General features: G+C 41.1%; 4 protein-coding genes, 1 long non-coding RNA gene and 1 pseudogene across 7 annotated transcripts; 4 read left to right on the top strand and 2 right to left on the bottom strand.

Moving 5' to 3' along the window:
• The first annotated feature begins 14,699 nt into the window (after positions 1–14,699).
• LOC128776427 (uncharacterized) lies at positions 14,700–28,870 on the top strand. The gene is made up of 3 exons (XR_008421472.1): positions 14,700–14,797; positions 25,605–25,685; positions 28,356–28,870. It is a non-coding gene; the product is annotated as an uncharacterized LOC128776427 (long non-coding RNA).
• A 1,544-nt stretch (positions 28,871–30,414) lies between these two features.
• LOC128776448 (protein FAM133B-like) lies at positions 30,415–47,059 on the bottom strand (annotated as a pseudogene).
• TRIM60 (tripartite motif containing 60) lies at positions 42,309–51,620 on the top strand. The gene is made up of 3 exons (XM_019441070.2): positions 42,309–43,031; positions 43,221–43,369; positions 49,659–51,620. Exon 3 carries the CDS (start codon positions 49,946–49,948, stop codon positions 51,359–51,361), a length of 1,416 nt encoding a protein of 471 aa, XP_019296615.2. The 5' UTR covers positions 42,309–43,031; positions 43,221–43,369; positions 49,659–49,945; the 3' UTR covers positions 51,362–51,620.
• A 5,569-nt stretch (positions 51,621–57,189) lies between these two features.
• Positions 57,190–58,580, top strand: LOC109262167 (tripartite motif-containing protein 75-like). Its single transcript, XM_019440574.2, is given in 3 exon segments — positions 57,190–58,280; positions 58,282–58,363; positions 58,365–58,580. Coding segments are annotated over 3 exon segments (1,389 nt in total).
• A 22,306-nt stretch (positions 58,581–80,886) lies between these two features.
• Positions 80,887–82,389, top strand: LOC109262449 (tripartite motif-containing protein 75-like). The gene has a single exon (XM_019441069.2). The coding sequence runs from the start codon at positions 80,887–80,889 to the stop codon at positions 82,294–82,296; it is 1,410 nt and encodes a 469-aa protein (XP_019296614.2). The 3' UTR covers positions 82,297–82,389.
• Positions 82,390–99,654: 17,265 nt separating this feature from the next.
• TMEM192 (transmembrane protein 192) lies at positions 99,655–131,599 on the bottom strand. Of its 3 annotated transcripts, XM_019441067.2 has the most exons (7): positions 131,445–131,599; positions 122,783–122,929; positions 116,218–116,482; positions 110,839–110,973; positions 104,217–104,319; positions 103,475–103,658; positions 99,655–101,662 (listed from the first exon to the last, which is right to left on the bottom strand). In XM_019441067.2, the coding sequence occupies exons 1-6, from the start codon at positions 131,469–131,471 to the stop codon at positions 103,520–103,522; spliced, it is 816 nt and encodes a 271-aa protein (XP_019296612.2). In that variant the 5' UTR covers positions 131,472–131,599; the 3' UTR covers positions 99,655–101,662; positions 103,475–103,519. The 3 variants fall into 3 exon arrangements, with proteins under 3 accessions (XP_019296612.2, XP_019296613.1, XP_019296611.2); XM_019441068.2 differs by lacking the exon at positions 103,475–103,658; XM_019441066.2 differs by lacking the exon at positions 99,655–101,662 and having other exon boundaries at positions 103,098–103,658; positions 131,445–131,598.
• Positions 131,600–144,179: the final 12,580 nt, after the last annotated feature.

Raw genomic sequence — 144,179 nt, 5'->3', positions numbered from 1 at the left:
CACATAGCATACAAGCAGATGGGACCCAAATGCCTGCCTGGTCTTCCCTCAATTTCAGCTTATCTCAGTGTGGGAGATGGGGGAGTTGAGTAGAGAGTGGGGTCAGGGAAGAAGACAAAGGGCTTGAGATGGAGGAGAATGGGGACAGGTTTGGAGTAATTGTGAGGAAGAAAGAAGGGACTGAGAGGATGGGAGAGCTTTGAAATGAAAGGAAAAGAAAGGAATGTTAAGGAAGAGAGTAAGAAACTGGCTTGGTTAGCATGCAGCAGAGACACTGAAACAGAATTTAAAAGGTCTTGGGGCGCCTGGGTGGCGCAGTCAGTTAAGCGTCCGACTTCAGCCAGGTCACGATCTCGCGGTCCGTGAGTTCGAGCCCCGCATCAGGCTCTGGGCTGATGGCTCGGAGCCTGGAGCCTGTTTCTGATTCTGTGTCTCCCTCTCTCTCTGCCCCTCCCCTGTTCATGCTCTGTCTCTCTCTGTCCCAAAAATAAATAAAAAACGTTGAAAAAAAAAAATTTAAAAAAAAAAAAAAAAAAAAAAAGGTCTCTTCCCAAATATCATATGACTTCACTCATGAGGACTTTAAGATACAAACCAGATGAACATAAGGGAAGGGAAGCAAAAATAATATAAAAACAGGGAGGGGACAAAACATAAAAGACTCTTACATATAGAGAACAAACAGAGGGTTACTGGACGGGTTGTGGGAGGGGGGATGGGGTAAATGGGTCAGGGGCACTAAGGAATCTACTCCTGAAATCATTGTTGCACTATATGCTAACTAACTTGGATGTAAATTAAACAATAATAAATGTATTAAAAATAAATAAATAAAACAATAAAAGGCTTAGAAGGAAAAAAAATGTCTCTTCCAAAAAAATTTAAATTATAAAATATTTTAGCCATAATTATAGAGAGAATATTATAATGACCTGATCTACCAAGCACCCAACCACTGTAATTGCAAACTTTTTGCCAGTCTTTATCTGTGGTGCTGTCATTCTTTTGCCATTATTTTGAAGGAAGTCTTCAGACATGATATGGTTTCCCTTGTAAGCATTTCATTATGCATTTTTTTAAAAAAAGACTCTTGGGGTGCCTGGGTGGCTCAGTCCATTGAGCGACTTCGGCTCAGGTCATGATCTCACCCCACTTAGGGCTCTGTGCTGACAGCTCAGAGCCTGGGGCCTGCTTGGGATTCTGTGTCTCCCTCTCTCTCTGCCCCTCCCCCACTCATGCTCTGTCTCTCTCTGTCTCAGAAATAAACATTAAAAAAAAATTAAAAACTAAAAATTAAAAAAAATACTTCATTTTTATACCTTTAATATCGTTAATTATCTCTAATTAAAATAATTATCACTAATTTTAATAATGTCTATTTTTATTATTTTTCAAATGTATGTTTTATTTCAAGTATAATTTATCATTAATGCTTTTTAAAATTTTTCTTAACATGTATTCATTTTTGAGAGTGAGAGAGACAGAGCATGAGCGGAAGAGGGAGAGAGAGAGAGGGAGACACAGAATTAGAAGCAGGCTCTAGGCTCCAAGCTGTCTGCACAAAGCCCAACTCGGGGCTTGGACTCACAGACGGCAAGATCATGACTTGAGCCGCTCAACCGACTGAGCCACCCAGGTGCCCCTATCATTAATGTTTTTTAATCATTAGACATCCAACATCTGAAATTGAATTACGATGTATTTTGAAATAGTACCGAATTAAGTCAATACACAACAATGGTTTAGGATGTCTTTGAAATCACTTTACATGTTTGTTTATTTTGAGGGGAGGGGAGAGGGGCAGAGAGATCAAGAATCTCAAGCAGGCTCCCTGCTATGAGCACAGAGCCTAATGCAGGGCTCCACCTCTTGAACCAAACCACAAGGTCATGATCTGAGCAGAAATTAAGAGTCTAATGCTTAACCGATGAACCACCCAGTTGCCTCAAATCTACTTTAATTCCTAAATTCCTCTATGTTTTTTTTTTCTTTTACTTTTGTGTTAAAGAAACATGGTTGATTTTCTAGTAGAGTTTATGATAATCTGAAAACCCCACTAGTCTTTTCCATGTGAGTTAAAGACAGCTACAGTCTCCCTCTGCAGTATTTATGCCAACAAAAAAAGGTTAACACATTTCAGGCATTTTGACACTAGATCCTAAAACTGCTCACCACAAACTTACTATGCCAGAAGTAGAAAAAGTGTCATATTTGATATGAGGAAACCAAACTGTCCTCCTTAATTTCAGTCCATTTAATTTTCTTTCTTTTTTTTAAGCTTATTTATTTATTTTGAGAGAGAGAGAGAGAGAGAGAGAGAGAGAGAGAACCAGCGGGGGAGGGGCAGAGAGAGCCGGGGACAGAGGAACCGAAGAGGGAAGAGGGCTCTGTGCTGACAACAGAAAGCCCAATGTGGGGCTTAAAGTCACAAACCTGGAGATCATGACCTGAGCCAAAAAAGTTGGATGCTTAACCCACTGAGCCACCCAGGCACCCCCTTTATTTTATTCTCTGTAAAGTCCTAGGTTCTGAGGGATATGATGCTGGCAGGCATTTTTGGTAGACAGATGTGAGAGGCACAGATGTGTGGACCGTTGGTGTATGCAAAGAATCTGCCTGGAAATGCTACTATAGCACTATTTCCAAGGAATGGATGTTGGCAGTTGCATCATCAACTAATTCAGGCGGTATATAGGATCTACCACCAGGCCATTGGATTGGCCTTTTTCTGGATTATGAGTAGGGAGGGGTTTCATTTTACAACTTGAATGATAGATTATATTTGTTTACACTTACTGATATGTTTACAAGGAAACTTATGCCTTATTTCTGTATTGGAGCTCCTTGAAAAGTCTCTTGCAATCCACGTAGTCAGAGATGAGTCCTATGTTCTTGGAAGATACTTCTAATAAAAAGTATTGCGATCCAGGGGTGCCTGTGGAGGACAGGAGCATCTGACTCTGATTTTGGCTCAGGTCATGATCTCGAGGTTCATTGGTTCAAGTCCCATGTCGGGCTCTGTGCTGGCAGTGAGGAGCCTGCTTGGGATTCTCTCTCTCTCTCTCTCTCTCTGTGCTCCTCCCCTGCTCATGCTCTCTCTCTCTCTCTCTCAAAATCACTAAGCAAACTTAAAAAAAAAAGTGCAGCTCCATTTTTGATATTTCAGTGCTGCTAATTTTAAGCCTCACCCCATTCTCTTCCTCTTCTGACTGACATCTCGGTGAACTGTTTAAGTAACGCCTGGTTCTCCCTCCTTCGGCACAGGTGAGATGTTCAAACCAAACATAATATGTCCTTCTAGAACTGGCACTGCAGCCCCACCCTCTCAACACACAGACCCCAAACTTGTCTTCTTTCCCTGTTTTCTAAAACCATTTTTGAACCTTCAATGGATAGCCATCTTGCTCCCATAAAGTCTTGTGAATAATGAACCTTTTCAAATCTCCTGGTCTGTGTAACATCATTGGTTTTGACATTTGGACCAAATTTTGAGAGGGATGGTCATATCAATACTTAGGATACTGTACAATCTCTTTTTAAAAACTAAGGAATTTTTGTTATTTGTGTCCAACTACCAGAAGACAGTCTTGTCACTCTGTTTCCAGAAAATTACCTGTAATATGGCATTTACCATGCCTGTTCATGAGGAAGATGTGGAAATCAATATAAATTATTTTGCAGTTCTAAAGTAATTAATCAGACTTCAAGAAACACCTACCACAAAAAAATCTCATTCAGGCTTTTGATGGAAGAGGCAGTAAAAGCTTAAAAAATGGATGAGATCGATCTACACAGATGGATATTTAAAAACTTCAGATATTGGGGCACCTGCATGGCTTAGTTGGTTGGGCATCAGACTTTGGCTAAGGTCATGATCTTGCGGTTCATGAGTTTGAGCCCCACACCGAGCTCACTGCTGCCAGCCTGTCAGTGCATAGCCTGCTTCAAATCCTCTGTCCTCCTCTGTCTGCCCCTTCCCTTGCCTGCACTCTCCCCCACCAAAAAAAAAAAAAAAAAAAAAGCCCACACAATTCCAGATATGGGTGCCTGGGTGGCTCAGTCAGTTAAGCATCTGACTTCAGGTCAGGTCATGATCTTGTGGTTTGTGGGTTGGAGTCCCTCATCGGGCTCTGTGCTGACAGTTCAGAGCCTGGAGTCTTCTTCTGATTCTGTGTTTCCCTCTCTCTCTGCCCCTCCTCTACTCATGCTCTGTCTCTCTCTCTCTCTCAAAAATAAACATTAAAAAACCATTTTTAAACTCAGATATATTTCAGTGAAAAAAGCAACATGCAGAAAACTGCACAAACTTGCTCCCATTGATGTAAATACAAACTAAAGAGTGTTTCTTTGTTTGTATATTGGTGTATGCATAAGACATTGGTGGAGGAATACTGAAGGAGCTTTTTAAAATTTATTTACTTATTGTTTAATTTACAACCAAGTTAGTTAGCATATAGTGTAACAATGATTTCAGGAGTAGATTCCTTAATGTCCTTTACCCATTTAGCCCATCCCCCCTCCCACAACCCGTCCAGTAACCCTCTGTTTGTTCTCTATATTTAAGAATCTTTTATGTTTTGTCCCCTCCTTGTTTTTATACTATTTTTGCTTCCCTTCCCTTATGTTCATCTGTTTTGTATCTTAAAGTCCTCAAATGAGTGAAGTCATATGATATTTGTCTTTCTCTGACTAATTTTGCTTAGCATAATACCCTCCGATTCCATCCACATAGTTGCAGATGGCAAGATTTCATTCTTTTGGGATTGCCAAGTAATACTCCACTGTATGTGTGCATATATATATATATATATATATATATATATATATATACCACTTCTTCTTTATCCATTCATCCCATTCATCTATCAATGGACATTTGGGCTTTTCCCATACTTTGGCTATTGTTAATAGTACTGCTATAAACATGCTGCTATAAACATGCATGTGCCCCTTCGAAATAGCATACCTATATTCTCTTGGATAAATATCTAGTAGTGCAATTGCTGGGTCGTAGGGTAGTTCTATTTTTAATTTTTTGAGGAAACTCCATACTGTTTTCCAGAGTGCCTGCACCAGTTTGCATTCCCACCAGCAGTGCAAAAGAGATCCTCTCTCTCCGCATCCTCGCCAACATCTGTTGTTGCCTGAGTTGTTAATGTGAGCCATTCTGACAGGTGTGAGGTGGTATCTCATTGTGGTTTTCATTTGTATTTCCCTGATGATGAGTGATGTTGAGCATTTTTTCATGACCATCTGGATGTCTTCTTTGGAGAAGTGTCTATTCATGTCTTTTGCCCATTTCTTCACTGGATTATTTGTTTTTTGAGTGTTGAGTTTGATAAGTTCTTTATGGATTTTGGACATTAACCCTTTGAAGGAACTTCTTAAAAAAATGTAAAAATGTAAAAAAAAAAAAATATATATATATATATACATATATATATATATATATATGTATATATATATATAAAGTAAGCTCTACACCCAACATGGGGCTTGAACTCATAACCCTGAAGTCAAGAGTTGCATGTTCCACCAACTGAGCCTGCCAGTTGCCCCTAAAAGACCTGAATTGTAATGCTAGAGAGAAGCCAGAGGGAATAATGTATTTCATGTCTTCTTAGTCTCCTTTGATCTAGAAGAGTTTTGAGTCTTTCTACCTCATTTAAAATCTTTTTTTAATGTTTATTTATTTTTGAGAGAGAGAAAGAGCATGGGGGGGGGGGCAGAAAAGAGGGAGATACAGAATCAGAAGAAGGCTCCAGACTGTGAGCTCTCAGCACAGAGCCCAACGCAGGGCTCAAACCCATGAACCACAAGATCATGACCTGAACCAAAGTCAGATGATTAACCGACTGAGACACCTAGGCACCCCTGTCTGTCTATTTCATGATATTGATATCTTTGACAAGTGCAGGGTAGTCATTTTGTGAATTGTCCTTCAGATGGGTTTGTCTAATGTTCCCTCCTAATTTGGTTCAGGCGTGCCTCTGAGCAGAATCAGCAGAGAACTGATGCTAAACACTCAGTGCATCATATCAGAAGGCACAGGCTGCTGTCACCATCATCACTGGAAATAAAAGTTGAGGTCACTGTGGCTGAGCTGGTGCCTGCCAGAGGATTCTCCACTGAAAAATTACTGTTATTCTTCCAAATTAATCTTGACAAAGTTTTCATTAAACATGGGGATAGACTAAAGCCTCTCACCCATGCAAAAACTCCAAACATTTCTCTCCCGGGCCTTCTTCCTCAGGAAGCTGCAGAAGAATATAATCTTGCAGGGGCGCCTGGGTGGCTCAGTGGGTTAAACGGCCGACTTCGGCTCAGGTCATGATTTCACGGTCCGTGAGTTTGAGCCCCAGGTTGGGCTTTGTGCTGACAGCTCGGAGCCCGGAGCCTGTTTCCGATTCTGTGTCTCCCTCTCTCTGCCCCTCCCCCATTCGTGCTCTGTCTCTCTCTGTCTCAAAAATAAATAAACGTTAAAAAAAAAAAAAATTAAAAAAAAAAAAAGAATATAATCTTGCAGGACAATGGACTAACCTCCAAAGGAGAAGCACCTGGGAAGCTGGGAAAGGGAAATCGCCTCCAGGGAGCCGCCAAAGGAATCCTCCCGGTGACGTCTGGGAGGCAGCCCGTGACAGCTTCTCTGGATCAGAGCAGGTCAGAGGCTCCCCAAGGGGCTTCCGCAAGATCGACATGCTGGAAAGCCAGGTGCATTTGAATGAATGGAGGGCATATTTAGACAATTTTGAATATAGTTTGGAAATAAAATAAGCACAAGGAAGTGGAGGAAAAAACAAATAAATGAGACAATGGAAAATATGGGAGATTATGGGAAAATACTGTGTGCGTAGAACAGAAAAATAATCAGTACCTCTTACATGGCTCACATTTGAATGGTATTGAAATATGTTATGGACTGAATTATATGCTCCTCCCCAATTCCTATTTTGAAGCCTTGGCCCCCTAGTACCTTAGAATGCAACTGTATTTTGGAAAGAGGGCCTGGCAAGAGGTAATTCAGGTAAAATAGGGTCGTAAAGATGGAAACTTAATCAAGTATGACTTGTGTCCTCGGAAGAAGAGAAGGAGACACTAGGGATGACAGTACACATACACGAAGAGGCCAAATGTGGGCACAGTAAGAAGGCAGCCATCTATAACCTAAGAAGAGAGTTCTCAGGAGAAACCAAACCTGTCATATACCTTGATCTTGGAATTTTAGCCTTGAGCAAAGTGAGAGAAAAAAATTTGTTTTTAAGCCACCGTGAGGTGGTTTTTGTTATGTCAGCCCTAGCAAACTAATACAAAATATAAAAGTAGTAGAAAGGTAGAAAAATAATTTTTTAAAGAAAAAACTAATTTAGGACTGTCCGAAATCCTCATTTTTCCAAGTAGGATGTTAACAGATAATGCATCAAACTCAATATGCATAGGTAACACCATTAGCATGATATTTGGATTCTAAACTGGAAGGAAGGAAGGAAGGAAGGAAGGAAGGAAGGAAGGAAGGAAAGGAGGGAGGAAAGGGAGGAGCAGAAAAAGGAAGAAAGAATAAGGAAGAAAGGAGAATGAAAAAGAAAGAAAGAAAGAAAGAGAAAGAAAGAAAAGACAGAGAAAGAAAGAAAGAAAGAGAAAAAGAAGGAAGGGAGGAAGACAGCTGTGCTGTCAGATCAGAGACAATTGACTTTTTCTTATCAGCCAAGTTGCTTTCCTGCCTTCTATATACCTGTATACCTCAGCTTCTTTATCTGTAAAATGTTTTCAATGCTTTTGTTAAAAAACCTTTTTTTAATGTTTATTTTTGAGAGGGAGAGAGACAGAGCATGACCGGGAGAGGGGCAGAGAGATGGAGACACAGAATCCAAGGCAGGCTTCAGGCTCCGCATTGTCAGCACAGAGCCTACACAGGGCTCAAACTCACAAACCGTGAGATCATGACCTAAGGCGAAGTTGGACGCTTAACCGACTGAACCACCCAAGTGCCCCAATCTGTAAAACGCTTTGAAAGCCTACATCACAGAAAAGGGTTTACTGAATGTGTTAACAGATAAGTAGAGCATTCTGCATAATAATAGTTAATAATTGTCCAAGTATTCTCTTGTAGCTGCTTCTTACATTCTTGTCCTTAAAGTATAAATGTGATACTTATATAATTATTAAGTCCTGTGTCCTACTTAAAGCCTGCATAAGGTAGCACCCTAGGGACAAATGACTGTACACTTTAGGGAGGAGGTCAATTCAGGAAAAACTAAAATGATGTAGATGAAAATGTCTCAAAGAAAACTGAAGGGGTAAATTCCACTGAGGTGTGCCCTCTGGTGATAATTTATTTTATTGCATATATTCTCAAAGCACCTGTAAAATTACACTTTCTCTACTTAATTCGTGTCTCAACCCTTGTAGATGTGCAGAGACTACAACTGAGATTACAATATGCACTTGACTCATAAAACATATTATCTGGACAGGCAAAATTAACCATCATCAATCAGTTTGGAGAACTGGGTGCCCAGTTCCCAATATACCTACCTAAATTTGACACTGATAAATATATAAAAATTCATCTTTGGAAATGAGAAAAATGGTTGGTAAGAAAGAAATAATTCTGTTGTCTAAGAATTTTTTCAATTTCTACTTAATTATCATAACATTTTTGTACATTAAGCATTATTAACATTCTTTTATATAAGACAGAGATCAGTTTCTGATTTTTAAGTGACAACATTACAATATCCACCAGAATTCCTGGGCCAGTTTCAATGACTGGATTTTATTTGTTTATTTATTTGTTTATTTGCAATTTGTGTACTTCTTTTTATTTTAGGGAAAAAGAGTGAGGGGGAAAGGGAGGCAGAGAGAGAGAAACAGTGAATCCCAGGCAGGCTCCGTGCTCAGTGCAGAGCCTGATGTGGCCCCCATCCCACCACCCTGGGATCACGACCTGAGTCGAAATCAAGGGTTCCGATTCCAAACCCGAGAGACTGGCCTCCTTAGCATTTCTGTTGGCATTTTTCCTAGGGGTTTGGTGAAATGAGGATGTGGGGAGGCCAGATGGAGGCTACTGTTGTATTGCAGGTGAAGAATGCTGTAGACCTGATCCAGACTGACACCAGTGGATTACAAAGTGGAGATATATACACTGGCGATTGATTGCCTGTGGAGAATGAGGGAGTGCAAGGAGGCTCCAGGTTCATGATTTGGACATTTGGGTGATTTGAGTTGCCATCTGTAGGAGGTAGGAAAACACTACAGAAGAGTAGGTTTGGGGAGAAATTGAAGTTAAATATTGGTCACATTGGGCTATTATACTGGATTTCATTGAGAAACCCCAGCAGAGAAGTTCAGTACGCAGTTGGAAATCCTGACATTTATGGGATAGGTCTTAGCTAGAGGTAGTGAGTAGCCATTGCAATACAAAGTAAAGCGATTGGACTAGATGAAATCCCGATAGGATTTTGACAAAGGAACAGAGAAAGGCACATGGCCCTTTTAAATATTCTGACGCTACACAATTGCCAAAGGGTCTTCCTTTGCTTATCCTTCAACCAGAGAAATAAACCAATGCATTATACATGAATCTATTCCTGTTGCTTTCCAAAACAGTATAAATACACCCACACGTGGACACCCTCACACAGGCACAGACACTATTTCTGGTTCACTCTTAAGGGAGTAACAATCAAGAAGCTACATAAGTTGGTGGAAAAAGACCTAAGCTCTTTAACCAGATTGTTGGGGTTAGATCCACCACTTACAAGATTGGGTTCAGGGCTGGCCGTAGAATGGCTATAATATTAACGTGGTGAAAACTAAGTAACTTAATACAAACCAGGTGCTTAAAATACTGCCTGGCACTTGGAATGCACAAATGACATTTCAGCTATTACTATTTTGAGTGGTAAATTCCTTCATCTGTGACACGGTAGAGAAACTAGATGCATATCTTGATATGCAGAAGGCTGAACATATTACTCAAGACACTGTCTTAAAAAATATTATTTCCATATCAAATATATTTTCTGGACCAAAAGACTTAAAGAATCATGTTTTTTTGTCTCTTCCTTTCTTTTTTAAAAAAATTTTTAACGTTTATTTTTGAGAAAGAGAGAGAGACAGAGCATGAGTGGGGGAGAGGCAGAGAGAGAAGGAGACACAGAATCTGAAGCAGGTTCCAGGCTCTGAGGTGTCAGCACAGAGCCTGATGCAAGGCTTGAACTCATGAACCATGAGATCATGACCTGAGCCAAAGTAAAATGCTTAACCAACTAAAGCACCCTGGCGCCCTGTCTCTTCCTTTCTTAACAAGAAGCCATTTGTCATTACCTCTTTCACTGCTCCAAAACTATTTCCAAATGTTATCAGTAATCTGGTGTTCAACAGTGAAGTAGTTTCTATACGAAACTTTAGGGTTTTTTTGATCTTTTGCGAAGTTGATCTTGCCGACTGTTCTCAGAAAGCACCTTTCAGTCTGACAGGTTAACTTTTCCCCTCTGAGAAGTGGGTGATTCCCAGATTTCTTTCCCCAGCTCTTTTCTCTGTTGACACTTTTGTTTCCTTACCCCAAGTCTCCTTATCCCAGAACAGGCTCTGACAGACAGTTACACCCTGTCGCACTGCATGGATATTCTTGGGAGCAGCGTGTGAAAGCTGACCCAGACTTCCCAATATGCTTAACAGCAAAACCTCTTGGTTAGGATAGACAGGAAGCTCTGATATGTTCTACCCAGGGCTCTTGGCGACTTTATTCACACAGAAGCTGAAAACTATCAGCGGTGTATTGCTAGCCCTGGCTGGTCTTTTTCCTGGTCTCATAAACACCAGCTAGGCGTCTCATTTTTTTTTTTTTTTAATTTTTTTTTTAACATTTATTTATTTTTGAGACAGAGAGAGAGACAGAGCATGAACAGGGGAGGGTCAGAGAGAGGGAGACACAGAATCTGAAACAGGCTTCAGGCTCTGAGCTGTCAGCACAGAGCCCGACGCGGGGCTCAAACTCATGGACCGCGAGATCATGACCTGAGCCGAAGTCGGCCGTTTAACCGACTGAGCCACCCAGGCGCCCCAGGCGTCTCATTTTTAATAACTCATGCATGAGACTTTTTATGGCTTTCACTACATGTAAGGCCCTAAGCCAGAAGCCTGGAGTACAGAGATCGCATTTGGAGCCCCCATCATCAGAGAACTGACAGTCCAGAGAATGGAGAAACATAAGCTATATAATTTAAGGACTTACTCAATGTGGATGGCTGTCCATTCAAGGAATAAGATAAAACAAATTGCTTCCTCAACCTAGGTCATCAGGCTCCTAAGCATTATGATTCTCAAGTGTTTTCTTTATCTTCCCAGGAACATACTATTAATATAGAAATATGTAAGCCTAGGAATTTTTTGTTTTTTTCATTTATGTTACAATACAAACATGCTATGTCCTTTGCTTTAACACTTAAGTATATCTAGAAATATTTTTGATATTTGCATATGTAGATCTATTTCTTCTATCATTTAATTAATTTATTTAACTTTTTTAATGTTTATTTTTGAGAGACAGTGTGTGTGAAGGGGGGAGGGGCAGAGAGAGAGAGGGAGACACAGAATGTGAAGCAGGCTCCAGGCTCTGAGTTGTCAGCACAGAGCCTGACACTGGACTCGAACTCATGAACAGAGAGATCATGACCTGACTTGAAGTCAGACTCTCAACCAACTGAGCCATCCAGGCACCCCATACTTCTTCTATAATTTTAAAACATTCACTGCCTCCTTGATATAAAGACAAATGAGATGTACTTGCGGTAGAGGTGTTTTGTTTTTTGGTTTTTTTTTCGAAGAACCAGTCATGTAATATTTTTATTTATAAATATTAGAAATGCAAAAACAATTACAATACCTTCTGCAACTTTTCCAGGAGAAATGGGGAACCACAAATACAATATTATAATTTTAGAAAACAAGGGTAAATGTCTTATGGTAGTTGGAAAACAAAAACAAATATACCATGGTTCTTGGGATCAGAGTATCCCAAGAACTAACCCGGGATTATATAATATTCTAAATGCAGTTACAGTCACTGCACATAGGCAGAACCCCACTCCATCCGTCAAAACTTAGCTTTGGCTTCAAGACTGCTAATGCCACTAAAGGGAAGCAACAAATTCTTCTCTACCCTCAAGGTCCTTCAGCTGGACTAAGAATTAAACTTAACATGAGACAGATTAACAGGAGGAAAAAAAAAGCGTGCACACAGAGACCCAATATTAAAAATGAAACCTAAAGAAATAGCAAAGGCGGGCACTTTTTATACATTTTAGACAAAGAGGCAGTAAATTTGTGAGGAGTTGGGGGCACCTGGGTGGCTCAGTTGGTTAAGCATCCAACTTCTGATTTCGGCTCAGGTCATGATCTCATAGTTTGTGAGTTTGAGCCCTCATCGGACTCAATACTGACAGTGAAGCTTGGGATTCTCTCCCTCTCTCTCTCTTCCCTTCCCCTGCTCACTCTCTTTAATTTAAAATTAAAATTAAAATTAAAAAAAATAAAGGGGCACCTTGGTGGCTCAGTCGGTTGAGCATCCGACTTCTGCTCAGGTCATGATCTCATGGTTTGCCGGTTCCAGCCCCAAATCAGGCTCTCTGCGGTCAGCACAGAGCCCACTCCCTCTCCCTCTGCCCCTCCCCTGCTTGTGCTCTCTCTCTCTCTCAAAAATAAATAAACATTTAAGATAAATAAATAACTTTTTGAGGAGTTGACAGGACAAAGAAAACTTATATTTGAGAGTTTCAATTAGTAAGAAATTCTAAGCAGAATTTGGGCTAAGGTAGTAAATTAGTGAAAAGTAACAAGGGTTCTTTATACAGCCTTTTTGGCTCTAAATTTCCCATCTCTGGTGATAAGTATGGCTCTTTATCTCCTGGTACAGGGAATGGGAGGGAATCTTTTACATGGGAGATTAATTTCCTGCTTTCAGGGGCACAGGAAGGTGTGAGTGTCCTTCTTGCATGGCTGTGTTTTAATTGTCTATTTCTTTATTTATTTTTGAGAGAGAGAGAGAGAGGGAGGGAGTGTAAGGGTTAAATTGTACTGTAGGGCTAACGCTTAGCTTGAAAGACAACAACTTTGTTCTGACACTGAAGGTCAAAAGATAACAACCTTGCTTTTACTCTTGTAAATCATACTTCATACTCTTGTGAATCAGGCTTTACCAATGAAGGAAACAAAAGCTCAAAAAAGAGCATCAGAGACAAGGTCAAGGAGATCCACTGGTTGCAACTTAGCGGCAGAAAGTCTAAAATAATCACCTCATTCGATAACTTTCTGACTCATCTGGCAACTGTTTCTAACTCATCTGGGAACTGTTTCTCTGTTCTGTTCCCAGATAATGATAAAACGATGTGATCGGCTTTAAAAACTCTGTACCCCGGCTGTTCGAGGCCACGCTCTTATCAAGAGTGTTGGTCCCGATCGGTCGGCCTTGCCTCTCATTGTAATAAACTTTGTTGCAACTGTCACTGGTGCCCGTAGCATTCTGTTTCAGGAGTCGTATGGATGCAACAGGAGAGTGTGTGCGTGTGAGCAAGCGACTGAGGTGCAGAGCCTGGAGTGGGACTTGTGCTCACCCAGAGCAGGGCCTGAGTTTACAAGATGTGAGATCATGACCTGAGCCAAGTCAGATGCTTAACTGACTGAGTCACCCAGGTGGCCCCTCTTTTTTTTTTTTTTTTTTTTTTTTATTTTAGAGACAGAATGTGAGCAGGGTTGGGGGTGGGGAGAGGGGAAAGGGGCAGTGAGAGAGAAAGGGAGGGACAGAGACAGAGACAGAGACAGAAACAGAGAGAGAGAGACTCTTAAGCAGGCTCCACAATCAGCTCAGAGCCCAACATGGGGCTCAATCCCATGATGACCCTGGGATCATGACTTGAACCAAAACTGACAGTCCAACTGAGCCACCCAGGCGCCCCTAAGTAGCTTTAATGTGAAATAACTAATATGCCATTTGATATATTTTGGGGTGGCTTGCCCTGACTCCTATACCACAAACACACCAAGTGAGTATCAAATGGTTTATTACTCACATAGTGAGACTCTTTGTGAAGAGCATTGTGGCTACCAATCCAAGATGGCTTGAGAGAAGGGACAAAGATGACCCGCTGGGGGTTCTTTTGGTGGTTGAGGAGAGGCACTGGGGGTAAGAGCCTCTGCAGCAGGGACTTTCTTAATTAGAACCACCTCACCAAGTCCAGTGAAGGAACATCCAGTCTGTCCTAACAGCTTATCCAGGTGCGGGGCAGGGGGTGGAGCCAGAGGGGTAAGGGTTAAAAGACATCAGCTTCAAACATCAAAAATGAACTCAGACTCTTTAATGCAAGCATTTTCCACTAACATAGGGAGAACACGGAACAGACAGAATGATTTACAAGGTGGTTCAGGATTCATCTTTGACTAGACTTATCGTAAGCGATTTTGAAGACGGCCCAATGGAAAAATAAGGCATAAGTTTTTCTGAAAAAAATTCACTGAACGTATATAAATGTGAATTATTACTCAAATTGTAAAACGAAATTTCTCCTAACTCATAATCCAGAAAAATGCCAATGTGCTTGAGGTTTACCGAATCCTCTGTGCCATCCGTACTGGTCCAGAACTGGATTTGCCAGCAGCCATTGTTTGGCACTGGTGATATAAGAGCCCTTCTGGGGAAAGACTCCTTACACACACCCAAGGACCATTCGCCTAGGCCTCTTATTTCTACCTGCCAAAAATGCCTGCCAGCATCAAATCCCTCACAACTCAGCACAGCTGGGTAAGAAGTAAATGTTTGGGGATTACGAGCACCACTCGGTTTCATCTTTTGAAACGTTGCCGTCTTCCTATCTTGCGAGATAAGAAGGTTGTGATGGGCAGTTTCGGGATCGAGGGTCAAATCGACCTGAAATGTGCTGATCATTTTCTGCAGCCCAAAATACTGTGGCGGGAGACTGCAAATCTCCTTCCTTAATTTATATGAAAAGGCTGCTGGGGTCTCTAGGTGTTCGTACATGTTGTGGATACTTTCAATGCCGGTCAGTAAATCTATGTCTGTCTGCAAACACTTCTCGGTTATTGCACTAAGCAGACTCCTGAGTGTGGAATGGTAGTCTGACATCTGGTTTTTGCCTTCAATTACTTTTTCTTGAACACGGTTCTCTTCAATTAATAACCTAATATGAATTGCACCCTGCTCCTTTCCCAAGAAATGCCTAAATTGTTCAAATTCAGAGTGCAGTTTGTATCTTCGGTTTTCGACCTTCCATCTCAACTGAAATAATTTTGAGACTTGCATTTTTAACCCCTTTTCGGCATCTTCAACCTGCTTCTTCAGGGGCTCAATGTAGCTTTTGAGCTTCTTCCTGTGGCGGGCCGCAGCTTGCTCAATGGGCGTCAGGGGGTGGTCCTGGTGGTCGGAGGAGGCTTTGCACTGGGGACACAGCAGCTCCAGGTCCTTCTCACAGAACAGGGCCAGGACCTGATTGTGCTTCTCACACAGGGGTCTCTCGTCCTGCAGTTTCCTCTTGCTCCTGGCGCCGGGAAGCTGCCGGACAAAACCAGTCACGTGACATAACTGCGTGTTCCTCCTGAAGTTCCTGTCGGGGCAGTGGTGGAGGCAGACAGGACAGGGGAGGATGTGCTGGAGATCCTCCCAGCACTGCTGGATGCAATGGAGACAGAAGTTGTGCCCGCAGGCAATGGTCACTGGGTCTCTCAGGTAATCCAGGCAGAGGGGGCAGCTGGCCTCTGCGTGGAGCTCAGCCAGGGAGGCTGCAAAGGCCATTGCGTGGTCAGGGTGTGTGTCTGAGGAAACTCCCTTCAGAAAGGCCTGGATCTCTGGGAGCTAGAAAAGTCAGCAGCCGATGACTCTTCGGCCTTCTCTCTGTTCCTTCAAAAGCTGCCAGGAGGTGCAGGTTTCCCGGATGTGCAACACACTGTAGCCACTCGAGCCTGTTTCCGCTCCTTTCCCTTCAGCTCTGCAGCAGCTGCCAGGGGTTACAGCCCCCAATCAGTCTCTGCTGGCACTTTTGTAACCTTTACTCAATGGCTGGGAATCGAAGCTTGCTACGTAATCCTCTTCTAAGGAAAGAGCCACAACTCCAGGTGGCGATGGAAATCAATGACGTGGGGACACAGCAAAATCCAGATGCGAGCAAGTCTGTGAGACAATTCACCAGGTTCCTTCAAGAGAATAATGAGGAAAAAAAGAATATATATTAAAGAGATAAGGAGCACATATATCATTGGCGATGTTTTATGAGGTTTATTTCCTGTACTCGAATACATAAAAATTAAAAAAAGATAATTGTAGTTATTTGCATAACTAATAGTGGATATTTGATGATTTTTTTTAAATTTTTTTTTTAACGTTTATTTATTTTTCAGACAGAGAGAGACACAGCAAGAACGGGGGAGGGGCAGAGAGAGAGGGAAACACAGAATCGGAAGCAGGCTCTAGGCTCTGAGCCATCAGCCCAGAGCCTGACGCGGGGCTCAAACTCACGGACCGCGAGATCGTGACCTGAGCCGAAGTCGGACGCTTAACCGACTGAGCCACCCAGGCGCCCCTTGATGATTTTAAAGAAGGGGAATAATGTGGTTTTGTTAATGAAGAGACTCTACATATACTTGAAAGAGACATAGTTTAATATTTACTTATAAACCCTATGATATCTAGGATTTGCTTGACAATAATGAGGGATAGGGAAGAGTGGGGGCATAATTACTGGGTGCATACATGAGATGTTGGCTGAACTGTGCCCTCCCCAATTCATGATTAAGCCCTAACTCCCAGTACCTCAGACTGTGACCCTACTTTTTAAAATAATGTCTTCTTTTTTTTAAGCTTATTTATTTATAAGTAATCTCTACACCCAACGTGGGGCTTGAACTCATGACCCTGAGATTAAGAATCACACGCTCTTCTGACTAAGCCAGGCAGGCACCCCCGTAACCTTATTTTGTGGTAAGGTCTATAAAGCAACGATTAAGTTAACCATGAGGCTGGTCAGGTGAAGCCTAATACAATATGACTGGTGTCCTTACACAAGGAAGAGATACAGGTTTGGGCAGGCGTACAGGAAAAGCCAGGTGAGTAGGAGGCCATCTGTAAGCCAGTGAGGCCTCAGGAGAAACCGAAGCTGATGCCACTTTGATCTTCAACCTCCAGCCTCTGAATTGTGACAAAACACATTTTTGTTGTTTACGTCAACTGGCGTGTGGTATTTGGCTATGGAGCCCCAGGAAACTGACACATTGGGTTCATTATACTATTTTTTGATTTTATAAGCTTAGCATGTTCTATATAAAAACATTTTTTAAAAGGCTAACCATTGTTTTGAGTGTGCACTGCCCCCTCCTAGCCAAGCCAGTCTTTCTCTTCCTTCTTTCAGCTGTAACCCTTATAACTCTCCCGTCCATCCCAAGGTGTCAGATCCCTTCAGCCTGTCTCCCAGGGAAACTTCAGATTCAGGCAGACTTAGGGGTGCCTGGGTGGCTCAGTCGGTTAAGCGGCCGACTTCGGCTCAGGTCATGATCTCACGGTTCTGAGTTCGAGCCCCGCGTCGGGCTCTGGGCTGATGGCTCAGGGCCTGGAGCCTGTTTCGGATTCTGTGTCTCCCTCTCTCTGACCCTCCCCCGTTCATGCTCTGTCTCTCTCTGTCTCAAAAATAAATAAGCGTTAAAAAAAAATTAAAAAAAAAAAAAAACACAGGATAAAGGGTGCCTGGGTGGCTCGGTCGGTTAAGTGTCCGACTTTGACTCAGGTCATGATCTCTCGATTCTTGAATTCAAGCTCAGAGCCTGTAGCCTGCTGCAGATTCTGTGTCTCCCTCTCTTTCTATCCCTCCCCTCCCCTCTCCCCTCCCCCCCCCCCCCCCGCTTGCTCTCTCTCTCTCTCTCTCTCAAAAATAAATAAACATTTAAAAACACAGGATAAAAATAGAATTCAATTTGGCAAGGTGAATATCTCATAAAAACCTGCTAATTATTTTAAGTGGCAATAATGGTATTAGACATCACTTAAAAATGATCTTCTAGGTGATATACAAGGAACTGTCTGCAGATGAAATCTGAAGATGCCTAGAGATTTGCCTCGAACTGATAGCACAGGAGAATTGCTGGGACTATACGTAGATTGGAAATTAATTTATAATCGTACACAGAGGTGTCCTGGTACATGGGAATTCATTATAATTTTTCCTACTATTATAGGTAAATGAACTGTTCTGTAATTAAAGCTTTTTTTTCCTAAAGGCTAATCTTCCCTTTCTAACCTAGGCAACTTCTACTACCTCCTTTGAGCTTTCTCTCCATCTCAAAGCCCCCTGGTCCCTGCAGTCCTCTCCTCTGTGATCCTAATCCGCCCACATGCTCTTTCCATCCAACCATCTCAGCCCCACCCCCACCTTCCCTGGCCACACTCCTCTAACCCCACAGAAATCTCCGGATTGAGGCTGAGGAAAGGTCTCACTGCCTGGATGTTGTGAGGGTCTGATTTCACCTGTGTCATCTGGGGCTAGTTGCTTGATCCCCAACCCTTTCAGGGACACCTGAAACAAGGGTAACTATCCTCATCTTCCCTTTTTATTTACGTGTAAGTACAAATACAAACCGAGATCAACCTTTTAGATGTTTTGGTTTTAAATAATAGGAACTTGGCGTGACACAGAATTCCACTGTTTGTAACGCTCTTCCCTTAATTGGCTTGCTTCATTATAGATTTCCTGATTATTCTTAACATGGTCCTCAAAATTAGATTAATATTGGATAAAATCATGTTAAAATCCCTGGCACACCTAATAAATCTTGTGATTATCACCCAAAGAAATTCCGTATAGTTGATCACAACATAAAAAGAAATTGGGTGTATATGTGTCCATATGAAAGTATCAGCAAATACTTAATTGATCTTCAGTTAAGTAATCACACACATATATAAACACTTCACCAAAGTTCACCGGTTAAGAAAATGGAACCGCAGGGGCACCTGGGTGGCTCAGACGGTTAGGCGTCTGACTTCAGCTCAGGTCATGATTTCATGGTCTGTGGGTTCCAGCCCAGCATCAGGCTCTGTGCTGACAGCTCAGAGCCTGGAGACTGCTTCAGATTCTGTGTCTCCCTCTTTCTGCTCCTTTCCTGCTCCCACTCTGTCTGTCTCTTCCTCTCAAAAATAAATAAACATTAAAAATTTTTTTTAAAAAAAGAAGAAAATAGAACTGCAATGAGCACGGCGTCTGGCACACAGCAGGTGCTCAGCAGAAGCCCCTGGGACTTTCCCACACCTCCGTCAGGTGGGGTCCAGGTGAGGAGCCAATGTCCAGTCACATGCACACCCACAGCTGCCCACTTCCCCTACTGACTCCTTCTCTGAACCCACTAAATTATCCACTCTTTAGGCTACAAAATCTCTTGTAAATGAACCCAACCGAGCATTTCCGGACCTGTCTGAAGCCTCCCAGATCACTGCAACTCGGTCAGTTCCCGAATTCCCGCCCTCATCCACCTCGGTGAGGCAGCCGCGCGGGCCACCCCAGTCCCTGGTCTGCAGCTTGCTCGCCTGGCCCTTGCTCCTGCTCTGCTTCGCCTCTCCTTCTGGTCCCTTCCCTGAGTGCGTGCTCACCTGTGGCCCGAGACACGCTTGCGTGCCCACTGCAGGATCAGGTCTTTGCTCTGTGCTGGGTTGGGAGCTGTGCTGAGTTCTTAAGGCCTCAGGGGCCGCTGTAGGCTCCACCCACCCGGGACTGCAGGCTCCTCCCTTCCTGGCCTAGCACTTAGTCTTGCCCGCTCTGCGTGGGAGGATGCAACATAGTCCATGTTCTCTGTTAACTGTTGTGTTAAGAATCTGACTCGGTTTAGCTTTATAATCTTGTAGGGAGTTTCCCATCCTTTGTCCGTTTGGAAAGACCCCAGGTGCAATCAACCTCAGGGAAGTGACAGGCTCCCGACACTCCCCATCTTCCTCTCTGATTGCATCTTCTGGGCAAAAGCTAGATTTGATTGTCCTTTGTTCCCACCTCCTTCAACTCCTGTACTTAAACTCCCCTCTAATTCCATCAGTGATCAGGTTTCTGGATCCACTGAATGCTTTGAAAAATCCTCGTGTCGTTTCTCTCAATTAGATGCATGATTTGCTGAGCAGATGTGGCTTTTTCTGTCAGCCTATTCTAATATCTTCAGCCCTTTAAAGGAGGTGTTTCCAGAAACTGTCCTTTCTCTGTTTTCTAATTCACAAACTCATTCTGTAATTCTCAACCTCCACAGGCTCATAAGCAACAGACAAGCTTTCAGTAGCAGCTTCTTTCTTTGTGCTCATTCAGGAGGTAGAGGCTTTTTAAGGAGTTTGATGAATCTTTCCAAATAGTCTATACATAATAAAAGCAAATATTTATATGTTTTATATGTGTTTTTGTATAGAACATTCTTCTTTGTGTATCTCCAAATGACAGCAACCTATATATTCAATGGCTATGTTTCATCTGTTTTTGTCCTGTATGAGCACATATATTTCATTTTTAAAAAATATTTATTTAAGTAATCTCTACACCAAACATGGGGCTTGAACTCATGACCCCAAGATCAAGAGTTGCATGCTTTTCTGAGCCATCCAGTCACCCCACATATATTTCATTTTAAAATGTGTTGACATTAAAAAAAATTTTTTTAATGTTTATTATTTTTGAGAGATAGAGGAACAGAGAGCAAGCAGGGGAGGGGCAGCGAGAGAGAGGGAGATACAGAATCAGAAGCAGGCTCCAGGCTCTGAGCTCTCAGCACAGAACCTGACATGGGGCTCGAACCCACAGACTGCAAGATCATGATCTGAGCTGAAGTCAGTAACTTAATGGACTGAGCCACCCAGGTACCCTAAAATGTGTTGGCATTTTTAAATAAAAATAAAATAAACTTTTGGGGGCACTTGGGTGGCTCAGTCAGTTGAACGTCTGGCTCTTGATTTCAGATCAGGTCATGATCCCAATGTCATAGGATCAAACCCCAAGTCAGGTTCTGCACTGAGTGTGGAGCCTGCTTAAGATTCTCCACCCCCCCCCCCCAAAAAAAACAAGCCAGAAAACAAAACAAAACAATAATAAATACAAATAAAATACAAATAAAATGTGTTGGCATTTTAAAGGAAAAGCCTCAATGGGAAATATTATAAATATGATGAATGTTTTCTGAAGAACCCCTTCCCCCCAAAAAAAGAACCCCTTCCTTCCCCATTTTCCTAACATGAAAGAAGCTTGAATTTCATGCTGGGGGGCTGGGGAAGATGGTTCTTTGGAACAGTAGTCCGCATCTCCTTGGTTTGCTTTGCTTTCCTTGCTTCTCGACTTATTGGCCTGTCCCGAGGTGAGCAGGACTAGCTTGGACCCTTTTACAGACTTAGTAAGCCAGCCAGGTCACAGCCAGCTGGCCTGCATCAGGGATTCCCTAGCAACTGTCGGGACAATTTGTTCCAGGGGCTTCCTCTTGGACTTGACTTCTTTGACTTGCCCCTGCACTAGGCTGCTGGGACAAGAATTCAACAAACTGTGAGTTGATGGACCCTAAAGTAGGGTAAGTCATTCCTGCATGTACAACCAGGAACTCCCTTCCCTTCTGTACTGGCTTTTCCTTGGGGAACAAAAGATGTTTGTTTGCATTTGTCCTGGGCACCCTGCTGGAGAGGGGAATCATCGTTGGAGTTTTACCCATGTTAGATTTGCTTCCTAAAAGGGAGATATTTGGAAATTGGGCTTTAATGATCTCTACAAATATTAGTGACTCTTAGCTTTCTTCCTCCCCTTCTGTTTTCTCCAAATAGAGGGGTTTGGTTTGGGTCTCTTAACTGGTTTAGAAAGCCATTTAGTTCAGTTGGTGAAAATCCTACTTTTGGCGAAGAATGAATATTCACAGAGATACTCTGGGCTTCATTTTGTTTGTTGATGCAGCTTGTGGTACTTTGGACAAAACCAACCATGTTCTTTTTTTTTTTTTAATATTTATTTATTTATGGGGAGAGAACAATGGGGGAGAGGAAGAGAGAGGGGAACAGAATCTGAAGGGGCTCTGTGCTGATCGGCTGACAGCAGTGAGCCCGGTGTGGGGCTCAAACTCACGAAGAGAGAGATCATGACCCGAGCTGAAGTCAAACCAACTAAGCCACCCAGGTGCCCCTAAAACCAGCTATGTTCTAATTGGAAAATGGGAAATGACTAATTAATGGATTCATAAATTGTAATGCTATCTTGCAATTAGGTTTGTTTGGTAAAAAAGAGATATTTGGAAATTGGGTCTTTAATGTCCTCTCCAAAAATATTAATGAACTAAAGGCTAGATTTGGTTTATATCTTGTTTGTGTATATGTGTCTGTAAAAGTTTTAAATGTGAGATATTTTCTCTATTGCTCAAAATTAATTTGGAAAGGAGCTCTACTTAATTGTTTTAAAAGCAAGTGCTTATAAAAATTGGGCATTTTAAAACTCAGAAAGAGAGAAACTAACCCAAATGTTTTTCAAGTTCACATAATCTGGGATGATGTTTGGAGAACTAAAATTCAAAGGTGTTGATATAATTAAAATAGACATGTCTTTAGAGTTATCAGCATTAAATATAAAACTTTCATTTTACCAAAGTTGACTAAATGTCAAATAAACTCATGTTATCTTTGTTGTAATTTGTCAGCAAAAATGACTTCAAATGGTGGTTAATTTTTTCTGCCTCACAAAGTTTTCATGGGTAATTATGTTTTTTCACTGTTTATTTATTTATTTTGAGAGAGAGAGCCCAAGCAGGAGCACAAATGGTGGGGGGGGGGGGGGGGGGGGAGGTGCAGAGACAGAGAGGGAAACAGAGAACCCCAAGTAGGTTCTGCACTGTCAGTGCACAACCTGACTCAAGGCTCCATCTCAGGAACCGTGAGATCATGACCTGAGCTGAAATCAAGAGTCACCTGGGTGGCTCAGTTGGTTAAGCGGCTCAGGTCATGATGCCACAGTTCGTGAGTTAGAGCCCTGAGTCTGTCTCTGCAGACAGCTTGGAGCCTGCTAAGGAATCTGTGTCTCCCTCGTTCTTTGCCCCTCCCCCACTTGTGTGTGTGCGCGTGTGCTCTCTCTCTCTCTCTCAAAAATAAACACTAAAAAAAAAAAAAAAAAAGAGTTGGATGCTTAACCCACTGAGCCACCAAGGTTCCCCTTCATGGGTAATTGTTAAGAGCAAATATGTTAAATAAATAAAAAGGTTTATAGGTAGATTTTTTAATAGCTTCCAAAATCTTTGGTGACCTGAAACTTTGAAGTTTTGCTAGGTTAAATGGTAAATTCAGTTGAATTCATTGGATATATAAGTCTTTTCCAAATAAAATAAAATACTGAAACATTCATTCCTGAACATAGGTTTATCTGCTTTTGGCTTCTTATTACAGAGAAACTAAAGATAAATTTAGGTCTGCTGGTAAACATGTTTTATGCTTTATTGAAAGTTGTACCATGAAAAAACACATTTCTAGAAATTAAGAAATATCTCCATAAATTTTCGAGAGTTCTAAAGAATTCTGGCGTAATGGTTCAAAATTGGTTACTATTTAGTCTTCACTGGAGATTAAGGTTTTAAAAGTTAAAATTCCATTAAATGTGATCGAGACTGTGAGAAATGATAAGGAAAGCAACTTTGTATGCAGGGAAAATAGGAGGTTTGTAAGAAAGCTATAAGAATGTGAGAATACATTTTTATCGAAGGGGGAAAAAAGTGATTTTGTCCTAAATTGAGACTGATTGTTTAGAGAGGGAAGCCTTATGACAAAATCTAATGAAAAAGAAAGCTGTAGAAAGTTTGTGAAGGAGAATCTTTGGAAAAGAATGGTATGTGTGCATGGTCAGGACTGAATAAAATTGGAGTCAATGAGTATTAACAGTACACTAGTAAGAGATTGGAATTTGGTTTGTCTCTCTGTTAAGATGACAACGTTTCCTTGGACTGTTGGTTTAGTCTTAATAAGAAATTATGAACAAAGGGTGATTTTGTTTTTGTTTTTGTTTTTGTCTTTGTTTTTGTTTTTTAATCTACCCCAGAACAAAATATCTATGTTTTGTCTTCATCAGGTCTTTGATTACTTAAGAAAACTAAATCTTCCCAATATTAAAGGACCTAAGTTTTGCTAACAACTAGATATCCTTCTGTAGAATCTCTTATTGCCACCTGGGCTAAATAGATAATTAAACATTAAGTTTCATAATGAGCTATAATCCTACTTAGGTATGTGCTTTAATCTGATTTTTTAAAAACTTTCTCATAGTTTTTTTTTTTTTTAATGTTTATTTATTTTTGAGGGAGAGAGAAAGAGACCGAGTGCAATGGGGGAGAGGCAGAGAGAGAAGGAGACAGAATCCAAAGCAGGCTCTAGGCTCTGAGCTGTCAGCACAGAGCCTGATGCAGGGCTTGAACCCACAAACTGTGAGATCATGTCCTGAGCCAAAGTAGGACATTTAACCGACCCAGGTGCCCCACTTTCTCATAGTTTTTTAATTAAATGTTTATTTATTTATTTTTTGAGAGAGAGAGCACACACACATGCACAAACAGGGGAGGGGGACAGAGAGAGAGAGAGAAACAGAGAGAGAATCCCAAGCAGGCTCTATGCTGTTAGCATAGAGCCCAACACAGAGCTCGATCTTGTGAACCTTGAGATCATGACTTCAGCCAAAATCTAGAGTCGGACAGTCACTTAACCAACTGAGCCACCTAAGTGCCCCTAAACTTTCTGATATTTTTAACAAACTTATGAAAAAATTCAAATTCTAAATAAAGTCTTTTTAACCAATTAGGCTTGTTTATTTTGTATGTTAAGTTACATGGGAAGCATTGTCAAAGAAATGATGATAAATCCTCTTAGCTTATATTGTGTGGGTAAATGCTGTAACTATTCCAAAAATTATATAAAATTCCTCAAGTTTTAATGTGCCCTGATATAAGGTAATCACATGTACTCCTAATTGTTAAAATGTTATGTGTCACAAAAATAACCAAATTTCCTTATCAACTACAATGTAATGAAATCCCATCAGATTTTTAACCATGGCCATTTTGAAGCTTTTGTCATTTACAATTATTATTTCACGCTGATACACTTACAAATGTGTTTCAGTTTTAAGGAGATTCATGAAAAAGGACTTTTGACAAACACAAGATTCTCATATCTTTAAGATCATAAAACTAAACTAAGAATTTCCAGAACTAATGGAAAAACTGTATTCAAACAGAACAAGAGGGGCACCTGGGTGGCTCAGTCAGTTGAGCATCCAACTTCGGCTCAGGTCATGATCTCACAGTTTGTGGGTTCAAGCCCCGCGTCGGGCTCTGTGCTGACAGCTCGGAGCCTGGAGCCTGCTTTGGATTCTGTGTCTGTCTCTCGCCTGTTCACACTCTCTCTCTCTTTCAAAAATAAACATAAAAAAATTTTTTTTTTAAAAGAACACGAATTAGTAACATTAGAACAAGAATTAGTAACAAGAATTAGTAACAAGAACAAGAATTGAGAAAGATGATTATGGTTTTTATTACTCTTGTCTGAAACATTGACAGCTCTCTAATGTTTGCTTTTCCAGTTTAAGGAAACTGGAAAGTAAACACGTTGACATGTTGATGATTTCTCCCTACCTGAACCATCCAGAATTCAGAAACTCTCAGTGAGTATTCTTTCATGGCAATTATAGTTTTTTGCTTAAGTTCAATGAAAATCTCCTGGTAAAAGAACACCATTGAAAACATTGGTTAGATTACCAAGGCTTTGACTGGAATGTCATATTTGAGAGGCATGCAGAGACTCAGATATGACCAGACACCTTTAAAGAAATAAAGTTGAGTTTGGGAGCCAATAGAACCCCTCGGAAATTTTGGCTTGATACATTGCTTACAGAACTCCCAGCAGCCTTACCAAGTGAGTAAAGAAGGTAACTTCTTGGCAAATGTAGGAATCTCAGGATATTTTGGAGACCTCTAGAAGGGAGGAATTTACCCAAAGCTATAGGTATGGCAAGTATTTGGCTTGGCTTCTGGCCTTGGGAGGCTATGAAAAAGTTCAATCTGAAATTCCTTATTTAAATGTTCCGGCAGGGGTGTCTGGGTGGCTCAGTTGATTAAGCATCAGACTCTTGATTTCAGCTCTGGTCTTGATCTCACAGTCGTGGGATAGGAGCCCTGTGTCTGGCTCCACAATGAATGTGGAGCCTGCTCAGAATTCTCTCTCCCTCTTCCTCTGCCCTTCCCCCAGTGGCACATGTGTGCCCACTTTTTCTCTCAAAAGCAAAAAACAAGGTAAAACAAAAACCAAAAAACATTCCAGCAAAGCAGAATGAAAAGACCTATGTGGTATTCTTGCCACACTTATGTAAATAATTAGGCCAGGTGTGTTAAAATTAAATTTATTTTACAAATAAATTAGTCTTAATCTGGCTATCTGATAAATAGGAGGGTGATTTCAGAGAGAAAAATTATGTTTCAAAAACACACCTTTGTGGATGTTAGAGGATGTTAGATTCTAGTTCTGGTTGTCTTTGAGTGTTGATTGTTTGCCTATGAAACTGGGTTAGAACCTGAATTCTTCTTCCTACTTATCTAGCTATGACTCTCCAAACTAAGGTTTCCAATTTTCTCCCTTCTCTTGACTTGAAATCCCTGAGAACTAAAACTGCTGTCTTTCCTACATCCCTGCAAACTGAAGCTGGACAATGTGAGAGAAATATCAGAGAAATTGTTGCAATAGCTCCCATCACTCTGTGGGCCACTCAGAAGGATCACCAGAGTCATTGCCACTATGAACCAGAAAAATCCATCAGATTATGTCTGCCTGCACTCACTCCATCTGAGGATGCTTTGAGTGCAGCACCTAAAAATCCTCTTATTGGCAGCATTTAGACTCAGACACTAGATTTATAATTTGCTCCACGCTGTGTTTTTCTATTGTTTCCTTAGAAATGCCTCTTATTAATTACCCAGGTGCTTGCTGAACAAGGCAGAGTCTATACGATAGTTAAACACCACCTGCTGCACTTACGTTTTTTCCTCAGAAGAACCCATATTGACAAAATTAGACAACAGACTACTTGCCTCCAACAAACCTTGGAACGTGAATCAGAATAGGAAACTGGTTCTCAAGGCCCTTTCCCTGGATTCCTAAAAGAATTTATTTGATTTTAGGGGTGCCTGAGTGGCTCAGTTGGTTAAGCGTCTGATTCTTGATTTTGACTCAGGTCATGATCTCATGGTTTGGGAGTTCAAGCCCCACATCAGCACAGAGCCTGCTTGGGATTCTCTCTCTCCCTCTGTCTCTGCCCCTCTTCCTTGTGCTCTCTCTCTCTCTCAAAATAAATCAATAAACTTATAAAATAAATAAATGGAATTTAAAAAAGAGAACTCATTCAATTTTAGGGGGACAAATGCCTAGGGTTGCTTCTAAGACCCCAATGGCAAAAAGAGCGTTCTGGAATATTTCATAAGTCTGGTCAAATTGTTCTATTCCACAATTGCCTCTCTTTGACCCTGTCCAACAAGAAGCAGTCAGATGAGAGGTGATGTCCCCTTGTCCTGATCCCTCAAGATTATGGAACGGAACGTTGATGTTGGGGAATTATAACTTAGCATGACTAGCTCCACGTTGCTTCTGTTTCCTTGCTACTGTGCCCTGGAGCTTAGAAACTTCTACTTGGCCCTGCACATAGACATGTTGCAGCTAAGATTTGCAAACTGCTGCTTTTCACCTGAAATATATCTCGCCCAAGGAAATAAGGAAGTACATGTAGAAATGACTATGCTATATTTAAGATTCACAGAAATGATATGACTAGATTCCTCTACAGTAAGATCAATTGACTAGAGACAAAGAACTTACACACCTTCCTCAGATATAATCAGAGGTCAGTCATCTTTTGGCTCCCTCCCCTTCCCACTTTTCCTAACATAAAAGAAGCTCAAATTTCATGCGGGGGGGAGATGGTTCTTTGGGACAACAGTCTGCCATCTCACAGGTTTGCTGGCTTTCCAGATAAAGTCACTTGCTTTGCCCCCGGCATCTTGCCTCTCGACTTATTGGCTTGTCATGTAGTGTGAGCAGAGGAAGCTTGGACTTGGGTGACATAGCTACATTTTACTAACCACGTTATATGCGCTGTTTCAAGTGTTTGTATAAAAATCCAATTGAAAAATAAATAAATAAATAAATAAACAACTATCTAATCGAATCTCTGTAGCTAACTTCTGAAGCAGCGACTATTATTATCTTCAGTATACAGAACTGAGAAATGAGCTTACAATGGGTAACTTAGGCAAAGTCCAATATGATTGCGTTCTTATAAGAACAGGAAGAGGCATTGTGGTTGCATGGGTACATAGAAGAAGCCATGTGAAGACACAGGCATAAGCAGGCCGTTGGCAAGCCAAAGAGAGAGGCCTCTGAAGCAAACGAACCCACGACACCTTGATTTGGACTCCTGGCCTCCAGAACTGGGAGAAAGTAAAGGTCTGTGGTATTTCGTTTGACCGCCTTGATGATTAATACAGGTATCGCCACTCTTTTGAATACTGCTTAGCTGAATGGTGTGAATGCTATCACACTGTAATTTTATCTTATTTTTATTTATTATTTTTTAAGTAAAATAGCTATTTATTCGGCCCCTTGTCATGCCAAAATGTTTTGTACATATACCACTATAATTAGCATGTCCTCTGTAACAGGTAAAATTGTACATCAAATTATATTTCATGTTACCTGATTATATAAAAAATGTAAAGCAAAAATGATTTATCAATTCCTTTTAATGTTACTAGTAAACAATTCAGCAGTGGAAATGAAGCACAAAATCTTTGTAAAAGATGACACAGGGAGAGGGGTGCCTGGGTGGCTCAGTCGGTTGAGCGACCGGTTTCAGCTCAGGTCATGATCTCACGGTTAGTGAGTTCCAGCCCCTTGTTGGGCTCTGTGCCGACAGCTCAGAGCCTGGAGCCTGCTTCGGATTCTGTGTCTCCCTCCCTCTCTGAACTCTCCCTGCTTGAGCTTGGTTTCTGTCTCTCTCTCAAAAATAAATAAACATTAAAAATTTGTTTTTAAAAATAAAAAAATATGACACAGGAAGAGCAATAATGTAATTCTCATTTAAATTGTCATTATTTGCTATGAATATACAAAGACAAATTTCTCAAATGTTATATTCACTGAGATTCTGGCAATAGCTTCATGTAACAAGACACAGCATCCCAGGCCTGCCACTCATCTTGCTTATGGTAAGTCTCAGCTTCAATATGAAGCTGTCTAAAGAAAAAAAAAAAAAAGTCAAAAGCCTGCTTTTTTTTACACGCTAAGTATCTCGGGAAGCATGCCATTAAACACAGCATGGATTTTAGGTAGCAAGAATAAGGAGTTAATAAAAGCTAAACCCGGCAGCCTAAACAAAAGGCATACAGAAATAAAATAACGAACACCGGGTGCGTAAAATTTTCCTGACTGGTTAAAACTAACAGCATAAAACATGCATTTTAGAACTTTTCGCTGTCAAGTGCAAAAAGTACCAGTGTCTATTTGCAATGATTCCTCTCCAAAGCCAGAGCGTAGTCAAAATTAATTCAAATGCTGTAACACATTCTAATGCTAAAAAAAATACAGTATCATCGAAGGGGAGATAAATCCCAGAGCTTTTGGGGCTTTGTCGTGCTGCAAAGGGCTGTCACTCTGATTCATTGAAAGCAGCAAATGACAAGAGTCCAAGGATGTCTAAGGGCAAGACCGCTGTACCCACAGCTCTGACCTCCCCATGAAGCATGGCTACTGTGTCCACAAACATAGGATGTATGAAGAGAAAAGGCACGCTACTCTGCTAGCTAAAGAGAGAGATTGAGAACCACCCCTCCCCACCCTAAAGGCTCCTTCCCTAGGTAAAAAAGTATTTAAGAGGAGAAAACTAAAATATGCTTATTTACAGAGTAAGGATTTTGAAACATCAATGTAATCCCTATTTCAAAATGTTAACTAGAGTCATCTGATCATTTCTGATTATATCTTAATGATATATCCAGATTCGATTTCTGTTGATTTATCATTAGATACTTCTAGTATCTATGTCAAAAATATTAACTTTAGGGGCGCCTGGGTGGCTCAATCGGTTAAGCAGCCGACTTCGGCTCAGGTCATGATCTCGCGGTCCGTGAGTTCGAGCCCCGCGTCGGGCTCTGTGCTGACAGCTCAGAGCCTGGAGCCTGTTTCAGATTCGGTGTCTCCCTCTCTCTGACCCTCCCCTGTTCATGCTCTGTCTCCCTCTGTCTCAAAAATAAATAAAAACGTTAAAAAAAATTAAAAAAAAAATATTAACTTTATCCCCAAATATCTTAGCCAGTAGTGCAACTGCAATGTATTATCTCCCAGAGTCGTTAAGCACTGGAAGAGAAAAAAAAAACAGATGTTCAAGCAGCAGGCAACAGTTACGGCCCTTTCACACAACGGCCTCTGAGTGACTATTGAACAGTCCAGGAATAATTGTAAAGACTAGACAATTCATGCATTTTAGTAATTATGTCATAATTTTCGCAGTTGAAATTTTCTTAGACATTGCACTTTATAAGGGAATCCTGATTTTTCTTAATGTTATGGTGAGTCAGGACTTGAACTAGGAGCCTTCTTTTTCTTCTCACTGTGTTTCTTTAATGTTTATTTATTTTTGAGAGAGAGAGACAGAGAGCGAGAGGCAGAGGGGCAGAGAGAGAAGGAGTTACAGAATCCGAAGAAGGCTCCAGGCTCTGAGCTGTCAGCACGGAGCCCGACGCGGGGCTCGAACTCACGGACCGTGAGATCATGACCTGAGCTGAAGTTGGATGCTAAACTGACTGAGCCACCCAGACGCCCCTTCTCACTGTGTGTCTTATGGTTCTTTTTCTTTTTTGTTTTTTCTTTTTCTCATTCTTCACTGCTTTTCTTCTTTTTTGCTCATACTTCTTCTTATTTATTTATTTATTTATTTATTTTGCCGGGATATTTTATTTATTTATTTATTTGTTTATTTATTGCTGGCACATTTTATTTTATTTATTTATTTTTTAAATATAATTTATTGTCAAATTGGCTAACATATAGTGTGTACAGTGTGCTCTTGGTTTTTGGTGTAGATTCTCATGGTTCATCACTTACATACAACACCCAGTGTTCATCCCAACAAGTGCCCTCCTCGATGTCCAGCCCCCATTTGACCTTCTCCCCCACCCTCCCACGTTAGTACTTCTTCAGTATGATCTGATTCTGATAAGGACTCAGATGATAAAGGTTTATCTCCAGGATACATCTTTCTTTTTCTGCTGACTCCTTTAATGTCCTTCTCTTTCTCAGTTGGATCCTTTGACTTCTTTTTCTTTGTTTAAACTATCCTTACTGTCCGATTCCGTTTCTGACGTGGAGCTTTCAGAAGATTTATGTGAATGGTTCTTTTTTTTCTCTTTTTTCTTTCTCCTTGTTTTTTATCCTCATCTTCAGCATCTGAAGAACTGCTGGAAGAATCAGAGCTGGGTGAAGAAGATGACGAGTACCTACCAGATTTCTTCTTTTCTTTTTTCTTTTTCTGTCTGTTTTTGGATGAGCTCTCACTGCCACTTAATAATTTTTCCCTGTGTTTTTCTAGTTCTTTCTTCAAGTTCTCATTCATTTTTTCTTCAAATTCAGCCAATGTCTTAGGGCCTTTCTTTTTCTTCTCTAGCTGTTCTTTTCTTTTCATTTTTTTAATATTTATTTTTGAGAAAGAGAGAGACAGAGAGAGCACACGTGCACACGCACAAATCGGGGAGAGGCAGAGAGAGAGAGGAAGACACAGAGTCTGAAGCAGGCTCCAGGCTCTGAGCTGTCAGCACAGAACTGGATGTGGAACTTGAACTCACGAACTGGGAGATCATGACCCGAGCCGAAGTCAGATGCTTAACTGACTGAGCCACCCAGGTATCCCTCCAGCTGTTCTTTTACTTCTTCCCAGGTAGGCCTTGATCGATTCAGATAATCTTGGATTGTTGGCCCTGAAGACTGGATTGGATCCCTGATCTGGCCACTGCTATCGGGTTCATACAGGCCACCCAATCGTCCCGCTTCCCCAGGGTGCAGGACTAAACACACGGTCAGACACCAAGGGAGCCAGAGAGGCGGCCAAAGTGGGTGCCCCGCAGATCCTCTGTCACACTGCAGTTTTAAATTATAATCTCCTGATTACTAATAAACTTCATCGTCTTTTTATTTTTTTGTGGACTATTAATGATTTCTCTACTCTGATATACCTTCTGTAATATACTCATTTTTATATCAGGTTTTGTCTTAGCTCCAGCTGCTATAAGAAAATACCATATGCCAGATGGCTTACACATTTACTTCTCATAGTTCTGGCAGCTAGAAATCTGAGATCAGGGTGCTAACATGCTCTGGTTTTAGGGAGGGCCCTCTTCCTGGCTTGGTGATGGCCACCTTCTCACTCTCTGTGTGAATGGCCTTTCCAGGTGCAACAGGTTTCCCTCCTCTTATTGGAGGACTAATCCCATTGTGAGGGCTTCACCATCAAGACCTTATCTAAACCTAATTAACTTCCAAAAGCCCCACCTCCAAGTACCATCATATTCCAAGTAAGGGCTCAACATTTGAATTTTGGGGAAAAACACATGTTCAATCTATAATAGGTTTTCTTTTTCTTATAGACCAATAAAAAATTTTGAAATGTTCTAGAAATTGGGGCGCCTGGGTGGCTCAGTCGGTTGAGCGTTCGACTTCGGCTCAGGTCATGATCTCGCGGTTTGTGAGTTCGAGCCCCGCGTCGGGCTCTGTGCTGACAGCTCAGAGCCTGGAGCCTGCTTCGGATTCTGTGTCTCCCTCTCTCTCTGCCCTTCCCCTGCTCATGCTCTCTCTTTGTCTCAAAAATAAATAAAACATTTAAAAAAAATGTTCTAGAAATGAATCTTTAATCATATACACTGCTGATATCATCTTTGATTTATAGCTTCCCTGTTTAGTCTTCATATATATATTTTTTATGAAAAAAAATTAATTTGATAGAATGTGTCCCTTCTTTCCCTTAGAGATTACTTCTTCTCTTCTATTGAATATATTATTCCCAGTCAGAGTTAAAGAGAGATTCTCATTCATCAGTGAAATGACTGCCCCCACCCTACCCCAGTATATGCTGGGTACATCTGACTCTGGCCAGGGCTGTTACATTGAGAAAAATGGAAAGCTTTGACTTTACTCACGTATGGCCAACACATGAGGCCAACTGTTGTTTCCATCAGGAAACAGCTACCATTGAAAAGATAGTTTATTATTTACATTTGTCAAGAGGAGAGGGCATACCACATCATGCAGAATCATGCAGGAATTACCAGGGCCTAGCTTGAGCCTTTATTGGAGTTTTCAAGGGAATGAATGGGTGAGGCAGCTGAACAGGTTTAGGATTGGTGCCTTCGGATAGGGGTGGTTTCTCTTTGTTCAGTACCTGGGGTGATTTCAGGGACAGTGTTCAGAGCTTCAAGAGCCCTAATAAAAGCAGGCTTGATGCTGGACTGGTCTCAGAAGTGGTTGGTTTACATATCAAAGCCAGAGTCTCAGGCAAATTGTTTGTTCTCTCTAGGGATTAAGTAACCAAAGGAGAGGCAGTCCCTTCCTGGATACACACACACACACACACACACACACACACACAACGGAATATTATCCAGTCACTAAAAAAAGATTTAGTGACATTTGTATCACATGTGACACATTTGTGACAACATGGATGAAACTTGAGAGCATTACGCTGTGTCTGAAATAAATCAGATGGAGAAAGGCAAATACTATAGGATCTCATTTACAAGTGAAATCTTAACCAAAAAAAAAAAAAAAAAAAAATCCAAAGTCATAGAAAACAAGATCAGACTTGTAGTTACCAGAGAGGGGGTGGCGGGGAGGGGGGAAGGTGGAGGAAGGAGGTCAAAGGTACAAACTTATAAGATACATAAGTGCTGGAGATGAAATGTGCATCCTGATGACTATAGCTGACACGGCTGTACGATATATTTGAGAGTTAAGAGAGAGTTGATGCTAAGAGCTCTCATCACAAGAAAAAAAATGTTGGGTTTTTTTTTTTTTTTTTGGTGTTTATGAGATGATAGATATTAACAAAACTTACCATGGTAATCAGTTCATAATATATGTAAATTATGTTGAATACCTTAAACTTATATAGACTATAAATCAATTATATCTTAAAAACTGGGGGAAAACATGATTAAAATGCTGACTACTAGAGAAATTAATTATATTTTTATAAAATGTGTTCTCAAAACCTTTATCCTTTGCTTTCCTAAAATAACAGAATTATGAGTAGTAAAACAGCACACACATCTATTCCATAATTTAAGATATAATTATTATGAGTTAATCACTGGTCATGTAGTATGAAATATGAGACAAGTAGACTGAACACTAAAATATATGCCATTTTGGGGTATCTGGGTGGCTCAGTAGGTTGAGCATCAACTCTTGATTTTGGCTCAGGTCATGATCCCAGGATTGTGGGATCAAACCCTACATTGGGCTCCATGCTGTGTAAGAACTGCTTAAGATTCTCTCTCTCTCTCTCTCTCTCTGCCCCTCTTCCTTGCTTCCTTGCTCTCACTCTTAATATAATATAATATAATATAATATAATATAATATAATATAAAAATGTATGCAATTTAAATGAGGAAATTTCAGGAGAAAAACAGCATTATAATTTTTCTTTTACTCAAATTTTATAAATTTTGCTAGAGTGTAAATTTGACACCCATGAATTAGTTAGGAAGATTAGTCACCCAACTCTGCAAATGTCTTAGTTATTAAACTTAACTACTCAGTTCTATCTTGGTTTATTGTGTGAAAAGAGAATTTTGTCAGCCCTTTTTGGAGGATCCCATACGACTGATTCAATTTCCATTTCGTGAAATACACCCTCCTCATCTCTTTCTGGAATTCTTCTATACGAAGTAAGTTTTTAAATAATGGTCTAAACACTTCCAAGTTCCTCCTGATTTCCATTTCTCCAACAAAGCAGAAGGCTGAAGACTTCTGCCTAAATCTGTGTCTTCCAACCATTGTCAACATGGGCTTCTAAGACACTTAAACTGTTGAATTTACAGGACACGTGTATATATAACATGAGGTGAAGTCACAAAGTACATTTACTGGTATTGATAAAACGTGAATGGTAAATAAAACATGCTCAATTTGAAGTCTTTGCTTTTAGAACTGCAAAATTGCAATTTCTAGTTGATTCCCTTGTCATTTCCATGAAACAACACAAATTCTATATTCTCATTAGTTATTGATATAGAAGAATAAAAAGTGACTCTCTTGATGTTGAAAACATAAAACACTAACTCTTGAAATCATGTTATCCAAAACATAACAGAGATTATACATTATCTTAAGGACATTCCAGAGTACAGAAAGAAAATATAACAACATACAGGGTTCCAACGAGTTCACAACTCATCTGTGATTTGACAGATAGTAAGAGAGTTTGAAGTAGGTCCAATAGAGATGTCAGGCCAAAGTTTTTGTGTGAAAGTATCGGTGAAGGTATAAATATAAGACCTATATTACTCATATTAAAAAATGAGACCTCTCCAACTCATGATCCAGAAAAAGCCAGTCCATGTGTTTTGGACCCCATCACCCACTTGAATCCTGAGTTTGCCAGCAGTATCTCTTTGGTGATAAGGATGTAAAAGCATTTTTTTTTTAATGTTCATTTATTTTTGAGAGAGAGAGAGAGAGAGAGAGCGAGCATGAGTGGGGGAGGGGCAGAGAGAGAGGGAGACACAGAATCTGAAGTGGGCTCCAGGCTCTGAGCTGTCAGAACAGAGACTGATGCAGGGCTCCAACTCACAAACCGTGAGATCATGAGCTGAATCAAAGTCAGATGCTTAACTCACTAAGCACCCAGGCACTTCTGCAAGAGCATTTCCGAAGAAGAGTCTGCACAAACCTACGGAAAATCCATAGGGCCTCTTTCTATCTGCCCGTCAGCATCAAACCCTCCAAAATTCAGGACAGTAGGGTAGAAAGTAGATGTGTTGGGATTATATGGAAAGTTTGTGTCTTTCCATATTTCGTACTTGTTTTGTCTTCTGATATAAGTCTGGGTGGGCAGTTTTAGGATCTAGTGTTAAATCCACCTTAATGTGTTGATAATTTTTTTGCAGGACAAAAATGTGAAAGAGATAATAAGTCTCTTTAATTAATATAAAAAAACTTCTGGAGTTTTTAGGTTTTTATGTCTGTTATGTATGTATATGTCCAATACCTATCACTAAATATAAGTCTGCCTGGACACACTTGTTTGCTATTTCACATAGCATTGTTGTTTGCCGGGAGCCGATCCATCCAGACTTCCTGATGGCACAGCCTGAGTAGTTGGCGGAAGGGCAACGCATAGCGACCCTCCGAATGGGAAGCTACTGGTATCCCTTCTCTTACTCATCATGGCCATCCCCATGGTCCAATTGGCATTGATGATTCAAAATAAACCCATGGGGGCAAACTCAAGGATATTTTCTGGGGATGACCCCCAGGACAAAAAAGAAACCTTATATCCAACCGGTGCCACCCCTGCCTGCCCGTCCCCTACCTAAAGGAAGGATAGCCCCATATATTTCCCAGCCAAGGAGGGGGACTAATGGGTTAAAAATCCCCATTCTGGCAACAAAGGAATGTAGCTATGGATACAAGTTACTCCAACCCCTAGGCCCACTTGGCCCCCAGGAGGCTTTCAAGATGGTAACTGGACCTGGTGGGTTAGGGTACAGAATGGTTCATTAGTTCCTAGGTATACATTGTCTCTCTGGGAGCGCATAAGTCTGGGTTCCCAGGGCCCTCTTGGCTCCCTCCCAGCACCTCAGACCGAAGGGAAGACTTTTGGTCCTTGTACCGCAAATGGCTCAAAGGAACAATTAAGAAGTCATGTCTCTGTAAATGTTCCACTTGAGGTGTTGAGAGTTAGATGACCTTTCATGAAAATAGCGAAGCAAACACTTTATAAACTAAATAAATGTAGACACATAATGAAAGTAATATGAAGAAATTAATCAATAAGCAAAGCGCAGGAGGGAACGTTACAAGAAAATAACCATGATGTTCCTTAATGGGTGATTGCACAAAGGAACATTTTTAGAATTAGGTAAAGCGGAGAAACATAGATGACGCACGTTACAAGGAAATTGCTAACAAATATAATGCCACGTTTGCCACAATAAAGCGGCCGGTCTAACAAGCTGTTATTTTGTTACTTTTGTTATTTTGTTATTTGTTATTTTCGCCGATGCCGTTCATCCTTCGGGAACCCCCGGACCTGCTGGAGCTGGACTCTGGCAGTTGTTGTTTTGTTTTGTTTTGTTTTTTCTTTTAGGATTGGAACTATGATCTGAATAATGGCCTTTGTTTTCAATTTGTTATTCTTCAAGATCCTTCTTTTCCATCAAAAATAAATTTAAAAAAAGGGCATCCTATTCCTCTTCCAGTAAAATGCTGTAGTTCTTCATATTCAGAGTGTAATTCCCCCCTCTACTTTTTCACCTTCCACCTTAAGGCAAGTACTTTTGAGACTTGGATTTCTAACTGCCATTCAACATTTTCAACCTGCTTCTTCAGAGGCTCACTGTAGCCTTTGAACTGCTTCCTTGTAACCAGCTGCAGCTTGCTCAGTGGGTGTCAGGGTGTGGTCCTGGAGGTCAGAGGAGACCCTGCACTGGGGACACAATAGCGTCAGATCCTTCTCACAGAACAGAGCCAGAATCTGCACTTCTCACACAAGGGTTTTGTTAGTGGAAACTGGGTTTGCCTCTTGGTGGGTATTGAGCCAAAAGACACAAACAAGCCAAAGGATAAGGAAAAGAAAGGGTTTTACTTGCAACAAGAGAACACCAGGGATGTTTCCCAAAGCCGTGTTTCCCCAAACAACGAAATTAGGGAAGTTTTAAGTTAGGGGTGCATGCATATTCATGAAGGGGCTGGGCAAAGGAGAGTTCAGTGTAGAAGTTGGGCAAAAGTCTTCCCCCTGTTGCTATCTCTCTCTCAAAATAAATAAAAATAAACTTAAAAAAAAAAAAAAAAGAAAGAAAGGATTGGGGCAAAAGACATCCTAAATTGACAGAGTCCAGGTCCTAGCTGATTGAAGTTACAAGGGCCAGCAAGGGTCAGCGTCATCAATTCTCTGCTCCAGTTAGTCTGGTATTTGAGTGTTCAAAGGGGGTTAAATCCTGCAAAAAACGACCCAAGAACATGTGTTAGATAAGTCTTTGCTTTTGAAACTGCACTGGGAGTTTTTACCATTGATTTATCATCTCAGTTACCGTTAGGTTATTTCCCGGCTAGGTAGAGACTGTTTTTGCATTTTCTTTGTTCCCTTAAAATCCTTAACTACTGAGGTTTTTGCATTTCTTTGTAATTCCGACACCTCCTAGGAAGTTCCGAAAGAAGTGTGCTCGAGCAAGTCAGGCAAAGATCATACAATGGCCGGAGTCCTAAAATGTGCTTTCTTAGGTCTCAAAGCCAAGTCTCCTCTTTCTTTTTCCAGGGACCCCTAACTCTTTCCGCTTAGTCTCTCTTCCCTTTTGTTCCTTGTGGTGGGAAGCTGCTTAACAATATCATACATGGGACAAAAGTGGGTGTTCCTCTTTAAGTCCCTGTCAGGGCAGTGGCGGAGACAGATGAAACAGGGGATATATCTTATAGGTCTTCCCAGCACTGGTGGATGCAGGAGCCACAGAAGTCATGCCTGTGGTCAAGTGTCATTGGGTCTCTCAGATAATCCAGGCAGATGGGGCAGCTGGCCTCTGCCTGGAGCTGCGCAGGTTGGCTTTATAGGTCATTGTGCAGAGTGGGTTTCTTTCTGAGGTTTCCATCTTAAAAAAGGACTGATTTCACAATATATGTGAATCAAACCTCATGCTGTATACCTTAAACTTACACAGTGATGTATGTCAATTATTTTGCAATAAAACTGGAAAACATTTTCAAAAACGTCAGGGGCTGGTGGGGTGGGGCTGGTTCTCCAGGAGCTAAGGAAAAATGAGAAGCTGGTGAATCCTCAACTTCTCCTTTTGAAATCAGTACATAGTAAGCTACAGTCCCTGAAGTTTGGTTCTGCTCTTTTCCTTTATTTCCAGAGGAATCTTCCCAAGAAGAGCCACAGATCTCCAGATAACTAATCTTCCTGTATTCACTGGCCCACATGAATTGAAGGTCACTATGGAGTCCTGTTTGTCAGAAAAGAACCCAAATTGCAAGTACTATATTGTTCCTTTTTATTTTTATTTATTTATTTTTATTTTATTTTTTAAATTTACATCCAAGTTAGTTAGCATATAGTGCAACAATGATTTCAAGGGTAGATTCCTTAATGCCCCTTACCCATTTAGCCCATCCCCCTTCCCACAGTCCCTCTAGTAACCCTCTGTTTGTTCTCCATATGTAAGAGTCTCTTATGTTTTTGTCCCCCTCCCTGTTTTTATATTACTTTTGCTTCCCTTCCCTTGTGTTTATCTATTCTGTGTCTTAAAGTCCTCATATGAGTGAAGTCATATATTTGTCTTTCTCTAATTTCGCTTAGCATAATACCCTCTAGTTCCATCCACGTAGTTGCAAATGGCAAGATTTCATTCTTTTTGATTGCCGAGTAATACTCCATGGTATGTATATACTACCTCTTTATCCATTCATCCATTGATGGACATTTGGGCCCTTTCCATACTTTGGCTACGGTGGATAGTGCTACTATAAACATTGGGTGCATGTGCCCCTTCGAAACAGCATGCCTGTATCCCTTAGATAAATACCTAGCATGTGCCCCTTCAAAAGAGGATACCTGTATCCCTTGGATAAATACCTAATAGTGCAATTGCTAGGTCCTAAGGTAGTTCTGTTTTTAATTTTTTGAGGAACCTGCATACTGTTTTCCAGAGTGGCTACACCAGCTTGCATTCCCACCAGCAGTGTAAGAGAGCCTCTTTCTCCACATCCCTGCTGTTGTCCACATCCACATCTGTTGTTGTCTGAGTTGTTAATGTGAGCCATTCTGACAGGTGTAAGGTGGTATCTCATTGTGGTTTTGATTTGTATTTCCCTGATGATGAGTGATGTGGAGCATTTTTTCATGTGTTGGTTGGCCACCTGGATGTCTTCAAGATATTCCCTTTTTAAAAGGATGCTCATGGGCACCTGGGTGGCTCAGTCAGTTGAGCGTCTGACTTCAGCTCAGATCAGGATCTCACTGTCTGTGAGTTCGAGCCCCATGTCAGGCTCTGTGCTGACAGCTCAGAGCCTGGAGCCTGTTTTGGATTCTGTGTCTCCAACTCTCTCTGCCCAACCCCCCCCCCCCCCCGCCCCCATGCTCTGTCTCTCACTCTCTCTCTCTGTCAAAAATAAATAAGCATTAACAAAAAATTTTAAAGGATGTCCAGTGAAACATTTATTCTTCCTTCGTGACATGAACAGCACTTCATGTTGGTCAAATAATAAGGAAAGTTACTACCAAAGATATATTCCACTAATTTTTATAATAAGGTAGGGGCAGGGCACCTGGGTAACTCAGTCGATTAAGTCTCCAACTCTTGATTTTGGCTCAGGTCATGATCTCAGAGTGTGTGAGTTTGAGCCCCAGGCTGGGCTCTGTGCTGACAGTGTGGAGCCTGCTTGGGATTTTCTGTCTCCCTCTCTCTGCCCATCCCCTGCTCATGTGTTCTCTCTCTCTCTCTCAAAATACATAAATAAACATTTAGTAAAATAAAATAAGGCAAGGGCAACTGGCTGGCTCAGTTGGTAGAGCATCTGACTCTTGATCTCAGGGTTGTGATCAATTCAAGCCCCATGTTGGGCATGGAGCCAACCTAAAAATAAAATAAAATAAAATTAAATTAAATTAAATTAAATTAAATTAAATTAAAAAGCAGAAACCATTATTATTTTACAATCCCAAATTTATTAAAAGGTTTAGGCAATGACCAGTATGCCTACTAACATCACAAAAAGTGAGGAAAAAACTAAGAACAAAACAAGCATTATTGACCTCATGAAGAGAGCACATAACAGAGTGAAAAGATTTTCCTTTAATCAGGAACACAAATACCTGCACCCAAAAATATTGCTGTGAAACTTCTTTAAAATTAAAATTGTCTACTGAATGTCATGAAAACAATTCATGTGTGAAAATGGCTACACAGTGACTTCATGTGTTCTAGTCCATTCCCTAGAATCTGGACATTACCTGGAACAGCTTCCTGTGCAAACCTTCCAAATAACCTACTCATAGGAGAGTGTATATTGCATGAGTTTGTGTATATGTATTTAAGAAATGGGAGCATCCTGTGTATTCTGTAAATTTTTCTTTGAATATTTTATCTAGGAGGTACTCCATGTCCTCACATATAGTTCATTCTATTTTAAAATGTGTTGCACACTTGGGTAAATGTCTAAATGGGAAATATTAAAAATGTAATAAATGTTCTTTGGAGAGCTTTAAGGTGTGCTTTCCCCTCCATTGCTATCCCCCCAATATGTTTTCTTCAACTTGTTAGCTAAAAATACTCACTGGTTTATATCTATTTACTCACTGGTTTATATCTAAAGGCTACTGAAAGATACAAATCAATAGCCAATGAAGGGATGAATAGGGCAAGATTCCAAAAGAGCTTCTGTCCTTTCAGACTTTGGGGCCCAGCATGGTGGCTGGTGAACCTCTGGCTTACCAGCCTGCAAGCTTTCCAAATTCCCCTCCTTTTTTGGGTTTTTGTGGAGGCTTCACTGCTTAGCGATTATTGGTCATTGGTGACTGATTCACCCTCCGGCCTCTCCCCCCATCGCCAGAAATCAGGGGTGGGACTGTATATTCCAACCCTCCATTCTTGGTCAGTTCCTCTGGCAACCAGCCCTCCCACCTCAAGATCTGTAGGGAATTTCTAAAAGTCACCTCGCTGACATAAAATCAGTTATGGTTGAGCTTGTTATGAATAACAAAACACCCATTTCACCTTTACACACTGAAGGAACTGAAGACAAGAGACTAAGCATTACAACAGAAGACACTTCCATTACTCTTATCACCCGCAAAGTTACACGTGTTTTAGGGGCTGTGAGACAGAAACCATAGACAAAGACCAAAAATATATATGAGAAGTATATGTGGGACATCTGGATGATGACCACATGACAGTAGGCTATTCGTCTGAGAATCCAGCGGTCTGATTTCAATTGAAAGTAATACCTTAACTTTATTATTTCTTCTGCAAATACCTCTTTCAGTCCCACTTGGGTGCTAATTTATGAGTTCAGAAGTACTTAGTTACTGATCCTTCAACCTTGAAGACTTTATCAAGTTGTCCAACTAATTCACCTTAAGAAGCACTTCAAGGAGAGACCTGGGTGAGCCTGAGTTGGTGGGGCATAATCTTACAGGGTGGGACAGACCCACCCAAGCACTCACTGAGATGCAAATTGATCCAAAGAGGATTGTTTTTTCAACGCTAACTACACCCTCACCTATGACAAGTAATCTCAGTAATCCCACACTAGGTGAAGTGGTTACAGCAGAATTCTTCACTCCTTCACAGTCTGGGAGGAGGGTGGGGTGTCGAAGATTTTAAAAACCGCCTGCTGTATGGTTTGGCCTTATTTTGGCTCTCAAGTTTGTCACAGGAATATAAATATTAGCAACTCGAGTTAAATTGGGACTAATGCCTTTAATCACTTAGCTTTACAACCCCCAGCTACCCTCAGGATCTCTTCCCATTCTCCCCCTCCAAGCAGGGTCATTGAGCATGCACATGCGCAGGCCCATAGCTGCCACCACTTCCGGGGGAACAGGCCAATCACAGCACGGAACAAATGTGAGTCTCTGACGCAGGAAACCGCGCTCTGCGGGGGGGATGTTGGGGTCTTTAATCTGTGGCCGGCCTGTCTTTGAACCGAGTGCGAGTGCGCAGCGCCTTGCTTGAGCCGCTGAACCGCTTGCTGCAGGTAAGCAGGAAGGGCCTTTCATCCTGAGGCTTAGCTGAGCAAGGGCTTCCTGGGCCTCTTCTGGGCTCTATATGTGGGGGTGCTTGTGCACGACTGGGTCTCTCAGATTCTTGCAAGACTCTTTGAGAAATACAGGAATCCCCTTACAAGTGCCCCCTTCCCCCCTTCCCCCCAATTTTTTTTTTAAAGAAATACAGGATCCTGGGCCTGCCTCTTAAGTCCATGTAGTCGTAATGGAGGTGGTATGACTGCGTTACATGAGATTTTCATCAGGACAACAGTTTTCAAGTTGCAAAGTGGCCACGTGATCTCCAAAGAAGGATTGTTGGGGTGTGAAGGTAAGAACCTCCAACCCACAGTGCCAGCACCTCCCTGACGTAGTCAGTGTCATCCTTTGCTCCTCATTTGTAGGCCTTGTAGGTACGGAATTTTCCTTTTTTTTAACTGTAAGGTGAGGCTCTGGTATGTTAAACATCATTTCAAGTCGCAGGGATCGAATCTTGAGAGCTGAGGATCTACTGCAAATTTAGTTTATTAGCCTAACTTTTTTTTTTTATTGAGGTCATACTAGCCAATATTTTTCAGCAGCCACAAGAATTAGAGAAGGTAATACAGCTTTGAGAAAAAATAAAGAATTCAGACCATGAACCATAGGCTGCCATGTCATTAACAAAAAAAGAATGTAAAACCACAAGTATGATCTGTGCTATGACCGAAAGATGTGTGGAGCCAGGAAATGAGAGTATGCCCCAGATGTTGGTGCCCTCTAAGTCTTATTATTCATACAAGTAATGAAAGGCTTGCTGTAGAGTTATGAAACTGATTGAAGGGGTAGAGTAGAAGGCAGTAGTCACAATAGTAGGCTGTTTGTAGCTTGCACTGGGAAAATGGCCCCCAAAGGTGTTTATTTCATCTCATAGCTTGAGTCTGGAAAGTGAGTTAGAGTACATAAGTATGTGGAAAGGGGAGGACCCACTGGGAATCTAGATCTGTGCAGGAACACCACCCACCTCCTTCTTATTTTAAATGAAATACACTTACCGACTTAAGCTCAGGTCATGATCTCACGGATCATGAGTTTGAGCCCTGGGCCGGGCTCTGGGCTGACTGACAGCTCAGAGCCTGGAGGCTGCTTCCCATTCTGTGTTTCCCTCTCTCTCTGCCCCTCCTCCACTCACATTCTGTCTCTCTCCCCTTCAAAAATAAACGTTAAATGAAATACTCTTAATTTTTTTTTTTTCCAGGGGCGCCTGGGTGGCTCAGTCGGTTAGGGGTTCGACTTTGGCTCAGGTCATGACCTCACGGTACGTGGGTTCCAGCCCCGAGTCGGACTCTGTGCTGACAGTTTGGAGCCTGGAACCTACTTCAGATTCTGTGTCTCCCTCTGTCTGCCTCTCCCCCGCTTGTGCTCGCAGGGGAAAAAAAAAACCTTTTTTTCATGTTTATTTATTTTTGAGAGAGTGAAAGCATGAGTGGGGAAGGGGCAGAGAAAGAGGGAGAGAGAAAATCCCAAGCAGGCTCGCATATCAGTGTAAAGCCCTACTCGCGGCTCAGTCCCATGAACTGTGAGATCATGACCTGAGCCAAGATCAAGAGTCGGCCTCTCAACCGAGTGAGCCACCCGGGTGCCCCTGAAATATTCTTTTTATTTATTTACTTATTTATTTTTAATGTTTGTTTATTTTGAGAGAGAGGATGCATGAGTGTAAGTGGGGTAGGGGCAGAGAGAGAGAGGGAGATAGAGAATCCCAAGCTGTCTTGACGCTCAGTGCAGAGCCTGACACAGGGCTCTGGGATCCCACGACCCTGGGATTATGACCTGAGCCAAAATCAAGAGTTGAACACTTAACTAACTGAGCCACCCAGGCACCCCTGAAATACTCTTATTTATGTTATTTATTTTTTAATATTTATTATTTTTGAGAGGGAGAGAGAGAGAAAGCAAGGAAGGGGCAGAGAGCTGGTGGGGGCAGAGGATCCGAAGCAGGCTCTGTACTGACAGTAGAGAACCCAATGTGGGGCTCAAACTCACAAACCATGAGGTCATTACCTGGGCCAAACTTGGGCCAAAGTCTGACGCTTAACTGACTGAGCCAGCCAGGTGCCCCAAAATATGGAATTTCAAACAAAGATTAGGGATTCTCGTCGTGACAGTGTTATTCATGAAAAGTTAGACTGGAATATCAGAAAAATTTGAAGACACATTATCATTATCACTACTTTATGTTTCTTTTTATTGTGTGGGAGAGGAAAAGTAATTATCCCTCTACCCCTCTAGGTTCTTGGCTGAAACCCCATCTGTAATAAAAGGCAAATTAACAGGAGAAAATAATTTAATTATGTACTCCATCTGCACATAAGGGAGATTCACAAAGATATGAGACTCAAAAAAGGTAGCGTGAGTGTAAGTGGGCAGCTCATCCTGAACTAAGGAAAGAGATATAGGTCTAAGGCTTCAAAGGGGAGGAGGGCAATTCATAGGACACTGAAAAGAGAAAGTATCTGGTAAATGAAGTTTGCCCTGCCCAGGTGAAAAAGTTGTCCAGTAATAGTTCTCTTCTTGGCACAGGTCCCCATTCTATGGTAAATTGCCCTTTCAAAAGGGTAGCTGCTGGTCTGTTTTCAGAGCTTCTGTGTCTGCTATTTCCCCAAATAATCAGCTCAAAATCATCCTTATGATTTGGCATCCTTATGCCAAAGAGGCATATTTTTGAATGGCATATCATGCTATCCTCCAATCGCAATATAATAAAAAAAAAATTTTTTTAATGTAATAATACCTTGCTGCTTCAAAATTAGAATCTGGGGGGCCTGAGTGGATCACCTGGTTAAGCATCTCACTCTTGATTTCAGCTCAAGATTTCTTGGTCATGAGATCAAGCCCTGCATCGGGTTCTTTTCTGACAGCATGGAGCCTGCTTGGGATTCTCTCTCTTCCTCTCTGTCTACCTCTCCCCCACTCACACATGCGCTTGCTCTCTCTCTCAAAATAAATAAATAAACATTTAAAACAATTAGAATCTATTCAGACTTTCTCTGCCAAACCACCATGAGCAGTTAGCATCTTTTTTACTCATTAAAGGGGAAACAATAATAAGATATATTAACAATAACAATAAGATATATAGTGGCTTTTAGACTAAGACAGTGTTATAGTATATACTTTAATAGATTATATGATATAATAAATATCTGGGCAGTTGGGTCAGATTTCTAAGAGCTTTCTTCACTTTGAAATTTTATAAGATTTTCTAATAATACTTATGTCTATGGGTTCCCAAGACTACCCTAGATTCAGACATTGCTACAAGGACTCCAGGCTCAGAGTAAAATGTACTCACAGCTATGACTGATTATAGTGAATGGATACAAAGCAAAATCAGCGAAAGGAAAAGGTGCATGAGTTGAAGTCTGGAGGAGACCATGGCAAACATCCAACAGTTCTTACCCAGTTAAGTCACATAGGACTCATGTAATTCCTTTAGCAACAAGTTATGATAATGTGTGAATTGTCTATCAGGGAAGCTCTTAGACGCTTATTTTTTCTTTGGGAACAGGTCATGAGGTCAGCCTCTGCTTAGGATGTATCAAATTTCTGGATTATCAGAAGGAATGCTGGTAGCTAGCATAAACCACATTAGTTACACTGATACTTTAGGCTCGGTGAGCCATTGTTATCAGAGAAGGATGGGAACCCTTCCAAAATCCAAGTTCTCAGATAGAAGCCAAGGGCCAACCTTGCAAGCAGGCCCTTCTAAGGACAACAAGCAGTCTTAGGCCTATTATGATCACTCTTTTCTGCACAATAGCACTTACTGAGCATCTGTTCTGGTCAGGCAGTGCCTGCCACCCCCATGCACTTAGATGTATTCACCAACCCTGAAGTTCTCCAACCCGGTTTTTTTCTAGGTCTCATTACATTTACATGGTTGATTAAATCACTGGCCTTGGGTGATTACCTCGATCTCATCTGTGCCTCTCCTCAGGAGGATACAGGATAGGGCTGATGGTTCCAACCCACTAATCATCCCTGGATCTTTTTGGTGGCCTGCCCCCTTCTGCAGCTATCTAGGGGTCCTTAGCCATCACTCAGCTCATTAGCATACAGAGTGCATCCTTATCACTATGGGGTGAGTCCAAGGGTGTTAAGAGCCCTATGTCAGGAACCTGGGACAAAGGCCAAATATATATTTATGTCACCCAGAAAAGTGTAGTGTGCTTAATGGCTTAGTATGCTAGTAGTTGATAGCATTTAATATTATGACTTTGGATAAGCCTGTTCAATTCTCATAAATTTGAGTTTCACAGCTGTAATTGAAGATTTTAACTCTCAAGTGTCAAGGCTCAGCATTTTACCCTACTTGAAACTAGTAAGTTAGCCTGTTGATGTTTCATGGTTGCTGCTAGATGACACAAGTCCTGGGTCAGAGACAGGACTCAGTTACTACTGGCACAGCCAATAGCATGAGCATCAGGTTGGTGTCAGTTTCCCATCTCTCCCAAGTCTCACCAGCTGGATGCTGTGTACACTGTGGGTTTGTGACACAGCCAAAGAACCCTGAGTTTGGGGGATCCACTTTTATAGCAAGCACGTTCTTGGGGCGCCTGGATGGCTCAGTCGATTAATCGTATGATTTTGGCTCAGGTCATGATCTCGCGGTTCATGGGTTCAAGCCCCACATCAGGCTCTGTGCTGACAGCTCGGAGCCTGAAGCCTGCTTCAAATTGTCTCCTCCTGTCTCTGCCCCTCCCATACTCATGCTCATGCTCTATCTTTCTCTGTCTCTCAAAAATAAATAAACATAAAAAAAAAAAGCCCATGTTCTTGGTCTCCTACAGCGCTCTGCATACCATGTTGAGGATTTTTTTTAGAGTTTTTTTTTTTTTAAGTTTATTTTTTTTTTGAGAGAGAGAGAGCAAGCAAGGAAGGGGCAGAAAGAGAGGGAGACAGAGGATCTGAAGCAGGCTCTATGCTGAACGTAGAGATCTTGATTCAGGGCTCAAACTCACAAACCGTGAAATCATGACATGAGCCAAAGTCAGATGCTTAACCAACTGAACTACCCAGGCGCCCCCACCATGTTGAGGATTTAAAGTGCATTCAGAAGCTGGAAGATTTTAAGCACTAGAAAGAGATGTTAGGAGTTGTATATTCAAAGAAAGTTCTTATTACTTGAATTGCGAATGGATGCAGAATGCAAGAATGGAAACAGGCTGACCAGGTAGAAGGGTAGTACCATAATCCTCTTGAGCTGAACACAGCTTGGGCTAGGTTAAGCTTCTGTACTAGGTCCATATATCTTAAAAGGTGGCAGATGATGCACAAATAATATACAGGAAAATCAATGAGTATAAAAAGCAAGGGATATAAGTGATTTATTATATGTCCCAGTGCTTTACAAAATGAACTACACAACTTCCCTTTGATTTAAACATCCGGATGAGCCTGAAGGTGATTTTTCTAAAACTTTAACACTTTAGAATAATAATAGACTCACAGGAATTTTGAGAAACAGTACAGAGAGGTTTCGTGTATCTATCATCCACATTCCCATGTTTCCAAATACTATATCAAAACCAGGAATTTGATCTTGGTCAAATGACTGTCTAGTTTTATGCCACTTATCACATGTAGATTCACATAGTGGCCACCAAAATCAAGTTATAGAACCCATTCCATCACTAATGAGTGTCTTTCATGCTGCCTTATTATAGACACACCCATCACCCACATGATACCAAAACCGTGACACCCACATTTTTTTTTTCTTTTTTAGAAAGTGCAAGGGGAGAAAGGCAGAAGGAGAGAGAATCTTAAGCAGGCTCCACACTCAGTGTGGAGCCTGACACGGGGCTCGATCCCACAACCCTGGGATCATAACCTGACCCAAAATGAAGAGTTGGATGTTCAACTGATTGAGCCACCCAGGCCCACCACTTTTTTTGTTTTTTAAGTTATATTTAAGAGTAACATTCAAAGATCACAACTCCTTCAGTACTAAAGTACGTATTTGCTAAGAGTAGGATATTTTCTTATGTAGCTATGAGGCAATTGTTGAATTCAGGAAGTTTGATTTTTGCTACTGTTGTCTAATGAATAGTCCATATTCATATTTTTGCCATGCTCTGTCCACTTTAGAGCAATGTATATATATATGTCTAGCTAGACTCTAGAAAGCTAAGATCACAAATTTAACTTGTTTCTTTAGTTTCTTAACATAGAAGAAACTTCAGTGCCATTGTATATAGTTTAAGACCATGGACTTGTGGAACATTCTGTGGTTTGGATTTTAGTGATTGTATCTTTGTGATTAAATTTAGGAATTGCTTTTTCTTTTTTTGCAGGGGGAGCATAAATACTCCGTAAGTGATGTTTTTCTCATTGCAGGCCATCAGTTTATCCCTTCATTGGTCAGGAGGTATTCTTTAGGATTCTACATTGTAAAGGCACTTATTTTTCACATAATTGTTAACAGTGATATTTTGAGATTTTTGTGAATATGTCATTACCCAGGAAATTTCACATAATAGTTTTTGCAGTTATTGATGATTCTTGCCTAAATTAATTATTATATTGTGATAGCACATCTAGGAGATTTTATTATTGAAAACTTTTCTCACTCATAGGAATGAATGGTTGCTTGCTTGGACCCGTGGCTACTTTGTTGAAGAAGAAAGTCATTAATCTTAAATTTAGGTGAGTTAATCTGTGAGAGAGCTGCGAACAGTGAATCTTTCTTGACCTCAAGCTACAGGACAGGACACTACACAAGACTTCAGTGGCTGCCATCAGAAGCTGGGCCAGTGGAACCTAAAGCTTCGAGGTCTGGGGAAGATCTACTCTCTGGGTCTTGAGCTTACGGCAAGCCTTGCCAAGGGGAACATTCTTACCCACCACCTTCATTCTCTGCTCAATGGAGTTTGTAACAGCCCTGGTACACCTTCAGGAAGAGTCTAACTGCCCCATCTGTCTGGACTACTTGAAAGACCCAGTGACTATAAACTGTGGGCACAACTTCTGTCGCTCCTGCATCAACATGATGTGGAAGGATCTAGAAGATACCTTCCCCTGTCCTGTCTGCCGTTTTTGCTTTCGTAACAAAAACTTACGGAGCAACCGTCAGCTCAGTAATTTGACCGAAATTGCTAAACTACTGCAGGTCAGAAGGAGCAAGAGAAAAAGGCAGGAAGAGTATTCTGTGTGTGAGAAGCACAATCAGTTTCTGACCCTTTTTTGCGGAAAGGACCTAGAGGTTTTATGTACACAGTGCAGTCTCTCTGTTCAACACCAGAAACACTACATTTGCCCCATTAAGAAAGCTGCCTCTTATCACCGGAAAATTCTAGAATATAGCATTGAGCCCTTGCAGAACAATGTGGAACGAGTTGAAAAAGTGATATCTCTGCAAGCCAGCAAAATTGTGGAACTGAAAAAGAAGGTAGAGTATAGGAGAGAAGAAATCATTTCTGAATTTGAGCAACTTCGACTGTTTCTGCAAAATCAGCAAGAGGCTCTTCTTAGGCAGATGAGAGATGAAGAGATGGACATTTTAACGAAACTAAATGCCAACCGTATAACATTTTCAGACCATGTTTCCACATTAAAACATCTGCTGAAGGAGGTAGAGTGCAAGTTTGGGCAATCGGAACTGGAATTACTGACACATGTTAAAGGTATCTACCACAGGTATCAAAACCTAAAACGTCCTGAGCTCTTTTTATTCCGATTAAAGAAATACGGACTTAGCCTTCCTCCACAATACTCTGGCTTGGGCAAAATTATCAAGCCATTTCAAGTAGATGTGATTCTAGATCTTGAAACAGCACACCCTCGGCTTATCATCTCTGAGGATAGAAAAACTGTGCATTATGGAAAGAGAAGAAAATACCTTTGTTATAACCCAAGGAGATTTTACCTCTGCCCTGCTGTCCTGGGTTCTAAGAGATTTAGTTCTGGCCGGCATTACTGGGAGGTCATAGTGGGAAACAAGCCTAAATGGACCTTGGGAGTGTGTCAAGACTGTTTTCCTAGGAATTGGAGGAATCAGCCAGTAGCTGAGGGTGGGTTCTGGGCAATTGGGAGATATATTGAAAGCATTTATGTTATGTTGGGTCCTAAGAGAAGCCAGCTTCTGCCCACAGTAAGACCCACTAAGATTGGCATTTTTTTGGACTATGAGTTGGGTGAGGTTTCCTTTTACAATATGAATGATAGATCTCTTCTCTATACTTTTAATGATTCTTTTACAGAAGCTGTTTGTCCCTATTTCTATGTTGGAATAGATTCTGAACCTCTTAAAATCTCTTCAGTAACAGATGATGAAAGATGAAGTACCTGGGAAAGAAACAATGCTGTTTCAGTATCTAGGGATAACTAGTAAATTTAGTCTCAGCAATTCTGGATTCTTGTGGTTTACTGCTGAAAACCAGAAGAGATTTTTCTCTTTCATTTTAAGCAACTATAAAACATGAGAGTAACACCAATTTTATAGATGTTATAGATGCTTTTAGTTTCTAAGATAAAGTATTTGAGGATTATGCTACTTAACAAATTTAATAAAATATTTCTGTTGAAATTACCTATAATAAGATGTCTTTATTTTTTACTTTTTAATGTTTGTTTATTTTTGAGAGAGAGAGAGACAGAGTACGAGCAGGGGAGGGGCAGAGAGAGAGGGAGACACAGAATCTGAAGAAGGCTCCAGGCTCCGAGCTGTCAGCACAGAGCCTGATGTGGGGCTTGAACCCACGAACTGTGAGATCATGACCTGAGCAGAAGTCAGATGCCTAACAGACAGAGCCACTCAGGTGCCCCAACATGTCTTTTAATTATAGTCATTCCTTTACAGTTAAATAAGTTACTTTCTTTTTTTTTTTTACATTTATTATTTTTGATAGAGACAGAGCACAAGTGGGGGGAGGGGCAGAGAGAAGGAGACACGGAATCAGGAGCAGGCTCCAGGCTCTGAGCTGTCAGCACAGAGCCCCAGGTAGGGCTTGAGCTCACAAACTGAGATCATGACCTGAGCCTAAGTTGGATGCTTAACCAACTGAGCCACCCAAACGTCCCTACTTCCATAATTCTTAATAATCATATTCTCCTCTCTCTCTTTCTTTTTCTTTCTTTCTTTCTTTCTTTCTTTCTTTCTTTCTTTCTTTCTTTCTTTTTTTCTTTCTTCTTTTAAATTTACTTATTTATTTTTGTGTAAGAGAATAAGTGCCAGCAGAGGAGGGGCAGAGAGAGAGAGGGAGAGCGAGAATCCCAAGCAGACTTCATGCCCAGCACACAACTTAGAGCCCTGATCCCAGAAGCCCTGATCCCAAGACCATGAGATGATGACATGAGCCAATATCAAAAGTCAGATGCCTAACTGACTAGGACACCCAGGCTCCCTTCTCATCTTTACTGTGTTTGTTATCAGTTGACCCAAATGACTGATTACTATAGATACTGAAATTTTGCTCTTTAACAGCCCTTGTCCTACACATATTTATATAGATCATAGATAATCTATGTCCCAGTGAACATGATTCTGCATCTCATGTTGCAATCTGAACAAAGTAGCCTATGTGTATATCTGTCTCTCTCCCCACTATCCTGGGAATTGCCCTCTGTTCTAGAATTCCTTGGTTTAATCCCATGTCTCCCTGCTTGTTTTATCTTTAAATTTGGGGTGTCATCCTCTCTATGTTTTAAAATTTGGGTGATTTGGCACATTTCAAAACGATTTTATTCTACCTATGTTGAAGTGACAGTTAAGCCAAATATACATGGCTACATTTGAAGTCATATAACCTAATTTTCAAAACATACTATTGTTTTTGAGAAGTCTCATACCATCTGATTCTTGATACTTTGGCTACCATTGTTTTATGATTTTTAAAGACCTTTTTTATTCCTAGGTTTTTTTTTTTTTTTTTAAGTTCATTTATTTATTTTAAGGGGGGCATAGAGCAAAGGAGAGAGAGGATCCCAGGCAGGCTTGCACCTCCAGCTCAGTGCCCGATGTGGGACTCAAACTCAACGAACCGTGAGATCATGACCTGAGCCGAAATCAAGAGTTGGATACTCGACTGACTGAGCCACCTGGGCACCCCTATTCCTAGTGTTTTGAGCTTTGTCCATTTATTTTGCTGAGTGATGAGATACCTGGTCAGGATTCTCCAGGGAAATAAACAAACAGATGTGTATTTTTAGAGAAAGATTTATCTTAAGGACTTGGCTTAAATGATTATGGAGACTGGCAAATCTATGACGACCGGCATGGCAGATTTTAAAACCAGCAACCTGGAGATCAGGGAAGATTCTATGCTGCAGTTCAAGTACAGAGGTCATCCCATGATAGAATTCTTTCTTGGCTCACGGTAGGTCAGACTTTTGCTCTATTCACCCTTCAATAGACTGAATGAGACTCTCCCACATTAAAAAGTCCACCAATTTAAATGTCAGTCTCATCCAAAAACACCCTCAGAGAAACATCCAGAATAATGTTTGACCACATATTTGGCACTGAGGCCCAGCAAAGTGACACATAAAATTAACCATCATGGATATCTTCAATTTGAAATTGTATGAGGTGAGAAAAACTAAGATTCCTAACCTTGAGCAGTGTACTTCCTAGAGTAGAAGAAACAGATAATCAAATAATAAATATAAAGAATTGATAAAGCAAGGTAGAAGCTAATAAAGCTCGATGGGTAGGTACAGAGCATGGGAGTACTGTGGGTGGGGGCAGGTTAGCTACCTGAAGTTGGGTGGTCGGCGTAGGTATTTAAAATTTTTTCTTTAATGTTTATTTTTGAAGGAAAGAGAAAGAGCAGGAGCAGGGGAGGAGAGAGAGGGAGACACAGAATCCAAAACAGCCCTCAGGCTATGAGCTGTCAGCGTGGCCTGATGCTGCGCTCAGAACTCACAAACCACAAGATCATGACCTGAGCTGAAGTTGGTTGCCTAACAGACTGAGCCACCCAGGCACCCCTGTGTAGGCATTTTAGAGAACATGGAATCAGAGCAGAACTCTGGATGAGGGAAGAGCAGTGGTGGAGCATTGCAGAGAGACCGGCTGGAGAAAATGTTACGGAGAAGGGATTGGCAGAAGGGACCTGGGCCAGCACTGAAGCCTGTTAGTGGAGTAAAATGAGTGCAAGGAGAGTCTGAGGCCAGAGAGGTGAGTTGTGGGGAAAAGGGAGAAAAACCAGCCTTGGTAGGGTCACATAGGCCATTTGAGGTATTTTACTCTGTGAAATAAATGGGAGTCCTTAGAGGCTTTGGTGGTGGGAGAGAGTAACTTTACCAGACTTTCCTGTTCAACAATCTCTCCTCTCTATCTACATTGGCCTACATGCTCTTCCTGGAACATAGCAGGTTCTTTCTTAATATTTCTTTTTTTTTTTTCTTTCTTAATATTTCTTTTTTTTTTTTAATTTTTTTTTTTAACGTTTATTTATTTTTGAGACAGAGAGAGACAGAGCATGAACGGGGGAGGGTCAGAGAGAGAGGGAGACACAGAATCGGAAGCAGGCTCCAGGCTCTGAGCCATCGGCCCAGAGCCCGATGTGGGGCTCGAACTCACGGACTGTGAGATCGTGACCTGAGCTGAAGTCGGACGCTCAATCGACTGAGCCACCCAGGCGCCCTCTTAATATTTCTTAATGTTACTTGTTGAAGAATTAGGGACGCCTGGCTGGCTTAGTTGGTTGAGCGCCAACTTCAGGTCAGGTCATGATCTCATGGCTCGTGAGTTCAAGCCCTACGTCAGATTCTGTGCTGACAGCTCAGAGCCTGGAGCCTGCTTCAGATCCTGTGTCTCCCTCTCTCTCTGCCCCTCCCCGCTGACACTCTGTCTCTGTCTCTCTCAAAAATAAATAAACATTCAAATTAGACTATGTAATTAACATTGTCCCTGCTGGCTTGATTTAATCACAGGTAATAATCTCCCCACCTCTATCCAGGGTGGCACCTGGGCCAGACCTTGCCCTCCCTCTTGGAGGGAGGACCCACCACTCTTTGGTGGGTGGGGTCTCCATGACTCCACCTTGCTAGTAGGATATATACATATATGCAATGGTCACATCACTGACCCGGCAATCTCCTGCAAAACTGTCTTCTGGGAACTCTTTTAGAGACCAGCCTCACAGACCTCCCATAGTCACCTGCTCCAGGTAAGCCCAGAGATGGTATAACGTAAGTACAGGAGGCTGGGGCATGGTAAGACTGGTGGCGTCCCGATGCCTCTTCTGTATAGTGCCTAAGATCAAACCTTAAGGAAAAGCAAACTTGGATTCAGGTTATTCTTTTTTAAAGTTTATTTATTTATTTTGAGAGAGAGAGAGAGACAAGTGGGGGGCAGGGGAGGGGCAGAGACAGAGAGAGGGAGAGAGAGAAAATCCTAAGCAGGCTCTGAACAGACAGTGCAGAGCCCGAGGCCAGGCTTGAACTCATGAACTGGGAGATAATGACCTGGGCCAAAACCAAGACTCGATGCTTAACTGACTGAGCCACCCAGCTGCCCCTGGATTCAGGTTATTTTAAGAACCATTCTTGTATTATGGTTTATTTTATTCAGTGACCCTTGTCCTAGGTCATATAAATACTGCTAAAAATACAGACACCATGATCCCAGCCAGTCCTAGAGGTTCCCAATATCCGTGTGACAAAGCCTCCAGAGGTGCTGATCTGAAGCCCAGTGTGGAATCCTTTCCAGCATCTTAGTGAGGGGTGGTTTGTGTATAGGTGGGGAGTGGAGGGATGAGAGCTATGGGGCCAGGATCCTTAGTACTCAGGTCCTGCATAAACTTGATCTTCCTTAATCTCACCATCTGTCTGCTTACAGATGCGCAGAGAGTATAAGCAGGTTGCCCAAAGTCACTAAGTTCTTAAGGGAGGCCCAGAAACTTGGCCAAGCTTAGTCATTCAACAGCTTTAGCCTAGGACTTAGGAGATACTTGCAGATACAGTCATCGTGGGGATAATGTGGAGATTATAGATCTGTGGGGAATGCAGATCTCCAAAATGCACATTAATCTGCAACATCAGAGTTGAAAGAAAAATCATGGTACAGACTCTGGTGTTGTGGCAGTGGTGAGTGAGGTGATCCAACATGGAGGTCACTTCTCAGCCTTTTGGCCTCCTGGAGAAATCATCAGTAACAGCTTCAAAGAAAAAGCTCCATGCCCTCTTCTCAGGATCCTGTCCTAACAAGTACTCACTACTTGGTAGCTCACCATTCACTTCAGAGAGTATTGTGTGTATGTGTGTGTTTCTCAGCTTTTTCTCACACTGAATTCCTGATCTCCAATTTCATTCTGTGCATTATGTGAAGAATTAGTTTTCCAAGTTGGCAGGGTCCTCACAGTAAATTTAATCTAGTCCAAATCCCATCTACTATGTACAGAGTTGGATATCGGTTCCAGTTGAGAAACTCAAGTGAAAAGAAAATTTTGATATATTATGAATTCAGTGCTGTCAGAAATGTCTGTGGTTTAAGCCAAAAAATACCAAGTTCTTTCAATAGATTTTTGACTATTGAAATGATTGAAGTGGAGATTTATACTTTGTTTACCTGAGTAGAGGTGAGGATATTATATAACATTCCCCAGGTCCGCCAGATAGTAGGTGACTACAGAGAAATCTCACCCAGGGCCAAGAGATCTAGTCCACACGTTCTCCACAGTCCCATTTAGCCCCTCTTTGGTTGACGTGGGTGTAGGTGGAATCCTGGGGGTGGAGAAAAGACTCAGTGGTTGCTTTAAAGGTGGCAGTGAACAGGGCAATGAGATAAAGAGTAGCCTATTTTATGTAAAGGAATATTTTATCATCCCCAGGAAGGAAAACACACTTAAAAATTATGTCTGCCTTCTGCCCAAGAGAATTGCTGACCTTGGCTTCACATCCCCTGGGCTGCCGAGGACAGCTGGCTGCCCAGCTCATCTGTGACCACCTGCAGGTGGTGAACAGAGCTCCTCTGGGCATCTACGACTGCACCTGAGGCCAGTGGCCTCCTAGGACAGCAAGGCTGCCCTCCTTTGACCAAAGGACATCCAGGACAGGAAAGGACAGTAAAATCTGAGGGTGTGTCTGCCTCTCACTGGAGGACTCCCGCAGGGCACCACCTCCAGAAGAGCCACGTCGGTCCAGAAAGACGTTTATCTCGGCCCAATGGCAGCGTCGTCAGCCCTGGCAGGACTCCAGGCACAAGCCAACTGCCCCATCTGTCTGGACTACCTGAGAGACCCCGTCACCACCGAATGTGGGCACAACTTCTGTCGCTGCTGCATCCGGCAATCCTGGGCTGATCTCAGCGACAGCTTCCCTTGCCCCGTCTGCCGCCACCCAGGCCGAGAGAGGCACTTGAGGAGCAACGCCCAGCTGGGAAGGGTGATCGACGTCGCCAAGCTCCTCCACATCAGCAGGAGCAAGAGGGGGAGGCGGGACGAGAGGCATCTGTGCGAGAAGCACAACCGGGTCCTGACCCTCTTCTGTGAGGAGGACCTACAGGTGTTGTGTCCCGCGTGCGTGCGGCCCCCTGACCACCGGGGCCACCGGGTGAGGCCCGCGGAGGAGGCCGCCTCCCAGCACAGGCAAAGGCTCGGCAGTTACGTGGAGCCCCTGAAGAGGCAGCTGGCAGTCGTGCAGCAGCTGGTAGCCACCCAAGACAGGAGACTCTTAGAGCTGGGAGAGCAGGTGCAATGCCACAGACAGAAGTTAGCCTCTGAGTTTGAGCACCTGAACCGGTCTGTAGACCGGCAGCAAGAGGCAGTTCTGTCGAGGCTGGCCGAAGAGGAGAAGGACATTCAGCAGAAACTCTGTGCAAACATAACGGTGTTTTCAGACCACGTTTCCACCCTCCGAGGTCTCCTGAAGGAGGTGGCCGAGAGGAGTGTGATGTCAGAGGTGAAGCTGCTGACGGGCCTCGGGGGTGTCCGTGGCCGGTGTGAGCACCAGGAGCCCCCAGCTCTCTACTCTTTCCAGTTAAGGAGAGAAGGCTGCAGTCTCCCCCCGCAGTACTTGGCTCTGCAGAAGATCATACAGAGGTTCCGACGAGAAGTTACCCTGGATCCTGAAACAGCACATCCTCATCTGCTTGTGTCTGAGGATAGGACGTCTGTGACATTCGTGAGGGAAAGGCCAAGCGTCCCTCAGCATCCAAAGAGACTTCTGACGGATCCCGTCGTCCTGGGTTCCGAGGGCTTCGACGGGGGCCGACACTACTGGGAGGTGCAGCTGGGTGACAAGAGCGAGTGGGCCGTGGAAGGGACAGCGGCCCCTGTCAGGACAGAACAGACGCTGGACAGTTCAGCTGCAGGATGGTGCCTATGTGGCACAAGGGGCTGGCTGTTCCTGTCACTCTTGTGTTGAAGGAAAAGCCCAGAGGGGTGGGCGTTTATCTGGACTGTGAGTTGGGGGAGATTTCCTTTCACAGTTTGAACAACAGGTCTCACATGCATTCGTTCACCGATGCGTTTTCTCAAGTACTAAAGCCTTACTTCTGTGTGGGGCGGGACCCTAAACCTCTTACCATCTGTGCGGTAAGGGATCTTGAAGGATGAATTGAGAGTGGGCTTCATTCTCTTTCTGTAATTTATGGACACTGGGTGGAATATTGGACAACTATCAGTGAATATAACACCCCTCAATTTTTTCTTTCTTGATCATTTACTCTTTTTATTAATACAACTTGTATTTCTTTTCCCCATGGACATTCTGGAGAGCAAAGAGGAACCCAGAGCTGAGCCAAAAGACCACCTTGAGAGGGTTTTAGTGACCTGCTGGCCCCTCCTTGTGTTCCTTCCCCTCCAAATGGGGCCACCTTTTCTCCTCTGCCTCCACTTGTTTGTTGGCTCAATTATGATTGTTCTCTGCCACCTTCCAGATTGCATTTAAGATAGCTGGAAATAAAAAGCACTTACAATAGGACAATTTCAAATGAAGATAAAAAATGATAACAGAAACTATTAGTTGGAAGATGAGGGAAACACACACTGGAAACTTGGGTAGAAAATGGTAATGGGCGATAAGCAAATCTCTATTTCGGTCCTGTTTTCACTGATGATAAATACCGATTTGGTATGAGTAAGGGTAGTGCAGTGACTCTTAGCTCAGTGGGTGATTGGTTTTTCCATGATTATTGAGCATTTACTAGTGCCAAACCCTGTTCAGGATATAGAGATGCCTAACATTTTTTAATCCCCATCCTCAAGGTGCTCACAATCTAATCTGGTCCCATTATAACTGTATGTACTGAGCATAGTCATAAGTTTCTCTGTGTCTGATCCACCCACAGGCTCTTCTATGTTATGTGTCATGCTTCATGTAGTTGATGATATCTACCCAAAATTATTGGACTAGAGATGTATGTCCAAGCCAAAGATAGCCATCAGGCACTGGACTCAAGGGAAATCAAATATTCCTAGGGACATTTGATGTGAGATTGCCTGTTATATTTCTTCTGTATTGCATCAAAAAGATTTTTTTTTTTTTAATGTTTATTTGATTTAGGGGCACCTGGGTGGTTCAGTCGGTTAAGTATCCAACTCTTGATTTTGACTCAGGTCATGATCTCACGATTGGTGAGATTGAGCTCCGTTTCGGGTTTTGTCCTGACATCTCAGAGCCTGCTTGGGATTCTCTCTCTCCCTCTCTCTCTGCCCCTCTGTTACAGAACCAGGTCAGAATGCTGGTGGAAAAACCAAGCGGCACTCGGAGATCTTGGTGGATCAGAGATTTATTTAACAGCAGCGGGCTCGGAGGAGACCATTTCTCCAAAGATCTGAGCTCTGAATGAAGGAGGGAGGGTAATTTATATTCAGCTTCCATATCTGTGGGGGGTTTTGTGCGAGGCAAACAGGGCAAGAAGAACCCGGAAGAGGGGTCTCTAAGCTAGAGAGAGAGTTTGTTTTAGTCCCATCGGCCATCTTATGGTGTAAAACTGTATTCATTTTCCCAACATTCCCCCCTTTGATGCCATTTTACTTTATTTTATTTTATTTTATTTATTTATATGCCATTTTGATTTTATTTATTTTATTTTATTTTATTTTATTTTATTTTATTTTATTTTATTTTATTTTTGAGACAGAGAGAGACAGAGCATGAGCAGGGGAGGGGCAGAGAGACAGGGAGACGCAGAATCCGAAGCAGGCTCCAGGCTCTGAGCTGTCAGTACAGAGCCCAACGCAGGGCTCAAACTCACAGACTGTGAAATCATGACTTGAGCTGGAGTCGGACACTCAACCGACTGAGCCACCCAGGCGCCCCAATGCCATTTTTAAAATCTTTTATTAAGCATCACTTTTTAGCTCTACGGGTTAGTACCCTCGGAGGGCTAAATTTGGCGAGCAACAGTGTTTTCAATAAAACGTAGCAGGGTATTTAGTATACAGGGGCCGATGGTCACAAGTAAAATTATGGAAAGGAGGGGCCCTTCCAGGGCAGGGAGCCAGGATGCCCGGTGTGTGAGATCCCATCCTCTCCATTGACCGATATTTTCCTGTTGTCTACGTTGAATTCTTTCCTTGAGTTCTTTAACCTTAGTCCTGACTATTCCTGATTTCTTTACAAAATAGCAACATTCCTCCCCCAGAAAGATACAAGTCCCTCCTTTTTCTGAAGTGAGGAGGTTGAGGGCTTGCCTGTTTTGGAGGGTCACTGCCGCCAGGGAGTTTAGTTGGCTTTGTCAGGTTACCAGGGAGTCTGCCATCGGTTCCATGTCCTAGTTTGTTGGTGCAGTCTCTATTAGCCCAACAGCAAGAAGCAAGATCAGGGCTATGATACCAGTAAGGGGCAAGAGCTGGCAGAGTTGCATCCGAACCCCTGGGCTCAGTCCACACGTTGATTCCTCAAGCTTCTGCTGAACGCAGGCCAGCCAGCTTCCGGGGTGTGGCTGGAGCAGGGCTGGAGATCCCAAGGGCCAGTGTCCTTTTGAGGGTCAGGTTAAGCGGGTTGACTGGATCTGGATCACTTAGTCAGGCTGAGGGCTCCTCTGAGTTGGCCTTCTTAACTCTGGAGTGCTGGACCCTTGGGGTGATACCTGAAACTAAATCCTCTATTTGGTTATATGTCTGTAAAGTCCACCTCCAAGTCTTTGAAAGGGGCGGATTTCTGGTAACTGTCAGATCAGGTTTAGGGAAGATACGGTTTGCATATTTAGAGATCCATCCTGTTTCCCAGTTATTTAAATAATCATATGCCCATGGGGTCTTATTATTATCCCCACAGAATAACAAGCACAGAAGATTGCTTACACATGAAATACGGTGACAATTTTCTGAAGTTTACCTCAAGTTGTCTAGTTCAGGTAAACAACAAACATTTAAAGACAATCATAACTAGAATTTAACATCCATAATGGTGCATTGTTGAAATATAGTTTTTCTCTAGAAAAAAAAACCCTTTCCAGAGATAGCCAAATTGAGGCCAATGCATTTGTAGAACAAGTCCAGTCTTTTTTTTTTATTATATGAAATTTATTCTCAAATTAGTTTCCATACAACACCCAGTGCTCATCCCAAAAGGTGCCCTCTTCAATGCCCATCACCCACCCTCCCCTCCCTCCCACCCCCCCATCAACCTTCAGTTGAACAAGTCCAGTCTTAACAAACCTGGTCTCATCATTTACATAAGCTCAGCAAGAATAGCGATCGATCATGAGGATCTTTTAAAGTTTCCTTTCCTGGAACCTTTTATAAGGAATCTCCGGGTTGAACTTTTAGTAGCCTCTTGAGGCCAGAAGCCAAGCCAAATACTTGCCATCAGACAGGCCTGCAATACCTGTAGAATTGGGCGAATTCCTGTTCATGAGGTCCCCAAGATATCCTGAGGTTCCTGCAACTGCCAGGAAGTGACCTTCTTTACTCACCTGGTAAGGCTGCTGGGAACTCTGTAAGCAAGGTATCAGGCCAGCATTTCCAAGGCTCTTTATGGCTCCATGTTTCATAAAGCCAACCTTAGTTCCTTAAAGCTGTCTGCTCATATCTGTGTCTATGAATGTCACTCTCAAATATGACATTCCTGTCAAAGCCTTGGTAAAATAACCAGTATATCCAATGGTGACCTGGTACAAGATGAACAGATTCTTAATGAACTTATGCAAACAATTGTAATTGCCATGAAAGAAAGAATACTCACTGAGAGTTTTTGAATTTCAGGGAAGTTATGTAGAGAGAAAAGATAAATGCTTCAGTTTACAAATGAATACTTTATGACATTTCTGTATATCATAGATATCTTAAGAGAAAGTTTCCTTAATCTAAAAGAGCAAACATTAGAGAACCAGCAATATTTTCAAAAAGAACCACAAAACTATAATCTTCCTCAGTTCATTTAATCCCATGTTCCTAATTCTTGTTCAATTTGAATGCAGATTTTTAGTTCTGGAAATTCTTACCCATTTTAGTATTAATCTTAAAGATGTCGAATACCTGTATTTGTCCACAAAGTCCTTTTTATAAATCTCCTTGAATAAGAAACACATTTTGTGAGAGAATAAGAACAATTGCAAATGACAAAATCTCAGAAATAGACATTGTTAAAGATCTGATGAGAGTTCATTATGATGCAATTGACAAAGAAATTCTGTTATTTCTGTGACACATAACACTTCAAGTAATCAGAATATTAAGTGATGACCTTATACCAAAACATTAAAACTTTAGGAATTGCATATATATTTGGGCAGTTACAGCATTAACCTGTGCAATACAACCTAAGGTTTACCGTTGTACGACAGTGAGTTTCCAAGTAACTTAGCATCCCAAATAAAAGGGCCTAACTGGTCAAAAAGACTTCCTTTACCATTTAAATCCTGGGAAGATTGTTAAAACCTTAGGAAGTTATAATTACATCCTAAATAGGATTACAGATCATTACAAATCTTAAAACTTTATTTATTCAACCAAGGTGGCAATAAAAGATCCTAAAGGTGAATGTATAGCATTATATAGTTGTTACCAAAACCTAGCTCCTTTAACATTGAGAAGTTTTAACTAAGTAATCAAAGACCTGATAAAGATGAAACCTGAAACTTTGGTTTTCCTGGAAGACAAACCTTTGTTTGCATTGTCTTATCAAGAGCAGATCAACAATCCAAGAAAACTTTGTCATTTGAGCAGAGAGAAAAGCAGAATTTCAACCTTACACCAGTGTACTTTTAAAATCCTATTCATCTCAACCTTAGTCCATCATGACCACACATAAAATTCCTTTCCAAAGATTTCCCTTCATGAACCTTCTACAACTTTCCTTTGCCTTCAAACTTTGTCCCAAAGCCATTTCTCTCCAAATAACCAGTCTCATTGAAGACAGAATTACTTTCTTCTACCCTCAACAAAAATGTATTTCCATTCCTTATATCTTTCTTACATACCTCCTACTGTGGGACCCAAGGAATTTAACAAAAATCCCCTACCCCTGGACAAGCAGAGCAAGACTAACTCCATTTTGTGCTACACCCACTATCTCATGCATAACCCCCACATGACCTACTTATTGCTTAAGACACTCCCCCACCCTAGTCAAGCCTCTGAGCACACCCTTACTGGAAACCGGCTCAAATAGGAATGTGGAACCCCTAATTGCCAATTCTTAAACCCCACCTTGTGCCCGCCAAACTTGCGCACCAATTCTGACCAGAGTGACAGGCTAGTTCAAACAGTTACTCTGGGGTAAATTGTAATTCATTTGGCCACCTGCGTGTGGACTGACATGACTACGCAACTTTCTGTGTGTGTTACAATCTCATTGGTCACTGGCCCCTATAAAACTGCTACACCTCTTAGCCTAGGGGTCCAAGTCCCTGCTCCGCTGTGTCGGGTATACTTGGGCCCAAGCTCGAGCTTGTAAATAAACCCTCGTGCGTTTGCATCGGTATTGGCTCCTTGGTGGTCTCTCGGATTCGAAATCGGGGGCATTACATTACTTTCCTACATACAGGGTTGCTTTCCTTATTTCCATTTGTCTTAAGTACACTTAGCAGAATTTTAACTCTTACAAAACCTTAGTCTCCAATTGAGGACTTAGTAACCGAGAGGTGTTTACACCAGAACTTTTTTAGATGGTAAATTCATGAACCAATTAAGTACAAAGCATGTTTTTCCAATAGGTCCAAATAGCCGTAATTTCTCTGCAATAAGAAGTTAAAAACACAAACCTATGTTCAGTAATCAAAGCTTTAGCGATTTATTCTATTTGGAAAAGACCTAGATGTCCAAGGGGGTGCACTTTACTCCTTAACCTCGAGGATGGGAGGAGGAGCCAATGGGGCCTGAGGCACTGAGGAGGGTATAGGAACCAGAAATGTAGACCACACCCAAGTTGGTGCAGAAACAGCAGGGGGAGGGGAAGGCAGAAGAGGTAAGGTGCCAGTAGAAGGCAGAAATGGAAAACCTAATTCAAAACCTTAACTCAGACAGAGGAGCAGACGCCATGTTTCCCCCTCCCCCCCCCACCAAAGTGGAAATATGAAGTCCACACACATGAGTGGGGGTGGGGCAGAGAGAAAAAGAAGAAAGCATCTGAAGCAGGCTCCATGATAACAGCAGAAAGCCCAATGTGGGGCTCAGTCCCAGAAACCATGAGATCGCAACCTGAGCCAAAGTCTGACACTCAACCAACTGAACCACCAGGCACCCCTCAATTGAATTTCTAAAGCATGCAACTCTGAGAACAGGCATTTAAGAAAAATTGTTTAAAAGGCACTACTGTTGGGGCGCCTGGGTGGCTCAGTCGGTTAAGCGTCCGACTTCAGCTCAGGTCACGATCTCGCGGTCCGTGAGTTGGAGCCCTGCGTCGGGCTCTGGGCTGATGGCTCAGAGCCTGGAGCCTGCTTCTGATTCTGTGTCTCCTTCTCTCTCTGCCCCTCCCCCGTTCATGCTCTGTCTCTCTCTGTCTCAAAAATAAATAAACGTTAAAAAAAATTAAAAAATAAAAAATAAAAAATAAAAAGGCACTACTGTTAATAAAAAACAAATGTGCATATCTTGATAACAATGATTTGGCTAAAATAAAGGCAAGAAAAATGTATATAAATATAATAAATTACATATAACTTTATTTGTTACTCATTCACCAGAGACAGCCTATCTACAGAATACCAAGAAATGAAATCATATATGCTCTTCTTTCTGGCTTCTCCATTTGGAATTGTGCGAGTCAATCATTTATTCCTTTTTATTGCTGATAGCATTCCATTGCACAGATACACCTCTAATTGTTTATTCATTCACACATTGATATACAGTTGGCCACAATGTGTCTCTCCATGGTTGGTGAGAGTTGTTTTTTTTATAATCTATCTCTTGCCCTTGCATTTATTGACAATGACCTGAAGATCAGTAGGGGAGTGTAAACTCATCTATAACTAACTCAGGTTAGTATTGGAATATAGACTGGCCTTAGACTGAGAAGCAAATGATCAAAACCCCAATAGAAAAGTGTGCAAAGGTAGTACAGTGCACACACACATACAGAAGGTACACGGAACTTTAACAAGATCGCAGTGTAATCTGCGCTATATTGTTTCCAAATATGCTTAACCTGAATTAAGCCTCTAGAGCTAATTTTCAATTTACAGGAAATACAGGGTATAGAGGGACTGAAGAATGCCATGAGGAAATCATCAGTCAATCAAGAATGTGGTCCACTTTGCTGACTTACAGAAAGAGGTAAACCAGAGCAAATTCAAAATTGTCAAAAAGATGAGTTTATTTGGGAATAGCAAGGAATTGCAGTTTGGTACATACAAATTATAGCAAGCTAAGGCAAACCTGTTGAGGGTTTGGGTGGGCTGTATTTACGGGCAGGAAATGTGAAGAAGAGTGAGTTTTGTTAGAGTCTGTGAAAATGAAAGACACAGGAGGGCTTTGAAAATTCCCCAAGCAGAGGAAACCAGTCCAGTCATAAAACAAAGCCCAATTCAGTTTATTTTGTGAGATCAACCCAACCTGGGTCATTTCTTGTTCATGTCTCTGAAAACCCTAAACAAGACTTCCCAAGGTTGATATGAGGCAACCCCTGAGCAACTGCCTATAATGTAAGAAAATGCCAATATTATCAGTTTTCTGTAAATCAGGCATTTATGGGAAAATAGCCTCTCAGTCCTGAAGTTTTGTTTTCCTGAGGACGGTTTTCCATTTTCCAGTTTGTATCATCCAGTTCCATTTTATTTTATTTTTTAATTTTCAAAAAGTTTTTTTAAAATGTTTATTCTTGAGAGTGTTGCATCCACACGACTCCTGAAACACAATGCTACGGGCGCCAGTGACAGTCACAACAACGTTTATTACAATGAGAGGCAAGGCCAACGGATCGGGACCCACGCTCTTGACCAGAGTGGGGTCCCAAACAGCCGGGGTACAGAGTTTTTACAGCTGACCACATAGTCTTATCAACACCTGGGAACAAAACAAAGAAATAGTCCCCAGATGGGGGTGGAAACAGTTCAGACGTGCCCTTGTCCCAATCCAATCAAACACTAATCCAGCTGACTTTCCTTGAACTTTTGTTCCCTTGATTGAGAAGACAAGGCTGTTATCTCTTAATCTACACTGTTAAAACAAAGCTGTTATTTGTTAAGGCTACAGGCTAGCCCAACACTACAATTTAACCCTTACAGAGAGAGAGAGAGAGAGAGAGACAGAGAGACAGAGAGACAGAGAACGAGAATGAGCAGAGAAGGGGCAGAGCAAGAGAGGGACACAGAATCCGAAGCAGGCTCCAGGCTCTGAGATGTCAGCACAGAGACCAGTGCAGGGCTTGAACTCCAGAACCGTGAGATCATTACGGTTAAACAGTTAACTGACGACTAAGCCACCCAGGCGCCCTTCCAGTTCCATTTTAGATTGAAATTCTTTTACACCCTAAAAGGCAATTAGGCTGGACTTTTCAAAAAGTGAAGTTCTCTTGAAAAGATAAAAGGGGCAGGAAAATTGTTCCAGATTCAAAGAGACCGCGGAAACATACCGACCCAGTGCAATGCACTAACCTTAATGGATCGAGGGTTGGGGGGGAAGGTACAATGACATTTGGGAGACTACTGGAGAGGCTTTAAAACCGAACACTTATAATAATAGTGGAATTTTTATTAATTTTGATGTTTATGATAATGGTACCCCATTTAGTAGAATATCTCATTCTTAGGAGGTTTATGCTTAAGTATTGTGGTGAAATATACTTACAAATGTCACAAATTATTCTTAAATTGTTAAAAGGTGTTTGTTATACTATTCTTTCAGCGTTTGGCTATGGTTTAATTTTTTTTTTTTTTTAATGTTTATTTTTGAGAGAAACGGAGAGAGGAAATAGTGTGTGCGCCTGAGCTAGGAAGGGGCAGAGATGGTTGGGGGGGGGGGGGGCGGGCAGAAGATCTAAAGTGGGCTCCTCACTGACAACAGAAAGCCGGACGTGGGTCTTGAACCCACTAACCCTGAGATCATGACCCGAGCCAAAGTTGGAGGCTTAACCAATTGAGCCACCCAGGCACCCCTGTGGCTTAAATTTTTTAAAGAAAGAAGTTGGGAGGGGGCGCCTGGGAGGCTCAGCCTGTTAAGCTTCAACTTGGGCTCAGGTCATGACCACCGTTTGTGGGTTTGAGCCCCACCGTTTGTGGGGCTGTTTGAGTCTGTGCTGAGAGTTCAGAGCCTGGACCCTGCTTCAGATTCTCCCTCGTTCTTTGCCCCTCCCCGCTCCTGCTCTCTCTGTCTCTGTCTCTGTCTCTCAAAAATAAATAAAACATTAAAGAAATTTAATCATTGTATTCACAGGCCCTTGGCTTGGTTTCTGATTCATAACGGGCCTTCATAAATCTTTGCCAGTAAATAAATCCTGGCTCCCCTTTATCATCTGCCTCCTTGGGAAGGCTCCATCACCTCCGTGAGCCTCAGCTGACTCCTCAGTAAACACCCAGACGCAGGTGAGGAGGAGGAAGTTTGGAAGGTTCTCCACCCCACTGCATACCTCAGGCACTACCCGGCATCATCAGAATAAGTCTCCCCGCCCTTCCCAGATCTGCCCTCCTCGGGACCTGCTCCTCCCCGAGTCTTCTCCCTCGGTCCAGGGAACCCCTTTCTCTAAACAGCTCCAGCAAAAACCTCACGGCTTCTCTGCTTTCTCTGCTTGACTCCCCACAGCCGGTCTGTCAGATATCCAGCCGTCCCTCCGTCCCTCCGCTGCGCTCTGTGCTCGCATTCTGGCACGCTCTCCTGGGGACGCCTGGGAAGCCCCTCTGACTGCCTGCTCTGGCCTGCACGACTCCCAGCATCTGAACTTCAGCAGGCCGCCTGCCCCACCTACGCCACCTGCCCCTTTGCCGGGCCCTCTGGTCAGCGCTCCACACAAACTGGCCTTCTTGCCTTTGCGTCCCCCCACCCCCACCCCCACCCCGGGCCCTTTTCTGCCCCGATCTCCCTTCATTTGTTCACCGCGCCTGGAGTGGATGTCCTGTCCCCTTGGCCGGGATAATTGCTGCTGAGACTGGACTTCACTTGGCTTTAGTCCCCTCCCCAGGGAGGAATTCAGGGGTCCTTCATGCTAGTAACGGGAGCCTGTCACCTGCTGTCCAGTCTACTGTTCTGTGGCACCTAGCACGCAGCACACACAGTGCGGTGGCTCAGGTAGTGCCTATCCTGAGACTAGATTACAAACTCCCTCATGGACGATAAAACTTCATGGAAGCAGGGACTGACTTCATCCAACTCCGTCTGACCAGAGCCAACCTATGCTAAGGTGCCATAATTGTTGGGAAAAGGAACCCGTGAAATGTTGCCACAAGAAACAACCCAGGGCACTTAGGAAAACAATGACCTTTTAGAGGGAAGATCTTTGACCCCTGGAGGGAAAGGACGGAGACTTAACCTGCAGAGGGAATCTGAAGATGTCCGAAGGCAACTGAAGTGTATACTTACCTTGACAAGCTGCCTGGCCCACCCTGATTTATCTCCGTGGGCGAGAAGACGTTCTATCCTGGCTCCTGCCTCACTCTCTTGATCAAATCAGCTGCAGTTTTTTCCTTCCTGCACACTTTGGCCACATATCCCTCCCGTCTTGTCTCCACTCCCTCTTTCCTTCCTCCCCACACCCAGGGCACCTACAATCACTGCCTTAGGCTGACTGGGATTATAGAAAAAGCAAGCTGTTTGAATGGGAGTCCATTGTTACTTCTTACTCCCCCCACCATGTACGCTGATTGTGGTAAATGGTTTAACCTTCCTGATTGACAAGGATTCAGGGACAGGGGTGAAACTCATCTCCTTTCTGCCTTGTCTGGAAGCTAAAGGAAGAATGTAGAAAGATGTATTTTTTAACAGCATTTATATCTATGTACAAGAAAATACAACAAAATATTCTAAAACAATCCTTGGATTGGGGAAGATTTTACAACCTTCGGCTTTTTTGAACAGTCACTCAAAGAGGGCATCCCCCCCGTACAGGGCCAGAAGCTGCTAGAAGTCAAGTTAAAATCTGGTCAAGTCTTTTTTTTTTTAAATGTTTTATTTATTTTTGAGACAGAGAGAGACAGAGCATGCGCGGGGTATGGGCAGAGAGAGAGGGAGACCCAGAATGTGAAGCAGGCTCCAGGGTCTGAGCTGTCAGCACAGAGCCCCACGTGGGGCTCAAACTCATCAATTGTGAGATCATGACCTGAGACAAAGTCGGACACTTAACCGACTGAGCCACCCAGGTGCCCCAAAGTTTGGTCAAGTCTTGAGTGAAGTTATTGGAATGGAGTGTCCATGCCAATAGTTTGTCCAGTTCTTGCCATACAGAAAAATATGTCTGTATATTCAGAATAAGATTATTTCTGGATAATGGAATTATTTAATTTTTGTGTGTCTGTGTTTAGGTATTTTTAAACTATGATATTATCGTAACAATAGTATTAATATTCCAGATAATATGTGTACATGTTTTCATAATACAGATGAGAAAAACAAGACTCGAGGAAGTTATAAGAAACTTGTCCATGGTTGATAAGCTAATATTTGGCAGGACATGATCGGAATCATATAGAATCAGAAAAAAAATATTGGTTACCTATAGCAAAACATGGACATTCAACAGACAGATTGCAGTGTAAGTCTCTGCAGAGAGTAAGACCACACCGGGAGTACGTGTGGCCTGAAGAGATGACCAGGATATACTCCTCTACATTCTTGGATGGAGAATATTATGAGCAATTATATGCCAATAAAATGGGTAATCTAGAAGCAATGGACAAATTCCTAGAAACATATACACCACCAAAACTGTAACAGGAAGAAATAGAAAATTTGAACAGACCCATAACCAGTAAGGAAATCGAATTAGTCATCAAAAATCTACCAAAAAGCAAGAGTCCAGGGCCAGATGGCTTTACAGGGGAATTCTACCATTTAACGGAGAGTTAACACCTATTCTCTTGAAACTGTTCCAAAAAAAAGAAATGGAAAGAAAACTTCCAAACTCTTTCTATGAAGCCAGCATTACCTTGATTTCCAAAACCAGACAGAGACCCCACTAAGAAGGAGAACTATAGACCAATTTTCTTGGATGAACATGGATGCAAAAATCCTCAACAAGATATTAGCCAACCGGATCCAACAATACATTAAAAATTTTATTCACCACGACAAAGCGGGATTTACACCTGCGATGCAGGGCTGGCTCAATATCCACAAAACAATTAATGTGATTCATCACATCAATAAAAGAAAGGACAAGAACCATATGATCCTCTCAACAGATGCAGAGAAAGCATTTGACAAACTATAGCATGCTTTTTTGATAAAAACCCTCAAGAAAGTTGGGATAGAAGGAGCATACCTCGAGATCATAAAAGCCATATATGAAGACCCAATGCTAATACCACCCTCAATGGGGAAAAACTGAGAGTTTTCCCCCTGTCAGGAACAAGACAGGGATGTCCACTCTCACCACTGTTCTTCAACATAGCATTGGAAGTCTTAGCCTCTGCAATCAGACAACACAAAGAAATAAAAGGCATCCAAATCGGCCAGGAGGCGGTCAAACTTTCACTCTTCACAGATGACATGATAATCTATATGGAAAACCCAAAAGATTCCACCAAAAACTGCTAGAACTGATCCATGAATTCAGCAAAGTCCCAGGATATAAAATCAATGCACAGAAATCAGTTGCATTCCTATACACCAACAATGAAGTGACAGAAAGAGAAATCAAGGAGTCAATCCTATATACCTAGGGGATAAAATACCTAGGAATAAATCTAACCAAAGAGGTGAAAAATCTATACACTGAAAACTATAGAAAGCTTATGAAAGAAATTGAAGAAGACACAACAAAATGGAAAAATATTCCCTGCTCCTGCATAGGAAGAACAAATATTGTTAAAAATGTCGATACTACCCAAAGCAATCTACATATTCAGTGTATCTATCAAAGTAACACCAGCATTCTTCACAGAGCTACAACAAATAATCCTAAAATTTGTATGGAGCCAGAAAAGACCCTGAATAGCCAAAGCGATCTTGAAAAAGAAAACCAAAGCAGGAGGCATCACAATCCCAGACTTCAAGCTATACTACAAAGTTGCAATCATCAAGACAGTATGGTACTGGCACAAGAGCAGACACTCAGATCAATGGAACAGAATAGAGAACCTGGAAATGGATCCACAAACGTATGGCCAACTAATCTTTGACAAAGCAGGAAAGAATATCCAATGGAAGACAGACAGTCTCTTCAGCAAGTGGTGCTGGGAAAACTGGACAGTGACATTCAGAAGAATGAACCTGGACCACTTTCTTACAACATACACAAAAATAAAGTCAAAATGGATGAAAGACCTAAATGTGAGACAGGAAGCCATCAAAATCCTCGAGGAGGAAGCAGGCAAAACCTCTTTAATCTTGGCCACAGCAACTTCTTACTCAACACATCTCCAGAGGCAAGGGAAACAAAAAAATGAACTACTGGGACCTCATCAAAATAAAAAGCTTCTGTACAGTGAAGGAAACAATCAGCAAAACTAAAAGGCAACTGACAGAATGGGAGAAGATATTTGCAAACGACATATCAGATAAAGGGTTAGTATCCAAAACCTACAAAGAAATTCTCAAACTCAACACCCAAAAACCAAATAATCCAGTGAAGAAATGGGCAAAAGACATGAATAGACACTTCTACAAGGAAGACATCCAGATGGCCAACTGACACACAAAAAAATGCTTAACATCACTCATCATCAGGGAAATACAAATCAAAACCACAATGAGATACCACCTTACACCTGTCAGAATGGCTAAGATTAACAACTCAGGCAACAACAGATGTTGGCGAGGATGCAGACAAAGAGGATCTCTTTTGCATTGTTGGTGGGAATGCAAGCTGGTGCAGCCACTCTGGAAAACAGTATGGAGGTTCCTCAAAACACTAAAAATAGGACTACCCTATGACCCAGCAATTTCACTACTAGGCATTTATCTACGGGATACAGGTGTGCTGTTTCGAAGGGACACATGCACCCCCATGTTTATAGCAGCACTATCAATAATAGTTGAACTGGAGGGTATTATGCTAAGTGAAATTAGTCAGTCAGAGAAAGACAAAAACCATATAACTTCACGCATATGAGGACTTTAAGAAACAAACAGATGAATATAAGGGAAGAGAAAGAAAAAATAATATAAAAACAGGGAAGGGGACAAAACAGAAGAGACTCATAAATATGGAGAACAAACTGAGGGTTACTGGAGGGCTTGTGGGAGGGGGGATGGGCCAAATGGGTAAGGGGCACTAAGGAATCTACTCCTGAAATCGTTGCTGCACTATATGCTAACTAATTTGGATGTAAATTTAAAAAAATAAAAAATTAAATTAAAAACAAATAAAGAAATACAGTGAAACATGATTTTGGGGACATTCAACAGACAGATTGCAGTGTAAGTTTGCGGAGAGGGTAAAACCATACAGGGAGTAGGTGTGGCCTGAAGAGATGACCAGGATATACTCCTCTACATTCTTTGATGGTCACTGCTTGCCCTTTCTCTCCATTTATTATTTTTTCTCCCAGAAAACATTAAACATTGAATATGTTATACTTTATTAGAATCCCCACATTTATTGTATTGTAATTTTAAGAGTGCATAGAATTGAAAACATTCAAGTTCATCCATAAAACAGGAAACCTCACCTTGCCTAGTATGAAAAACTCCTGAGGGCGAAAACTGTAGATCTGATCATTTTTCTGAATCTATAGGTTGGGCCATAGAACTAAATGCAATTAGCCAACAGGTTGGGAAGGGGCAGAATAGAGATGCAATTACCTACCCTCAGAGAGGCAAATTAATCCCCCAAATCTACCTCTACATTTTGTTTCTGTGCTCAGGACTAATTACCTTTAAGAATTATAATCCACCTTTCCTTTTCATATCTCCCTTGGCTCCTCCTACCCCCCGCCCCCCCCCCCCCCCCCCACTGAAATTGCTTGCACTAATTCATCCATCAGTGACCTGTTGTCCCAGTCCATGAATACTTTTTCAGTCCCTTTAATGTTGTCTTGAGCCCTGGCCCATGACAGTGCTGACTTCCTCTGACTGCTTCTCAGTCTCTTTTGGCAAACAGCTCTTCCTTTACCTGCCCTTTAGGACTCCTTGCTCCCTAAGGTTCTGCTCTTGGCCAGTGCCCTCCACTTTTCTGCCTCCACAGAACCTACATACAGCCAAACACAAGTTCCCAAAGTCACACACCCTGTTGACAACACTGTGATTCGGAAGAGTGCGGGGCTTTAAGGTACCAGGCAACCCAGGGCAGGGGTACTCTGGGGTTCCCCAGGAGCATGGACAGAATTTAGGGATATATCTGAAGGGAGGACAACAGGAACTGCTGATGGAGTGGGTGTGAGTAAAGGAACAAGAGAAATCAGAGATGCCTAGTAGGTTTTTGCCTCAGCTATTAGGAGAACAGTGGTTCCCTGGATTAAGATGGAGAGGCCTGGGGGAAGGTCAGGTTCTGGGCAGATAGAAATTAAGAAAATTAAGATTTAACAGAATTTCTTTAAATTAAGAAATTAACAGAAATTAAGATTTCTGTTTTGGGGCTCCTGGGTGGCTCAGTGGGTTAAGCATCTGACTTCAGCTCAGGTCATGATCTCACAGTTTGTGAATTCAAGCCCAGTATTGGGTGAGTTCTAGTCCCTCATTGGGTGAGCTTGAGCCCTGCTTCAGGTAAAAACACGAGCCCCGCTTTGGGTGAGCCCCGCTTCTCTCTCGCTCTCTCTCTCTGCCCTTTGTGGGATTCTTTCTTTCTCTGCCCTTTACTCAATTGCACTCTCCCCCTCCCCGCAAAAAGATTTCTGTTTGTACCCATGAATCTGGAGATGCCAGTTTGAAATCCAAGTGAAAGCCTCCATTGGGCGGTTGCATACAGGAGACTGATGGTCCAGAAAGAGGCCAACCTGAGAAAAATTTTGAGCTCTCAGCACAAAGGTAGCTTAATTAAAGATCGATAATACCACCTAAGGAGAAAAATTAAAGAGAAAAAAATGAGGACGCTACAGAAAACTCCTAAAAGTAATACAAATTAACAAATTCTTAAACTCACTAGTAATCAGGGAAAAGGTAGTTAAACCAACATCGATTTCTCCTATTAGATTAACAAAAGTGAAAATGACCCTTAATAACCAGTTGGCAAGGATTGTGAGGGAAATGATACACTATCAGTGGGAATGTTAATAGATACAGGCTTCCTTTTTACACTTTAAAAACAACTAAGACATAGGAGGAGGATGAAATAAACTTGATTTTTTTTTAAACAGCATATTTCAATTTTGTAAGTAAGTTGTTCAAGTATATCATTTTGTATGCATATAGTATTGCTACCAATACTTTTTTTTCCCCCTCTCTTTTTGAGAAACTGGATTTCATCTTGTTCTTCAGTCAGACCACCTTATCATCATTTAATGCAAGACCACACTCTTATTGTTTTTAAATATCTCCCCTCATTCTTGTTCTCCACTCCTGTTCTCTCTTCCTCCATTCAGTACCTCCTTGAATGCATTTCATTTTCCTTTAAGACTGGATGCATTTTTGTAAGATTATAAAGTACTGCTTTGTGGGTCTAAGTCTGTTTAATTTGGGGCGCCTGGGTGGCTCAGTTGATTAAACGTCTGAGTTCGGCTCAGGTCATGACCTTGTGGCTCATGGGTTTGAGCCCCACATCTGGCTCTGTGCTGACTGCTCAGAGCCTGGAGCCTGCTTTGGATTCTGTGCCTCCCTCTCTCTCTGCCCCTTCCCTGATCGAGTGCGCTCTCTCTCTCTCTCTCTCAAAAATAAATAAAAAACATTAAAGAAGTTAAGTCTGCTTAATTTACCGATATGCTCATTTGATCCACATGTACTGTATAGGAATTCATTTAATTTATGTTGGACTTTGCTTTTTAGTTCCTGCTCTTCACTTAAAAACAGTATTGGTTATGTGCTTTTACAGTGCTACATGAATGGTATTAATACTTTATTTTTTGTCTACAATCTTCCACTATTCACCAATAATAATAGATTTTCTTTAGTGATTTATCTCTTATCAGGTTAGCTGAAGAATATTATGTATGTACAGTATTATTTACTATGGGACTCTGTTATACATTATACTGGATTCACATGAATACAAAAAATATTTTCAGGTGTAAAACCTTTTTATCCTCAGTTAAATCTTTTAAAAATCTTGTTACAAGCTTTAAAATTTAAAGCTTATACAAAGTAGAGAGAATGGGAAATGAACCTCCATGCGACAATCACCCAAAGTCTTACAACTTAAGAATCACTTCAGAATTATGTTATATCTCTGTCTATATCTCAAAAAAAGAGGACAGATTATTTCTCAATAATTTTCTAATAAAATTAGTTTGTACATTGAACCAATGCTTGCTTTATATTGACACCTTCAGTGTTAACCTTCTTTAAGGAAGAAGATCTTTCAGCAGGTAACCCAGCTGGGCAGTTCTGGGTTGAAATCTCTTTTTGACATTTTGAAAGTCATAAAAATGCAAACAATAAAAGAAATTGCCTGGGCGCCTGGCTGGCTCAGTCCATGGAGCATGGAGCAGGAGACTCTTGATCTTGGGGTTGTGACTTCAGGTCCTACATTGGGCATAGAGCTTACTTTAAAAAATGAATGAATGAATGAATGAATGAAACTGCCCTACATTGTTATTATGAAGAAGACTCTAAAGTTCTTAGGCCAAAGACACTTAAGGGCTTATTATAATTATAGGACGCCCCCCACCTTCTCTCTTTCACGCCCCTCCCACTTAGAGGAGGAGCCGGGTTTGCTGGGTGGAGTCATCTCAGCTGGTCCCTCCCATTTATAATGTGGATTTCCCTGCAGATTGTGCCTCCCTGCGCAAATAAAGGGACCTTAGCAGAGGCTCCAGGTAAGCTGGGAGAGGGAGGATGTGGGTGCGGGAGACTGGAGCGGTAGGATCCGTGGCCTCTGGAGTTAAGCGCTCAGTGCCCCGTGAGAGACCATGCTTGGAGAGACCATGCTTGGAGAGACCATACCTCGTCAGGAATTGTAAACTCTGGGTTTGGCTTATTTCAAAACACATCCCTTGTAACATGGTTCCCGGTCTCTCAAAGAGCCTTGTTAAGAATCGCCTTAAATGTTTGCTAAACTCACCGATAGCCAGATCCCACCCTGCCCTAAAGGGGAAGTAATACCTGTTTCAAAGCCCTGGGAGGGCCTGGTCTGAGGTTGAAGTGGAATTTCCTTATAGGATGTCTCAGAAATGGTTTGCGGTGGGGCGAGTGGAGGGATAAGAGCTATGGGCCCCTGTACCCCTGATTCCAGGCCCTGCATGGCCTTCTTCTTACTTAGTTTAACCATTCTGCCTTCTTACAGAGGGCAGATTAAGTTTCAGTGAGGTTGAGTAGTTTACCCAAAGCCACCGAGCTTGTAAGGGAGCAACAGGAATCTAATTCGACAAGTATTTAATCGGTTCCTGAGCTGAGTGCTTAAGGATCAATTATAAGAAATCAAAGTACACTCTTGGTGGTTAGTGTGGAAGACAGAGCTTGACCTCAAAACACAACAGTAATTAAGGTTTACGGAGGGAAGGTGTCTAATACTGAACCTTGAACTAGGATATTGAGATCAGGGGGGATGTTTGAGATCTGAAGGGAGAGGAGGAACTAAGAAAGGACACTGAGCGATGGACCAGAGCTCTGCTGGACTTTAGGTCAGCAGTGTTGCAATGTCCTCTGGCCATAGGGAGGTCAGCCTGGAGAAAGTGAAGGAAGAATTGGGGCTGAAGCCAGCTTGGGGGCTGGGTGCCAGACAAAGGCCCCGACCATGAGGGGTCTTGGGAGCGCAGTGAAGGATTTGGGGGAGCCTGGGCACTTTCTAAATCCTGTACCTGTGTAAGCAGAGGCAGGAATGGCAGGGGCCTGGTAGCCGCTGGTCCCGGGTCATCCTGGAGAGTCCACAAGTCTGAAACTCAAACCACTGTAAAACAAGTTTTTGATAAATTTGGTGCAAAATGTATTTGGTAAAAAAACTTCACCTGACACAAAGCTTTTTGTATCCTATAAAGGATAGCTTTAATTATCTCACTTGCTTTAAATACACATGAATTTTGCATAAATATTACAGTGTTTAATTAGGAAGTGTTTCCCCAGACTCTTTTGGGGATGTTCACATTATACTTGATGTATGTACTATATTCTTTTTCTAAAATATAACATTCCAAATATAGTAGTAGTCCAGTGGTCTCAGGGGAAGAGAATGCGGGAACTGGAGTGAGGGATTAGTTGAGAAAGTGGGAAGTCTCCTGCTTCCTTCGGTCTATAATGAATTGTTTGCATCTTTCTACATCAATACATTTAGTACTACCACCTTTCTTTAAAATCTGCTTGCTGGGCGCCTGGGTGGCTCAGTCGTTAAACGTCTGACTTCCGCTCAGGTCATGATCTCACGGTTTCGAAGTTCAAGTCCCATATCGGGTGAGCTCGAGCCGCACTTCTGGTGAGCCTCGCTTCTCTCTCTCTCTCTCTCTTTCTCTCTGCACCTCCTGAGATTCTCCGGCCCTCAATCGCTTGCCCCCCCTCAAAAAATAAAATAAAATCTGCACGTAAGTCTCTTCAAAAGAATGTATGTGACATGCACGTGATGTAGTTTATTCAGCCAATACTGACAGTAGAGATTTCTAATGTTTCCACTTGTTTGAAGTTCAAATCAGTGCTCAAGAGAACATCTTTGTATGTATTTGGATATTTGTTCACATTATATGTGTGTTAAAAAAAAAACCACTCAACTGAGTAAATTTTAAAGATCTCAAATCTAACAGATAAGAACTCTGAGGTGCTGTACAAAATGAAAAAATTATAGGCAGAAGGGAGCAGGAACAAGGAAATTATACAGGCAAAAAAAGCAAGGTGAGTTTCCTTTAGAGGATAGCAAGGGTCTATCAGGCAGATCAACTAGGCCTGATCAGGTGACTCCTGATGGAAAGACTCCATTTCTGGGAGAGTTAAGTCTTGGTGACATGGGGCTTACCCCATTTTGGACCCATTTTCTTGTTTTTAACATGTGATTTTTGGAATTAGTATCAGTGGAATTAGTAGGGCAAAGCAGAGTTTTTAAATCTTTGATGGATATTTCAGCATTGGTTTCTAAAAATAAAAGGTTTCTACTTCACCAGTCTACAGTGTTGGAAACTCTACCTCCCAAAGCCAAAACAGGGTATTATTCTTTTCAATTTTACCAATACAATAAGCATAGTTAAAGGGGAAAAGCTCTTTTTCAGTTTGTAATTCTTAAGTTATTAATAAGTTTCTGTGTTTTCCATAACGTGTTTTTATGCTTCTTTTTCTGCACTGGGAGTTCAGGTTTTTAAAATTTGTTTTACTTATTTTGTAGGTGCTCTTTGTTCAGAGATAGGATTTAATTAGTAAATAAAAATATTTTTCCTTTTTTTCTTCTTTTTATAAATTCGTATGTCTAGATGTTATTTCCCGGCTCTCACTACGCAACAGCCTGTCCAGAAGCACATTGAGTTGTTGAAGGGGAGCAGAATTTGCCACCCCAAAATAAGCTCTTCTGCATAAGGATTATTTCAAGCTGATTATTTTTGAAAGAGGGCAAATGCTGGATAATGTTTGAAAATAGAAGTTGCCCTTTTGTGAGGGTAATTTACATTCATAAAAGAAATATCCATTTGTAAGGGTTTCTTTGCACTCTGTATCGCAAGAGGGGGATGACTAAATCTCTAGAAACCCTTATCTTTGAAGAAGGCAGGGACTCAAATCTGCATAACAACCTTACTCTTGTTTACTCTGCTTTGCCAAATAATCTCCCCAAACTGCTCTCCTCCCTTGCATCTATTTTTTGTCTTTAGCTGGAGATGGTATTTAAAATGGTGGCTTGGGCCATTTTGGGGGAGTTACTCCACTTTTCGTGGGTATCTCCATTGTATATGGAGGTATACATATTATAAAACTATATTTTTTCTTGTTAATATATCTTTTTATAACCGGGGAGGCTCAGTCAAGAGCCTAGGAGGATAGAGGGAAAATTATATTTCCTCCCCTGTACCTTAGAGGAGCAAGGATGAGAAAAGCAAACCAAATATGGTAAACGTGAATTCTGAGCCATCAGAAAAACTGTGTTTTAAGCTTCAGAATTGAGGAGGTTTCCTTAAGTTCTGTACTCTCATAAGACAAAAGTTTATAGTGATATTATAATCATTCTTTACTCAATTCTAAGAGTTTGGGATTGTAGGGGAGGAAAAATTTTCCCTTCTGTCCTTTTAGGTTCTATAGCTAGTTTAAGAATTAAGTTGAGATAGAAGAATAAGAAAAAACTTTAATAACCTATTTATGCAAAGGAATCTCACAAAGATATGAGACTCAAACGACGACCCAGACAGACCAGATGATTGGGACTTCCATGCCATCCAGAGCTCAGGAAAGAGCCAGAAGTCTGGAACCTTTGCGGTTGAGGGAGGCAATTCCCAGAAAGGTGAGTAGAAAAAAGTCTGGTAAACAAAGGTTCTTATGTTCTGCAGGTAAGTCTCTTAGGTGAAAAAGTTCTTTCCGGTAATAGCTCTTTTTGCACTAGTCCCCCTTTATAATGTAAATTTCCTTTATAATTGCAAATCCCGCCCTCTCCACAAAGGGGGAAATTACTTTTTTAAGGCAGTTAAGATGGAGGTAAAGGGCTTTTCCTGCTGGGTCTCGAATGCCTTCCTCAAAATAATTCACATTACTAATGGCCTATTTTCGGGTTGCATGTGCTGAACCCCTTCAAGATGTAAAATGAATTCCTCCAAGTTACATGGATAGGTGTCTTAATTTGGCTGTGCTACACCTATCTGTTCCAGAGCCCATGCCCTTTCCACAGCCCACGTTGGGGTGAATGGGAGGTAGATGAGATGTAGGGATTGTGGTACCAAGTAGGTAGGAATAGATAGAGCATCATAATAAAGGCATGGAAATAAAAGATTGGGGTTAGAAGAGGGTAATCTGACTAGAATTTGGTAATGGGTAGGACCACCTGAAACAAACCCAGAGTTGTTTTTGTTTGTTTGTTTTTTTAAGGAAGTTATACTTCATCTGCAAGTAATTCATGATTCGAGGAAACAATTGTTCTCCTGGCTAAGAAAGCTGCTTCGCTCGGCTTTCTTTTCTCTGTTTCCAAAGGCTGGAGAGGACTTGTCTAGTTGAGTTGTGACTGGTTGCAGGCTGTGGGAAGGGCTCTCCTTGGCAGCTGGAATTAAAGGCCTGAAGATTCACAGGACTTTAGCAGCGGCCAGCAAAGTGAGGACTGAGATTTTACAGTGTATCCACTTCTCACTGGAGCCCAAGCTCCTGAAGAAAACCCACCTCAGTCCAGTCTCTCATTCACAGCCCAATGGCAGTGTCATCAGCCCTGGCAGGACTCCAGGCCGAAGCCAACTGCCCCATCTGTCTGGACTACCTGAGAGACCCCGTCACCACCGAATGTGGGCACAACTTCTGTCGCTGCTGCATCCAGCAATCCTGGGCTGATCTCAGCGACAGGTTCCCTTGCCCCGTCTGCCGTCACTCATGTCGAGAGACGCACTTGAGGAGCAACACCCAGCTGGGAAGGGTGATTGACATTGCCAAGCTCCTCCACATCAGCAGGAGCAAGAGGAAGAGGCGGAACGAGAGGCATCTGTGTGAGAGGCACAACCGGGTCCTGACCCTCTTCTGTGAGGAGGACCTACAGGTGTTGTGTCCGGCGTGCGTGCGACCCCCTGACCACCAGGGCCACTGGGTGAGGCCCGTGGAGGAGGCCGCCTCTCACCATAGGCAAAGGCTCGGCAGTTACATCGAGCCCCTGAAGAAGCAGGTGGCTGATATTCAGAAATTAATAAGCATTCAAAGCAAAAAACCCTTAGAGCTGAAAGAGAAGGTGGAAAACCAAAAGCTGGAACTACTCTCTGAATTTGAGTGCCTGAAGCAATTTCTAGATCGTGATCAAGCTGCAGTTCTTTCTCGGTTAGCTGATGAAGAGAAGGACATTCAGCAGAAACTGAGTGCAAACATAACTGCATTTTCAAACTACATTTCCACCCTCAAAGGTCTGCTGAGTAAAGTAGTAGAGAACAGTGTGCTGTCTGAGGTAGAATTGCTATCACAGATTAAACATTTCTACAAGAAGTCTGAGGATGAGATTAGCCCATCAATCTTTTCGATCCAATTAAGAAGAGAAGGTTGCAGTTTTCCTCCCCAGTACTCTGCTTTGCAGAAAATTATTAAAAAATTTGGAGTGGACGTGATCCTAGACCCTGAGACGGCACACCCTAACTTGATTGTCTCCGAGGATAAAAAAGATGTGAGATTTGCAAAGAGAAAACAAAACGTTCCTTACTTTCCAAAAAGATTTACAACCAACACAGTCGTCCTGGGTTTTCCATATTTTTATTCCGGCAGGCATTTCTGGGAGGTTGAAGTGGGAGACAAGTCTGAATGGGCTGTTGGGATTTGCAGAGACTCGCTTCCCACAAAGGCCAGGAGATCTCTGTCAGCCTGGCAGGGATGCTGGAGGCTTCAGCTGCAGGGGGATCGATATAATGCAGTGGGAGCTGTTCCAACACTGCTACTGTTAGACGTGAAACCCAGAGGCATTGGCATTTTCTTGGACTATGAGCTGGGTGAGATCTCATTTTATAACATAACTGAGAAATCTCACATCTATACTTTCACTGACACTTTTACTAGACCGCTTAGGCCTTATTTCTATGTAGGACCCGATTCAAAGCCTCTCAGAATCTGTACAGGAACAGATTGTGAATGAAAACTCCCTGGACCATCGTAATAGTTGTTTTGTTTTAAAGAATGGAAGGTGGGGGCGCTCGGGTAGCTCAGTTGGTTAAGCGTCTGACTTCAGCTCAGGACATGATCTCATGGTTCGTGGGTTTGAGCCCTGTGTTGGGCTCTGTGCTGACAGCTCGGAGCCTGGAGCCGGTTTTAGACTGTGTCTCCCTCTCGCTCTCTGCCCCTCTCCCGCTTGTGCTCTGTCTCTCGAAAATAAATACACATTAAAAAAGAATTGGAAGGTGGGTAGGCTCTTGTATTAATTAACATGCCAGTAAAGTGAAACCCTCCTCCACACACCCCCGCTCCCTGTCATCTCCCAGTTTTTTCTTTGTCCAAGAAGAAAGCTTTGTTTGCACAATTCTCTAGAAAACAGTGCTAGTAATGCCTCTCTCCAGGAATGTTGAAGGGGTTTTCTGGGTGTGAGGGTGGATTAAGTTGGTCAGAAAGTGCAGATGGAGTGTGCAAGCAAGGGATTGACCAAAACAGAACTGGTCAGCTTCGCCTCAGCTCTATCAAAGTTGTGTCATTAAAACATTGTGCTATTCTTGTCATGTACAAGTTGTGTACTAGGCAGAGCAAAACTGTAACCTTAGTTTTCCTAAAGGGCACAATTGAAAGGGATGGGGCAGACATCAGAGGGAGTGGCAGACTGTTTTTTCCTTTACCCCAAGGGGGCCAGCTACTGGCAGCACTCACCACATCTGCCTTTTTAGAAACCCTCTACATAGTTTTCATTTCATCCTAAATTCTTTGTTATTATGCATTGTATTTTATAGCATGGTGACTCACAGCATTGTAGAAAATTGGAAAGTCTTATTAGTAACAGACATTGCAGTTTAGAAACCACGTCAGAGAATATAAGATGAATCACCAAGTAGTAAAAACTATTCGGGCGTGATGGCAGATCTATTTTTATTCAGCATTTTCTTACTAGGATAGCTAACATTTAGCAAGTCCTATGTCCCAGGAGTTACAGTATTTTCAAAGCAAATACTAAGTGGAAGGCACTAGGCTGTTAAAGAAAACAAGTGTACATGTTTAACCCTGGACACTGCACTGACTTCAGAAGGATCTAGGTTCTGTTCGTTTTCTATGATGTACTTTAACTAATTTGCAAAATGTACTTATTTTGCATGAAGGTGAAACCATATAGCTATGTGCATATGCTCCAAAGTTAACTTTCATATCTTTCCCTATTTTGAATAGAATTTTATATCTTAGCCTCTTATTTCCATCTTCATATTGATGTCATTTCCCTTTGTTTTTCTCTTCCACCAAAAATCTTTATGTTTTTGAAGAAAATAGATACAGTCAATGTGTGGGTCATTTTTTTGGAGTCTGATTTGTTGAACAACTGAAAAATATACTAACTCAGTGATGGAAGTGTGAATATAGTAGGGTGTTAGGTGACATCAGGGACCTATTTATTTTGTTAGATGTGATACAATTATGATTCAGGAAATGTCCTTATTCTTAGAAATTACTAGTGAAATATATAAGGGTGGAATTTTGTTTTTATGATTTCTACTAAAGAACTCCAGCCAAAAAAAGGTGGGGGGGGGCAGGGAGGACACAGACCAATAAATGAAGCTAAGTGTGACAAAATGCTGATAATTCTGGAATCTCAGTGATAGTATATGGACATTCGGTTTATATACTCTTATCAAGATAGAAAGCTTCTGCACAGAAACAACAAAACTAAAAGGCAACTGACTGAATGGAAGAAGATAATGGCAAATGATACTGGATATGTTAGTATCCAAAATCTATGAAGAACTTATCAAACTCAACACCCAAAAAACAAATAATTCAGTGAAGAAGTTATTCAAAGGATACAGAAATGCTGATTCGAAGGGACACATGCACCCCAATGTTTATATCAGTGTTACCAACAATAGACTATGGAAAGATCCCAGATGTCCATCAATATAGACCATGGAATACTACACGGTGATCAAAAAGAATGAAATATGGCCATTTGCAACAACATGGATGGAACTAAAGTGTATTGTGCTAAGCAAAATAAGTCAAGCAGAGAAAGATAAATATGATTTCACTCCTATGTGGAATTTAAGAAACAACAGATGAACAGGGGAAAGGAAAGAAGATAAAAATGAAGAGGGAGGCAAACCATAAGAGACTTTACAAAATTTTTTTAATGTTTATTTTTGACAGAGAGAGAGAGAGAGAGATTATGAGTGGGGCAGGGGCAGAGAGAGGGAGACATAGAATCTGAAGCAGGCTGCAGGCTCTGAGCTATCAGCACAGAGCTGGACATAAGAGACTCTTAAATACAGAGAACAAACAGGGTTGCCGGAGGGTGGTTGCTAGGGCGATGGGCTAAATGGGTGATGGGTATTAAGGAGGGCACTTGTTGGGATGAGCACTGGGTGTTGAATCCCTGGGTGTATATAAGTGATGAATCACTGGGTTCTACTCCTAAAACCAATACTATACTGTACATTAGTTCACTTGAATTTAAATAAAATTTTAAAAATAAATAAAAATTAGCAAGGGTATTTCCTTTTGTCTTTGTGCACCAAAGTAAGGTTTCTGCATGGACTCACTCTGCCATCTCTACCTGAAGTTTGAATGGGTGCATTTACAGTTGAATGAACACATTTATCTCTCCTATCTTATCTAAAATAGGTTTATATTGATTTTGGCTAGTTCCACATTTCTTGAGTTTTGAGAAGCTAGCTGTTCTTGAACTACAAATATTAACTATCCATTTCCTTAGAATTGAGTGCAGATTGGATGTCCTTTGAGCAGTTACTAGGTGGGCTCTCTATTGGCTTTACATATTTTTTTTTTTTTTTTACTGTACTAGTATAACAAAAGATGCTTTGCCTCTTCTATTGTCTGTTGCCTAGTTACATTATATGAATTATGACAAACTTCAGGATTACATTTCACTTTCCTTTAGTTTTCAATTGGACTTTTTTTGACAACTGTTTTTGATAAATTCCCTGTTAATACAACATGGTTGCTCTAATAAAAAAAAGAAAAATAGCCATATAGAGATTATTGGTGTGACCCTTTCCCCTATTCCCTTAACAATACAGGCACACACACATACCCACACACCCTTCCTATTAACAGCATTAACATTTTGTGTATACCTGTACTGATTTCTTGGCATGCATAAATCAGTATATATTAAGGACTTTTTATGTGCACTAATTTTTTTAAATATATTTTCTAAAGTTTATTTTGAGAGTGAGAGAGCGCAAGCAGGGGAGGGGCAGAGAGAGGGATAGAGAATCCCAAGCAGATTTTGCACTATTAGCACAGAGCTCAATGCGGGGCTGGATCTCACCAACTGAGATCATGACCTGAGTCCATATCTGGAGGTGGATGCTGAAGTGACTGAGCCACCAAGGCACCCTGCCCCCTCCCCCCCCCCCCCCCCTTTTTGCTTCTGGTGCAAAAAGGTGGTTTTATTCAAGCACAGGGACAGGACACAGGACCTGTGGGCAGAAAGAACTGCTGTGAACTAACTTTTTAAATCAATTATTCCATATTTATGTACTTTATTTTTTTAAAGTTTATTTATTTATTTAAAGAGTGTCTACAGTCAACATGGGGCTCAAACTCACAACCCCGAGATCAAGAGTCAAATACATGCTCTTCCAACTGAACCAGCCAGGCCACCCCTATGTGAACTAATTTGTAATAAAGCCAATATATTAGGGACAGCAAGAATGGAAGAAAGGAGCTTTGCAGGTAACTTAAGGATTTAAGAACAATGGGAGGCCATGGAGAGGTTTGAAGCAGGAAACAATATGATCAGATTTCTATCTCATTGGCTATGTCACTCTTACATTCAGATTTTTGGGTATCTAAATTTAGGAGTCCTCAGTAAATGCTTAGAAACTGAAGCACTGAAAGTAGATAAAACTTAGAGAAAGAATGCTGGGTGAAAGTCACAAAATTCATAGGACTAGCTGAGAAGGGGACTATCTACGAAGATTATTTTCCCTCCCCTACAAGGGTAGAGGGGTCCTGAGATTAAAAAGTGAGAACAACTACCTCAAAGTTTAGAAGGAAAGAGAATGGAATACAGACCACAAGAGGAATATTTGGTCTTTGACCTAGAGAGGTTAACTCCTTGACTTAAAAAAAAGGTAAAGAGGATGGATAGGATGAGATTTTGGATCTACTAAATTCATTATAGAAGTGTAGGGATTTCCCATCTGACAGGCTCTACTTTTTAATCTATATATTTACATTTTTATCTACATATACATGAAATTTGTTTTCTTGGTATAAATTACTACAAAAAATATTAAAAATTTTGTGGGTTCTGGTTTCAAGTCATGTTTAGAAAGTCATGCCTATATCAAGTTTGTAAAAATGGTCTCCAATGTTCTTTTATATCTTTATATTAAGGTTAATTTTATATGTCAACTTGACTGGACAGGGGGTACCCAGTTTAAACATTTCCAGGTGTGTCTTTGAGGGTGTTTCCAGATGAGATTAGCATTTGAATCAGTGGATACAAGTAGACTGCCCTTCCCTTTGTGGGTGGGCATCACCCAGTCTGTTGAGGGCTTCAATAGAATAAAGGAGGAGGAAGGAGGACTTCACTCCTATTTTTCTGTGCTTGAGCTGCCACATCTCATCTACCTAGGATTCAGGCTAAATCACACCACTGGCTTTCTTAGGTTTCTGTTTATAAATGGCAAATCACTAGACTTCTTGGCCACCATGATCAGAAGCTAGTTCCTCATAATATATATGGCTTCTATATATCTATATCTATTTTCTCTCTATATATAATACCTTCTATATGTATATATATCTTCTGTTCCTCTGAAGATCCCTAATATTCCTTATGCTTTTATTAAAACTTTCTCCTTTATTACCTTTTATTTATTTTAATTTTTAATTTTATTTTTTTAAATTTACATCCAAATTAGTTAGCATATAGTGCAACAATGATTTCAGGAGTAGATTCCTTAATGCCCCTTACCAATTTAGCCCATCCCTCCCCCACACCCCCTCCAGTAACCCTGTTTGTTTTCCATATTTATGAGTCTCTTCTGTTTTGTCCCCCTCCCTGTTTTTATATTATTTTTGTGTCCCTTCCCTTATGTTCATCTGTTTTGTCTCTTAAAGTCCTCATATGAGTGAAATCATATATTTGTCTTTCTGTGACTAATTTCACTTAGCATAATACCCTCTAGTTCCATCCATGTAGTTGCAAATGGCCAGATTTCATTCTTTTTGATTGCTGAGTAATACTCCAGTGTGTGTGTGTGTGTGTGTGTGTGTGTGTGTGTGTGTGTGTACCACATCTTTATCCATTCATCCATCGATGGACATTTGGGCTCTTTCCATACTTTGGCTATTGTCGATAGTGCTGCTATAAACATTGGGGTGCATGTGCCCCTTTGAAACAGCATACCTGTATCCCTTGGATAAATGCCTAGTAGTGCAATTTCTGGGTTGTAGGATAGTTCTATTTTTAGTTTTTTGAGGAACCTCCATACTGTTTTCCAGAGTGGCTTCACCAGCTTGCATTCCCACCAATAATGCAAAAGAGATCTTTCTCCACATCCTCGCCAGCATCTGTTGTTGCCTGAGGTGTTAATGTGAGCCATTCTGACAGGTGTGAGGTGATATCTCATTGTGGCTTTCATTTGTATTTCCCTGATGATGAGTGATGTTGAGCATTTTTTCATGTGTCAGTTGGCCATCTGGATTTCTTTGGAGAAGTGTCTATTCGTGTCTTTTGCCCATTTCTTCACTGGATTATTTGTGTTTTGGGTGTTGAGTTTGATAGGTTCTTCATAGATTTTGGATACTAACCCTTTATCTGATATGTCGTTTGCAAATATCTTCTCCCATTCTGTCAGTTGCCTTTTAGTTTTGCTGATTGTTTCCTTCACTGTGCAGAAGCTTTTTATTTTGATGAGGTCCCAGTAGTTCATTATTTATTAATAATGTCTATACCCAATATGGGACTTGAAATTACAATCCTGAGATCAGGAGTCACATGCTTTACCCACTGACCTGGCCAGGCACCCCTATACTTTATGCTTTTAAAAATAGAACAATATAATGAATATGTGATTCTTAAGAAAATTCAAGTTTTATAGGAATATATAATTTAGAAAATTAAAGACTAAGTCCACAAAAGCAACCACTGTTATCATCTAACAGTTTGGTGTGCATCGACCACCAGTTTTATTTTATAAAAGTTCTACATGCATATACTTTAACGTCAAAAAGTTCTACACAATTATAAGAAACTACATTCTCTAACCTCCCCAACTCCTCTCTTCTCAGAGATAACTACTTTCAGCTCTTCAGAATATCTTTCAGTGTTTACCTCCATATTTCTTAAAAAAAATTTTTTTAACGTTTATTTATTTTTGAGACAGGGCGAGACAGCATGAACGGGAGAGGGTCAGAGAGAGGGAGACACAGAATCTGAAACAGGCTCCAGACTCTGAGCTGTCAGCACAGAGCCCGACGTGGGGCTCGAACTCACGGACCGCGAGATCATGACCTGAGCTGAAGTCGGCCGCTTAACCAACTGAGCCACCCGGGCGCCCCTCCATATTTCTTAACTCCTCTTTTGCTACTTGTTTTTTCAGGTTTAGGCATTGTTCTACCAACCTTCCACCGCTCCAGCCCAACCACACATGTGCAATATTTTTTTCCTCCAAATCTCCCATTTAACTTTATTGTCATTTTTGTTAACATTCAGTATTTAAGTTATGACAGTGAATGCTCTAGTCACTTTTTTCTCTGATCACTTTTCCTTTTTCACTCGTTAGTCTTCCTCCCTTTGAGTTTAGTGTTCTACATACTATTTATCACTAACTTGTTTATGCACATTCACACTGCTGATTCTCCAGGTCTCTCGAACATTGAGGATGACATGAATTTTTTTGCCCTGAACAAAGGCAAGACCATCTGGTCTTGCCATTTACTGAAATGGGGGAAGATAGGTGAGCAGGTTTGGGGTAGGGAAGATCAGGAGTTCAGCTTCAAAAATATTAATTTTAAAATGTTTATTAGACATCCAAGTGACAATCATGCAACTGTCTAGGAGTTCTGGAGTTCGGGAGAAAGCTAGACCAGCAATTTAAATTTGGGGAATTATTCAGGCAATGACATTGGGTGAAATCAGAAAGGGAATGTGTGCAGACTGATGAGAAGAGGGCCTGGGACTGAACGATTGAGCTCTCCAACCTTGAATGTCCAGGGAAAGAAATTGGACGCCAACCAGAACGCCTGCTGTAGCGTATCTCTCCCCCTGATTTCAACTAAAATCCTCAACAAAATAGAAAAGCAATTATCTGAGGACTCCAAAAGGTAAATAATGACAGACAGACTGGGGAGGGAAGGCACAACTTGAAAAGAAACCTGTAGAGTTTCCTTTTTATATCTCCCAGCTTTGTGCTGAGTGAGATAATGAATCAAAGACAGCAAAAACTCAGAGAACAATCCATCTTAGGAGAGGACCAGAAAAAAGGCCCCTGGGGATACGATTTCTTTTTCTTTTTTTTTTTTTTCTCCCAGAGACCAGACCTGACCCCAATTGGGGATCTGTACTCCCAGGCAATGGGAACCAGGAAAAGGGGTCCCAGTTGCAAGGGATGGAGGAGGATCTGTCTGTTTTTTTCTCTCTTGCTCCTTTGTCCGCAGTCCAGGCCCGTTTGTTCAGAATCGCACAATTGCACAGGAAGCTAAATTTGCAAGAAAACTCCATCTGTTTGGCCACAGGTCATTGGGAAAGAGAGTCAGGACGTGGGGAGGGAAGGAGGAGAGAACTGGAGAAGGGAATTCTGTCTCAGAATATTTCCAGGCCCACCCAACAGCTGAGCCTGAGGGAACAACCCAGCGAAGTAAAGCAAATGCTTTGAGAAATGCAACGACGATGTAAACCCCTTCCAAGTCCCAGACAATTCCTAAGTGGCTCACACGAGAGGCAGATACAAATATAGAAAGGACTCTTGAAAATCAACACTAAGCAGGGCACCTGGGTGGCTCAGTTGGTTGAGTTTCCAACTTCTCAGGTCATGATCGTGCAGTTTGTGAAAGTTTGGGTCGAGCCCTGAGACAACTGAGATCTGTGCTGACAGTGAGCAGCCTGCTTAGGATGCTCTCTCTCTGTCCCACCCCCCCGTGCATGCTCTCTCTCTCAAAATAAAGAAATAAAAATCAACACTAAGAAAGCAAGCACCCCAGTAAAAAATGGATAAATGATCAGAACAGACTTTTTACCGAAGAACACGAACATGATAAATAAGCACATGAAAAGATGCTCAACATCCTAGCCATCGGTGAAATGAAAATAACACAGTAAGATACTACTGCCCACTTACTAGAATAGCTGAAATTTTTAAAAAGTGACAATGTCAAGCACTGGTATGCAGAGAAACTGGAACGTCTATGTTGCTGGCAGAAATGCAAAATGGTAGTTTTTTGGGAAAATCGTTTGGCAATTTCTTATAAAGGTAAAGGTTTATAAAACCATATTACTCAGCAATCCTACTCAGGTGTTTACCCAGATGAAATGAAAACATCACTTAAATGAAATTCACACAAACGCTTTAAAGCAAATGTTTATAACAGATTTATTCATAGGAGCTCAAAACCGGGGGCAACCCAAATGTCTGCACTGAGAAATAGACAAACTATGGTATGTTCATGGGATACTTAATTCAGCACTAAAAAGGAGTGAACTATTGATATTTGTAACATGGATGGATCTCAAGTGTATTACGCTGAGGGAAAGAAGACAGACCTAACAGGTTACATACCATATGATTGCATTTATATGACCTGGAAAAAACAAAACTATAGAGCTAGAAAACAGGTCAATCCTTGCCAGTGGTTAATAGTCAGGGGAGGGTTTGATTATAAAGGGAATGTAGAAGTAGATTTTTGGGGGGAAAGGGCTGTTAGAACTATTTCTCTTGTAATAGTTTCCGGTTGTTGCTGTAACAGATTAATCACACGTGTGTGGCTTACCACAAATTTATGATCTTCCAGTTCAGAGGCCAATAGTCCTAAAGCCAAAGTGTTGGGAGGGCTGCATTCCTTCTGTAGGCTCTCGGAAAGAAATGGAGTATTTCCTTTTTGCCTTTTCCAACTTCTTGAGGCCACAGGCCAGCTGCTGTCCCTCCTCCATCTTCAGGGCCAGCAGTGTAGCAGCTCTGAGTTCTACTTCCCTTACAACATCTTCAGTGACTCTTCCTCTCCAGCTTTCTTTCTTCCCTTATAAGGACCCTTGTGATTAAGTTACACTGGGCCAACCCAAGCACTTTAAGATAATCTCTCCATCTTTCATGATACTTAATTCATGAAATTTAATTATACCTGCAAAGTCCCTTTTGCCATTACATTAACCTCTAGTTTCTTGGAATCAAGACGTGAACATCTTTGGAGGGGGGGCCATTATCTTGTCTGCCACAGCCCACTCTCTGGCACCCAAAGATTTACATCTGTCCCACATGCAAAACAGCTCCATGTAGGGGCGCCTGACTGGCTCAGTCAGTAGAGGAAGTGACTCTTGACTGGGGTCCTGAGTTCAAGCCTCACTTTGGGCATAGAGCTTACTTAAATTTTTTTTAAAAAGGGGCGCCTGGGTGGCTCAGTGGGTTGGGAGTCCGACTTCGGCTCAGGTCATGATCTCGCGATCCGTGAGTTCGAGCCCCGCGTCGGGCTCTGTGCTGACAGCTCAGAGCCTGGAGCCCATTTCGGATTCTGTGTCTCCCTCTCTCTCTGCCCCTCCCCTGTTCATGCTCTCTCTCTGTCTCAAAAATAAATAAACGTTTAAAAAAAAAAATTAAAAAAAAATTTTTTTAAAAACACAAAAAAGCCAAAAAAGCAAAAATCCCTCACATCCACCTCATCTCAACCTGCACAGAGTTTCAAACTATTACTATGGTGGTATTGGTCAGACAATGTTATCTATACATTTTTCAAAAGTCATAGAACTTCATAGCAACAGTGAATTTTCCTGTATGCAAATGTTAAAACTGGGTGTAGAAAACAGGGAAAGAGCAAAGGAGACAGCAGAAATTGCCAGTAGGGTGACAAGAAACCCAAAGATTGTGGTGACCTGGAAGCTGAGTAAAGCAAGTATATCAAGGAGGGTATGATGAACTCAGATGCTCTTGAGATCCAGGACGGTGAGAGGTGAGTACTGACTGAGCATCACGGAAGTCTCTAGTGACCTTGCCTACAGTAGCTTCTGTGGAGCAGTAGAGGCAAAAGCCTGACAAAAATGTGGGTTCAAGAGAGAATCGGAGAAGTAAACACAATTAACAAAGATCAGTGCCAGTCCGTGAGCTATTAACAAATAGTTACTGGTCCTCTAGGAGAAAGGAGTATACACTAGAATTTAAACCAACACACTGATTCTGTTATTCAGAAATCTTGCTATGAAAAAAAATCATCTAATCTTAATCCTTCATGACAGTTGATTTACATACTGGCTCAAGAGCCTTCTCTTCTCATGGATTGGTTACTGTTGCCAGCACCAGACCAGAGACCAACCACACCTTGAGCAGAACTGGCAACACTCTAGAAGGGTTTGCTGCTTTACATTTTAAGTTGTCAGGGCACCCAGCTGGTGAAGCATCTGACTTTCGCTCAGGTCATGATCTCACGGTTTGCGAGTTTGAGCCCCACATCTGGCTCTCTGCTGTCACGCAGAGACCACTTGGATCCTCTATGTTCTCCTTCTGCTCCTACCCCGCTCATGTGTGTGTGTGCTCGTGTGCTCTCTCTCTCAAAAATAAACATTAAAAACATTTTTTTACATTAAAAATAAATAAAGCCTTTTGTTTCCTATTCTTCTGTCATTGTGAGTTTATGCTTTAACAAATTCTTCATTTTTTATTAAAAATTGTTTTTGTTTTAATGTTTATTTTTGAGAGAAAGAGAGAGAGAGAGAGAGTCAGAGCAAGAGCGGGGGAGGGGCAGAGAGAGGGAGACACAGAATCTGAAGCAGGCTCCAGGCTCTGAGCTGTCAGCACAGAGCTGGATGCGGGGCTTGAACCCACAAACCACAAGATCATGACCTGAAGTCAGATGCTTAACCGATTAAGCCACCCAGGTGCCCCACAAATTCTTTAAAAAAAAAATGTTTATTTATTTTGAGAGAGAGAGAATGAGCAGACGAGAGGCAGAAAGAGAATCCCAAGCTCAGAGTCTGATAGGCTTGATCTCATGAAGTGTGAGAACATGACCTGAGCCGAGATCAAGAGTCGGATGCTTAACTGACTGAGCCATCCAGATGCCCAGCTTAACACATTCTTTACTAACATTTTAGCAGAGGAATCAGTAGTAACTTTGTATATTCAATCCACGCCATCTTAACTTTCAAGTACCAGGTTTTCTTTGTATGTATGCTATGCACTATTACTTACAAAGCAGTTATATTAAATATACTGAGTTGTAACTTACATTTTTTATTTACTATATGTTGAACATTATTCATTAGAAAATAAGTCACTATACAAATTTTAAATAATACAGAAGCAGAATAAAAAGCCAAAAATCTTTACTTTTATTCTTCTCCTTCTTCAACTCTTCTACCTTTCATTCTCCCACTCCCATTCACTCTTTACAGTATGAGCTACTAAGTTTGTTTTATATCCTTCTGGACCTACTTCTGTCTTGATTCACACACACGCACACATGCACACACAAATTCTTAACCTAAGGGGAATATCAAAACATTATACAAATATATTGGACGATATGCTTTTTTTTCACTTACCAGTGTATTAGAGGCATGATTTCATGTTGGGGTGTGTGTGTGTGTGTGTGTGTGTGTGTGTGTGTGTGTGTGTATTTGCTCATATAATTTTCATACATGAATACTTTTGTAGGAAAGATTGTTGGGAGTCAAAATTACTGGGTCAAATTACCACTAAGAATGCTTTTCCACTTATTTGCCCATTATTGACATATCCATTGTGCACACTCCTGCCAAACTTGGATATAACCAATCTCTTCACTCTTGCTACCGTGACTTGCAAATGTGCCTTGTTTAACTTCTGTTTCCCTGATAGGTAACAAGGTGGATTTTCGCCACCGTGTTTCATCTATGAGCTGCGTGTATTTATCCTTTATTTTTCTTTGCTGTGCTTTTGTAAATCTTAAATTTAACATTTGAATAGGGCACTTGGGTGTCTCAGTTGATTAAGTGTCTGACTCTTGATGTTGGCTCAGGTCACGATCTCACGGTTTTTTAAAAAAAATTTTTTTTTTTTAACGTTTATTTATTTTTGAGACAGAGAGAGACAGAGCATGAACGGGGAGGGTCAGAGAGAGGGAGACACAGAATCTGAAACAGGCTCCAGGCTCTGAGCTGTCAGCACAGAGCCCGACGCGGGGCTCGAACTCATGGACCGCAAGATCATGACCTGAGCCGAAGTCGGCCGCTTAACCGACTGAGCCACCCAGGTGCCCCACGATCTCACGGTTTTTGAGATTGAGCCCCAAGTTGGTCCCCCATGCTAAGCATGCATGGAGTCTGCTTGGGATTCTCCGTCTCCCTCTCTGCCCCTCCCCCACTCATGCTCATCTCTTTCCCTCTCTCTCTCAAAATAAATAAATTTAAAAAATAAAAATAAAAAATATCAAATTTTAAAATTAAAAACATAGGTAGGGATATACAATGAAGTCTGGCTCCCACCTGTCTTCTAGCCACCCAGTTCTCCCCACAGGTTGGTAGAGGTGAACTGTGAGTCCCAACTCTCTAAATCATGTGGTTGGTCTTACAGGCAACTAGTCCCTATCCTCAGGGGGGTTTCCAAAAGTCACTTCAATAACATGTAAACCCAGGTGTGGTTGAAAGGGGCTTGTTATGAATAACAAGACACTCCTTTCACTTTTATGGTCCTAGAGCTATTTGGGAATCTGCTGAAGACCAACTATTTTGACAAAAGGTACTCCCAGTGCTCTTAGGAGATTCCAAGGTTTAGGAGCTCTATGCCAAATGTACTTTTCTTATAAATCACAAATCACACTCTGTGACATGAATTGTAAATGTTTTTTTACCCATTTTTGTATTTGTCTTCTAACTTTTGGCTCGTTCCTCTCATAACACTTTTTGCCAAGGGGAAATTTGAATTTTTATGTAGTTAAATATATCAGGGTTTTCACTGATGGCTTTTATACCAATCTTAGAAAAAGTTCCCCTACTCAAATGATTTTAAAAACCTCTCCCATTGTTTATAGTACTTTCGTAGTTTTACTTTAAACCATGAAATCTTTGAATCAGCAGTAATTTATTAGATATGAATTCCAAGGCAGGGATATAATCTGTTAACCTAAATAAGGAGGTAAACTGCAACAAGCTCAAATTACCAGAAATTGAGTTTATTTGGGAACAGCACAAGAATTGCATTTCAGGGAATGCATGCTCTAGCAATCTACAGGCAAGTTTGCTGAGGATTTGGGATGGTTTGTATTTATGGGCAAGGAGTACAGAGCAGGCAGGGGTGGAGGGGGTGGGGGCGTCTAGTCCAGCCAGAGTTCAAACAAGAAGCTCATTGGCTTGAGGATGGGGAGAGCTTCTTGGTGGATGTTCACTGGACAGGAGATAAGTCTCAGTCTTCTGTACATCAGGCATTTATGGGAAATCAGTCTCTGTTCTTAAATTCCATGCTTCTGAAGGTGCATGTGTGAGGTTCTCCATTTCATATCCTCCAGTTCCATGTCAGATGGAAATCCTTTCACAAACCTGTGTTTTTCTTTGATGGTTGACCTAGTTGTCTCAATACCATTTACTGAATGAGCTAACCTTTTGGTGATTTGAATTGTCACCTTTTATATCCTAAATTCCCATATACACTTCGGTCTGTTTGTCCCTTTCCTTTTTTGTTACATTGATCTGATTGTGGGCAGTATCTCACTATTTTAATCATTACTGTTATAGTATGGCTGATATTATATTATGATATGATATTATATTATGGCTGAGCACTAGTCCTCATAGATAGATTAACCAAGGGAGAATGGCCGTGTTTACGATGTCAAGCCTCTATCTGAGGACATGCCATGCCTTTTCATGTCTTATTTTTCAGTAGTGTTTTTAACTTTTCTTCAAAAAGATCTAGGTATTTAGTCTTTTTTGTTGTTATTATAAATGGGGTCTTTTTTGAATTGTATCTTCTAGCTGGTAGTTGCTTCTATAAAGCAATAGATTTTTACATATTAACTTTGCACCCAGTCACCTTACTGAATTTGAATTCTCTCATTTGTTTTTTTTTTTTTTAATAGTTTTCCCAGTAGGTTCTTTGGAGTTTTCTGCATCTTCAATCATGTTATCTGCAAACAGTGTTAATTTTATCACTTCCTTTTCAAATTATATAGCTCCATATTGTTTTTCTTATATACATGTTTTGTTAAAACCTCTAGAATAATAAGTGTAGACATTCTCATTTCTGATGTTACTAGAAACATGTCTGATATTTTCTACTGATTTTCTTTTCTGTAGCATTCTTTTCAAATGAAAATCTTATGCAGGATAATGGGTTTTTTTTTTTTTTTACCATTTAAATTTGAATTGATATGATTACATTCTAATCAGGAGAGAGAAACCAAGCAAATGAGTAAATTATATCATACTGTAGGAGATAAGTACAGTGGGGGATGAATCAAACAGGGTATAAAGGAAGAAAAATTTTCCCTTCTTCTCTTCTAGATTCTTTGGCTGGTCTGGTAACAGAATGGGCATAAGACAGATTAACAAGAAAAAAAAGAAATTTAATTTCATACACACAGGAGCCCCATAAAAAAGATGAGACTCATAGCAGGAAGCCTTTAAACCTTTTAGACAAAGAAACAATACATTTGTGAAAAACTGACAAGACAAAGGGGTTTGGGCTTAGGGATAGTAAACTGGGGTGAAGAATTATCAAGACTTGTTTATACAGTCTCTTTAGCCTTAAACCCCATCTCTGGTCATAAGGATGCCTTCTACCCTCCTCGTAAAAGGCAGACAGCTTTCACATGGGACATTTATAATCTTTCAGGGGGGAAAGGGGAGGGTCAGAGTTTCTGAGAGGGTCACTGTTTCTCAAGTATCTTTAATTCAAAATAATCAATAAGCCAAAGTGGCATGTTTTGGGGTAACAGTGTAAACCCCTACGAGGGTAAGGAAGATAGAAAATGGTGAGTATGGGGAAAGCTGTGGTTTTAAATAGTGGTCCAGAGCAGGCTTCACTGAGAAAGTAACATTTAACCAAGACTGGGAGGAAGAAGGATATATGTAAATGGCTAATTCTAAGTAGAGGGAACAGCAACTGCAAAGGTCTGAGGTGGAAATGGGTCTCACAACTCAACAATCACAACGTAACTGAAACAGAGTAAGTAAAAGAAGAGTAGGAAGAGAGGAGGGAAGGGTGGGAGGTGGGGCAGATTCTCTACAGTCCTAGAGGTCAATGCCATGCTTTGGTTTTTACTGATAGGCAACCATTAGAGTAACGTGATGGATGTTTTAGAAGAATCTCTTTGCTACTATATTAAACACTGATGTTTTGGGAGCAGGGCGTGTGTGGCAGTTGGAAGCCAAAAGACCACTTAAGAGACTATTAAAATAATCCATGTGAGGATGATGGATTCTAGATCTATTTTAAAGGAAAAGCCAGCAGGATTTGTATATAAGACTGTATATAGGTGTGAGGGGTGGAAGAGCTGTCACTATGGAGACAGATGGCTGTGGAGGACAGCCTGGCTTTTGATGTGTTATGTTGGCGATGTCTTAGATGTTACCGTAGAGGGCTAGATGAGGGAGCTAGGTATAGGAGTCTGGAGTTCAAAAAGACCGGAGGTACACATTTGGGAGTTGCCAGCTTGCGGATTGTATTAAAGACACAAGTTTACCACGAAAGTGAGTCCTGACGGAGAAGAGAGAGGCCCAGGGGCTGAGCTCTGGAGTACACTAACAATGAGAAGAAAAGGAACCTGCAAAGGAGAGAGAACAAGAAGCCAGTGAGGTCGGAAGACAACCAGGAGTTTGCAGTGTCTTGAAAGCCAAATGAAGATGAATCATGGAGGGAGTGCTCGGCTGAGTCTCCTGCCGCTCACAGGCTAAGGAAGAGGAGACCTATGCATTCATCCCCAGCTCAAGCAATACAGAAGGGCCTTCTTGGTAACCTTGACAAGAACAGTTTCAGTGGAGTAGTAGGGCGAAAAGTAAGACTAGATTAGAGAAAACGTGAAGAGAAGAATTAGAGACAGGCTTCCTTCGTTTGCAAATAAAACAATTAAAAATAAATAAATTAATTAATTTTAAAAAAGGAGCAGGGAGGCGCTTGGGTGGCTCAGTTGGTTAAGCAGCCGGCTTCAGCTTAGGTCACGATCTCATGGTCTGTGAGTTCAAGCCCCGCGTCAGGCTCCATGCTGACAGCTCAGAGCCTGCAGCCTGCTTCAGATTCTGTGTCTCCCTCTCTCTCTGCCTCTCCCCAGCTCGCACTCTGCCTCTCTCTGTCTCAAAAATGAATAAACATTAAAAAAAACAAAGGAACAATTTTCCTTAAGAAACCTAGGTAATGTTTTGAGATTTTTGTGATTTGTGATTGACATATTTTCAAAGTCTGTTTCCTTAAGAATTTAAGACTTCTAAAAGCATCTCTGATCAAGTTGTGAGATCATTAAAGTAAGTCTTTTCTGTAAAGAGGATGGAGGAAGAAGAACATAAAGTTCACTTCATTTGCCATTTGATTTTCTGAAAGGCTATAGTACACAGAAGTTAAATTTTCTCTGTAAGTCATAGTAACATAAGAGTACTCCACAAGGTCTAATTTACAGAATAATCGAATTTATCAAACCCAATGGTTGGTTTATTTGTCTAGTGTGTTTAAGTCCATCTTTCCTCTACTCCCACCCCCCACACCATCATTAGCATGCAGATTCCATGAGAACAGGAACCCTCTCTGTCTTACTGACCCCTGAATTCCCAGCACCTAGAATACACTCGGGCACATGGTCAGTTCTGAATTAAATGCTAAGTGTTAAATGAAATGAAATGCATGTTATGGAGACATTTTGGGCTGTAACAACTGGGGGTACGTAGTGGCATCCTAGAGACGGAAATACTAATAAACATCCTACAGTTCATAGCATAGCCTCTCAAAACAAAGGCAATCCAACTTGAAATGTCAGTTTCAAGTGACAAGGTTGGGCGTGCCTGGGTGGCTCAGTCAGTTAAGCGTCCCACTTTGGCTCAGGTCATAATCTCGAAGTTTGTGAGTTCGAGCCCTGCATTGGGCTCCATGCTGACAGCTCAGAGCCTGGAGCCAGCTTCGGATTCTGTGTCCCCCCGCCCCCCCTGCCCCCGATCCTCTCTGCCCCTCCGCTACTCCTGCCCCGTCTCACTCTGTCTCTCAAAAATAAATAAATGTTAAAAAAAAAAAAATAGTGGCAAGGTTGGAGAATGCTGCCTTAAAGGAAAAAGGAGAATGAGCTTGATTCATGTAAGACTTGGGTCTGAATCCCTGGAAGAAGGAAAAGGACCTTCAGAAGCTGGGTATATTAAAATTCACTCAAGACACTGCTGGCTCTCACACAAGGAAACATCTGATATGGCTTTTAGGGATGCATTTGTGTGAACTTTTTCACCAGGGCTGCAGCAGATAAAATCTAGGCTGCGGTGTTTGAAGAGATCATAGCAGAAGAACACAGAACAATGAAATATTTCCAACAGATAGAAACTGAGGACTACCCTTATATATAAAGTGAGATTATGTTTGTTAAGAAAAAGAGTATTCCAGGAGAATAATAAGCAAAAGACCTGATGATATATACAGGTCACGAAAGATTGATAAAAGGTCAAAGAATATGGGGGAAAACACTCAACTTCATTAGCATTCGAGGAAATGCAATATGAAACAATGACATATATATATATATATATATATATATATATATATATATATATATTTTAATCCATTGGAAGGGCTAGAATTAAATATAGACGGAAAACACCCACAGGTGGTGAAAGTATGGGACAACAAGCAGTATAAACTGGTACAATTCCTTAGCAGTGGGATTTCAGATCTTTTTTTCCTTATAGTTTTCGATAGTGCTCTTTTAAAAAATGAGCTTTTAACATATAAGTCATGATGTTATTGTCCTCTGAAATAAAATCCCCAAATTACAGACATCTATGTTACACATATATATACATATGTACTTTCAATAGAATGCTACTATACTTGTCCTAGTTCAGGGCCAAATCTTTCTGGCATCTACTTTTTCTCCACCTTGTACTATAATCTGATGCTCCTGAAAATAAAACTGACTCTGTCACTTCCTTGCTTGAGACTCTTCATCGGATCCCATTCCAGGGCGGGCCGCTCAGCACAGAGAACAAGAAGGTACTCTCCCAGATCTGATGCTGTCCGCCTCTCCTCCCATGTCGTGCTTCACACTCAAGTGCACAGCGCTTGTGATCTCTGCAGCTGTTTGCCTTGCTCCTTTACTCATTCATTTGCCTGGAATTCCTACAGCCCCTTCCCTGCCAGGGTGCCCTGGCCTGAAGTTCCGATAGTTCCTCGGACTTATAGCCATTATTTCACTTAGCACAGAGCCTAGAAATCCTAGTCCTCTTCCTCCTTACAAACCAGGGTCTCCTTAAGTTTTGTGTCTGCTGTGCCACCACACCACCTGCCTGGTGAATAGAATGCTTAACATTTAAAGTGCTTTGTTCATTATCCTGTTTTCCTAGTTCCGATACTTCATCTCATTTTTGCTCATTGTTTGGTACGTTCGTGATTGAGTTTAGAGAAGTCTTTGCGGTTATATAGACATCACATCAGAATCTGAGCATCCTAACTTTTTAACTGTATCTTTCTCTGTAAACCAAAGTTCATCCTATATACCTTAGAAACTGACTATAGATCCAAATGAATTTAAATAAGAATCGTCTACCACTGGTGTTTTCCTTTTGAAAAGGAAAATAGCTGAAGGCTGTTGGACATGATTGCCAACTGACCCATTAGCTGGACTTGGACAATCGGAGGCTGCTCACCCCTCCCCTGTCCTTGGAATAGACGTTCTGCCCACTGTCTCACAGTGGGAGCTGTTCCGAGGACACAGCTTTGGGAGAATAACGTGCTGTTGAGACCTCCGGATGGTATATGAGGCCAATTAAGGCCTCTTTATAAACTTAAGATTCTGGTGGGTGGATGCAGAGATCTGTTTACCTGACAGCCCGCCTCTCAAGACAAGCCTTGTACACAAGTTCCCTTGTTCATTAAACTTCCTACCTGCCAATCTGGAGTGCTCTGCCTCTCTCTGGTTGCTCTCTGTCCTCTATGTGGGGCCAGTTTCAGATTATACCCAGGAAGCTCCCAAGGAGGCTGCAAACCAACAGAGGCAGTTTATGGCTTCTGCCAGAACACAGAGACAGATTTCCAGAGAAGGCAATGACTTTGAGATAGACTTATTAAAAAGGAAGGAAAGAAAAAGAAGAAGGAGGAGGAGGAGGAGGAAGGGGGGAGGGGGAGGAGGGAGAGAGAAGTCGGGAAACTTGGATACAATCTAAATCTTAAAAATATAATTTCGGCTTTAGTTTGTAGATGTTGTGATTTGGGGATTCAAGGGTATTGCCTACAGGGGATATACCATCACCTTTACCTTGGTAAAAAAAAAAAAATTTAGAATGGTCCAGTAACCGCTATATCTAAGGGAAGCTTGGTGTTTGGCCTCCATAAGTACCTGGATGGGTTTTCAAATGAAATATTTAATATTTAAGGGTTTTCAAATGAAATATTATTCAGCTAGTGACTAACATACATAATCACAATATCCCCTCTCCTCATATTAAGCTTTCTAGGGCAGTATATAAAGGTGCTAATAGCAAATGGATAAATTAAAAGGGCAAACTAGGAAAACTGGGGAAATAATGCCCTTTACTCATAAAGTGCTTCATTTTCCCTGGAGAATGAGATAATGTTTAATATCTATATAAGTTTATATGACATTTTATTCCTATAATTTAAAAGCATAATCCAAGGGGCACCTTGCTGGCTCAGTCGGAGCCTTTTGATCTCGGGGTCGTGAGTTCAAGCCCCACACTGGGTACAGAGATTAATTAAATAAATAAAACCTAAAAAAAAAAAGTATAATCCAAGACTAAAAAAGGTCCTTTTTCCCTTTTTAGACCAAATTAAAGTCACAGAACATATCTTTCTTGATCTAGTCAAGGCACAGTCAATACTGAAATCTATGGCAACTTCTTGAAGAAGGGTAAAAATAAAGATGGGGGGGCGCCTGAATGGCTCAGTTGGTTGAGAGTCTGACTCCTCTAATTTTGGCTCACGTCATAATCTCAGTTCGTGAGTTCGAGCCCCATGTTGGGCTCTGTGCTGACAGTGTGGAGCCTACTTAGGATTCTCTCTCTCTCTCTCTCTCTCTCTCTCTCTCTCTCTCTGCCTGTCCTGTGCATGTCCCCCACCTCTCTCAATAAATAAATAAAATAAAAAAAATAAAGGGAAAGTTCTCAAGTTTTCTCTTAAGTATTTCAGTTGTTGCTAATGAAAAGTACTGCCGATGTAACAAGCAACACTGGTCAGTCTAACACTGGTCCATGTAAACTCAGTATCTTATTTCTGGAGAATGGAAAACTGTAGGAGTTTGCATAGGAAATCACCTAGTGAGATCTTGGTCCTACAGTGAGGAAATGCTTCATAAAAGCTGCAGCACAGGTCATGCTGTAATCCCAAACCACATGAGCATGTCAAGTACATGACAAAGCTCTGAAGGGGGAAAAAACATAAACCACCAGAAACAATGACTTCTCTCATCAGTTTGAGAATGGAAAGAACTTATTTGATCAAAACCCTGTTTAAAATAGATTATCGAGTCAGACTTCCTCTATATAAATAACCAAATTATTACAGGGTTCTAATGTCATGTGGTACAAGCATTGAGCGAGGAGGTGTTTAAATTATACTTTTGATCCTATGATAAACCAGGCAATTAAACAACTATAAAATGTGCAAAAACAGACCTCCTTGAGTTACCGATGAAGTACCTTTCAAGTGACCCGCAAGTCCCACATATTGAACAGCCACACAGGTGAAAATGAAATTCAGGTTTCCAACAAAAATTGTCAAATGTTATCTGGCAAAAGCTGCAATTCCCCAGGACAGCTTGTCAGTCAGTCTTACGTTACTCTGGAGTCCTCTGCACCTGCTGTCTTGGCCTTGAGTCTCTCACATTCTACTAGGTGGAGAGTCTAGCTCGGAGGAAGTGAGAGTCAACAACCGTTTACTCAACAGGGCATTGTGTCGCTTCAGGTACGCTATTATGTCTCCTTGCTTTTCAACGATGTCTTCTAGGCTTGAAATAGTCCTGCAAACAATCAGGATATTAACGGGTTGCACAAATTCACCAATACTCATTGGTCTCTTTGCAAATGGGTCGCTAATAGTTTTCAGTACAGCATATTGTATTTGTGACTCTTTCTTAAGATATTTTAAGCCAAGGCAATATCCCAAAATAAGATTCTTTCATTAGACTTGGTTTCATTACAGTTGAATGGAATTAAGCAAATGGAACTTAATTCTAAAGGCACATATGCATGGGGGTGCCTGTGTGGCTCAGTTGGTTAAGCATCCAGCTCTTGGTTTCAGCTCAGGTCATGATCTCACGCTTCATGAGTTCCAATCTGCTATTGGGCTCCATGCTGACAGTGCAGAGCCTGCTTGGGATTTTCTCTCCCTCCCTCTCTCTCTGCCCCTCCCTCCTCGTCTCAAAATAAATAAATAAACTTCTACCAAAAACAAACAAACAAAAAAGGCACATATGCATAATAATAAACTCCAAGCATTAGAATGTTTTCTAAATTTCCAGGGGAGAAAAATTTTTATAATTCTCTCTCTAGTCTTTTACACCCCATCCAAAGCCTACCTGAATCCAGTCTCCGAGGTTATATTGCTGGGGTAAGCATAGATTTTTTCTTCTTCAAGTACATCAGGCTGTGGCTTGGCTTTATTAAAGTTTCGAATTTTCACTAAAATAATAAAGTCATTGTCAGGTTAGATAATTATGAAAAAAAAATGTATTTCCACTTATTCAAATTACATTAATTGGCTATGCTTTTCAAGTAAGTTAATATGGGTAAAAATGCTTCATAAAATGAATAAACAGGTTTGTTTATTGATGTACTCAAACCTTTGAAAGTCTATGTGCCAGGCCTGTCCTAAACACTGGGTATACAGACAGTATTGTTACTATTGATAATAATAATAACAGCTATGATTTCTCTGTGAATTTAAAACACAGGCAAACTATTTTACACGGAATGCCTCATTCAGTTCTCAGAACCATCCCCTGAAGTAGATGTTCTTATTATGCCTACTTTCCACAATAAAGTGAAGTCCAGGGAAGTTAAATTAAGTAGCCAGGTCTCCCAGCCAAGTACTAACCGGGCCTGACTCTACTTAGCTTCCAAGATCAGACAAGAACAGGCACGTCAGGGTATGGCTGTAGACAAGTAGCCAGGTTTCTAATCCAGGAACCAAAACTTTGAAGCCTTCACTGTTGATACTACCCTATAAAAAGAGCTACTAGTCCAGAGAAAAATACAGATGATAAGTCTACATTCCAAGGCAGTATGAAAGAACCAAGGGGCGCCTGGGTAGTTCAGTAGGTTAAATGTCTGAGTTTTGATTTCAGCTCATGTCATAATCTCATGGTTTGTGAGTTCAAGCCCTGAGTCGGGCTCTGTGCTGACAGCTCAGAGCATGCTTGGGATTTTCTCTTTCTGCCCCTACCCTGCTCATACATGCTTTCTTTCTCTCGTACAAAATAAATATATGAACAAACGAATGAAAGAGAAAGAAAGAAAAGAAAAAAAAAGAAAAGAACAAAAATCAAAGCTTACACAAGGAGCTGTGACAGCCCTGGAAAGCTGCCCCTTAACTCAGCAGCAGTGGGATGGGAGGGAGGATCATGGAGAGGGAGGAGGGTAGGGCTTGCATCCAGCCTCGAAGAAAACACAAGAACTAATCACACAGACTAGAGGAGTAGAGAAGAAGGGTGTTTTAGGTGCAGGAAGAGCCTGAACAAATACTTAAGACCTTGACAAGGTGTATGTGTGTATGAGGGGGTGGAAACGTAGGTAGGGAAGATATGAGTGACTGGTGTTGCCGTGCCAAGGCATTAGATTTGCCCTGAGAGTAAATGCAAGTTATTGAAAGCATCTCGTCATCATCCCTGAAGAGCAGGGATGAGTAGGGCCAGCTCATGGAGAGCCTTTTATGCCACAACAAGATTGCAGATTTTCTTCCTCAGGCCGTTAGAAAACACTAAACAGGGGTGCGCCCAGGTGGCTCGGTCCTTTAAACATCTGACGCTGGATTTCGACTCCAGTCATGATCTCACGACTTGTGAGTTCAAGCCCTGAACCAGGCTCTGCACTGTCAGCTCTCTCTCCCTCTCTCTGCTTCTCCCCTGCTGGTGCTTATACATTCTCTCTCTGAAAAAAAAAAAAAAAAGGAACTTAAAAAAAAAAAGGAAACTCTGAACAGGGATGTTGTTAATGATTTGAATTTACCTATGAATACAATTATATTAGCAGGAGTAAGGAATACAAATGAAGAGGACAGAGGAAGGGAATTGTCCACACAGGATGTGATGAGTGTCTGCTTAAGGCAGTGGCAGTGACAGAGGAAAGGAGACAAGTTCGAGAGGCAGGCAGACTGAACAGGACTGATGATTGATCCCTGGGAGAGTAAGGTGGAAGGAAGAATCCAAAAGGATGTCTAGGTTTCTGATTAAAAGGTGCAGGCTGATCCTGCTAGCTGAGATGGGAGGAGGGATGGGATGAGGAAGGTTTGGGAGAAGAGAAAGATGTTCCACCTCTGCCTTGTTGGTACACTGGAACACTTGGATGGAAATTATCACTAAGCAGATGGATGTAAAGGTTTGGGTGGCTCTGTTCATCTGAGGGCTGCCCATGAGTGTACAGATGGTAACTCTGAGTATGTAGGATGAAAAAAGACGAGGGAACACCAAAACCTACCAATATTAAAGAAGTAAAGAAAACGAATCTGCAAAGGCAGGAGGAGCATGAGGAAAGCGCAGTCACTGTTCACTGCCACAAAGATGAAGACATGAAGAGGACCCAGTGGATGTGGCAGTTTGGAGGCCACCCATGAACCTGGTTGTCAGCATGGAGCCCGACACGGGGCTCGAACTCCCAAACCGTGAGATCATGACCAGAGCCGAAATCAAGAGTCAGTCACTTAACCGACTGAGCCACCGAGGCACCCCAAAACTCACTATTGTTTAAAATCATTTCAGTATGGAGAAGCAAGAAAAATCCATATATCAGGGAACCTATCTTAAATTTGCCATGACACCGAACAAAAGCAACATTTGTCTCTAGAAGCTATTCCCTAAATCTCTCCTATCAGAACCTACAGTACATTTAAGGGAACATTATAATTTAAAAAGTTAAACCTACTATTGACGACGTGGAGGTAAAACAGTCATACTTGAATCTTCTAAAGCAATTCAATATTTGCAGAAACCCGAAGTTTATAATTATTATCATTATAAACACTTCCCTGTGTAAACCATCTATTTACTTTACAGGTCTGAAATACCAATTATCAGGTTTTCTAACATTAGGAACCATATTATTTGAGATTTAAACAATTTTAATGGCATTTTTATTCAGATAAAAATTTAAAATTTAATGTGAATGAAGATGAAATATGCCATTAAATCTTAGAGTATAGAATAAAGCAATTCTTTTTAATTAGGAAGACAATGGATTAAAATAAATGGAAAAGAATAAAATAAAATTATTTTAAGTTTAGGTTCCATGTAACTGATATATTTGTGTCCAACTGTGAAAATGAATTCCAGTCAGGATTTTTGGAACATCTGTTTGCTTTACCTCTTAAACACTCTCAGGTTTTTGTCTTTTTGTTTTTAACATTGCCTATTTTACTTATAATTAATTAAAAATGCTACAGCAAATTCTTTCAAAATGGTACAACAGGGGCGCCTGGGTGGCTCAGTCGGTTGAGCGTCTGACTTCGGCTCAGGTCATGATCTTGCGGGTTTGTGAGTTTGAGTCGAGCTCTGCGCTGACAGCTCAGAGCCTGGAGCCTGCTTCGGACTCTGTGTCTCCCTCTCTCTCTGCGCCTTCCCCGCTTATGCTCTGTCTCTCTCTGTCTCTCAAAAATGAATAAATATTAAAAAAAAAATTTTTTTTAAAAGGTACAATAAATCCTAGAGAAATAAATCTTGGACTACATTTTAATAGTATTAATTTCCTCTTATTTACATGATGACATTCAAATGGTATCTGGAATATGATTGTTACCTCCTTGTATGTCATAGACCATTCCACAGGTATTACAGAAAACACTTTAATACAAGAAGTCTTGCACCCTCGCAGTAAAGAAAAGTTGTAGATACTGGAACATAACATGCCAGTTCCATATTCAGATCTAAACTATCACCTCATTTACAGCATTTGACAGATGTGTTTAGAATGGACCTGATCTTAATCAATAAAGTAATTCAATATTCATTTGTCACATGGATCACTTTACTGACACAGCAAGCTGTTTCTTATATATTGGAAAATAAACCTTACTTTAAAACTAAAGTCTCATTCTTTTCTGGGAGGTTAAGTGGGTATGATACTTACTTACTTACTTACTTACTTATTTAAAATATAACTTATTGTCAAATTGGTTTCCATACAACATCCAGTGCTCATCCCAACAAGTGTCCTCCTCAGTGCCCATCACCCATTTTCCCCTCTCCCACACCCCCCAACAAATTTATGTTTTTAGAGTGAGGGACAAATGTAATCCTCTACATAATTTGTTTCATCGTTAGCTGATAACTACAGAAAAATTTACAAAGATCAGTCAATAATGTGACATCCTTCACATTTACAAACTAGTCACTCCATTCACATTCTAAGTACTCTTCCATAGGCCTAAGGGTATGCAAAAAACAAAACAAAACAAAACAAAACAGTAAAATGAAAGAAACTGAGACCGATGTGATTTTGTCCTTCATAATTAGAGAAATGATCTCTTTCAAAATGGACAAGATATTTTATTGTCACAAAATAACTGTTGAGCAGTGCCAGAAAATTAGGTACTTTTTTTTTTTTTTTACCTTTAAATTTCATATTTTTAATTTACATCCAAATTAGTTAGCATATAGTGCAATGATTTCAGGAGTAGATTCCCTAATGCCCCCTTTATCCACTTAGCCATCTCCCCTCCCACAACCCCTCCAGTAACCCTCTGTTTGTTCTCCATATTTAAGAGTCTCATGTTTTGTCCCCCTCCCTGTTTTTATATTATTTTTGCTTCCCTTCCCTTATGTTCATCTGTTCTGTGCCTTAAAGTCCTCATGTGAGTGAAGTCATATGATATTCGTCTTTCTCTGATTGACTAATTTTGCTTAGCATAATACCCTCTAGTTCTATCCACGTTGTTGCAAATGGCAAGATTTCATTCTTTTTGATTGCTGAGTAATACTCCATTGTATATATATATCACAGCTTCTTTATTCATTCATCCATCGATGGACATTTGGGTGCTTTCCATACTTTGCCTATTGTTGATAGTGTTGCTATAAACATGGAGGTGCATGTGTCCCTTTGAAACAGCACACCTGTATCCCTGGGATAAATACCTAGTAGTGCAGTTGCTGGGTCATAGGCTAGTTCTATTTTTAATTTTTTGAGGAACCTCCATACTGTTTTGCAGAGTGGCTGCACCAGCTTGCATTTCCACCAATAATGCAAAGGAGATTGAAACAATGTTACAATGTAACAATGCACCAATGTTAATGTGAGCCATTCTGACAGGTGTGAGGTGGTATCTCATTGTGGCTTTGATTTATTTCCCTGATGATGAGTGATATTGAGCATTTTTTCATGTGTCCATTGGCCGTCTGGATGCCTTCTTTAGAGAAGTGTCTATTCATGTCTTTTGCCCATTTCTTCACTGGATTATTTATTTTTTGGGTGTTGAGTTTGATAAGTTCTTTATAGATTTTTGATACTAACCCTTTATCTGATAGGTCAGTTGCAAATATCTTCTCCCATTCTGTCGGTTGCCTTTTAGTTTTGTTGATTGTTTCCCTCACTGTGCAGAAGCTTTTTATTTTGATGAGGTCCCAATAGTTCATTTTTGCTTTTGTTTCCTTTGCCTCTGGAGACGTGTTGAGTAAGAAGTTGCTGTGGCCAAGATCAAAGAGGTTTTTGCCTGCTTTCTACTCGAGGATTTTGATGGCTTCCTGTCTCACATGTAGGTCTTTCATCTATTTTGAGTTTATTTTTTGTGTATGGTGTAAGAAAGTGGTCCAGGTTCATTTTTCTGCATGTTGCTGCCCAGTTTTCCCAGCACCACTTGCTGAAGAGACTGTCTTTATTCCATTGGATATTCTTTCCTGCTTTGTCAAAGATTAGTTGGCCATATGTTCGTGGGTGAAAATTAGCTACTATTATGGACAGATTGTACAGCATGCCAATATTGCAGCAGGAATGACATCTAGATTTTTCCAGGGCTTCAATTTTTTTCTGTTAAAAGTATCCTTCCATCTATTTTTCATGTTAACGTATCTAAGGCTTACTTAAATTTTACCACTGAGAGTTCTGAGAGAGGCAAAGAGACAGAGAGAGACAGACAAACAGACCAACCCTCAGACAGCTCTAAATTTAGAAAATGGGTTCATAAATAGTTTATCCGAAAGGAAGTTTAGGCTAAATGCAGTTTTGTACGCGTTATTTATTTACTTACTTACTTTGTATTTTGTTGTTATCATTATTATATTATTATTATTATTATTATGTTTTAGCAGGCTCCATACCCAGCAAGGAGCCAAACACGGGCTTGAACTTACCACCTAGAGTTCAAGACTTAAGCTGAGATCAAGAGCTGGATGCTTAACCAACTGAGCCACCCACATACCCCTGTATTTCTTTTCTTTTTTTTTTTTTAAGTTTATTTATTTATTTTGAGAGAGAGAGACAGAACACAGAAATGGCAGAGAGGCAAAGACAGTGGGCGAGAGAATCTCAAGCAGGCTCTGCACTGCCAACGCAGAGCCCAATATGGGGCTCGAACCCACAAACCATGAGCCGAGGTCAAGGGCTGGGTGCTTAACCGACTGAGCCACCCAGGTGCCCCTGTATTTCATTATTTTAAATTTAATGCCAGAATTACATTTCAGTTGCCTTTGAGGAAGCAAATGGTTGTGGGTTTTTAAAATTCTTTTGTTTTTGTATTTTTTAATGATCAGGCATTACTTGAGTTGACCAAGATTTGTTGATGACACATATTTAGAAGCGTGACTCGTTGGTATCTTCCTGTTGGTTTGAAATTGAGGAAGTCTGGATGTGGTCAGCAACGAGAGGTAGAGGTGCTAAAGAGGCTCTTAGCTACTAGAAACACCCTGCTGCAAAGATAACAGCAAACTTCCCACTATCAGGGATGGAACAAGCAGTTAAAGGGGTCTGTCCCAACTGTGTAGTTGTAATTCTCACCTGTGTAAGTAAGCAGACATGTCAGGGAGCAGATGAGTTCCAGGGCCAGGATGGCCAGGATGAGGTCAAGATACAACCTGCTGGGCTCCGGGAAGGAGTGCTGCACGCACAGCACGAGGAGAAGAGCCGTGTTGCCTGAGGAGGAGAAAGAAACACAGAGTCAGCAGAGCACAGAGCCGGCCCCAGGGCAGGCTTACAACGGGGCCACTTACACTGAGCAGTCAAGGGAGCAAAAGGACAAAAGCCCCAAATTGCTGCTCTCTTGAGGAAAAAAACCCCAACCCGTCTGAGTTAATGATGCCCCATAATACTTAAAAGCTAAGAAATGATTTTTTGCTTTATAAAATTATTCGCAATGGCATATGCGTTGAGTCTTGTGTGCATTTGAGAAAGGATGCAGTTCGTAGAACTTTGCATTATCCCAGTTCTTCAGAATCCAGAGGCACGAGGACCCTGGTCGCCCATGCTGGTGACAAACTGCAACAACACAGACTGCCGCGAGGCTAAGGATGTTGCGGTTATCCGCACCATCTGGGTGGAACTCCGGGACACGTTGCTAACCGTGGACAAGTGACCTGATACCTCTGCTCCTCAACTTCCTCGTCTGAAAAATGGGGATGACAGGACCTTGCTCACAGTCCTGTTGTGAGGCATAGATGAGTTAATATGTGAAAAATACTTATAATGGCAAGTATTTGATAAATATGAGCTATTCCCCCTCCCCACTCCTGGCTCAGCATACCTATTACTTGGTTTTGAAGACCATCAAAATATAACACAGAAGAAAAATACAATTCTGGAGCAAAGAGCCCAGGTCTTGCCGTAGCGTAGTGTATGATGGAGTTTGCCATGGGGACCTGCTTGGAGGAAGGGTTGTATGGCAATGTACTTGCAACTGTGAAGGATTACATGAAATCAGAATTATTCTGATAATTCTGGGGATACCTACCCTTCCTTGAATGCCTACTAGGCACTGTTCACTTCCTCCTACAATAGAGTTTGTGTGATAAATATTATATCTCCAATTTTATAGAAAAAAAGTATCAGGATGAAGCTAATCACCATCTGACAATATTATCACCAGCGATAAAAACAATAGTTACACTCATCTGATTAGCTGGAAATCCTATAGCCTCATAGATTTACCTTTTTATTCTTCATATAACGAAAAAATACTTAAAGAAAATAGAAACAAGGTAAATACCCGTCCCAATCTCTTTAATTTTCTGGGTCCTTCCTTATATGAGCAACATAAAAGTGTTGCCATTTGTGATTAAAGTAAGGGTCCGATTGCTTAGAAACAGATTAAGGGTCATATTAGCAAGAATTTGAAAGTGAGAGGAAAGGTAAAGATTAGACAATCCTTTGGTGGGCTTCAAAAATACTATTTCCAGACCGGTCACTTGAACATTCTTTTTGTCATAATTCATATAAGTTAAAAATGGGTTTTGCTTTTATCTTTGTGGGTGGCAGGAAAGGTCATAGTGACATCTTCTGGCCCAAAACAAGTACTACATATCAGCAGTTCAACATATAAGCCAAACTCTACCCCAGGGAACAGTAAAAATGTCACCCCTTTCATGATGAGTCAAATCAGCCATCTCTGTAATATGCTTCTTTCTCTGTTATAGCATGGCCCTGCAGCTTCCACTGAGAACATCACTGAGTGGATGAACTTGCAGCTTGCCCCTTAAGAAAATGTACTAACAATCTCCCAACCAACAAGAGTCCAGGGACAGATGGCTTTCCAGGGGAAATCTACCAAACATTTAGAGTTAACACCTATCCCTTTGAAGCTCTCCCAAAAAATAGAAATGTAACGAAAACTTCCAAACTCTATGATGCCAGCATTACCTTGATTCCAAAAGCAGACAGAGACCACACTAAAAAGGAGAACTACAGACCAATCTCCCTGATGAACATGGATGCAAAAATCCTCAACAAGATACTAGCCAACCAGCTCCAGCAATACACTAGAAAAATTATTCACCACAATCGAGTGCGATTTATTCCTGGGACACAGGGCTGGTTCAATATTGACAAATCAGTTAATGTGATACATCACATTAATAAAAGAAAGGATAAGAACGACAGGATCCTCTCAATAGACACAGAAAAAGCACTTGACAGGGGCACCTGGGTGGCTTAGTCAGTTAAGCGTCTGCCTTTGGCTCAGGTCGTGACCTCATGGTTCATGGGTTCAAGCCCCATGTTGGGATCTCTGCTGACAGCTCAGAGCCTGGAGCCTGCTTCAGATTCTGTGTCTCCCTCTCTCTCTGCCCTTCCCCAGCTTGCACTAGGTCTCTCTCTCTAAAAAAACATAAATAAATAAATTAATTAATTAAATTAAAAAAAGGATTTGATAAAATACAGTATCCTTTCTTAATAAAATCCTCAAGAAAGTAGGGATAGAAGGATCATACCTCAAGATCAGAAAAGCCATATATGAAAGACCCACTGCTAATGTCATCCTCAATGGGGAAAAACTGAGAGCTTTCCCCCCAAGGTCAGGAACATGACAAGGATGTCCACTCTCACCACTGTTATTCAACATAGCGTTAGAAGTCCTAGCCTCACCAATCAGACAACACAAAGAAATCCAAGGTATCCAAACTAGCAAGGAGGAAGTCAAACTTTCACTCTTCGCAGATGACATGATACTCTATGTGGAAAATCTAAAAGACTCCATCAAAAAACTGCCAGAACTGATACATGAATTCAGCAAAGTTGCAGGATATAAAACCAATGTACAAAAATCAGTTGCATTTCTATACACCAATAATGAAGCAGCAGAAAAAGAAATCAAGGAATCGATTCCATTTATAATTGCACCAGAAACCATCAAACACCTAGGAATAAATCTAACCAGGGAGGTGGAAAATCTATACACTGAAAACTATAGAAAGCTTACGAAAGAAATTGAAGAAGACACACACAAAAAAATGGAAAAATATTCCATGCTCATGGAATGGAAGAACAAATATTGCTAAAATGTCCATACTACCCAAAGCAATCTACTTACTCAATGCAATCCCTAACCAAATAACACCAGCATTGTTCACAGAGCTAGAACAAACAATCCTAAATTTGTATGGAACCAGAAAAGACTCTGAATAGTCAAAGCAATCCTGAAAAAGAAAACCAAAGCTGGAGGCATCACAATTCCAGACTTCAAGCTGTATTACAAAATTGTAATCATCAAGACAGTACGGTACTGGCACAAAAACACACTCAGGTCAATGGAACAGAATAGAGTACCCAGAAATGGACACACAAACGTATGGCCAACTGATCTTTGACAAAGTAGGAAAGAATATCCAATGGAAGAAAGACAGTCTCTTCAGCAAGTGGTGCTGGGAAAACTGGACAGCGACATGCAGAAGAATGAACCTGGACCACTTTCTTACACCAGACACAAAAATAAACTCAAAATGGATGAAAGACCTAAACGTAAGACAGGAAACCATCAAAATCCTAGAGGAGAAAACAGGCAACAACCTCTCTGACCTTGGCTGCAGCAATTTCTTACTTGACATGTCTCTGGAGGCAAAAGAAACAAAAGCAAAAATGAACTATTGGGACCTCATCAAGATAAAAAGCTTCTGCACAGCAAAGGAAACAATCAGCAAAACTAACAGGCAAATGACAGAATGGGAGAAGATATTTGCAAATGACATATCAGAGAAAGGATTAGTATCCAAAATCCTTAAAGACCTTATCAAACTCAACACCCAAAAAACAAATAATCCAATGAAGAAAGAGGCAAAAGACATGAATAGACACTTCTCCAAAGAAGACATCCAGATGGCCAACCGACACATGAAAAAATGCTCAACATCACTCATCATCAGGGAAATACAAATCAAAACCACAATGGAAAACACACACACACACACACACACACACACACACACACACACACACGAGATACCACCTCACACCTGTCAGAATGGCTAAAATTAATAATTCAGACAATAACAGATGTTGGTGAGGGTGTGGAGAAAGAGGAACCCTTTTGCACTGCTGGTGGCAGTGCAAACTGGTGCAGCCACTCTGGAAAACAGTATGGAGGTTCCTCAAAAAGTTAAAAATAGAACTACTCTACGACTCAGCAATTACACTACTAGGAATTTATCCAAAGGATACAGGAGTGCTGTTTCGAAGGGGCACATGCACCCCAATGTTTACAGCAACGCTATCAACTATAGCCAAAGAATGGAACAAGCCCAAATGTCCATCAGCTGATGAATGGATAAAGAAGATGTGGTATATACATACACTGGAATATTACTCAGCAATCAAAAAGAATGAAATCTTGCCATTTGCAACTATGTGGAACTAGAGTGTATTATGCTAAGTGAAATAAGTCAGTCAGAGAAAGACAAATATCATTTGATTTCACTCACGTGTGGATTTTAAGAAACAAAATAGATGAACATAAGGGAAGAGGAGCAAAAATAATATACAAACAGAGAAGGAGACAAACCATAAAAGACTCTTAAATACAGAGAACAAACAGGATTCCTGCTGGGGTGTTGGGTGGGGGCATGGGCTAAATGGGTGATGGGCATTAAGGAGGGCACTTGTTGGGAGGAGCACTGGGTGTTATATGGAAGTGATGAATCGCTGGGTTCTACTCCTGAAATCATTATTATACTATGTGTTAACTAATTTGGATTTAAATAAAATAATAAATAAATAAATAGAAAATATACTAATAGAGCATAAAAAAAATAAAAATTAAATTCTGTACAGCTGTTTTTGTAGGAAAAAAAATAATTTCAAATCTGGTTTCAAAATGTGTAAGCATTTATTCTGGACTCAAACTGAAAAAGAAGGTCTTTTGAGAGAGGCAAACCAAGAAACAGACTCTTAACCATAGGGAACACACTGATGGTTACCAGAGGGGAACAGAGTTAGGGAGATGGGGGAAATAGGTGATGAGAGTTACGGAGGGCACTTGTCACGATGAGCACCAGGTGATGTAAGGAAGTGTTGAATCACTATATTGTACACCTGAAACTACTATAACATTGTATTCTAACTATATGGGAATTAAAGTTAAATTAAAATGTCAGGGGCATCTGGCTGGCTCAGAAAAAAAAAAAAAAAAAAAGAAAAGAATCTACCTGAAAGGGTAGAGGGAAAAATTTTTTCCCTCCCCTAGAATAGCAAACACAGATGTCAAAGAAAAGTTAAAGCTGTAATATATTATTTAAAAAGCTTCAAGACATTAAGGTGATCCCAATTTTAGTGGCCACCACACACATCTCACAAAAATGAGAGAATATATTGGATTATAAAGTCAAATTTCACGTTTTCTTTCTGCTATCATTTCTGCCACTGACGCAAGCCACAGGCCAGCTGAGCCAGACTTACCAGTGGAGTGGATCATCAGGGCAAGTCCTTTAAGATGCCTTGTCGACAGGTAGATCATGTTATAGCCTCGGTTTCTTACTTTGTTGTGGTGATACTGGATGTAGCGCTCAAGAAGGAAGTGCAGAATCCACAAAATAACTTTCCCAAGGATTATGACTGTCTGAACTTTCAATGGGTTGGTATAGTTTCCTGGGCACTTGTCCTCAATTGGATTCGGGTAAGAACAAAGTACACCTGTTAAAAACGCCAAAATGACAAACACAACCTGGTGGAAAGGAGAGCAGTAGGATTAATATTCAATATTTGGAATTAAGAAATAATAATCACCATCCCAGCACATACTCATACCTATGATTTTGTTATCCTGTTTTTATGAATGAATTTAAAACCTTTTTTTTTTTTTTTTTGCCTTTTTACAGACATTTTAAGCAGAAAATTTGGAGGAAACTTTACAGGAAGTTTGGAAACAAATCACAAATAAGACAAATCACCCCCAATCCATCTAACAGAGATGAGTAAATGGTAAACAGCTTTCTGCTCACTTCTTTTTTTTTGAGTTTTTTTTTAACATCTATTTATTTTTGAGACAGAGAGAGACACAGCATGAACGGGGGAGGGTCAGAGAGAGACGGAGACACAGAATCTGAAACAGGCTCCGGGCTCTGAGCCATCAGCCCAGAGCCCAACACGGGGCTCGAACTCACCGACAGCGAGATCATGACCTGAGCCGAAGTCGGACGCTTAACCTACTGAGCCACCCAGGCGCCCCATCTGCTCACTTCTCTTTTATTGAAAAGAGTGAACATCATTAACTCAGTGCCTCAAAGGTTAACTAATAAAAAGCATCATTTAAAAAACTTTATTTCTAGGTGGCTCAGTTGGTTACGCGTTTGACTCTTGGCGCTGGCAGCGCGGAGCCTGCTTGGGACTCTCCCTCTCTCTTTGCCCTTCTCCTGCTCATGCTCTCTCTCTCAAAGAAAATAAATAAACTTAAAAAAATTCAATAAAGTAAAATATATGTGATTTGTCAAGAATAGTAATACTTGCTATGGCAACTCAAGGTGCTTATTAACATAAAGCAAATAGTTGAACGGTCACCATATACTCTATACTATAAAACATTGTACATTGGACCAAATTGATCCATTATACATAAAGTAGCATATAGACATTTTTCTTAGTTTTTTTTTAAGTTTTAATTTAAATTCCAATTAGTTAACATACAGTGTAATATTAGTTTCATGTGTACAATATAGTGATTCAGTAATTCTATACATCACCTGACACTCATCACAAGTGCCCTCCTTAATCTCCATCACCTATTTAACCCATCCCCCTACCAACCTTCCCTCTGATAACCATCAGTTTGTTCTCTGTAATTAAGAGTCTCTTGGGGCGCTTGGGTGGCTCAGTCGGTTAAGCGGCTGACTTCGGCTCAGGTCACGATCTCACTGTCCGTGAGTTCGAGCCCCGCGTCGTGCTCTGTGCTGACTGCTCAGAGCCTGGAGCCTATTTCAGATTCTGTGTCTCCCTCTCTCTCTAACCCTCCCCCGTTCATGCTCTGTCTCTCCCTGTCTCAAAAATAAATAAATGTTAAAAAAATTAAAAAAAAAAGTCTCTTGGTTTGCCTCTCTGTTTTCCCTTTGCTCATTTGTTTCGTTTCTCAAATTCCACTTGAGTAAAATCATAGGGTATTTGTCCTTCTCTATTTCACTTAACATAATACTTTCTAGTTGCATCCATGTCATTGCAAGTGACAAGATTTCATTCTTTTTATTTTTTAAATTTTTTCTTTCGATTTCATTCTTTTTTATGGCTGAGTAATATTCCATCACATATATAGGTATGTATATATATGTATGTGTGTGTATACACACACACACACACACACACACACACCATCTCTTCTTTATCCATTCACCAGTTGGTGGATACTTGGGCTGTTTCCATAATTTGCCTATTGTAAATAATACTGGTGCATGTATCCCTTTGAATTGGTATTTTTGTATTATTTGGGTTAAATACCCAGTAGTGCAATTGCTGGATTGTAGGGTAGTTCTATTTTTAACTTTTTGAGAAACCTCCATACTGTTTTCCAGAGTGGCTGCACCAGTTTACATTCCCACTAACAGGACAAGAGACTTTCCCTTACTCCACATCCTCACCAACACCTGTTGTTTCTTGTGTTGTTGATCTTAATCATTCTGACAAATACAAGGTGATATCTCATTACCATTTTGATTTTCATTTCTCTGATGGCAATATTAGGCATATTTTCATGGGTCTGTTGGCCATCTGGATATCTTCTTTGGGGAAATGTCTATTTATATCTTCTGCCCATTTTTTAATTGAATTATTTTTGGGGTATTGAGTTTTATAAGTTCTTTATAGATTTTGGATACTAACCCTTTATCGGATATGTCATTTGCAAATATGTCTTCTCCCATTCTGTAGGTTGCCTTTTAGTTTTGTTGTTTCCTTCACTGTGCAGAAGCTTTTTATTCTGATGTAGTCCCAATAGTTTATTTTAGCTTTTGTTTCCCTTGCTTCAGGAGACGTATCTAGAAGAAAGTTGCTATGGCCAATGTCAGAGAAATTACTGCCTGTGCTTTAAGGGGTTTTATGGTTTCAGGTCTCACATTTAGGTCTTTAATCCATTTTGAGGTTTTTTTTTTTTTCCTTTTATTTATTTATTTATTTTGAGAGAGAGAGAGAGAGAGAGAGAGAGAGAGAGAGAAAGCACAAATAGAGAAAGCACGAGAGAGAGGGAGAAAGAGAGAATCCCAAGCAGGCTCCACAGCAGCAGTGTGGAGCTCAACTCGGGGCTCCAACTCATGATCATGAGATCATGATTGGAGCCAAAGTCAACGCTTAAACAACTGAGACACCCAGGCACCCCATTTTGAGTTTATTTTTGTGTACAGTGAAAGAGAATGGTCCAGTTTCATTCCTCTGCATGTTGCTGTCCTGTTTTCTCAATACCATTTGTTGAAGAGACAGTCTTTTTCCCATTGGATATTCTTTCCCGCTTTGTTGAAGTTAATTGACCATATAATTGTGGGTTCATTTCTGGGTTTTCTATTCTGATCTATTGATCTATGTGCTATTTTTATGCCAGTTCCATATGGTTTTGATTACTACAGCTTTGTACTATAACTTGAAGTTCAGAATTTTGATGCCTCCAGCTTTGTTTTTTTTCAAGGTTGCTTTGGTAACTAATTTGTGGCTACATACAAATTTTAGGTTTGTTCTAGCTCTATGAAAAATGCTGTTGGTATTTCAATAGGGATTCCATTAAATGTGCCACTTGCTTTTGGTAGTATAGACATTTTAACAGTATTTGTTCTTCCAATCCATGAGCATTGAATGTCTTTCCATTTCTTTGTGTCACCTTTGATTTCTTTCATCAGTGCTTTATCATTTTCAGAGTATAGCCCTTTCACCTCTTTGGTTAGCTTTACTCTTAGGTATCTTACGATTTTTGGTGCAATTGTAAATGGGATTGATTCCTTAATGTCTCTGCTGCTTCATTATTGGTGTATAGAAATGCAACAGATTCCAGTATGTTGATTTTATATCCCATGACACTACTGAATTCGTGTATTGTTTCTAGCAGTTTTTTCAACGTTTTTTTTTTTTTTTTTATTTATTTTTGGGACAGAGAGAGACAGAGCATGAACGGGGGAGGGGCAGAGAGAGAGGGAGACACAGAATCGGAAACAGGCTCCAGGCTCCGAGCCATCAGCCCAGAGCCTGATGCGGGGCTCGAACTCACAGACCGCGAGATTGTGACCTGGCTGAAGTCGGACGCCCAACCGACTGCGCCACCCAGGCGCCCCTCTAGCAGTTTTTTCGTGGAGTCTTTCGGGTTTTCTGGGTTTTCTATATACAGGGTCATGTTGTCTGCAAATAGTGAGTTTGACTTCTTCCTGGCTGATTTGGATGCCTTTTATTTCTTTTTGTTATCTGACTACTGTGGCTAGGACTTCCAGTACTATGTTGAACAAAAGTGGTAAGAATAGACATCCCTGTGAATGTATCACAGGCAACATTGTTCTTTGACTGTACAGGAAAAGCTCAGTGTTTTCCCATTTAGGATGATGTTTGCTGTGGGTTTTTCATATATGGCATTTATTATGTTGAGGTATATTCCCTCTAAACCTATTTGTTGAGGGTTTTTATCATGAATGGATGTTGTACTTTGCCAAAATACTTTTTCTGCATTATTGAAATGATCATATAGTTCTTTTTTTAAATTGATGTAATCTATTACATTGATTGATTTGGGAATACTGAACCACCCTGGCAACCCAGGAATAAATACCACTTGATTGTGGTGAATGATTTTTTTAGTGTATTGTTGGATTCGGTTTGCTAGTATTTTGTTGAGAAGTTTTGCATCTATGTTCCTCAGAGATATTGGCCTGTAGTTCTCTTTTTTGGTGGTGTCTTTATCTGGTTTTGGTATCAGGGTAATGCTGGTATTTTTTTTGTTTGTTTTTTAACACGATATTTTCTTAGTCCTAAAACTAGGGCAACCGACCCCATAATATCATAGGCAGGCAACTTAATATAAAAAGTTTTTTTTTAAGTGGTATGTGTGTATGTTTGTGTGTATGTGGGGGGTATGTATACATAAAGAGTACGTTACATGAATTAAGGAGTATATTATTAAAAAAAAAAAAAAGAAGAAGAAAAACCGGCCACGATGCAGGGACCAGGAGGCCACCTCTGCATGTGGTGGCATCAGGAAAGAAGTGCTTCAGTTGATAATCTGGGGATCAGAAGCCATGGCAGAACCACACTGCACTTACTAGATCTACACAAGGAGAAAGGACACATCTGTCTCCTCAGGGTATTCAGTTCTTTTTTCTAAATTTTTTTTTTTTTAATGTGTATTTATTTTTGAGACAGAGAGAGAAAGAGCATGAACGGGGGAGAGTCAGAGAGAGGGAGACACAGAATCCGAAACAGGCTCCAGGCTCCGAGCTGTCAGCACAGGGCCCGACGCGGGGCTCGAACTCACAGACCGCGAGATCATGACCTGAGCTGAAGTCGGATGCTTAACCGACTGAGCCACCCAAGCACCCCGTCAGGGTATTCAGTTCTTAATTCAAGGCTACACAGTGCGTGTCACTGGAGCAGCAGCTGAGCAAGTCAATGAACCACATTCATCCCCATAAACACTTGGGCTGCTAAGAATTTGCCCTCTGGATTTCTCACATTGTAGCCAAGAATAACTATGTCCCCTCGCACTTCAGATCTCGACAACTGAAATGGAGATTTTTAATAGAGTAGATGCAGAGCCATCAGTAAGCCCACAACAAGACCATTCATACATGGAGATTTTTTCCCTTGTTTGTTTGTCCATTTAGGGGTTCCTTTTGGTACATGATGCTGATTGTGTAAGTTTAAGGAGTACCACTTTGTTTTGGGTTTTTTTTTTTAAGTTTTTATTTTATTTTTGGGTAATCTCTATACCAAATGTGGGGCTCGAACCCCGAGATCAAGAGTCACGTGTTCCTCCGACTAAGCCAGCCAGGTGCACCTATAACGTGTGGATTTAATACATTAATATATATTGCTATATGATTACCTCCTTGGTGTTAGCTAACGCTTCTATCGCCTCACATCATTATCATTTCCTTTCTGTGGTGAGAACAATTAAGATATGTAACCTTTGGCAACTCTCAAGTTTACAATACACACAGTATGGTTGGCTGTGGTCACTGTGCTATGCCTTAGATCTCCAGGACTTATTTATCTACTGGTAGCAACACGTGTGTTTTTAAAAATCCCCAGACATTTATAATTTTATCATAATATAAAATAAGGTGCACCACTGTACTTATTGTTCTGCTGTAATTTGATTTCTCTGCTTAACGTTATTTCCTAAGTGTAGATAAATTGATAAGATTCTGTCAACATATATAGATTTATCTACATCTCTTTTTTCTTTTGTAACTGAAAAATACATGCATATGGGGGAAAAAATTCAAATAGTACAAAAGGCAGATAGTAAAATATATCAGGTATTCCTTCTATGGGGCCCTCAGTCCTCCACCTCAGTGGCCACTAGTGTTAAAACAGTCATGTGAATGCATCTAGAAATAATCTGTTTTTAGCCAGGAATACACATGCACACCAGCCCTCTGAATTCTCTTTTAAAATGTGTGAATGGGAACATTCTGTGGACACTGTTGTAAACCTATGTTTGCAAACACTCAATAATATAATTGTGAACGCTGGTCTAATATATGCACATCCATCCTGTTTCTTTTTCAGAGACTGCAGAGCATTCTTTCATATGGATGGGACATACAAAGTGTCCTCTGTGTGGTGGTAGGGGCAGTAAGTTGATATCATGGACAGGAGTACTATTATCAACAATCCCCTGACACATGAGCAAATACATCTACAGTAAACTCTTTGAAGAAGAGAGATGAGTCAAAAAGTATGCACATTTTAAATGTCAGTACATGTAGCCAAACTGCCCTCTAAAGAGCTTCTATATATATTTAAGAACATCACCTTTGTATGGATTACTTTGTCCCAGCCAACTTACATGTATTAACAAGAGCAGATTTGCTATGATGACCGTAGGAAGAGGATGGAATCTGGGTCTAAAATGAGCATGTAATGAATGATGTGGGAGATGCTGGGTGTCCAGAAGGGGGTCATCTTCAATACTTTGGGTGAGATCCAAGGAGCCCTGAGGGACAGAAAAACAGAAGCAAACTATAATCACCACTTTCTGGATTATGTTTCTAAGACAAATCTACTAAACTATAAAGCTTTGGGGTGCCTGGGTGGCTCAGTTGGTTAAGAATCTGACTTTGGCTCAGGTCATGATCTCATGGTTCATGAGTCCAAGCCCCACACTGGGCTCTGTGCTGACAGCTCGGAGCCTGGAGGCTGCTTCAGATTCTGTGAATCCCTCTCTCTCTGCCCCAGCCCTACTTGCGCTCTGTCTCTATCTCTCAAAAATGAATAAATGTTAAAAAAAAATTAAAAAAATAAACCATAAAGCTTTAAAAAACCATTATACAAGTTAGAAGCAAGAAAAATAGACTCCCTACCTAGAGCCAATTTAAAAAGACCATAAACTTCTAGACAACTACTATACACAACTTGGTGAAGCAAGTATTAAAATGGGTACAGGAAATCTTAACTTCAGTTATCTTCAAATGAGATAATACAGAATGAGATTAAAGCAAACATTTTTTCTTTAAGCCCTCAAAACTTAGATATTGATTTATCTAACATCATTCACATTATTGATGAAATAATTACATATGGTTGCAGTTCTTTTTTTTTTTAGTTTTTGGGTTTTTTTTTAAAGTTTATGTTGAGAGAGAGGGAGAACAAGCAGGGGAGGGGCAGAGAGCAAGGGAAAGAGAGAATCCCAAGCAGAGGCACTGACAGTGCAGAGCTCGATGTGGGGCTCGAACCCAGGAACCATGAGCTCATGACCTGAGCCGAAATCAAAAGTCGGATGCTTAACCAACTGAACCACCCAGGCGCCCTGTGTGTGGCTGCAATTCTTAAACTACATCCTGGTGTTCCACAAAAATCTGGAAAGCTAGTGGAGGCTTTATTGGACTTTTAGTTATGCTTGAAACATTTTAGAGAAGGAAACAGGTCATCCTGCTAGATCCTTGAGGAGACTTTAGTTTATAGATATCAGATTCTCAACGAAAACAACTAGTGGCAATGGCACTGAAGTAGCTGATGGGGTTGAGCTACAACCTACAACTTCAGTCGGTCTTATTGAAAGGTATTGGCGGTACAGGAACAGTACTACCAGGTCTCCGATGCATACGGCAATCTTTTAATCTCAGGCCCTAACCGAAAACTATCGTACATAAGGCACTCTAAGATTAAAAAACATAAAACACAGTCCCTGTCCAAAAGATTACATTTTCATTGGGGAGGTTAGGGATAAAGGCATACAGGATGAAATGATAATGTAAGTGAGCTCATTGGACGAAATACAAAATAAGATGGAAATAAAGGTTTCAACAGAAAAAGGGAAGCCTGAGAACAGCATTTGGAAACAGAGGATAAGGACTCTTTGGAAGGGATAGAGTGAGACAAACGGTATAAGGGATGCCTTCTGGGCACTAGATTACAAAGATAAAAATAATAATCTGGGGCCTAACTCAGATCTGGGGTGGGCTTCTCAATTTCCAAGCTCAGGCGTTCAAGGCTGTTCTGCAATTTTTTTTTCATTCAGTGCCTAGATAGCTTCCTGTTCAGTCTGCCGTAACTTATGGTATGATTCTGATTAGTTCTGTTCTTTTTGAGATTCCTTTGCCTCTGGCTCTTTCTCAGTCAGCAGATGTCCTAGCTCCACAGGGCTAATGTCTGTGCATCCGTCCAGGCCCCGCTGGGGCAATTCTCACAGGCAGCCTTCTCAGGCATCCAAGCATCTGGATCGTGCCACACCTTCATGTCTTCCCACGTTTGTGCTCACTTCCTCTATCATACTATTCTTTGACGGTCTTATTCCTTACCCGTCCCCAGTACATTTCATGAGACCCACGAACTCCCATCCCTTGTCTCTGTAATCCTGGCACCCGGCAGTGACTTAGGGTTAGCACCCAGAGAACACCTGATGAATGAATGACTGGTCCCAACCTATCTTCGCAGTGTTCCTAACTCAATTATGGTATCATCAAAGACCTGGGCTCACCAGGAGAGGTCACCAGGAGCTGCGGGAGGATCAGCTCTGATCAGATGCAGAGGCAGAACGTACTGTGGTCAAAGGCAAGCTCCTAAGTCAAACTGCCTGGCTTCAGCTACAAGTTCTACTGCTTCCTAGCTGTGAGCAAGTTACTTCAGCTTTCTATGCCTCAGTTTCCTCATCCCAAAAAAGAGAATAATAACAGCACCTGTTTCATAGCTTTCTTGGGAAGATGAAATGAGTTACTATACATAAAAGTGCCAGAACGTTGGCAGGCACAGACTAAGCAGTGAGTAACTAGCAGGCGCTGTTGTCTCTAACTTGCTTTTCCCTTGCTTTTCCCCACATAGTATTCCTTTTACCATCCGAACTCCTAAGTCTGTTCTTTTCTCTCTGTGCTCACTATTCAGTGCAGGCCCCAGCGTTTCTCATGGCCTTTGCCTTCCAGTCTCCGGACCTCAGCAAACTCTTGCTGCAGCTGGACATCCTCTAAAATAACATACACGTCTCTTTCCCCTAAACCTTGAGTCCCTCCCGATGATCCTCAGAACACAGGCCAAATTCTTAGACTGGCTCTCTCTTTTCCAACCCATTCCCAAGCTAGTTTTTGGGACTTGCCTCTCATTCTCTCTCTTCCCCCTGATGCCGACTGCTCCTTGCTCCCATCTCTCACAAAACTCTTTCAGTCCCTGGGCCTTTACCTATTTTTGCCCACGTGTCAAGGCTTGTCTCAGCAAAATCACTGGCTTCCCTGATGCTTCAACACTGTTCCTACTGCCCTTTTCATCTGACATTCTACTTTTCATGTCCCCAAGTTTGGCTTGGGTCTATTTTCTATCTTCCATATGTCTTTTTAACCTTTTGAATGTAGAGAAAATGGGTATAATAATTTTTTAATGTCCCTGTTTGCTATTTCTAGCATGTCATTTCTGAATCAGTTTCAACTGCCTTATATGTCATATTTTCCTGCCTTTTTGCATGCTTGATAGTTTTTTCCAACTGTATTGAGATATAATAGGCATATAGCATTGTGTAAGTTTAAGGTGTACCATGAGTTAATTTGATACACTTTTTTTTTTTTTTAATTAAGTAGGCTCCACACCCAATGTGGGGCTTGAACTCATAACCCTGAGATCAAGAGTCACATGCTCTACTGACTGAGCCAGCCAGGCGCCCCTTGATGCAGTTATGTATTGCAAAATGATTACCACGGAAGCATTAGTTAACACCTTCATTATGTCACATAATTACCAATGCCTAGTAATTTGGGATCAGATGCCAGACTTCCCAATTTATCTCTTTGGGTGCAGGACAATTTTGTATTCCTATAAATATCCTTAAGCTTTGTTCTGGAATGCAGTTAAGTTACTTGGAAACAGTTTGATCTTTTTGGACTTGCTTTTAAGACTTATTATTAGATTGGACCATAGCTGTGTTTAGTCTAAGGCTAATTTTTCCCCACTATGAAGGCAAGACCTTTCTGAGCACCTAATACCCTGTGAATTATGGGGTTTCCAGTCTGACTGGTGGAACAGGCACTATCCCGGGCCCTGTGTGAGCACTAAGTACTGTTTCTTCTAATCATTTCAGGTGGTTCTTTTCCAGGCTGTGGGAAATGTCCTCACAGGCATGTATTGAGCAAGACCCTGCTGACTACCTAAGGGGGACTCTGCACATCTTCAGTTCTCCCTCTGTGCAGCTCTCTCCTCTCCAGGGACTGCCGTGTGAACCCTTGTTGCCTCTGCCTCCCCAGGCTCTCAGCTCTATCTCCTCAATTCAGGGAGCCTGCTGACCTCTGCTGGGGTGCCCTTTCCTATCACAGCCTGCAGACTCTCAAGGTGGTGGGCTGGGGCAATCCTATGACTCACTTTGGTTTTTTTAAATTAAAAAAAAAATTTTTTTTAAGCTTATTTATTTTGAGAGAGAGAGGGAGAGAGAATCTCAAGCAGGCTCTGCACAGCCAGCACAGAGCCTGATGCGGGGTTCGAACTCACGAACCGTGAGATCATGACCTGAGCTGAAATCAAGAATCAGACGCTTAACCGACTGAGCCACCCAGGCACCCCCGACTCACTTTGTTTCCTGTCTCTTGGAAAACACTTTCCTTCACTGCCTGATGTTCAATATCTTAAAAAGTGTTGTTTCATATATTGTATACAGTTTTTTGGTTGTTTGAGGCAGAAGGATAAATCTAGGCCCTGTTACTCCATGCTGGCTAGGAATCGTGGTTCCTACTGCTAACTTATAATACTAACCACAAGGTATCAAAGCTGTGGGAATAGTGTGCTTGACTAGGGCAGAGACTCTGTAGTATATATTGTTTATACGTAGCACCTAACGCAGAGTAGGTGCTCAGTATGTGTGTGGAGTGAATGAAAGATTGCCCAACTTGAACACTTGGGACCTGGGAATTTATACAAAGCTAGCCTTGAAGACTTAACGGTAAGTCTTTCCTTTACCTCCCTTTCTTCCACACACCATCTCCTCTACCCTAAATGACCTTTCTGGAGTGCCCCACAAACATCCTCTCTTATTGTTTTCAGAATCCAACTCACCTTGCAAGGTGCAACCAAGACTTAAGGTCTCCATAAAACTTGTCCTGACAAGTGTTTTCTTTCTACTTTAAAATTGCTGGGGTGCCTGGGTGGCTCAGTCAGTTGAGCGTCCAACTTCGGCTCAGGTCATGATCTCACGGTTAGTGAGTTTGAGACCTGCATCCGGCTCTGTGCTGACAGCTCAGTGCCTGGAGCCTGCTTCAGATTCTGTGTCTCCCTCTCTCTCTCTGTCCCTCTCCCACTCGCTCTGTCTCTCAGAAAATAAATAAAAACATTAAAAAAATTTTTTAAATTGCTATAAAATGTACTGCTCACATTAATTGGATTATTTCTTATGCTGTCTTGTATTACTTCCTTTTTTATGTGTATACCTTTTGTTTCTCCTGACTACATTGGGGTTTGAAACTAGAATACAGTTTCTTCTCTATGTCACTTAATAGATGTTCGGTAAATACAATGTACTTGGTGGCTATATCAAATAAACTGTCCAGTGGATTCTATAGGAAATGTAATATAACCACACAAACAATACCTTATCACCCTCAGATGGCACCTCCCCATCTGCATGTGAAGGGTAAAGGGAAGACAACTCCTGAATCCAAATAATTTCTTTACTTACACTATTAGTAACTTATGATCTGTACAAGAGATCTGTTGTTTTTGCCCATACGGATCTCCTTCCTCTTCTTTTGTACCATAACTCAATTTCCTCTGGGGACCCACTGGGCACATCCTTCAATACTCTTCACCCTCCTCTGGCCTAGGTGGAACCTAAGAGGGCTGGGCAATCCAATTCTATGAGCAACAAAGCAAAGGGGGACCATGGTGGGGCAGATTCAGTCCAGGGCTGACCCTGAAAGGACCCCCATCACTTAGATCCTTTGAGCTGCCCTTGTTTCAAGTCCTTTCAGAGGCCTAAGGGTTCATCCACACTGTATCATTTCAAATAAATTCCTAACTTCTTTAAATTTACCAGAGTTGGTTTCACAGCTTGCAAACAATGAACCCTAACTAAAAAGCCTCTGCCTCTGCTAACTCACTTAAATGTCTAGTCCTACAGCATACACCATAGTTTTAGCTTCTTACTGAATGGTAGAAATCATATCCACAAAATACCAAAAACAGGCAACTTGCTCAGATCTAAAGGGATTTGCGTATGTAACTGTTGGTGAAACATCAATCTCCAATTGTTTGATGAAACTGATTTCTCGGACTGTACTCATCCCAAAGCGAAAAGCTACAGATTCAAGAACCTGGGGCAAGTTAAAATCAACCAAGAAGCATTTACTGCACACATTTGCTTAACAGTCTCTCATTTTCCTCAGATTTTGTTCCCATACATTGTCAGGTCATGAATCTCACCCTTAAAAATTCAGAAACAATGATTTTTCTTTAAATGTATATGAATGTCAAAACTACTTCTATGTCTTACAGTTAGTTTTCCATTTTTTCAACTGAAAAAAAAAAAAAGTTTTAGTCTTATCATTAGAAACTGTTTGGTTTTCAAAGCAGGAGGCATCACAATCCCGGACTTCAAGCTGTATTACAAAGCTGTAATTATCAAGACAGTATGGTACTGGCACAAGAACAGACACTCCGATCAATGGAATAGAATAGAGAACCCAGAAACGGACCCACAAACGTATGGCCAACTAATCTTTGACAAAGCAGGAAAGAATATCCAATGGAATAAAGACAGTCTCTTCAGCAAATGGTCCTGGGAAAACTGGGCAGTGACCTGCAGAAGAATGAACCTGGACCACTTTCTTACAACATACACAAAAATAAACTCAATAGGATGAAAGACCTAAATGTAAGACAGGAAGCCATCAAAATCCTCAAGGAGAAAGCAGGCAGAAACCTCTTTGATCTTGGCCGTAACTTCTTACTCAACACGTCTCCAAAGGCAAGGGAAACAAAAGCAAAAATGAACTATTGGGACCTCATCAAAATAAAAAGCTTCTGCACAGCAAAGGAAACAATCAGCAAAACTAAAAGGCAACCAATGAAATGGGAGAAGATATTTGCAAATGACATATCAGATAAAGGATTAGTATCCAAAATCTATAAAGAACTTCTCAAACTCAACACCCAAAAAACAAATAATCCAGTGAAGAAATGGGCAAAAGACATGAATAGACACTTCTCCAAAGAAGACATCCAGATGGCCAACCGACACATGAAAAAATGCTCAACATCACTCATCATCAGGGAGATACAAATCAAAACCACAATGAGATACCACCTTACACCTGTCAGAATGGCTCACATTAACAACTCAGGCAACAACAGATGTTGGCGAGGATGCGGAGAAAGAGGATCTCTTTTGCACTGCTGGTGGGAATGCAAACTGGTGCAGCCACTCTGGAAAACAGTATGGAGGTTCCTCAAAAAATTAAAAATGGAGCTACCCTACGACCCAGCAATTGCACTACTAGGTATTTATCCAAGGGATACAGGTGTGCTGTTTCGAAGGGACACACGCACCCCCATGTTTATAGCAGCACTATCAACAATAGGCAAAGTATGGAAAGAGCCCAAATGTCCATCGATGGATGAATGGATAAAGAAGATGTGGTATATACATATACAATGGAGTATTACTCGGCAATCAAAAAGAATGAAATCTTGCCATTTGCAACTACCGTGGATGGAACTGGAGGGTATTATGCTAAGCGAAATTAGTCAGAGAAAGACAAATATCATGACTTAACTCATACGAGGACTTTAAGACACAGACCAGATGAACACAAGGGAAGGGAAGCAAAAATAATATAAAAACAGGGAGGGGGACAAAACATGAGACTCTTAAATATGGAGAACAAACAGAGGGTTACTGGAGGCGTTGTATGTGGTGGGAAGGGCTAAATGGGTAAGAGGCATTAAGGAATCTACCCCTGAAATCATTATTGCACGATATGCTAACTTGGATGTAAATTTTAAAAAATAATAAAAAATGAAATGAAATAAAATAAAATAAAATAAAATAAAATAAAAAGAAATTGTTTGGTTTTTAGTTAAGATACCTTAACTGTTGTTGCTATTTACACAAGAATCTAAGCTCATGTAAGGCTGGAACTGTTATGAGTCTTGCCTGATGCCCCTAATGAACTGACAGGATCACAGTAATAATTCCTATTAATGTCTTAATCCAAATTAGTGCTTTGCATTTCTTTCAACTTCACATTTCTCAAGGATAAAAATTTTATTACCTGACAATGGGGCAGCCAGTTATTCTGGGCACAATTACATGTTTCCCCTAAAAATGATTCAATATACTTATGCAAATATTTTACTTCGTACTCTACAGACTGTAGACTAGGCGACTAGTTTTTTAGTAACCTGGTTTGGATCCATTAAGCAAGGAGATTTAAAAATCCTTTTCTGCCTATCACGGTTACATTCAAAACATCACGACACTGCTTTTCTCCAATGCGGGTTGCTGGACGATGCCAGTGACAGGTCGACCCCTGAGACACTGGCAGCCGGCCTGCATGTCGCAGCCTCTCCACGTTCACAGCCCTCTAAAGCCAGGGCAGGGAACCCACGAGGAGGGAGATTCGTCCCCGCGACCCAATACGTCTGAGCGGAGCCAAGCGGCCCAGCTCAGAGGAGCACCCCAGAGACGGCTGTCAGGCCAGACGCGCATCACGTGAGGCTCCCAGTTCCGGGATCAAAGACGCGCGCCGCACGTGGGTTGGGCGCCTGCCTGGGACCCCCAGCGTCCGCGCATCCCCTGCCCAGCAGCCCACCCGGCCTCCACTCGGAAAAGTAAGCCTGGAGCCAGCGCGTCGCGGACCCCACTGCCCCCCTGGGTGTCTTGTCCCAGAACCCCGAGTCCCGGGCCAGCCCTGCGCAGGAAGCGCCTCCTCCGGCCGCGGTCGCACCGGGTAAGGGTGGCTTCCCTCCGCAGTCTCCGCCCAGCGCGCCCAGCAAGGGAAGAAAGGGGTTCCGGGGCCAGCCTCCCGCCACTTCCGTGCACTCACGTCCTCCATTCTGCCCCCAGCCGCCATTTCCCGAAGCCCGAGGCCAAAGTCCGGGCCAGCCGGCCTCTCCACCTGCGCCGCGCGCCGCGGACCCAGGAAAATTGCCACCTTCTAGGACTTAGCGGCCCCCACTTCAGACACACCCCTTCGACTCCCGCTCCGCCTCCGGCGGGTCCCGAGCCCCGCCTTCTCTCTCCCGAGCCCCGCCTTCTCTCTCCCGATTGGCCAAGGCGGAGGGGCGTGTCCCGCTCTGAAACCAGCTCTGTGGGTCGCTTTGGCTGGTCCTACCTTCCAGTTCCAGCGATCTCTGCTGAGGTCGGCTGTTGGCCGGAGACTTGGGCATTGAAGGTTGTGTTCCAAATCCAAGAATTTAACTATTTTCGGCTGCCACTTGCTTCTTTTAAAAATATTAATTTTTCATCGTCTTCCTTAGATTTTGTTTGCAGACACAGCTCTATGCATAAGTAGAAACAGCTATAGAATCCTATCGCTCCCATTTATACCTGGAAACTCCACTAGCAGAATGACAGGAACAGAATAAAGATTCTAATTTACATGACATATTTACGGATTTCGCTTATAGGAAATGAAGCATTTAGAATTTTCAGGGCTTTTTTTTTAATGGAATAAAAAACAAAACTTTAATGAAATTTTCTAAAAATACATGATCGTTGTAAAAATGTAAAGAAAGTAAAAATTTCTGCTAATATCAGCTCCCTAATTTAACCCTACTAGGGAGGATATACACACTTTCATACTTTTAATAGAACTTTAAATTTTATTTTTAGAAAGAGAACAAGCGCAAGCAGGGGAGAGGGATACAGGGAGAGAATCTTAAGCTGTCCCCATGCTCATGACCCTGGGATAACGACCTGAGCCAAAATCAAGGGTCAGATGCTCAACCAACTGAGCCAACCAGGTACCACCCATACTTTTTAATGTGTATTTTTACACTGCATATAATGTAATCCTGTTTATGCCATTGGTGAAATAAAATTATTCAAACATCAGCCAAGGAAAACATGATATAAGACTACTGATCTTTAAAATCTCAGGAAATTTAGGGGTGTCTGGGTGGTTCAGTCGGTTGAGCGTCTGACTTCAGCTCAGGTCATGATCTCACAGTTTGTGAGTTGGAGCCCCTGCATCGGGCTCTGTGCTGACAGCTCGGAGCCTGAAGCCTGCTTTGGATTCTGTGTGTGTCTCTCTCTGCCCCTTCCCCACCCATTCTCTGTCTCTCAAAGATGAATAAATGTTAAACAAAAATTTTAAATCTCAGGAAATTTAAAAATTTCCTGAGATTCTGAGTTATTTATCAAGAGCCTTTTCTAGGCATTCATTTTCCTTTAACATTTTATCTTGAAAAATGTCAAACATAGGGAAATATTGAAAGACTAGTATAATGAACATCAGTGTGGCCCTCACATCGATTCATCAGTTGTTCATGTTATGCCACAGTTGGCTGTGTGTGTGTGTGTGTGTGCGCGCGCGCACGCATGCAAGTGTTCATACACATTTTTTTTTAACCAAACGTTTTGAAAGTTAGTTGAGGACATTATGAAACTTCATTCCAACTACTTCAATAGCTAAAAATAAGGACGTCCACACTGAGCATGGGGCCTGCTTGAGATTCTCTCTCTCTCTCTCTCTGTCTCTCTCTGCCCCTCATGTGTTCTCTCTCTCTCTCCATGAAATGAAATGAAATGAAATGAAATGAAATGAAATGAAATGAAATGAAATGAAATGAAACGAAATGAAAAAAGATAAAGACCCGGGCTCTGGAATTAGTCATGAAGGTTAGAATTCTGCATCTTACTAGGAGTATGATATTGGGCACTTTATTTAAATTCTCTAGGAGTCAGTTATCTCATCTGTAAAAATGGAACTGTTAATAGATCTAATTTCAGAGGGATTTTTGATTAAATGAAATAATGCATGTAATGCTCTCAGTACAGTGTTGCCTCTAAGCACTCAGAAAGGTTAGTCACCTTTTTTGTCTAAGTCAGGTTTATTAAAGTATTATTAACATAGTCACTGTTTTAATAGTACATTAAAATATTACATTATCCAAATAGTTCAGGAAGCCTTTTTTCTGGAAGTTGACATTTTTCAAAATAAAAAAGTTGGCGGGGGGTGGGGGGAGATGATGGTGCCCTTGGTAGGCTAACAGGCTTCATTGTGGGAATAATCTGTGATTACTCTGTGCAAACCAGAAGGGGGCAATGGTGTTAGGAAATAAAATTTTGAAGTTTGCAAGATTTTATAGGAGTGGGTTGGTAGAGGAGTGAGGTCAGGCTAGGAGGTGTGCTTCAATAGGAGAGGGCAACTTCCAGGGATTAGAAAGAGTGGTAGAAAACAATGCTCTGTAGAAAGGCAAGTGAAAATTTAGAAAGAAGAAGAAGATTTAATTTTAGGCCTAGCCACGCAAGCATAGTTATGTTTAGTACGTCCAGGGGAAAAGTTAGAAATAAAGAAAAATATATTGGGGCACGTGGGTGACTCTGCTGGTTGAGCATCCGACTTTGGCTCAGGTCATGATCTCACGGTTCACAAGTTCAAGTCCCATATCAGATTCTCTGCTGTCAGCACAGAGCCTGCTTTGGATCCTCTGTCCCCATCTCTCTCTGTCTCTCCCTGTGGTTTTCTATCTCTGTCAAAATAAATAAATGAACCTAAGAAAAAAAAAAAAGAAATAAAGAAAACTATATAATTGCCACTAATATATAATTGCCCCATAATATATAATTGCCATCTACTCAGGGAATATAAACAGAAACAATGGGTTAGGTAGTGGAATACAGTTCTGGGGAACTCTCTTCAAAATTCCAAAAGGAATTCTTATAGAACTCAGGCATAGATGAAATGTATGGGAAATTAAAACTTAGTCATTATCAGGGAAGATTGTTAAAATCTTATGTCCATATAAAATTCTAGTGTTGGTCAAAGCAATTTAAATAAGCAAAGCCCCATAAAAGAAGTTATATTTATAAAGGTATGTGACATTTCATTGTTGCACGATTGAAATATTTTTAGTGGAAATTCTTGCATTTGTTTACCTATGAGGAATAAGAAGATAAAGAGAACCTGTTTTTCTGCCAAATGGTTCACCTTTAGATTTGGATCTAATTTCCAAAGATTTCTATCTTTCCTATAAATGTTGTCACCATCAACATTATTTCAAGCACAGTGCTTAGCTCGATCACAGATACTAAAGTGTTAATAATATCTCATTTTTTAACATCAATATGAAATATGTCCTTAATTCACTTTATAATGTTAACAACACAACTTCCATTATTCAGCCTACCATAGTATCATGTATAATGCAAACAATAGGTGCTTAATTAATATTTATTATTGATTTTATTTTTATTATTTTTTAAAACATTTATTATTTTTTTAAGTTTATTTATTTATTTTGAGAGAGAGAGAGCACAATCAGGGGAATGGCAGAGAGAGAGGGAGAAAATCCCAGGCAGGCTCTTTACTGACAGTGTGGAGCCCCACTCGGGGCTCAAACACACGAACCGTGAGATCTCACAACCTGAGCCCAAACCAAGAGTTGGATGCTTAACCGACTGAACCACCCAGGCACCCCTATTATTGATTTTTAAGTGAGATCTCATTAGCTACTAATACTGATTTTAACTTGGCTTTTTATTTTTAAGTTTACTTTACTTATTTTGAGAAAAAGAGAGAGACATAGCATGGGAGGGGCAGAGAGAAAGAATCCCAAGCGTGTCAGGGGTTCTCTGTCAGTGTGGAGCCTGATGTGGGGCTCGAACTCACAAACCATGAGATCATGACCTGAGCTGAAATTAAAAGTCCATCACTTAACTGACTGAGCTACCCAGGCGCCCCTTAACTTGATTTTTTAAATCATTTTAGATTGAGTCAATCCTAGCTAGACTTGTCTACGATTCTCTTAAGCTTCCCTGTACCTCTGTCAGGAATGCATTTATAAAGGTTTGTAGTTAAGCTTCTCTTAGATACCTAGAGAGATGCTGCTGACAATTTCCCTTTCAATGAACAGACAGAAAAAGTAAGTCTACAGTTATTTTAATGTATCAAATTATTTTTGGCTTATATACTTTTCCTAGAAATTTTTTTCTCTAGAAAGAAGTTTAATGGTAGTGTTAAATGGTGAGCAATTGGAAATATTCTGCCATTTCCATTTATTCTATAAATTTTGGGGTCTTTGAGAGCACGAGGTCCCACAAATAGAATCCAATTGTAACCAAACACTTCAAATTTGGGTGAAGAAGGTATATTTAGAGGTCCTCAGAACCTATGAAATTTCAGACTTGTTATCCAGCACCTCCTCCCACGTTATTGGTTTGTGTTCTCCTGAAGTTCTTGTGCTGACATTTAAAAACACACTTGTTTCTGAAGGCAGAAAGATTTATTTTAGCTCCACTGACTAATGCGGGAGTGGGAGAACAAATTTGCTAAAACTTCCAAAAATAATTTTTCTTTGGATAGATACCAAGTATGTAAAGTTTTAGACCAAGAATTTTTTTTTTCTTTTAAAGTTTTAGAAAAGCATTTACAGAAACTTAGGATGAATATGCATTTTGTAACCTTCATGAAAATCAAAGCTACTCCTTAGTTATTCTAGAGCTAATCTTACCTGATCTCTGCTCACTTCTGATCTGTAATCCAGCCAAGTTAGTTTTCAGCATTTTCATGGGTGGATTTCCTTATTTCAGAATAAACCAGAAGATGGGGCTTTAAGCTTTTTGCAATGATCTCTCATTTAGTTACGTTCTAGGTATTTAAGAAGTAAATTTTTTGTTTCATTTATTTATTTAAAAATTTTTAACACTTATTCATTTTTGAGAGACAGAGAGAGACAGAGCACGAGCAGGGAGGAGGAGGAAGGAAGACACAGAATCCGAAACAGGCTCCAGGCCCTGAGCTGCCAGCACAGAGCCCAATGCAGGGCTCAAACTCACAAACCTTGAAATCATGACCTGAGCTGAAGTCGGTCGCTCAACTGACTGAGCCACTCAGGTGCCCCAAAATTTTTGTTTTAAAATGCAATTCATAATTCAGTGTGCTGCAGTTTAAAGCGCATTTGAAAGTGTCTTCCAGTAACTTACAAAATAATTATGTTGATTTTCCAATATTCAGAAAACCTTATAACTTCCAAATCTCTGAAGTTGTTTGGACCAAGGTGAAATAAACCAGGATATGTGATGATTTTTTGTTTATAACACCTTTGTTAATATAAGCTAGACATGGGCTTATTCTTTAAGTTAAGTAAAAAATTAAGTTACTTATGGGGCGCCTGGATGGCTCAGTTGGTTAAGTGTCTGACTTCAGCTCAGGTCATGATCTCACGGTCCGTGAGTTCGAGCCCCGCATCGGGCTCTGTGCTGACAGCTCAGAGCCTGCAGCCTGTTTCAGATTCTGTGTCTCCCTCTCTCTCTGACCCTCCCCCGTTCATACTCTGTCTCACTCTGTCTCTCTCTGTCTCAAAAATAAATAAACATTTAAAAAAAATTAAAAAAAATTAAGTTACTTAGAGTGTTAAAAAGGAGACAAAACAAAAGACAGAAACAAATAATACTTAAATTTGTTCATGGGTGTGTCTATGCCTTGCCTGTCTAAGTGCAGTGTTTATATGGTCATCACAATTGACAAAGCATTTACACATTTGAAAACCACATACTATTTTGGTCCTTATGATAGTCCTCAGAGCTGGGGTTGTGTAATATTATTACTTGCACTTTATTTCACTTTTTAATATCTCTTTTTTAAATGTCTATTTATTTTGAGAGAGAGAGAGAGAAAGAGAGCACAAGTGTGCAAGCAGGGGCAGGGCAAAGAAAGAGGGAGAGAGAATATCCCGAGCAGGCTCTGCTCTGTCAGTGTGGAGACTGAGGTGGTGGTCAATCCTACAAAGTGGGAGATTATGACCTGAGCCTAAGTCTGACGCTTAACCGGTTTAGCCACCCAGGTGCCCTGGTCATTTGTTAATAATAGAGAAAATTGGAGTCTGATTTCATGTTTGGTACTCACTTAGTCATTTATTTATTCATCAATAAATATGTATTAAAGTTCTCCAATATGGGACCCTGGTAGGCCCTGTAGCAAAGTAAAAATTCAGTAGGTTTTGTTTCCTTTTATTATTCCTTTCCTCCTGGCTAGTCTTTGTAAATGCTGATCTTGGATTTGCCTTAGACTCTTGTCTTTAGAATGAACCTCTACATGGACTGAGTAAATTATACTCACGAATTCCCATCAGGCCTCAGCTTTCTCCTAATTATGCTTTAATACTCTGTTATGGTCTCCAGCGTCAGCCCAGTTTTCTGGTATCTCCTGTCAACCCTTTCCCATTTTTACCTTTCTATTCTTAGAGTTCACAGTTGAAAAGGATTCCTAGACATTCTGATACGTGTTTGAAGTAGAGCAGGAGCAAAAACAAACTTTTGGAGAACGAGGAAATAATTTTATTATGGATGAGGTGGCAATTGAATTGGGTTCCACAGAGCAAAGTAGAAAGGAAGGGATATTTGAACTGAAGGGCATGAATAAAGAACGCCAATTAGAAGCTATAGTCTTGTACACTGAGCTGAGCAGTAGCTCCCTAATTTGGCTCTGATTCAGTTCTGAAAGATAAGTAAGCTTCACTCTCTTTCAGGAGACTCAGAGTCTAACCCTTGTGTGCTAAAAAGGTCCTACTTCTTTTTCAACTTGACCTTTAAAATGTTTTTTAATGTTTTGTTTATTTTTGAGAGACAGAGAGAGAGAGCAAACGAGGGAAGGGGAGAGAGGGAGGGAGACACAGAATCCAAAGCAGGCTTCGGGCTCTGATCTGTCAACACAGAAATGGACACAGGGCTCAAAGTCACAAACTGTGAAAGCATGACCTGAGCTGAAGTTGGATGATTAACCAACTGAGCCACCCAGGCACCCTCAACTTGAACTTTATATCTCTTTTATAAGGCTCCCCATTTGGTGGATTATTTAGTGAATGCTGTTGGGAAAGTCAGCTAGCCATTGGGAAGAAAGAAAAACTGATCACTCCCATATTTATTAAGCCAAAATAAGTTCCTAATAGTTCAAAGATTTAAACATAAAAATAAATGAACAAAATTCTAGGGAAAAAACGTTGTAACACAGTGGAAGAAAAAAGAGAGACTTTCCATGCATGACCCCAAACTCAGAAGCACTAAAGAAAAAAGTGCAATACATTTGATTACATAAAAAGTTTGAAACTTCTGCATGGAAAAGAAAAAGACAACTTAAAATCAAAATATAAATGCTAAATGCCAAGTAACTGAAAACAATCCAAATATTTATTATTTGTGGAATAGTTAAGTAAACTATGTATCCATACTTAGAATATTATCCAACAACTTTTTAAATGAGGTAGATCTATATTTATTGGCAAAAAGAGGCTGTATAATATAGTTTGTTGTAACAGTAGTTTGCAAAATAAGAGTCATGCTATGTAGTAAAATAAAATAAAATTAAAAACTTTTGCATATCAGAAGACAAGAAAGTGAAAAGACAATCCACATAATGAGAAAATATTTGTGAATCATATATCTTAGAAGGGGTTAATATCCAGAATATAGAAAGAACCCCTACGACTCAAAAACAATGACAACAACAACAATACTAACAAAAACGAAACTACTCAATTTAAAAATGGGCAAAGAACTTGAACATTTTCCAAATAAGATATCTAAATGGCCAATAAGCACACGAAAAGATGCTCAGCATCATTAGTCATTGGGGAAAGGCCAAACTACAATGAGATAGTGCTTCACACCTACTAGAATCTAGAATGGCGATCCTTAGAAAAATGAAAGATAACAAATGTTGGTGACAATGTAGAAAAATTTGGAACTCTTGTACATTACTGGTGGGAAGTAAGTGATGCAGCCAGAACAGTTTGGCAGTTCTTCAAAATGCTAAACATAAAGTCAGTTTAAGAGAATTTCACTCCTGTGTATATAGCCAAAGAAACTGAAAGTGGGCACTCACACAGGTACTTGTACATTATTGTCTATTACAGCATTGTTCACAATAGCCAAGAGGTGGAAACAACCCAAGTGTCCATCAACAGATGAATGGATAAATAAAATGTAGTATGTACATACAATGGAATATTATCCAGCCATAAAAAGGAATGAAGTTCTGATACCTGCTACGGTGTGGATGAACCTTGAAAATATTACGCTAAGTGAAATAAGTGAAACCCAAAAGGACAAATATCATATGATTCCACTTCTATAAGTATCTAGAAGAAGCTGATAGTAGATTAGAGATTACCAGGAGCTGGGGAAAGGAGAGAGTGGGAATTATTCCATAAGGAGTAAGAATTTTTATTTGGGGTGAGGAAAATTTTTGAAAATCAATAGTGGTGATGGTTGAATAATATTATAAATGTAATTAATACCACTGAATTGTACACTTAAAAATGGTTAGCATGGCAAATGATATGTTATAAATATTTTACCACAATAAAAATATAGTTTTTAAAAAGTCTGGAATATTGGGCACCTGGGTGGCTCATTTGGTTAAGTGTCGATTTTGGCTCAGGTCATGATCTTGCTGTTCCTGGGTTCCAGCCTCGCGTCGGACTCTGTCCAGGCTCAGAGCCCAGAGCCTGTTTCAGATTTTGTGTCTCCCTCTCTGTCTCAAAAATAAATAAACATTAAAAAAATAAAAAATAAAAAGTCTGTAATACACACACACACAATTGCTTACCATGCAACTATGAATTATTGCATGATCCTAACTCTAACTCACATGATAAAGAGCTAATTTTTTGTTATACAAAAAGCACTTCAAGTTAATGTTAAACAAAAAAAGTTTCAAAAAATGGGCAAATGATAAGAACAAGTGGTTTACAGAAATAGAAATGCAAACAGCATAAGTATGTTCAATTTCACTCATAATTTTGAAAATGCAAATTAAGACAACAAAAGATGCTATTTTTAAATTTTATTTTATCTTTTTAAATTTTATTCTTATTTTAGAGAGAGCATGAGTAAGGGAGAGGGGCAGAGAGAGAGAGAGAGAGAGAATCCCAAGCAGGCTCCGTGCTCAGCGCCAAGCCTGACATGGGGTTTGATCCCATCACCCTGGTGTCATGACCTGAGCTGAAATCAAGAGTTGGCCACTCAAGTGACTGAGCCACCCAGGTGTCCCAAAAGATGCTATTTTATTTATCAGATTGACAAAGATGAAAAGTATTATAACATTCACACACTATTAGAAACAGTATGAGTTACTGCAGCATTCTGAGAACAATTTGGCCAAGTCTGTCAAACTTATCAAATCAACATTTATCTACCTTTTAAATATTTATCCTTTAATTGTAGGAGTTTTTCCTGAAGTTATACTGGAAAAAGTAAGAAAGATATTTGTTTATGGACATTTGTTGCACCATTGTATCTGAAACATCCTCTTTATTAAAAACAGTAACAATCTAGGGGCGCCTGGGTGGCGCAGTCGGTTAAGCGTCAGACTTCAGCCAGGTCACGATCTCGCGGTCCGTGAGTTCGAGCCCCGCGTCAGGCTCTGGGCTGATGGCTCGGAGCCTGGAGCCTGTTTCCGATTCTGTGTCTCCCTCTCTCTCTGCCCCTCCCCCGTTCATGCTCTGTCTCTCTCTGTCCCAAAAATAAATAAAAAAATGTTGAAAAAAAAAAAAACAGTAACAATCTAGATATATGTCAATAGAGGACTAAATATAATACTGTACCAATGAAACTTACCATTAAAAAGCATAGGGGTACATCTATAACACTGATCAATATGTACTGCAGAATGATATACTGAGTAAAAAAAAAAAATCTCAATTTGCAATTATATGTACATGTTTCCACTGGAGGCAAAATAGCTATTCACATATTTGTCTTTGTATAGTTATGAAAATGTTCTGCAAGAATATACAAGAATCATTCACGATTACCTCTATTTGAGTAGGACTGAGGTTGTAGAAAAATGTTTTGTTTCTCCTGCACTATGAAATTTTTACTATGTATGACTTTTTAAAACCTTAATTTTTAAATTTTTAATTAATCAGGTAATTCATGACTTGCAGTGAGCATTTTTTGTGCATATATTTCTCTAGGTATTTTTCTGTATATTTTTACAGCATAAATTTGCATATTAAAACATTTGGTTTTTCTAGTCCACATACATTTTTTCCATGAATAAAATTAGTTTTTCCCTCTATTGTAAAACTGAGTTTTTGTTTTTATAACATATGTAGGTCCATTTTTTTTTTTAATTTCTGAATAGTGTTCTAATTATGAATACCATAGTCTATTAACCAGTTTCAAATAATGGATATTTAGCTTGCTTTCAGTTATTTGTTATTTAAAAAAAATTTTTTTTAATGTTTATTAGTTTTGAGAGAGAGACAAGAGAGCAAGCAGGGGAGTGGCAGAGAGAGAGGAAGACACAGAATGTGAAGGAGGCTCCAGGCTCTGAGCTGTTAGCACAGAACCTGACTCAGGCTCGAACCCACACAACGTGAGATCATGACTTGAGCCAAAGTCGGGTGCCCAACAGGCTGAGCCACCCAGGCACAAATGAACATCCTTCTTTCTTTCCCTTTCTTTTCTTTCTTTTTCTTTTCTTTTCTCTTTTCTTTCTTTCTTTCTTTCTTTCTTTCTTTCTTTCTTTCATTTTTTTTTATTTTAGGGAGAGAGAGTAAGCAAGGCAGGGAGAGGGGCAGAGGGAGACAGACAGAGAATCTTAAGCAGATTCCATGCCCAGCATGGAACCTGATGCAGGGCTCAGTCTTACAAATGTGAGATCATGACCTGAGCTGAAATCAAGAGTCCTGTGCTTAACTGACTGAGCTATCCAGGCACCCTTACTTTTTTTTTTTTTTATGTATACCTGTGCATCTTGGTGCATATGCAGAGGTATATTTCTAGAACAGGTATGATGTTTTTATAATTAAAAATAGTTTAGAAAAGAATTGTGCTTTGGAAAATCCGTAGAAAATTTTCTTTTAGAAAAAAATATCCAACAACATACATAAAAATATATATTTAAAAGATGAAGTTGTCCCTTGGTGTGTCATTGGAAAGTAGCCAAGAGAAATAAAATGGGAGAAAAAGGACTTAAAAATCCACCTCATTGTCTAAATGTCTGAAACAGGGTTGGTTTTTGAATTATATATATTGAATCAAACTTGGGGAATCGTAATTGAAGAAATAAAGGAAGGGAGGAAGGAAGGAAGGAAGGAAGGAAGGAAGGAAGGAAGGAAGGGAAAAGAGAAAGGAAGGAAGGGAGGGGGGGTGGGAGGAAACATGAACAGAAATGCAGGGAGGAGTCCTCCGGGACTGCAGACCAGGGGAGGCTGAGAGGAAGGGTCTCCTCAGCGCTGAGCAGGGCTGTTGACTCAAGGGCAAGGACCGCGCTTGTTTATCATAAATAATGCCTGTCCACTCAACACATGGCAACCGGCCACCCCCTCTTCTTTCCCTATACAGCCTTTTTCCAGCCACCTGACAGTAATAACCCTGAATTTTTTTTTAAAGAAGTATCATTTTCTCATTCTTTTCACGTTTTCAATTGACTTTTATCCTTTAGTGAGTGAGAGAGATGAACAAATTTTAAGCCAGGTATTCAGAGTTTAGAGAGCTAAAAAGAAGATAAAAATCTTTCTCATCTCTTTAGATACTAGTACATACCGTTTTTCTGTCTGACTCCCAATAATTTTTAATTTAATTTATTTTTTTAAGTTTATTCAGTTTTGAGAGAGAGAAAGAGACAGAGCATGAAGGGGGAAGGGCAGAGAGAGAGACACACACACACACACAGAATCTGAAGCAGGCTCCGGGCTCTGAGCTATCAGCACACAGCACAACGTGGGGCTCGAACCCACAACCGGAGATCATGACCTGAAACGAAGTGGGACGCTCAACCAACTGAGCCACCCCAGCACCCCTTTAATTAATTTTTTTAAGTAATATCTATTGCCAACATGGGGCTCAAACTCACAACCCCCAGATCAAGAGTCACAAGCTCCACTGACTGAGCCAGCCAGGCGCTCCTGTCTGACTCCCAATAATAATTATTTCCTGAAATCACTAGAAATATCCTGCTTATGCCTTACTCCCCCCACCCCCACCCCCACCCTGACTATGCCTCAGACACCCTAAGGTGGAATTTATCACACACAACCCAGAACTAAATAGGCAACAAATGGTGGCTGAATTGACCTCAGTCAAGGAGAAACACGGGATAAGGTGTAAAAATAAGACGCTGATGGAATGTAGGGAGTGGGGGAAATAGAGCAAGGAGGATGGGCTAGAAGGAGAGATGTGGGAAGGAGGAACAGAGATGAGAGGAACAGTAGAAGAACAGGAGCACCTGAGGGGTTGAGGGGAAGAGGTGTGGAAAGGTGTTGAACTGGGGAGCCACCCATGCTCTTCATTAATTAGATCAATACATGGATAATAAGATCTATGTGAAACAGCCAAAGGGCTGATGGGGGGCAGTGGGTAGGTAAGTAGTGTAGGATGTCTGAGGCAAAGCAGGGGGAACCCCCCTCCAACACTCAAACATCACATGCTGACAGTGAGTGGTGGACTAATGCCAGGCAGTAAAATGGCTACTTGGGTGGCAGGGTCCTTGGCTGGGCATCCTGGCACATCGCTGGGCTACCAACAGCAGTGAATTTCTCATTTGGGCAGGTTTGTTGTGGTGGATCCTGCCATAACCTTGCAGCTTTACTCCCAGAATGCCCTGCATCTG

This window comes from Panthera pardus, unplaced genomic scaffold (genome assembly GCF_024362965.1).
Source record: "Panthera pardus isolate Hobbes unplaced genomic scaffold, ASM2436296v1 HiC_scaffold_13, whole genome shotgun sequence".
Taxonomy (NCBI): domain Eukaryota; kingdom Metazoa; phylum Chordata; class Mammalia; order Carnivora; family Felidae; genus Panthera; species Panthera pardus.
Note: the sequence above shows the minus strand (reverse complement) of the source record. Positions and strands in the feature narration are given on the sequence as shown.

Bases quoted from the DNA above. Each gene is read 5' to 3' on its own strand.
- LOC109262449 (XM_019441069.2), top strand. From the start codon at position 80,887: ATGGCAGTGTCATCAGCCCTGGCAGGACTCCAGGCCGAAGCCAACTGC.
- TMEM192 (XM_019441067.2), bottom strand. From the start codon at position 131,471: ATGGCGGCTGGGGGCAGAATGGAGGAC. The intron at 116,483-122,782 runs GTAAGTTGGCTG...CCTTTCCACCAG, and splicing joins ATCTGCTCTTGTTAATACAT to GTTGTGTTTGTCATTTTGGC. The intron at 103,659-104,216 runs GTAGGCTTTGGA...GATTGTTTGCAG, and splicing joins ACCTCGGAGACTGGATTCAG to GACTATTTCAAGCCTAGAAG.
- TRIM60 (XM_019441070.2), top strand. From the start codon at position 49,946: ATGGAGTTTGTAACAGCCCTGGTACACCTTCAGGAAGAGTCTAACTGC.